The following is a 121,896-nucleotide window of genomic DNA, read 5'->3' as shown; positions in this document are numbered from 1 at the left end:
AAAGAGATGAGAAAGCAGAGTGAAGACTTCACACCACAGATTAGTGAGTGGAGCCAACTTCGCTATGTGGTAGTACCAAGGTGTGAGACGCAGAAGAGTGTTTTCCTTCTGTGACCGGACTATAGACTTGCATCCCTGACCAGTAGGAGAGAGTTTGCCTCCCTGGAACAGACCCAAGCACCAGAAAGATTCATCGGTGATAATAGCCGTTATTTAGGGCTACAGACACCTTTGCGCATGGTGGAGGACTTTAGGGCTTCTGGCTGCCACACCATAACTCTGGGAAACAGATTAGCTACCTGTCCCAATATTCAGCTTGGAGGGAAAGGACAAGGTATAGGACTGAGCACATCAACAGGAATAAGGTACTCCATAACCACAGCCTAAATCCAGCCAAGAAAGCCTATAAACAGTGGATTCACAGGATAACTCTACTGCTAACCAAAGACTGCATTATGTTTGATGTACCTACTGCAACTGGAACCAACATCAGTAAAAGTTGTGAGTTGTACCTCACCGCTGTCTACCTCATTATTACCACTTATGGTTGTACCACCATTAACGGTACTGGCGTCACGACAAAAAACATCAAGGGACTCAGCCGCAACAAGCACCCTAAGCACCCCTAACATCAAGGGCACCTCAACCACCATCTTGGCTGATGCGTCCCTACCACAGGGCGTGCCCCGGAGGATTTCGTGCTGTCCACCTCAACACTGTGCTGCCGGCCCAGGGAGGCTTTCTGCTAACTGTGAGTAAACCGATGAACTGTGTTGTTATTTGGCCCCTCATCGGTCCACCGTGCACCTCACTACTGGCTGGCTGCACATGATATATCCATTATCCATGATAAATCTCCCCGTTATGTTATGGTTAATAATTCTTCTAGGCGCTCGGCAGACATTGTTAGAACTGCTAATAGGCCTTAAAGGGAACCTGTCACCGGGATTTTGTGTATAGAGCTGAGGACATGGGTTGCTAGATGGCCGCTAGCACATCCGCAATACCCAGTCCCCATAGCTCTATGTGCTTTTATTGTGTATAAAAACCGATTTGATACATATGCAAATTAACCTGAGAGGAGTCAGAGCTTGAAAATATGACTCTTCTCTGGTCACACAAGTAAGATATGACTCTTTTATGTTCATTTGCATATGTATTACCGGTAAATCGTTTTTTTTACACAATAAAAGCACACAGAGCTATGGGGACTGGGTATTGCGGATGTGCTAGCGGCGATCTAGCAACCCATGTCCTCAGCTCTATACACAAAATCCCGGTGACAGGTTCCCTTTAAATGGTAACCTCTTATTGCAGTCACGCTCTGCACTTTCCACCGCACACTTGGAGACGTTGCTGATATTGTTTAGACAGGTTTCAACATCACATTTTTGGCGTTAAAATGTTTCTAAAAAAGAAAATAAAGTCAAATAAAGTCTTAAAATATATTCAGATCACTATCGCAAAACCTTTGTTCCCGAGAGCTGGGGTTACATCCCTCAGGGCTAAGTCACCTCATCTAAGGCTGGCCAGGTACCTGAATTAAAGGGGCTGTTCCACAAATTAACCGCTTCATTACCGAAGTCTTTACCCCCCACTCCCACCCCTTCCTTACCAGGCTAATTTTTCACTTTTAGCAATGGACCTGTCTAATTGCAAATAACTATTTTATTCCTGCACCAACCTTCATGTATTTGATATGATTTTCCACGGCATCTTAGGCTACTTTCACACTAGCGTTAACATTTTCCGGTATTGAGATCCGTTATAGGGTCTCAATACCGGGGGAAAAAAAACGCTTCCATTCATTGTCAATGGGGACAAAACGTTACTGAACAGAACGGAGTGCGCCAGAATGCATTCCGTTCCATTCTCATACCGGAGAGCAAACCGTTTTATCTGACACGATAGAAAACGGATCCGTCCCCCATTGACTTTCAATGGAGTTCATGACGGATCCGTCTTGGCCATGTTACGTTCAAAACAGATGCAGCCGGTTGTATTATCAATAACCGAAGCGTTTTTGCTGATCGAGCAAAAACGCAAGTGTGAAAGTAGCCATAGACCTTTCTTTTTTTTTTTTTTAAACTGTAAAAATTATGAAAATTTTTTTATTTTTCCTTTCTGTTACAAAAGGTTTCAAGACAAAACATTTCAAAAACCATTAGCGTACATTTGTACTGTGAAAAGGGACGATATTTGTGTCATTTATCTACTGGCTGGGGCCACCGCAAGACTTCAAAAGGCTACAGCGCGTTTTGGATTTTGGCGGCCTATTTTTTTTATTGCTGGTCCTATGGCACCGATGTTGGACAGCGCTAGAACATTACAAGCCCCTTCAAAGTGATTTTTTTATGTTGTCTCCCTAAGGTATTCATTAATTGATAAGAAAATGCATGCGTTTGTACATTTTACTCAGAAATGACACCCACCCCTTCCCCCGCTATACTAAACATAGCTAAAACAAATACCTAGATTTTTATTTTATTTTTTTAAGGCAAAAAGTCTGAAAATGTGTGTGTTTGTATACTGTAGACACAAAAATTCCACTATACTATTGCTAAAACTAATATTTTTATTTATAAAAAAAATTTATGAACGAAAAAAGGGGGGATGTGTGTATGTGTATACGTAGTCTGCTATACTACTGCGAATACTAGTAACTATTGCTATGACTTAATTTAATTTTGTATCGTCTTGATTTCACTTTTTATAATTTTTTTATGATTTTTATATTTAATTTTCTTATTTATTTTTACTTTTTTTTTAAGTCAGTGCAGAAAGGGGTTAAATCACAGACTGCAGGCTCACAGTTAATTTTACGGCCAGGAGGGGGCGCTCTTATATCAAGAATAGCGCTCCCCGCCAGCTTTTACATTGTACCCTGTGATGGAACCTTGAAGCAGGGTGCTACAAGGATGCCACGCAGCGAGACCGCTTCCGCTGGTCTGTGGACTCCTCACTGTGACCGCAGCGTGGTCACAGCGATCTGCGATTAGCTGACTATAGTGTGACACTTTGAGCCTAGAATATTGAACCTTTTCACAAAATTCTAATTTTAAGTTGCCTTACTGAAATAAATGAAGTCTTGCATGATATTCAAATTTTTCGAGTTTCACCTGTATGTAGATTCACCTGTATGTAGTGCGGTACCTTTGTTGGACATTGTCATGTACTGTATGATCTGTGATTTTCATTACTTTGTCTGGTGAGGCCCAGAACTTTGAGAAGCCTTGTCATATAGTATACAGAAGATATAGCATTTTTTTTTCATAATTCAGAGTATCCATCAACCTGTGCAAAAATACCCCAAAATCTGGGTATAAAATGCCATGGAGTAAGTTAGATGAATGATGCAAGCAGGAGAAGAGCGTGCCGATCCGTACAATCATTTGATTACGATATGGAGGACCAAACGTCGTGTTATAAGGAACATTAACAGAGGGACTGAATACCCTGTACCCAATCAGATGATCAGAATGGTGACAGCAGCAGGAGAAGAGTGTGTTGGTCTTGTTGCAGGCAGTGACCTATACGCACGTCATTATAATAGTGAGCAGAGAACTACATATGACAGGAAAAACTTTTAGAAGTGGGATCGATTATGATATGGTTTGGTGTACCTTTAAGAGTTGCCTGTTTTGTACGATATGTGACTGTATTCTAATGAGGAAGAGAAAATCTCGGTTATGGCTACATTTTGTTTGTTTAGTTGTCTTCCATTTGACCATGACCTGCCCATTCATGTCTGAAGTGCAGATGTTTATACAGCTGGGCTACAAAGCAGCTGCAGAGAAATACTCCAGGCTTTAACCATTTGTGAAGTACAGGACATTTATAGTCTTCACTGCCGGGGCAATATGTGGCTTCCAGCTGTTGATAAACTGCAGGACCTAGCTGATATTTCTGAACACGAAAACCTCTCTCCTAGAAAAAAAAAAATTAATGCATGTGACTACTCTGAACCTTATGTATTGCAAAACTTCAAAAGCAGCCATGTGAACGATTGTCTACACAAAGCAGCTCTGCCTGCCTTTACCAAGTAGGAAGTCCCAGCATGATCTCAAGCACCAACCTGCACCTGGATTACATCCCTCAATGCTTGTCATCTCATGGTAAAATGGCCATGCACTAAGGATAGATCATCAATATCAGATTGGCGGGAGTCTGACACCTAGGGCCACGCCGATCAGCGCCTCCTCAGCACCTCAGAGCCTCCTGAGAGGAGGAGGCGCTGCTTCCTCTTCATTACACTATGCATCGTGTCCCTTGCAGCGGCAGCCTAGTGTAATTACAAGTCACTTAAATGGAGCGAGTACTCATCATTACACTGCACTTTCAGACCCCCGCCAATCAGATATTGATCTATCAACCCCTTTAAACAGCTCTAAGACCCCCATAGACAGGCATGCTATGAATGTAGTTACTTAAGCATCTGCTTTTCACAGAAATATAGTCATACCAAATCATACTTTATCTTATGCTAGGTTGCTGTAGATCTATATTAGATGTGGTACAAGCAGAAATGTGATATTTCTTTAAAAAAGTTATCCCATGACTAATGTAATAAAAAGACATCAGATTGTCATGCACTATCTGTTTCTAACAAAGCTAGAAGCAGCCCTGTACCTCACATGGATCCAGAGATCTCCACATTAATTGCTACTCCTGATCTGGTATATTTATTTCAGGTTGGTAGATCAGAGGGTGTGTCCTGCCTGCTGCAGCTGTTGGCAAATGAAGGATGGAACTGAGCGTGTGCGTCCACCAGTGAGGTGGACAGAGAAATTCGAAAAAAAGAGCAAACAGCAGGTGGTGCTACGCAAGCAGACTTCATTCAAGAACGCAGTGGTTATACTAAATTTTTAATTACATGCAATTATAAAAATATTCAGATCCAGGTACTGGTTTGAAAAATGTAGAATATTTATCATGGGACAACCCCTTTAAGACCAATTAAAATGTGCATTCAAAGTAAAAAATATGTCTATTATTGCATTGTACATATTGTGAGCTAAAATAAATAATGTTTTTAATTGATCTTTGTTACAAATATGGAGCCCTTTTTCCTGTACAGGGCTGAGGTGCTCTAACGGAGGAATCTGAATTTTGTCTCTGTTTCGTCAGGCAGCTAATCTCTGATCTCTGACATTATAAACACTCATTATAGCTCAGTTCTTATCTTACTAATAAGAATGTGGTTTAAATAAGTGTTTATGACCTTTTAGTAATTTGGAGATAAGGGTTATTAGATGACCGACACAGAGTGAAAGTAAAAAGTACGATTCACGTAGCTAGACAAACAGTTCACCCTTTGCGACAGAAAGGCTTTTTAATAAAGACCAATTGAAAAAATGATTTGTAGCCCAAAATGAGTAAAATGCAATCTAAAAAATGTTTTGCCTCTGAAGGTGTACATAACCTTTGAAGCATACTGTACCTATTGTTATAATTTGGTTTGCATAACTCGTATGTGTGACTATAAAATCTTCCTCAGTCACCCCCCAAAAAATCTCTCTAGTATAAAACAATTACTAGAAGACTTGCAGGAGGGTGGAGGAGGGGGATGGAGCTGCAGTATCTCAAGTATCTTTCTTTGAGTCTTTGGAACTGCCACTGGAAGGAAGAGACCGTCCCCTCAGAAGGCTTAAAGAGAGCTGATGCACATTTATAGAAACCAGCAGCAGGAAGGATTAAAAAAAAAGCCCAATGTGTAGGTTGCATACAACATGAAACATTTTTTTAGATTTTTTTTACATCAACTTTATTTTTACAGCAGAAATATACAAGAAATACACAATAAACTGTATGACCTGCATGATTTATCATAGGAAAGCCTTTTGTCATCTATCAAAACAGATACTGGTGAATACCCATCGGTCTTTATAGAAGTACTTTTTGTGCATTGATAAAGGAACAAATTCTATAAGAATTACTCAACATGTCCCAGAATGAATAGATTCTGATGTCATTTTTCAATGCCTACAGTGAGAAAGATAAAATGTCTTCATAAAGGGATTTAAACTTGGAATATATACGGTAACTCGAATAATGTAACAATACATTCTTGCCATTTCTTTCAATATCCTTAATGGAAACTTCCGGTTAAGATAGGACACTTTCCCTCCTAGAGAAATTCTTAATGGAAAGATTCTGGCTACCTGCAGCCACCACTAGAGGGAGCTTACTGTGTACCATTTACATTGACTTCAGTAATAAAACAGAATGTACGTTCTTAAGCTCCCTCTAGTGGTGGCTGTAGGCAACCAGAATTTTATTATCAAACTCTATGTCTATTAAAGGAGTTTGGCACTCTAGAGTCTAGATCAGAAAAACGGAGCTCCAACCACCATAAAAATGAAATACAAAATTGTTCAAAATTGTTCAGCATAAATGAAGGGGATAGCACCGTGTTTTCAGCAATCAGCAATTCTTGTGAAAGTCTTTTCTATAGAGAGGATCGTAACAAGTTTACTCATAGCCTACACGACTATTCTGTGAGCTATGTTATAAAATATAAGTCAGAACTGGGCACTGCCATCTGAGCTGAGTTCATCTGTGTATGTAATGGGTACCTACAATGAACACCATTTGCCTAGGTGGAAATCAAACATAGCAAACCATTAGCACTGCTAACGCCACATCTGTACAATATGCTATAAAAATTCTAATAAAAACTTTTTTTTATGTCATTGTATAAAAGTATATGCATTGGACTGCTAAGCCCATACCCTCAAAATCCTTACACCACCCAACAGTATAACTTGTGCAGTAGACCAGTGAGTTGAGGTTATCATAATCATAATATGACATCTAGGGATTGAGTAAAATGTAATTTAAAGGGGGTGTCTACTTTCTATTTAAAGACACCGCCACAACTGTCCACAGGTTGTCTGTGATATTGCAGCTCAGGTCCATTCTGAGCTACAATACCATGCACAACCCATAAACAGGTGTGGCGCTGCTTTTGAAAGTTTTTCTAATCTGGTTCAACCCCTGTATTTCCTGCTAAGCTTCCGTGGTTGTTCTCCATCCTAAGCAGAGGTGGGCATATACCATATGTGCAGCTGCAGAACGGTACTGAAAGGGGTTCTCTGGGCTCTCCTATATTGATGACCAATTTTCTGGATAGGTCATCAATATAAGATTGGCGGAAGTCCAACGCCCGGCACCCATACAGACCCTATACTGTTCGTCCACATGGGCCGTCCATTGACATTGTTACCCCCATCCTCAGCACAGTGCTTATTCATTGTATTTACAGACTGGTTGCTACAGATGTTCCTCCGGACAACCCTATTAAATATGTTGTCATATGTAAGGGTATATAACAGCTACAGTTCCAAACTCCTAGCGGCCAAACCAGCACAAAAAATGTTCTGCCACCTGCCTACTGAAAAAATACACCGGACACCATGAGGAGTGTGTTCCCTCTGTCTCCCTCGATTTCCCCCCACCTCTCTCTGCAGTGTACTGTACACGTGGATATACAGCAGCCTATCAATCATCACCATGAGGGGCGGCAGGAGGCAGGGGTAAGTTTTCGTATAAATGTACTGGACTCCTAAGCTATGTGTCCGGGGTATTCTTTCAGCGTTTCGACTAGCCATGTGACCACAACTTTTTTTTGTGCTGTTTTGGCCATTTTATATATGTTTTAAGAAGAGAAAGTCAGTCCCAAGTTATACTCCAATTCTCCGCACCTGCTTTCCATATCCCATATGTCTATTTACTGCACAAATAATCTCACAATGCCCATTTACTGGTCATGTACACCAAAAAACTATAACATGTGTCAGCTTTTAAACAACTGCTATATTGAAGAGTCGGTGCAAAAATTACTGAAAGTGGATATTTACCTCTGAATATCATTTTATAGTTTACATATAGAATTCACCCACATAAAAATGTATGACATATATTGTACTGATCCTGAGTTACATTTTGGCTTATATTCCAGAGCTGCATTCACAATTCTGCAACTTGCATTATGCCTAGACAGAGATTCTTTTTTTTTTTTAAACTAACTGTACCACTGTTTTTTAGGAGCTTAGCTAATTTGTTAGGGGAAGGAGGGGGGTGACATGTCTGACATTGAGTTTGTTTACTGTTTTAAAGAGCAACCAGCAGAATTCTGAATACAGCTCTGAGGTATAATACAGCTCAAAATAAGTGCAAGATAGACTATGTATATACAGTACACAGTGACTCCACCAGCAGAATAGTGAGTGCAGCTCTGCAGCATAATTGAGGGTGTAACTCAGGATCAGTACAGGATAAGTAATGTATGTACACAGTGACTCCACTAGCAGAATAGTGAGTGCAGCTCTGCAGCATAATACAGGGTGTAACTCAGGGTCAGTACAGGATAAATAATGTGATGTATGTACACAGTGACTCCAATAGCAGAATAGTGAGTACAGCTCTGGGTTATAATGAGGCGTGTAACTTAGGAATCAGTACAATATACAGTATGTACAATATAAGTAATGTATTTACCAAGTTATTCAATATGTCATGTAGATTACATCTATATAGAAACTTTACAGTGGTGTTCGAAGGTAGGGATGCTCTTTACTATCACATTGTCATTGTATGCTTTTTAAGCTGTGATATTTTACAATTTTTGCAATTTATTTTCTACTGTGGCATTTATATGACAATATGTTTGCCTACTCTATTTGCCTAAGGAAAGTCACATGCACCAGAAGACGTTGTGATGCTCCTCAGTTGTCTAAGTACCTTACGTATTAACAAATACTCAGCATTTTTGGGAATGACCTGCAAGCTCTTTGTTCATTTAGTATAGTACAGACATGGTTCATAAAAGGTCATGGTAGACCACCAGAATGCAAGTGTTCATAACTCGCTAAGCAAGACGGTATTCTCCTCTTTGTGGCAACCACACAAAATCTCATTGAAAACGGTCTTCTATGTGGTGGCCCTCTTAAAGAAGAAAGCTTAGTATGGATGGAACTGGGTCTCCTTAAAGAGGTGGTCTTTCACAAGCCGTCTTTTGTGAGGAGTACCATGCAAGACAGGAATATGGTGGCTTCTTTGGTTGAAGCACGAGATCTTTCCGAAGATTCATTCTGTGGCTTGATGTCTTTGGTTTCACCTTGTATTGTAGATGAGTTTTATTTGCTTTTGTCTTCCCCTTAATTACATTGAGATCTCAGGTTCTATGTTAAATAGAAGGTCATCGTTCCCTCTTCGAACTTCGAGTAGTAAAGGGGATTCATTCATTACAGCCTCATGCAAATCACCAGATGTCAACAGTGGTCGTCCATTGACCTTCACGATAATGTCACCATCTTTGATTCCCCCTCTGTAGATGTAGAAAGATACCATATGTTAATCTTTTCTAGACATCTATAAACCTGCGCTGGACTTGACGACCTAAGACCAGAATCCTACATAGTTAAAACACAATTATGACTTTTGGAGTCGTTTCAAGGGAACCCATCATGTTGGGCCAAATTTTATACAGCAGGGGGATCTGAGCAGATTGATATATAGCATAGTGTTTTATTCATTTAAATCCCTGCTCTTTCTATGCTTAAGAATCCAGTGGGTGGTGCTATCAGTGACTTACAGCTATCCCTGAATGAGTAAGAGTAGATGTCAATCATTGAGGCTGATCGCCCACTGGACTCTGAAGCCAAGAATGAGCTAGAATGTAAATGAAAATATCATATTCTGAATACCGGTAATTCCCGTATAAGTATATATCTCAATCTGCTCAGCTCCTCCTGTTCTATAATCTGCAGCTTGCATATAGGACTGAATTTGTATGGTGACGGGTTCCTTTTAAAGCAGAGTTCAAGCAAGAAGGTAAAAATTCTTCCCTGGATAGAGCCCTCCTTTCTCGAAAACTTTTACTTTCATGGGCACCCGCACCATTGTGTGAATCTGTTCTTTCCTGGGCAACCAGGGGCAGACTGGGAACTTAAAGTGGCCTTGAAAAAAATCTAAAAGTATCCCTATGTTGTAGGATGGTCCAAATTGACCGAAGATGAGGCAACACATGTAGGTAGAAACAACAGAAGAAAGTAGGGGTGGCCTGCAGTAACAGTGCAGCACAAAATACCACCCCAGCAGAACCAAATATCACAGTGCAGCACAAAATACTGCTGCCCTCGCCATAGTATTCAACTGTATCACTGTCCTGAGGGCACCTGCAGCTGTTGGCCAGGTTTATAAGTGCTCCTAGCATTAATTAATTCTGAGAGCATCGGATCTTTATGTCCCTGCCTGGCAGCCATTAAAAGGCTTGATCGACCCCATGTAGAAATTTCCCTGAAGGCTCTATGGCCAGTCCAACAACGTAGAATGTTCTCTTCATTTTTCAGAAGAGACACCATATCAGACCTCAGTTCTATTACTGCCTCAAAACACCGAGCCTGAAAAGGGCTAGATTATGACAGTACTGCCCCTTGTAACTTGCTGTAGGACACTAGTAGTAGAAGTGATGCCCAAAAGGCAAAAAGCCAAACTGGTCCAAAAAGTAAGAAATCTATTCAAATGTCTGCCAAATTATCTTCACAGATAGTCAACCTTGCTACGAAAGAGGTGTAAATGAGAAAGTGGAAGGCATAAGTGGGTACATTTATGTGTTCATACAGGGGCATATCTATATGAGGTGCAGAAGTAGAAGCCACACCTGGGCCCTGGAGCCTGAGAGGACCCACAGGCTCCTCTGCCACATAAGAAGACATCAATGGCACATTGTACAGTAGGTGGGGGCCCTGGTATAGATTTTGCACTGGGGCCCAGGACCTGCATGTCAGGTCTCTGTGTCCGTAGATTAGTAGGGTGTTAAACCGTTGTAATTCTGTATGTCTGACATATGAGATAGTGTAACGTCTAAGCTTTTAGGCAGAGTCCACATAAAAATATCAGACCTGTACAACATTGAGAACAGGTTGTCAAACCTATAATACTGTACGTTTGCTATTGCAATTAATTTCATTCATATTGAGAAGGGAACTACATAACAGGTAATGGGCCGTATTAGTGGATGCTGATGACAATATCTAGTTTTAGTTCTTACTTCTGAGACGGTGAGTTGGGCAGAACTTCATGAACGTATATACCGCTGCTTACATCTGGGAAATCTGGATTGTTCAACTTGAGTTCCTCGACAAGTCTGCAACCAAATGAAAAGACTGCATTGTTACCAAGATATACTGTATATATCTGCTATAGCCCATGTCAAAAGTAACTGCCCCCTAAACTGTTTGCGTATTTGCTTTAATTCTAATGCATGGATAAGCTTCCGGACAGAAGATTTCATATTAAAAAATGACATAATAGTCTCTGTATGGTCCAAAAATTTTCCAAGGAAGAAAAGTCCCCATTACTAGTAGACTCTCCTCCATCTGAAGGGCAGACACCTTTGACAAATATCTGTCTTGGTCATGGGATGGAAAACTACTGGAAGAACTGCCATGACATTTTACCTATAAGGTTGGGTTTATACTGTATGTCCTGTGACCTGGAAAGAGTGTCAAAGTCCCCCCATAAGGGAACACCAGATGCCAGAAGCTCTATGTGCAGTACTCCAGACCTGGGGGTTCTACTATCCGTAATGTAATGTAATGTCATGCTATACACTTTGTTCACCAGCAGATGGGATACGGTTGACCGTGTTTGGCAATAGGAATGGGACTTACCATCCCATTCATCCCCCTCTAAGCCTACTTTCACATCTGCGCTTTTGCTGTCCGGTTTTGAGATCCAGCATGGGATCTCAAAACCACAGCAAAACGCTTCCGTTATTATAATAAAGCCGACTAGATCCATTCAAAATGGATCCGGTTGTATTACAGTATATCGAAAATTAACTTTTTTTGTGTCCGTAAAAAAACAGATCAGGCACCCTTGACTTACATAGTTTTTGGCATGTTCAGTTTCCCATGCCGCACACAAAAAACTGCTGCCTGCAGAAGTTTTGTGTCCGGCATGGGAACGTAACAAACCGGAACGGAATGTGTTCTGGTGCACTCCGTTCCGGTTTGTTCACTTTTGTCCCCATTGACAATGAATGGGGACAAAACTGAAGCTTTTTTTTCCTGTATTGAGACCCTATGATGGATCTCAAAACCGAACCTCACAACGCAGATTTGAAAGTAGCCTTAGTAGGGGTGCGCTACTCTGACTTCCTGCCAAGGGAGGGGTAGAGCTATTTAATAGGTTAGAAATTAGAGATTGAGGAGTAAGGGAGCCTGAGATCCAGCTCCTGTTCCTCCGGGCCATGAAAACCCCAGAGGCAGCTCATCTAGGAGGAACACTTCCCCAGAGAAATAATCCAAAGGAAAATTGCCCAGTAAGCGTCTATCTTCTGCAAGCTTTATTTCCAAACTTTTAAAAACAAAGTGTACGCATCAGACAAAAGCTGACGTTCCGGACACTCAATGTGTCCTTAGATGTAGCCAAACTTCAAGTGTATCCACAAATAAATCTACAAACATATTCAACTATGTGATGATGTCACACAAGTTCCTCCGAATATTACAAGCTAATACAAATCATCTGTTCCTCACAATGGCAGTGCTGGCCGAGCATCATGGGGCCCAAGTATATAAATGTATGAAAAAAGCTATTCAATAATGGTAAAATAAGTCAATTCTAGAATTCATTCCATAAGGTTTAACTGAATTCAAGGCACAAATCCAGTATGCTTCTCTGGCGAGAAGTAATTTTCTTCTATCGGCACCTCTCACAGTTTTACGGGGGGCATAGGAATTAAAAATGTTATAACTTTTTATAGGGACTGATATGGTTTCATTTGGGGGACAAAGGGACCAATAGGCTTTCTTGGGTGGGGGAGGCATAGGAGTGTTTTATAGGGGGACTTAGGGACTGATGGAGATTCATAAGAAGACATAGGGACTTAGAGTGTTTTACAGGGAGGCACAGGAACTGAAAGTTTTATAAGGACTGATAAGGTGTTACAGGGGGACAGAGGGACCAATAGGCTTTCTTGGGGGTCTTAGTGTTTTATAGGGGTCTTAGGGACGGATGGAGATTCATAAGAAGACATGGGGAATATGGACTTAAAGGGTTTCAGACACAGGGACAAATACAGATAATAATAAGTTGTTTTTAGTTCAGTCTGATTATATACAGAGTAAAAGTACTCAAAGTTTATAATGAACAAGTCAAACTCAGTTCATGTTTGGTGCCAGAAGCTTCTAGCCCTCGGCCAGAAATGAGTTTTGTATTAGTTTCAGGCTTCGCAGCTACAACTTTTTCCATAGCAGATAAACTTTTTTCGGCAAGCATCCAAGCCTGTGTTACTTACGTCGGAGTTATAGTCAGCATCTTTATCCCGATGAAACGCTTCTTCCCGTCTGAGGAAACAACGTCAAGAGTTCTCGTTAGTTCACTTTAGGCTCCATTAAAACGTATTAAAAAAATGTAAAAAACATTTGTTCACCTTTTACAAAGGTCAGATTGTTCGCCTCCAACTACGAGGGAGAGATATGGGAAAGGCAGGAAAGACTATAAGACTATCTGTCAGGTGGAAGATTTATGGTGGGAATGTTCAACGTCTACTAAGTTAGGCATGTACTATGTAACCTGCATATGTTCGCGCTTCGCTCTCTTTTATTTTAGAGACTGCGGTATGCTTTTTTTTTTTTTTACATCCAAGACCGTAATTTCCAGTGCTCTATAAATTACAGTCATTTAGACTGGCTGTTCAGTCTATGTTTACAGTAAGCTTAAAGGGGTTGTTCAGGATTTTGATGTTGATGACCTACCATCAGTATCAGATTGATGGAGATCCGACTCTCAGCCCCCCCGACGATCAGCTGTTTGAAGAGGCAGCAGTGACCTCTTCCTATTGCCAGACATCACACTCATCATCCATATGATCTATGTGCAGATCAGTGCCATTCAATTGAATAGGCCTGGGCTGCAATACCAAGCACAGCCACTATACAATGTATCGCGCTGTGCTTGATGTGCCCTCTTTAAACAATTGATTGGTGGGGTTACTGGAAGTCGAACCTACACATATCTGATATTGATGACCTATCCTGAGGATGGGCCATCAATATCAAAATCTGAGGCAATTCCTTTAAATAAGAGCGATCCAATCTCCGTTGGAACCTATGCTTGATTTTAAAAAAGACCACTCGTCTGTCCACAGTTGCCGCATTCCCAGCCATTTCCGCTCCCCGTGGGACAGGAACTAGCTTGGTCCTATGACTGCTGCAGCCAATCACTGGCCTTAGTGACCTCATGTGTGTCATCCAACTGGAGCTCCAAATCTCTCAGATCTTACTGCATAATGTTTTATTATTAAAGGGGCAATCCGGTGATACAAAAAGATTTTGGGTTGTTTTGAAAATGGAAATGGATAAAACTTTCTAAACTACTTTAATTATGAAAGCTGCACCAATGTTCTGATTGTGTGGTTCAAGAAAGGGAGCTTCTGCTGTCATTCCAAAACACTCCGTCCCCCTCTATGTGTTGGTGACGTACTCCTCTGTTTCAGTTGTGATGGATAAGGGGCTGGACTAGTAAGTGTCATGTTCTGGAGCAAGGGTACTTTGGAGTATTGACGTTTGTGGACATTTGCTCTTATTGCCATCGACTCACTACTTCAGTGCACTTGGAATTTCCACTGTTATTTATGTATGTTGTTTACATTTATAATGTTTCATATTGAAATGCATTTTATATTTTTATTGTAATGTGTCCCATTCATTTGCACTATTATTTCACTATAGCTGCACTGCACTGTGGAAAGGGTTAATACACAGCCAGCTAATACTGAGAGACTTCATGAAGGTCTATCTATACAATGAAAAGTTACAAATCTTTCACTATTGCTATAAGGGACTATCCAAAGTTTTAGGAGGCAACAAACAGACACACTGACCCTTTGACTGTCTGGTTTAGCTCTGTTGTTTATGTCTGAAGACTTATTTATGTCTGGAATAACTGCTTAGTCATTCCCACAGACTTGCACTAAAACTCTATACAAGTCTAGGACAGACTAAAACTCTAACAATGTTTCTTTTAGGCTGTGCTTCTCCACTCTATCCCTCCCACTATAAGGTTCTAGTTCAGCTAGAAACTGTATATAGGGAGAGCAGCCAGAGCCCCTAGTTGTCTGTAGATATAGACCAGTGTTTAGTTGGAGAGACTCTGCCAGACAGCATGAATGACCAGAAGAAGACCCTGAGATGGGATTGCTCAGCCACAGACCCTGGGTCACTGGCCTTTGGCCAGGGAACCAGCCATCTGAGAGAGAGAGGGACAACTAGCTCAGTCCTTTCCTTGGAATGAATCCTTCTTCTGCCAGGGAGGAGACTGGAGAAGATAGCTCAGTGCCTTGTCTGTATTGTTTTGCACTTGAGTTCCTCCATTAGAGAAGCACATTAGGTTACTGCAGACCCGAACTCTCTGGACTTTTTTCTACTATTGTGGTGCACCACTCCTTACCATCCCCTCTGGAGAGCAGCAACAGGCGATGACACGTTGATGATCTCCAGGGGGACCCAGAGTATCGTTGGGGCCACTCCAAACCTGGCCACTGCATAAGTAGCAAGCTCCTAGGCTTCCTATAGTAAAGCCTGTGGACTGCCAGAATTTTTTGTTCCCACAAGTCCATAACAGCTACCGTATATTAGATCTCCTATATCTGCCATGAAAAAATACCTGAAAGGCTGACAGAAACATGCAGGAAAATGTCAGTGTATGCTGAAATATAGAGCTTGGCATTGGAAAAACAGAGCATTAATACTAAGAAACACATCAGCACAGAAGGTTAGACCTAAAAACATGATGGTAAAGGTGGGCATTCAAGTCAGTGTTTGCATCTTTCAATTTCTTTTATTTTTACCCTTGAATTTTTTGTCATGTGACTCGTTCATGAACTTGGTGATACGATCGGATGGAATTGCAAAGGAAATCCCAGCAGCCACTTTCAGAGTATTAATTCCAATCACCTCTCCATCCTGGGTGAAGAAATACAACTACAGTTAGATGGTTTACACTGACTTCATTCCACTTTTCTACTCATCACATCAAAGGCAAATACTCCTGACTTTTTTTATTTTTATTCCAGGATGACTGTACAGAACTACATTTCCAGCATTGCCTTGAAATGATAATTTTGCTGGCAGCAGTTTTCTTAAAATACTAATGCATGACTCAAATTGTACCAAACTGAAATCAAAATTCTCTGGCGAACTTTGAAGGGGTTGTCCTACCCCAAAAACAATTTTAGCCCTGAAAGTGTCAAATGAAAAAAAAAAAAACACTATTCACAGCTGCTTCGCTCCAGTGGCGAGGCTCACGTCCTAATTCCTTCCTGCCACCAGTGGACCAGAAGTGTGAGGTACCATCTGTGGTCACATGCACAGCTGCAGCCATTAAAGGGGTTGTCAGAGCTGAACCCGGACATAAGCTCCCCTTCACTCATTTAGCATGTATGAGTGGAGCATCATAGCATTTCTTGCGCCGATGCTCCCTCTTGACCCACCTTGAGCTTTTTCTTCACTACCGATGACGTGCTGGGCTTCTCATGGGTATGCTAGTAGGAGGCTTCTGCCTAGCAGTGAGCCCAGTGATATCACCAGCACAAATGGGCAGTCTTTAGTGCTGCCCTAGGCTATTTTACAGGCTAGGGCCGCACTAAAGAATGCCCATTAGTGGAATCACTGCTAGGCAGAAGCCTCCGCCTAGCATACAGAGAAAAAGCCGGGTACGTCACCAGCAGTAAACCCTATACAGAGCAGGGCAAGGGGGGCATCAGACCTAGAAATGCTCCGAAGCGCTGAACCCGGACAACCCCTTTAAGTGGCCTCAGCGATGACGTGTCCCCAATTGGAACATGACCACAGAGGCTCAGGGCAGTAAATGACATCAGCGGTAAACGTGACCACATGACACTTCTGCTCCTCTGGGATCCGGAAGGAGCAAGGATGGGAGCCTGGAACTAGTGGCAGTGAATAGGTGAGCAGCTTTTTTATATTCTCATTTCACACTTTCAGGGCCATAACTAATATTGGTTTTGAGGCCTGACAACCCCTTTAAATATATTGCAAATATTCAAATATTATATTCATAATTTAATATGACAAAAGATCAATCCAAGTGAAACTCATCTGTTTGTGTCCTTACAATAACACTTCTACCTAGACTGGCAGCTCAGTGTTATCACAAGATCACTTGATCTTATAAGAACCAGTGAGAACTGGTCTTAAAGGGGATATTCAATGGTTAATGTAAACAATTAACATACTATATTTAGTATGCCCTGTACCCAGCCCTGTACCTCATAGGGATCCAGAGATCTCCTAATTCAATGCTTTAATTCCTCAGATTTTCTTCAGACTGGAAGATTAGGGAGCGCATCCTTTCTGCTGAGGCTCTCTTCCTATCACAGCTCAGGGGGTGTGTTGTTTCTGCTGTAGCTCTCTCCTTACCACCAGGGGGCGTGTCCTTTCCACTGCAGCTCTCTCCCTATCACAGCCCGGGGGATGTGCTTTCTGCTGCAGCTCTCTCCCTATCACCACCCGGGGGGTGTTTCCTTTCTGCAGCAACTCTCTTCCTGTAACTGTCACAGCTTCTAACAGCAGATCCAGCTGATGGCAGTTAAAGGATGGAACTGAACATGTGTGACCACCTCAGTGAGGTGGACAGAGAAATCAGGATTGAGAAAACAACAGTTTCTGCTATACAGATAGAGTTTATTGAATATCTATGTGGCTTAACTATTTTTTTTAACTGCATACAGACCCAGGTGCTGGTTTGGAAAAGGTGGAATATTTTCCATGGGGCAATTAAATATTTTGGCAGATATTCAGTCCAGTGACCCTATGATAACATCCATGTACCAAAGCAGGACGTGTTGTCAGCCACACAGAAGCTCTTTCCACAGGAGGTCAACAATGTAAACATTTTATATAGATGTATTAATAGTTAATTTTCATTTTTTACATCAGAGAACTTCATAACCAAGAATCGTTGTAATTGCTCCCTTTACAAGCTAAAGTATTCTGATCAAATCCTACAAGTCCATAGGAAATTAAAGAGGTCATACTTTCACCCTAGGGGGTCTACATATAAGGAGTCAGGGACTATAGAGTAGTTGAAGACCCTGATACAAAAATTTGATACAAGCCCACATGTTACCTTTCTTGTTGGAAGGTCCATTCACCCTCTGGTCATTATGAAGCTCAATATTTACACCCAATGCCATAAGCAAGTCATCATTCCCTTGACTCTCTATTGTTCAGCTATTATTATTGTTTCTTGACATCATAATTCCCAAAATATGAAGATATCGATACTTACCAAATTTACCAAAGGACCCCCAGAGTTTCCATACTGAAAAAAAAAAAGAAACATGGAGCAATAATTATGACTGTCTGTGATTGGGTAATGGTTTGTTCACATACAGTCTCGTTATGGTCAGTGACAACTCTGATTTTGATGTCTGCATCAAGGATGAGATCAAAGTCATTAGCATTTGCTCGATTATCAGGTGATCAGTATATAACACAGCAGGTATGGACCCACTGTGTCAAGGTGGGTCAAGAGACACCGTTGTTTGGCACTAAGGGGACAGACAAGTGCCTGGACAGTGGACAGGTTGAAGTCAGGGCAGACAAAATGTGTTCAATCTGGTAAACAGGCAAAAGGTCAGGGCAAGCAGCACATAAACAGGCAGAGGTCAGGATGGACAGAACAGGATTGTAATGGATAGTGGGTGTGGACCCATAGTACCAACTAACTGGTTTGACTTTGGGTTAATCCTAAAGGTGTAATCCTGCTGATTTGGTACACGGGCAGACAATCAGAATAGCACACCTACACTGGTTAAACTAGTAAACTAGGAACCTAAGCTCAGGTAAGGAGTGAGAGGGCAGTCCAGCATTTATAGGAGAAGCGGATTAACAATTAGAAGCAGGAGAGGAGGGGAGTGGTGGTGATGGCAGAAAGGAGAGTAGTAGTAGTAGTTCAATAAATAATGTTCCTTATAGGGACAGTGTTGAACACGGGCTGCAGATGTAACAAGGATCAACATGATAAACAGGTAAAGATCAGGCATGGGAGTTCAGAAAGCACAATAACCTTTGCAGAAACTAGGCTAGCTAAGGACTTATTACTCAGCGCCCTTTCTATAAGGAAAGGCAACTTATATAACCCATGGAAAGCAGCCATTGGCTGGGGACGGAACAGGCTGTGTGCACTGGCCAATTAAGAGCTGTGGAGAGTGTGCAAGCCCTAAGGGAACAAACCAGGCAAGAAGCAGAGATGGCAATAAGAAGTCTACAGTGTGGGACCAAGCAAGATGCACTTCGATGACTATAGCCACCGGTAGGGAGCAGAGAGACACAGCCAATAAAGCAGATCTGCTGAAGCTGTAAGTATTCTGAAGGGCATGGCTGCCAGGTTCGGTGAGATGTTGGGTACAGACCACCAGCATTACACGGTGGACATGTTTACACAGAGCAGTGATTTGAACTGAATGTTTCTATGAACATTTTTTGGCTCAATCATTGTCCTTCATAAAGGATCCTTGAGATTCCCAAATCTTATACTAAAGATACTATCCTTTTCTCTTGGGATCGTCCCACCAGCCTGACACAAAGTTACACAAAAAGAGGCATAAATATAGTATTATAGACCTTCAATATCAAGAAAACAGGGCAGCACTCTTTACTCCACCTATTCACATGTAAAAGGAGGAATACACCTTATACACCAATCTTCTTAAGTGGATTTTCATGGGCTTTTTATAAAATCATTACTGGTGATGTTCTGGGTAACCTGGTAACCTCATCAACACCAAGAACCCTCTAGCCTATCGGGATCTTTCATAGACTATAATGGAGAGTAACTGCAAATACTGTACAAGGTCAATTGTCAACCAAGAATGGTGACTTACTGTTCTTGTCTGTGGCACAACTATTGGAGGTACAGAGGTAGTAGTCTCGCCTGGTGCCTGAGGGGTCCCAACAGATTTTGAACTAGGGTCCATGAGCTTCGAGCAATGCATCTGGTTCTTCGAACTAGTGGGTGTCCCAGTGATGAGACCCTCACCAATCAGAATTTTAGCTCATATGCAGTATATTATCCACAATCACTTTCACTATTTGGGTCTTGACTTGTGTACTCTATGATACCCCATATAAGAAAATGTGGACAAGGAGCAGTGACTGCAGGTATTAAATCCTCAAAAAATCTTTCTATCTGTAAAATACGTCACAGACTTACATTAATGATGGCGTCCGTCTGCACATAGTCCATGTCTGAGTCTCTCAGGCCGAGTTCTCGTCCATCTCTCTGGGCTGTGCTGACAATTCCTGTTGTCACTGTGTTCTGTAAAGCAAATGGGCTTCCGATAGCCACCACAAATTCTCCAGGTCTAAGATCTGCTGAATGGCCCAATAGCAGGACCGGTAACTTTTTCTAAAACAAGATCACAGTTATACAAATGAGTGAAGAAATGCAAGTTTTGCATAAAAAATGACATATGTTGTAACATCAGCGCCCGAGACTGCTTGCGGTACTATAACTAGCTATTCTAAGGCTGTCCAGTGACTCTGGTGACATCTCATCTTGACCATTGGCTAATGCAAAAACTAGTGGCAGATTGAGAGTGATCTGGTCGCAGCCCCTTACCAACCACTATAGCCATTATACACTTATTAATTGTGTTTTTTTTAATTTTTTATCCATAAACTTTAAAGGGACATTCCTATCTTAGGAATTTATGCATATCTTCTCCATAACCACAGCCACATCTCCTTTAAAGTACTTGGAGACCACAAAGCCAGGAAATCTGATGACCCCCTTACTTCTGATAGGTGAGGGTCCCAGAGGTGGGTATTTATGGCATGTATCCTGAGGGTACCCTTTAAGAAAGGTTGTAACTGACAAAAGAGCCATTGCCCCATTCTGGTCATTGGCCAAGAGTCACACTGGCCCACCAGAGTACCAAAGCATCTTCCAGTGCACCCTGGCTCTCATCTAATAATGGCTCTAGAGCAGTGTTCCTAAATTCCAGTCCTTAGGTCCACCTGACAGTCATGTTTTCAGGATTTCCTTGACATTGAGCAGGTAATATAATTAGTGTCAATGCATCAGGACTTACCACAGGTATTCATTCTGTTTTGTGAGATATTCTCAAATCATGACCAGAAGGTGGGCCCTGCAAACTGGAGTTGAAGAACACTGCTCTAGAGGACCAGCAGAGGACTACTCCTATAACTAGCATTAATTACGTAGGTCTACTAATCACAGACTTTACAACCAAGAATGAGAGACTGACTGTGCTCCTGAGTTTTTACGAGCTGTAATTGAATGAAGTCTCTTATAATATCAACTGTTTGTGAGCCAAACTCCTGGTGCCTACAGTTTTTTGGGATATGATGTAGCTAACATTGCTAGCCATCCTTATAATTTCTCGGTCACACAGTTGCTCCATCCTATCCCTCTTGCAAGTATTTCTGACAGTCATCAGTTATCAATAAAACGATCTCATGTCTCTCAGATGCACTAATAGGAATTCATTGAATGTTTCTAATTTCTGTAATATCTACAGATCATGCCAATCACTGCCAAAATTCCATTGGAATGCAAAGTATGGAAAAATAATGGGAGTCATGATACTCTCAGTCATAAAATGTAGATACTGCAGTCCGGATATGGTCCTGGCTGCTCTATATAACATTAAATGTTCATGTATACTTACTTTGGAGTGTATCTTGATTGTTGCAATGTCTGACTTTTTGTCTATATCTTTGATGGTTGCCTCGTAGGTGTCACCGTTATGGAGCTGAACTTTTAGGTGCTGTTGCCCTGAGACAGTGTTCCTGCTTGATACCACGTGAGCGTTGGTTACAATTATTCCCATGTCCGAGATGATAAAGCCTGATCCACTGGACAGGGGGATGCTACGGCCAAATAGCGGGTGTCTATGAAAAGTAGGAAAGGTGGGTTCATCCAGAGTACCATTTATGGTTTGAATATTCTATTTAAAAACCAACAAAGAGGACATGCAATAGGATATGCAGTCACTTCCTGCAAAATGGCTGCTCACCTTAGAATGAAGAAATATGCATATCAATTCACACAGGGGAGTATGGGATGAAGTGACTACAAGCCTGGTGTCATGGACCAGATTCTCCTCAGTTGGAAGACTGGTAGTGTCAGCATAAATAGATTTTAGAGAGAGACATCTTGTGTGGCTTCTGAGTAGGAGAGATGTAGTCCAAAATTTATGGGGTTTAAATATATCAATAGGCTTTTATTTACAAGCCCACATGGACAACGCGTTTTGGGGTATAACCCCTTTATCAAGTCATCCTCTGACTGACTTGAGGGACCTGGGAAGGGAGCTATACTTACCTGCTCTATGCCAGTCTGTTCAGACCCTGGTGGGTCCAGGGCTGTCTTCACACACAGATGGGGTCACATGAACCACTGGCCTCTGCGGTGACATATCCCCAAATGGCAGTACATGACCCACCAGTGAGGTGTCGCTCTGAGACATTTCATTGCCTAGGCCATTTATTGGCTGCGGTGGTGCATGTGACTCTGTCTGTGGAGGACGTTTAGATACTGGGACTGGAAGTGCAGTAAAGACAGCCTGGGACTACTGAGCTGGAACTGAGCAGCAGGGAACAGGTAAATCTAGTTCCCTTCACAGGTCCCACTGGGTGGGGAGGAATTAAAAGTCCTTTAAAGTAAATGTCCTCCTTTTAGCACTGTTGTTATTGGGTCCAAAATTCTGTGCTGAATTTTTAAAAATATATCTTTATAGAGGAGCCTGCATACTGCTTAGACACTGACCTCAATAGTAAAATAACATACAGTAATCTCCTAAGCTCCCCCTAGTGGTGGCCACAGGCTGCAAGAATTTTATCATTTATCTCTATGACTAAGCAGGTGATTAGAAGCTCTCTATCAGAGAAACAAAACTCCAACCATTAAGATGATACAGTACATTAAATGATTCAGGACAGAATTAAGGACCTATTTACGTATAAACGGTCTTCAAGGGTAGCATTCACCATTCATACACTACTACTATTGCTTACTATATATAATGTACTTTGCTTGAAGAATATGTTGTAGAACACCTATTCGACTAGTTGCTACTTTAAGTGCAAGTTATGATCTACGGGGCAGATGACAGATATCTGGAAACTCCTGAGAACCAAAAATACTGTACTATGCTGATGCAGGAAAATGTGGAAGCTGTCCGATAGCTGATTTACAAGTTCTGGTTTTTCAGTAGAGCTTGAATCATCTCTTGTGGCCTTTACTTGGTGTAGACATGATTTCAAGATTGTGGTATATGGAAAAAATGTGAAGAATTTTAATGCTCATGTTTAAGGAAAAATATCCTCCTTCGTACATCTATACTGTATGTGCCAAGTAACTAAAGGCATCTACAGTTGGATCCTAATCATTAGTAACAGATTCCTGAATGATTAGTAAAAGATTACTAGCCCCAATTTTTTTTTATATATTAGTTGTTTTTTTTCTCAAGCAGAGCAAATCCTATTACAGCCCTTACTAGATTGAAATAATTGGACAAGTCACTGGCTCCCAAAAGAATATCACACTCCTCTTCTACTGCCGTAATTAAATGTATGATCTGATTGGCTACAGCGGGGATCAGAAACCCCAGGCACTCCCGCTGTTCCTCCTTTTACTATGGGAGTTACAAGAAGTGTGTACGATAGGAGCTGTAGTTTCACAGCAACTGGAGTGCCGATGGTTGCTCTACCCTTGGTTACAGGGTGTCCTACTCCTGTTCACTTCATGACAATAGATCTTTCAATGTGCATTTCTGTCCTCTTTAACTAAATGACATGAGTAGACTGGTCACTGGCTCCCACAAGATCAGCGTATTCATCTCCTGCTTCACCCCTACAATCTACCAGTGCGGTCTGTATCCATGAACTTTAAGTCCAGCGCTATGTCCTCAGTAACATAATAAAATGAGTGGACAAGTCACTGCCTCCCACAAATTCAACACACTTATCTCCTGCTGCAATCATAATTCACATCATTTATCAGTGTGCTATATATCCATCTACAATCATAGCATTATATTTGGCCTATCCAATCCCTGTGTCCTCAAGAACATACAGCCATGAGTGGACAGGTCACTGCCTACCACAAAGCCAACACACTTCTCTCCTACTTCTGTCATAATTTCCATCATCTATCCATTTGGTCTGTATCCATCTACACTAGTGTTTTCAAACCCAGCTGTTACAAAACTACAACTCCCATCATGCAGCTACCTGAACCCGTGACTACAAGGCATGATGGAGAATGTAGTTTTGCTGGAGAGCCACAGATTTCTGATCTACACTATGACATTGTGTACAGTCCTGCGCCATTATTAGCATGATATATGTGGATAGGTCACTGGATCTAGCAAGATCAACCCACTCCTCTCCTACTTCTTTTATCTCATCATATATCATTGTGGTCTATAAGTCCACCTTACAACAGTCTCCATCCAGTCCTGTCGTCACTGCAGGTCACTGCTTGTCACAGGTTCAGAGCACTCTTCTCCTGCTGCTGGCATGGTTATGATCTGATTTGTTTATGAAGGATATTCCAAGCAGGCAGAAAATCTACTTGACCAATTTTTTATGAAGTGCTTGTCCTCTAAGTAATACTAAGTAAAGCAGCAGAGTATTTTTGGTGGAACACATAGGCACCGTGGTGTGAATACTCCCCGTAGAGCTCGGTCTACGTCTCTCTTGTGCTAGTCTTGAGTCATTTCAGGTCAGTGGATTTCTAGGCTCATAAATATGAAAGATGGAGCAGTGCAAACTCTATGGCAAGCACTTAAGAATTTTTATAGCTGCCAGGAGCCTGCATTTGCTTTGGCACAATCACTTTCCCCAGATTACAAATTACTTACTGCATTTTTGGACTCTACCCTATAGTCAACACTAGAAGCAAGCAGCAATTTTCGTGATTTTAGAGAGAAGCCGTCCTGCCTGTGGCTGTGCCATTAATGCCAGATAATCATTTTATTTCACCACTGCGGTGCAGACATGAGATGGACCCGACAAGTATAAGAATAATCTACCTCTAAACTGCCTTTCAAGAAACACTGAGGTGCTTTAATAAGAGGTAATGCTGGGCATAAGATTGGCAAACAGTACAACCATGCTTCATGTACCATGCATAAGGTCTGCAGCCAATCGTCTCTCAGAAGTGTGATATCAATGGGGTATCGGAGGTGGGGGCACCTGGACCCCAATCCAGAATCTATTACAGGTGCCCACCTACCATGTGCCATTTATAATATTGGTATACCAGTATAATACTGGTATTTTTTGGTGCGGTCCAGGGCTGTCTTCACACACAGATGGGGTCACATGAACCACTGGCCTCTGCGGTGACATATCCCCAAATGGCAGTACATGACCCACCAGTGAGGTGTCGCTCTGAGACATTTCATTGCCTAGGTAATTTATTGGCTGCGGTGTTTCTTGAAAGGCAGTTTAGAGGTAGATTATTCTTATACTTGGCAGGTCCATCTCATGTCTGCACTTGCAAACTGTTCTTATTATGTAATGTTCTAATGTATTGTAATGTACCAGCATATCTCTGTATGGCTTAGTCGGGGTTAATAATCCTGGCTCTGCTACTGTAGGAAGTTGGACTTAGATCTGCCCTTAGCTCAGTGAGTTGTGTGCTAGTGGAGGAAGTGAGAGGGAGCCACATGTGCTCGCTCCTCGGAGAACTAGGCCTGAAATCCAGAGAATCACCATCTCTGAAAGATCCACAGAGAGATGCTAGAAGGTCCAGAATCTATACGGCCAAGCACTGGAATCAGTCAGTAAGGTATTTGCTGTTTGAGGCTATCTGGGAAGATGTACACTCTGCATTATTTGCAGGGTCAGACTGGCCCACCAGAGGATCCTCCAGTGGGCCCCATACTGGACCCCAAAAGTCCAGGAGAAAAATTCCATTTAGATCGGTCTTTGGAGCCAATCACTTGCTACAAGGTTCTATGTCTTTGATTCAAGACCTCTTAGACTTTATTGACGATATGGGGGTTGGACCCCAAAAATAATTTTCTCTGGTCGGCCCAAGGAACCCCAGGCTGACACCTGATTAATTAACTGTGTTTTGGTATCGTTGGAGGAACTACAACTCCCATTCTGCACTTTAGTAAACGGAGGCATTTATTTTGTACAGCTGGCCTGGTTACTAACTCCAGCACCATTTGCTGGCCACAGCACTTACATCTCCTGCCTTTGACCCGCACCAAACTCACAACACCAACTACCATCAGGCAGGAGCCCCAACATCAGGGTTTGCCCTGATGGAAGAATGTGTGTCAGGATTACCACTGTGAATAACTGTTGCAGCCAGAGCCTCTACCACTCCCATCCTATACTCCAGTCCTCCAGAGCTGGTGGCACACACATGCAGATATTTTATGCAGTTTTTGAAGCAAAGTTAGGATTGGATCAAAAAAGTAGAGAAGTTATTGAGGACAGATTTGACTTCTCTTTTTTGAAACAAAAAAAACTTGGAGACGTATACATTTCTAGGAGGAATAACAGCACAGTGCAGAGTTGTGAGAAAACAGAGTTGTGAGAAAACAAAGTGGTGGCTGGAGGACTCTGGTGAATAGGAGAGCACTGCACATGACCGGTCAACGCTCCCATTCACTTCTATGGGCCCGACAGAAATAGCCGAGCCAGCGCTCAGCTATTTTGGAGGGCGGCTGCGCATGTGCAGTACACCCTCCACCACTTTCGGGGCTCCGTTCTAAACAGGGGCAGGTTGGCCATAGACCTTACAGGTAAATCCCCCGGTGGGCCGATGCCCAAGGGGCCACCGGAGTCCTCCTAACGGCCGACCACTGGAAGTTTTTGGGGATGTATTTTGTGCTGCTGGCAGTATTTTGTGAGTGACTGTGGTATTTGCCTCTGTTGGGGTGGCATAACGTACCACAATATGGTATTGCTGGCCCCACCTACTTGTGCTGGCCCTGCCTTTCGGCAATTTGGACCCAACTACAAAATGGGGCCACTTTTAGTATTTTTTCCCGTGCCACTTTAAGTTCCCAATCCGCCCCTGGTTCTCAATATAGGTGCGGGTCCCAGCAGTGGGACTCGCACCTATCAGACAATGGGGGCATATCCTAGTGATATACCCCATTGTCTGATATGAGAATAACCCTTTAAGGTGTTGGGTTTTGCCACCCAGAACAAAAGTGTTGGCTTTTGCCACACAAGTTTCTTGGCCTAACTCTCATTCACTTGCTTGCTAATAATGGAGTTCCTCTAACAAGGTAAGGCCATCACCCGAAACCAAAAGTGATGGGACCAACCATATCTAGGCCCTCTCTCTCCAAGAGCCCCACAAAAGATCCATAGTCAGACTATAGTACGCCTTTAGGGTACAACCACTTGGTCAGGTTTCCTGATGCAGCTTTGGAAGCCAAAAATCAAGAGTAGATCATAAAAGGAGAGATAGTACATAAAGGGCAGAAACGACTTCTCTTTTTTGAATTCACTCCTGGTTTTGGTTTCCAAAACTGCATCAAGAAACTATGTAGTCATACCCTTAAAGAAGCAAAACAGATTAGAAGACATTACCTGACAAAAAGTTCAATGTGCACCACTGCCGGAGCAATCTTTTCCACCACATCAGCAATGAAGTTAAATTTGTACCTCGGGCTGTTGGGATGTTGGTGACCTATACTGGCAAAAAAAATTGGGTATGTTAGTAAGAACATTCCTGGATGAAGACTCCTACACGCAGACAGAATTATGTTAATTACAGTCTTTCAATGTCTGGATAAGATGTCTTCTAAACCCCACAGGCAGCCATAACCTTGGCTGACCCCATTTTTCTAAAAGTTCACAAAGAGCAGTCAAAATAAACCAACATTCATAGATCCATAAATGGAGATGATAGATGTCATTTGTTCCATCCGTGTCACAGGACCCATTAACTACATAGGGGTTAACACAGATCTTCATTTTCTCCACCACATGGCACATACTTAGTTCCATACTTAAGATACTTCTGCCCTTCCTCGACTAGTTGCGGCGTGCTATGTTTACTTGAGGATGACCACATTAAAGGGTCCACTTGAAAACATTTGGCATTAAAGTAGCAAGCTTCTCAACTGATGGAGACGGAAGGTTTCATGTGGTCCGAAACCACAAACATTAACCCAACATGGAAAATAGAAGACTTTTAAATATTTACATGTAAAGGACCATTCAGTGTAAACTCCAACTTGGCTTACACCAAAAAAAGCTACTAAAATATTCATTAATATAAACAGTATCTAAAAGTTCCCGAAGCCTATTAGGGAAAAAGTTAATGAAGGTACAGATGAAAAGCTATGGCAAGAATTTTCCTATACACAAGTCTCTGTTGTTTGGGCTGAAGGTTGTATGTATCATAAAAGCTGTCTACATGTCTTCTGTTGGGTCCATGGAAAGGGAAGCTCCAGCATTGGTTGGACCAATCTATTAACAACATGCGGAATTGTGCATCTGTTTAGATGTCTCCAACACTATAGTCATCACAATGTCAACAAGATAGGAATGTGGCCCAATGGTTTTGCTATTCTTCTAGGAACTAAAGTTGCTGGGTCCATAGGTAAAGAGGCACCATGTCTTACCATGCTAGGATGGAGGTTTGTTACAAGGTCAACCAGGACCAGGAGGTGGGCTTGTTTGATTTTATCTTAAAGGGCATGTCCACCTTTACAACTACTAGTTTTATTGCTGCAGTGGATTTAAAACGAAATATTAAGCAACTTTGTAAACAACCTTCATTAAAAACTGTATACAGCTCCTAAGAAGACCTGTGTGTCTCCATGATAACAGACTACAAACAAACCATTTGTAGTCTGACCCTTCAGTAATACTAACCTTCCAACCTTTTACTATGTCTTAAAGGGAACCTGTCACCGGGATTTTGTGTATAGAGCTGAGGACATGGGTTGCTTGATGGCCGCTAGCACATCCGCAATACCCAGTCCCCATAGCTCTGTGTGCTTTTATTGTGTAAAAAAAACTATTTGATACATATACAAATTAACCTGAGATGAATTCTGTCCCTGACTCATCTCACATACAGGACTTATCTCAGGTTAATTTGCATATGTATCAAATCGTTTTGTTTTTTTACACAATAAAAGCACACAGAGCTATGGGGACTGGATATTGCGGATGTGCTAGCGGCCATCAAGCAACCCATGTCCTCAGCTCTATACCCAAAATCCAGGTGACAGGTTCACTTTAAGGCGGGTTCACATGATTATTATGAATTCCGTTATTGTTTTTCATTATAACGTGATTATAACGGAAAATAACGGAATTCATGAGACGGAATTCAAAACGGGGTCTGGTTTCCTTTATGCAGGACATAAAAGTCTTGTCGATGGGAAAACTGTAGAATATTTTTTATGGGACAACCCCTTTAAGCATTAAAACACAAGAAAAACTATATAAATGTGGTATTGCTGTAATGGTACTGATCTAGAAAATGAAAGGCACAAGTCAGTTTTATCACATAGGGGAAGCCGTAAAAACGAAACCCATAATAAAACTATGGTAGAATTGTGTTTTTTTTCCAATTCTACCCCATTTGGAATTTTTTTTTTTCAGCTTCTTACTACATCGCATGCTATATTGAATGATGCCATTAGAAGGTACCTGTCCTGCAAAAAACAAGTCCTGATACAGCTATATAAATGGAAAAATTAAAAAAGTTATGGCTCCAGAAATGCAGGGGGTGAAAAATGAAAACACAAAAATGAAAAATCGCCCCGGTCTGTAATGTACCTCCATATTTCATATGAAGGCATACTGTACTGGGGTTTTTCCTGTTGTATGCCATGGTGGTACTCTCATCTAGGATCACAGAACATAACAGATATCTCCAATTTCTATAAGTGTTTCTCAATGTGTTTGCCCTATACTGTCTTTTGTGTATCTCTGATAAATGTGAAGCATCCTATATTCTATCTGTCTTGGCAGAAGCTACCTGGCATTGATAAGACATTATTTACTAATCTTCCATAATCCCTTTTTTAAAGTGTAACTGCCATTTTATTTTTATTTGTGTAATGTGTAGGGGCAGTGATGCTGACCATTTTTGCAATATGCAATGGCACTCTGCAACCAGCATTCTGCCCTGCCTCTATGCTGGATGAGGCATTGGTGTACATTTTGGCCAAAGCGTAATAAGCCACTCACCACGTCAAGGTCGCCTCTATGGAGTGGTCCCTAACACTAGTTCCTACCTGTTTGTGGGCCATGACAGCCACACAAAGTCCAGGCTGTCATGGCCCACAAACAGGTAGGAACTAGTGTTAGGGACCACTCCATAGAGGCGACCTTGACGTGGTGAGTGGCTTATTACGCTTTGGCCAAAATGTACACCAATGCCTCATCCAGCATAGAGGCAGGGCAGAATGTTGGTTGCAGAGTGCCATTGCATTTGTGTATTTTTCTTTGTATATGTATTTCGCCATAGCAATGTGCACCTACATATAGGGTTGTGCTGATTGAATCCCCCACATTTTTGCAATATACTTTAATTACTGAAATCATACATTTCTGTTAGAAAAATAGATCTAAAGTGGCCCATTTTGAGCCTTTGCAACCCTCCTCTGTCTTCTGTTTACATTACTGTGGAGACTTGCTCAACACTTACTGTGCTTTGTAAACAGAAGACAGAAGAGCGTTGCTAAGGCTCGAAATGGGCCAATTTAGAGCTATTTTTCTAATAGAAATGTACGATTTCAGTAATTAAAGTATATTGCAAAAATGGTCAGCATCACTGCCCCTATACATTACACAAATAAAAATAAAATATTTTTCCATTCTTATATTTTTTTATGTTTCTTCATAATAGGAAAGCATGTTCACCAAAGTTGAATCGACACAAGAATTCCTCCCTCCCTTATTCATTGACTTTACTCATTGATGCATTTTGCATGCAAGATATTTGGAGAGAGAAAAAAGGGAAAGAAAATATTTGATGACTTCACGAGTTAAGCCAAGAAATATTTGACAGTCATTCAGACTTGGCAGCTCTTCTAAATATTGGACCATACCACCTATGTAAATAGTTCTGCTCACCCGTTTCAACACCGGCCACTGGAGCGACGCCTGGCAGTGCTTAGGATGTATCTCACTGCTCCTCAATCCTCACCTCATTCTGTGGCACCTTTTCACATTTTATGACCGCATGGCCATAAAATTTGGGTTTTACAGGCCTCAGTGCATAAATAAATAAACTGGCCTGCTACCAGGGTTAACGGTGGTATCTGCAGATGTGAAGCTAGAACTGCACTATGCGGCTTCTCATCCCATATTCTGGAGGAAAGATTCAAGAAGATTGATAGTTATTTTCCATTTTACCTCGAGATATCATAGAGCTAACAAAAGAGACTTTGTACAGGAGCTCGTGGCACGTGACTGACTAGCCCTGGCCTGAAGAATCCATAAAATAAAGCGTATTTCAAGAGATTTCAACTAAAACTGTGTCTCAAAGAAAGTGCTTAAAGCTGATGATTTCTAATCAAACTCAAGTGGGGGGAGAAGTTAGCTACTTCCTCCCTCACATGATAGCAATTCATGTTCCATCATCTACAAGAAGACATTTTATTTAAAGGGGTTTCCCAGGCTCCACATATGCATACATATTAATAGCCTTTCCTAACACTGCACTGGGTGGCTTAAATGGGAGTTGAGCTGCAATGAGACAGCAAAGCCGCTACACTTTGAATGGAGCTGTGCTTCTGGATCCATTCAAAGTGCTAGTTCAGGCACCACAGGCTGTAGGGAACAGCTGATAGATGGGAGTGCCAGGTGTCATGTAGCACTCCAGACCTGGGGTTACTACTTATGTAAATGGTTTGTAATGCAATTTAGTGTCATGCTTTACACGTTGTACACCAGCTGATGGGGTACGGTTGGCAGTGTGTGGCAACAGAGAGTAAGGAGTGAGGGAGCATGCGATCCAGCTCCCATTCCTCCACGCCATGAGGACCCTAGAGGCAGCTCATCTAGGAGGAAGACTTCCCCAGAGAGCCTGCAGAGTCCCAAAATACAGAAGATCTATAACCTACTGTCACGCTTCGGTGTGGGAGGGAAACACCACACTCAGCATAGGAGGGAACAGGGAATCAGGCCTGAGAATTAGGGAAGTAAAATTGACACCTCCTAGTGAAAACCCTAACCAAAATCCTGTCTGACTACCAATATGAACAGACCCCAAAGGTAGGTGAGTCCATACGCAGGAATACCTAGAGTCCTATCAAGCCCTATAAGACCCTGGTACTAATGGTAGGGACGAGACTACCTGTTCCTCCAAAAGGAAGGACAAACAGGAGTCTCCTTCAGGCCTAATACAAACAATAGGGAAATGCAAAACACAGAAACCAAACAAAATACAAAAGGGAAAGGAAAGACTTAACTTCAAAGGAGCAATGGAAGCACCAGGAACTCAGCCGAGATCCAACCACAATCTATCCAAAGGTCCAAACAGAAGCTATAAACCGCACAGCATTGTGGGAGAAGCAACTATAAATAGAGAATGTTAAATGACCCTAATAGCCACACCTGGGGAAAGAAAGTGTGGTAAGCACCAGAAACAACACAGACGTCATTTGATCCAAACGGAAAACATGTCAGATCAAACCACGTGTTGCCAGTCTCACGATCTCCTGCCACCTATTGCGGAAACGTCCGTGACACCAACAGCATATTATTGCCAGCAGAGTTATCAAGCTATCAAAACTCCACTGCATGGTGAGGGATACCCCATGGAGATCCAAGGAAAGAGCCCAGGCAGCTTTAAGGCTACTTTCACACTCGCCTTTGGTGCGGATCCGTCATAGATCTGCACAGACGATCCATTCAGATAATACAACCGCATTCAGAACTGATCCGTTTGTATTATCTTTAACATAGCCAAGACGGATCAGTCTTGAACACCATTGAAAGTCAATGGGGGGTGGATTCATTTTCTATTGTGCCATATTGTGTCAGTGAAAATGAATCCGCCCCCATTGACTTACATTGTGTGCCAGGAAGGATCCGTTTGGCTCAGTTTTGTCAGACGGACACCAAAATACTGCAGGCAGCATTTTGGTGTCAGTCTCCAAAGCAGAACGGAGGCAAACTGATGCATTCGGAGCGGATCCTTTTCCATTCAGAATCCATTAGGGCAAAACTGATCCGTTTTGGACCGCGTGTGAGAGCCCTGAACGGATCTCACAAACGGAAAGCCAAAACGCCAGTGTGAAAGTAGACTTACCTGTAACAGAAAGTGAAGGCATCAGACGTCTGAAGCCCAAAGCCACTACACAAGGCAGTGCTTCGTTTAACATGGCTACTTTGGTATTTTTTAAATGGGTTGTTGGGTTTAGAAAACCCCTTTTTAGATACTCTATTAGGTCAGTATGAATTAATTAAAGGGGTCCCTCGGTGGAGACCTTCATCTATGGTCTACAGTGGAGAGAGGCTACAAATAGGATTTCTGTCTCTGGAGGTCCCAACACTTACATAGATAGACAATGGGCAGCATGGTGGCTCAGTGGTTAGCAATGGTGCCTTGCTGTGATGGGGTCTTAGGTTCAAATCTGACCAAGGACAACATCTACATGGAGTTTGTATGTTCTCCCCGTGTTTGTGTGGGTTTCCTCTGGGTAGTCTGTTTTCCTCCCACACCCCATAGACACACTGAGAGGGAATTTATATTGTGAGCTCCACTTGGGACAATGAGCGCTGCGGAATATGTCAGCTCTATATAGAGACATTCACACGGTGGATTTTACAGCAGGATTTTTGATCGGACAGCCACGCTGAAATACAGAAGGCAACGCCGAGGATCGCGCTGTCTGAGCCAAAATTCAGCTGTAAAATCCATCGTTTGAATGTCCCCTATAAGTGAGTAAAATAAACAACTAAATAGACAGCACTATTCCAATTAGAATTGTGCAGTACTTCAGTTTCCCTGTGGTGGCGCTGCAGGGAAACATTTGCTGCCACAGTTTACCACTGATCGCTAGGATCAAAGCAACAGGACACCTTGTCATCATAAACCACTGCGACAAAAAAAAAAATGGATTTCAGCCTCGAACTGAAATAAATAAATAACTTTCTATGGACTCTCTTATGGACAACGATTATTCTTACACTAGAGATACAGTATTAGTGTTTCATGTTCTGGGTCCTCCATTGTTCTTGCGCTATTAGGGCAAATGTAACATAGGAATAACTCCTATGTCTTCCACCAGGTTACATTGGCCCCATTACCCTGCTCTTTCTTCTCTTCATAGGTACCTTAGTGTGGGCAATCAACGGGAAAAGAAAGTGCCCCAATGATTAAGCCACTCTTCTATGCTAAAGAGCACCTGTCAGCAAGATCAACCCTATTAAACCAGATGTACTGCCTGGTAGGGTTGATCGTTCTGATTAAAATTATATTTGTCTTGTTAAGGCCTCTTTCACACTACCGTTTTTTTTTTTCCGTTTTGTACTCTGTATGCATTCCATTTCCGTGTTTCCGTATCTCCGTTCCGTGCAAAGATAGAACATGTCCTATATTTGACCGCAAATCACGTTCCGTGGCTCCATTAAAGTCAATGGGTCCGCAAAAAAAAACGGAATGCATACAGAAATGCATCCGTATGTCTTACGTATCCGTTCAGTTTTTGCGGAACCATCTATTGAAAATGTTTTGCCCAGCCCAATTTGTTCTATGTAATTACTGTATACTGTATATGCCATACGGAAAAACGGAACGGAAAAACAGAACCGAAACGGAAACACAACGGAAACAAAAAACGGAACAACGGATCCGCGAAAAACGGACCGCAAAACACTGAAATAGCCATACCGTAGTGTGAAAGAGGCCTAAAACAACAGTGTCCCCCCCCCCCCCCCCCCCCCCCCAAAAAAAAATATATAAAGAATTCTCTGTACAAATAAGGGCTTCAAGAGTACAAGTCTTTTTTCTTGGGGACGCTGCAACTGGTTTTCACAAGACAGCAGAATCAACCTGACCAGACATTATGCCTGGTTTAATAGGGTTGATCCTTCTGACAAGTGGTGGGGGCTTTATATTTTTAACAACAGATCATGGGGGGCTAACGCCAGTTTAACCATCCCCAGAAGCACCTGTACTGGGAAGGAATGTAAGAAGATGGTTGAGATAACCCCCCTCCCGCAGTCCTGAACTGCATCCCCTCACAAAGAAGTGTCTGACGTTAACATTGTTATACATAGAGTTATAGCCCATGAAAGTAAGGCGGGGTTCACATTGCGTATTTCCCATCCATTTACCGTATACAAAAAACATCAATGTTAAACGGATGCCTCATGCCTCAGACATAGAGTTCCATTGTAAAAAATAAAATGGTATATGTTTTTTTACCGGACTTGCAGGATACAAGAACGTGGTGTGCTGCATTTTTGTATTATGTCAAACGGAGGCATAAAATGTGATGTGAACCCACCCTTACCTGAGCCACTTTATGTTTGCTGGGATGTATACCGGTGTGCCCCTTTTCATTGGCAGGTGCATTAACAGTTCACTGCTAGTTATGGTACATGGTATGAGGTGGCCGGACGCTCCTCGCGGCAAGTTGTGTATGTGAAGCAATAGTGTACAGTGGGACAGGTGTAGCGGTGACCGGCTGCATGGAACCGATCAAGAGCCGCAGCAGCAAATTGGCCAGGTCTGTGATAGAAGTGGGTCCGGTTTATCCTGAGATCATCTAGGGAGACAAACTGCCGTCCTGGCATATTCACCAGCATTAGCTGTGGCCTTGCATAGGACAGCCATGCATGAGGAGCATCCTGAGGAAGACTCTAGGGAAGGGATGCCCAACCTGCGGCCCTCCAGCTGTTATAAAACTACAACTCCCAGTATGCTTGTTCAGCCTACAGCTATTAGGGAATGCTGGGAATTGTAGTTTTGCAACAGCTTGGGGGCTGCAGGTTGAGCATACCTGCTCTAGGGACACTTCTGAGCAGAGATTGTAAGCGTGCCAACCCATGGTGCCCTGCCACATGTGAGACTGTAATACTGCAACTAATGCACCGTGTGCCCTCTAACAGAGACTGTAACTCATACGCTGCGTGACATCTAGGAGAGACTATAACTAATATGGCACGTGCCTTCTAAAAGAGGATGTAACCAATATGCTGTGTGCTACCTAAGAGAGAGTGTAACCAATATGCTGTGTGCCCTCAAAGAGAGACTGTAACCAATATGTTGTGTGACAACAAGGAGATACTCTAAGAAATTTGCCAAGTGCCCTCTAAAAGAGACTGTAACCAATATGCCAGCTGCCCTCAAAGAGAGACTGTAACCAATATGCAGTGTGCCTTCTGGGAGAGACTGTACCCTATATGTTGCGTGCCATCTAAGAGAGACTGTAACCAATATGTTGTGTGCCTTCTGGGAGAGACTGTACCCTATATGTTGCGTGCCATCTAAGATAGACTGTAACCAATATGTTGTGTGACATCAAGGAGATACTTTAAGAAATCTGCCATCTGCCCTCTAAGTGAGACTGTAACCAATATGCCTTGTGCCTTCTGAGAGACACTGTAACCAATATGCTGTGTCACATCTACAAAAAAGACTGTCCCATTGCTCCTAGTAGCTGCCACTGTTGTAATAGCCTCTGTATCTGCCAAGCTTTGTAGCCTAATAATGTGTTTATAACCACAAAGTGGTTTTGCCTCTTTTGTATTAAAGTAACTCAATATCACTGCCACATTTCAGCCTTGTACCGTGCCGGGACCATCCTTTATTGAGGTCCAGGGCCACACACTAACTGACACTCTTAAAATTACATCACCTTTAAAGAATTTCCCCGCCCAAAAACACTTCTCTAACTACTTTCTAACGTGAGTGGTAATGTGTGTAGTACTTGATGTTTGGCTTTTGACAAAAGGAGTTCTCAAGTTTATGTTAATTACCCAGTTTAGGCGTGTACAAAGTAAATCATAGTCCAGGTGCAAAAACATTGCTCCTCCCTGTCCTCCTATAGGATCTTTCATGTTACCCACCTCTAACCTAGAGTATAACTGAGTGTTTAACACATAAACTTCTAAGCGATCTCCACCATGCAACTCCCCAGAGGCAAGCTATAGAAGATACAGTATATGTTGGGTACAAAACTGTACTTCTGAATCCACTAAACTATGTTTTCAAGAGCAGAGGACCTCGTGGACAGTCAAGAAATTTTGAGTAGACCCAGATCTGTAGACTTGACTTCTACTTATGTGGAATTTCAGTGAAGGCACCTGAGGTATTTATACAAGTCTAGTCTACCACTGCCTACAAGCATTGACAATGGAGTTTATTTAGCAACCAAGTCCATGACGCGTGAAAACAAGAATCTGGCATCAAGGAAAGGATTCTACGAGGAGGTGTAAGGAAGAGAAGCATCTTCAGAAACTGCATTTCAAACTTTATGGTAGAATTGACCATAAAGAGGGCACATCATAAATGTTTTTCCTCTTTTGCCAGCCCCCATCGTGTTTTCTCTATCGGGCATTATAAAAGGTGATGGTCAGTGGCCCACGTTCCCTATTTATCACTAGCACAAAGGGTTTGTGGCACTCTTCCAAGTGCAATGTACAGTACAGACCAAAAGTTTGGACACACCTTCTCATTCAAAGAGTTTTCTTTATGTTCATGACTATGAAAATTGTAGATTCACACTGAAGGCTTCAAAACTATGAATTAACACATGTGGAATTATATACATAACAAACAAGTGTGAAACAACTGAAAATATGTCATATTCTAGGTTCTTCAAAGTAGCCACCTTTTGCTTTGATCACTGCTTTGCACACTCTTGGCATTCTCCTGATGAGCTTCAAGAGGTAGTCCCCTGAAATGATTTTCACTTCACAGGTGTGCCCTGTCAGGTTTAATAAGTGGGATTTCTTGCCTTATAAATGGGGTTGGGACCATCAGTTGCGTTGAGGAGAAGTCAGGTGGATACACAGCTGATAGTCCTACTGAATAGACTGTTAGAATTGGTATTATGGCAAGAAAAAAGCAGCTAAGTAAAGAAAAACTAGTGGCCATCATTACTTTAAGAAATGAAGGTCAGTCAGTCAGCCGAAAAATTGGGAAAACTTTGAAAGTAAGGGCTATTTGACCATGAAGGAGAGTGATGGGGTGCTGCGCCAGATGACCTGGCCTCCACAGTCACCGGACCTGAACCCAATCGAGATGGTTTGGGGTGAGCTGGACCGCAGAGTGAAGGCAAAAGGGCCAACAAGTGCTAAGCATCTCTGGGAACTCCTTCAAGACTGTTGGAAGACCATTTCAGGGGACTACCTCTTGAAGCTCATCAAGAGAATGGCAAGAGTGTGCAAAGCAGTAATCAAAGCAAAAGGTGGCTACTTTGAAGAACCTAGAATATGACATATTTTCAGTTGTTTCACACTTGTTTGTTATGTATATAATTCCACATGTGTTAATTCATAGTTTTGATGCCTTCATAGTCATGAAAATAAAGAAAACTCTTTGAATGAGAAGGTGTGTCCAAACTTTTGGTCTGTACTGTATATTGGTAGTCAAAGCCTTCCACTCATGCAAAGGATTGCAAGCAAATACCTCAGTAAGAAGATGAAGGGGTACATTTTACAACAGATTATGTCTTCAGACATGCTTTAGTTAAAGGTAGCCCTTCACTTTAAAGGGGCTGTCCTCTTCAAATTAGAGCCACCAATTCCCAAGAACCTTGGCAACGATACAAAAAAGTCCACCAGAGCGAGAGATGCTCTACAGAGTGGCTCTACGTCCTGGCTCATGGAGTGGCGTCACCAGCAAGGGATTCCACTACATATGATGTCTATGTACCTTAACAAGGTATAGATACCTTGGTTGTGTTTATAAGGTCACCCCTAAAAACCTCAGGCTAGACGGTCATACAAGGTGACCAGCGTGACGTGAATTCAGTGTTTTTCTATATGGGAAAATGTCACAAGTGACCTTTCAACCGTTGCAAAAAAAAATCTGCCTCAGGGTTGTCCTTTTTAAATCAGAGCCACCAATTACCAACAACCTTGGCAACCATACAAATAGGTCCACCAGAGCGAGAGATGCTCTTACAGAGTGGCTCTACGTCCTGGCTCGTGCACTAGAGTCACCAGCAGGGGATCCCACTACATATGATGTCTAATTACCTTAACAGGGTATAGAGACCTTGGTTGTGTTTATGATGCCACCCCTAGAAACCTCAGGCTAGACGGTCATACAAGGTGACCAGCGTGACATGACTTCAGTTTTTTTTTCGATATGGGAAAATGTCACAAGTGACCTTTTGACCATTACAAAAACATCATCCTTAGCTGAAGAATGATTATTAATCTCTAATTCTTGAGGTCTCTGCAGCTGAGACTTGGAGGAGTTCTGTACTTCCCAGTAAATACGTCAGGAACTTCCTGATGTACTGTACAATATGCTGTAATTCAGTCTCCTAGAGATGATCTCACGGATTACAGCAGCAAAGGGAGGGGGAGCAGTGTTGGGTTGAATAGTTTTTATCCATGGAGGGAATATAGACATAGATCTCCACATCCATAATGTCATAATGCATAAGCATATCCAGCTATAAACCATGGTGTGGTCCTGGAAGAACTACAGAATCTTTCCGTCTTGACTTGCTACTACTGGTATGACTACAATGGAGGAACATGAGGCCGCCCAGGAGACAAAGTGGCATGGGGTCACAGCAGTCAGACCCAAACACCTTTTTTTGTGTAATGAGACTAAACCTTTTAAGGGTCCACATGTGATGGATCTGCAGTGGGTTTTCTGCAGCAGAAAATCTGCAGCGTATCTTCTGGAATTCCTCAACGGCAAAACCTGCACCATTTCGATGTGTAGTGCAGAACACTGCAGATTTTCTGCATGCAGTTACACAGCAGAGAATCTCTAGCATATATATACACCACGTGTAGCTGTACCCATTTTTTTTTTCAGAGCATCACTTCTCAGTGCCGTCAGCTGACGTCTCATGTGAAGCCTTAGGGTACTTTCACACTAGCGTTTATGTTTTCAGGTATTGAGTTCAGTCACAGGAGCTCAATACCAGAAAAGTTCAGTCCCTCTTACGTTTTTTTGGGCCGGAGAAAATACCGCAGCATGCTGCAGTTTTCTCTCCGGCCAAAAATACCGATCACTTGCCGGAATGACGGATCCGGCATTAATTTACATTGAAGTGTATTAGTGCAGACCTTTAAAAATGTAAAAAAAAAAAAAAAAACTGATCAGTTTTTTCAGGATTACACCGGAGTGACGGATCCCGCATTTCAATGCATTTGTCAGACGGATCTGCATCCAGATCCGTCTGACAAATGCCATCAGTTTGCGTCCGGATTTCTGGATCCGGCAGGCAGTTCCGCTGACGGAAATACCTGCCTGAATCCTCTGCCTTAAGTGTGAAAGGGCCCTTATCTCTGACCTCCTAAGCACTCATTTAGGCAGTATTCTTATCAGAGTTTACCTATAATGAGGAGTGTTTATGAGGTCAGGAGATCAGAGATAAGGCTTCACATCAGCTGTCAGCTGGGAAGACTGAGAAGTGATACTCTGCAAATAGATTCATTTTTAACCCCTGTAACTTAAAAACAGCTGAATTTTTTTTATAAAGACCAACTGAGAAAAATAATATTTTTTAGCCCAAAATAAGTAAAATGTATATAAATGGTGTCCATAGCCTTTAAGGGAATCTGTTCCCTAGACCTAGACATCTAAAAGATGTCTAAAAACAACCAACTACAGCTCTGCTCCCGCTGAATTGGGGGTGGCAGCTGAGAACAGGTGCTGGATGTCGGACACCAATCTGATACTGGTGACCCATCCTAAGGACAGATCATCTATATCTACAGCCCGGACAATCCCTTTAATTCCTAGAAAGCTGCTGCCATTGTATCCAGTCTGCAACCCTCAGTACTCCAGCTGTTGTAAAACTACAACTCCTAGCAGGAAAACTTGCTTGGCCCTTCTCAGAATTCCTATAGAAGTGACTGTAGCATGCTGGGAGTTGTAGTTTTACAACAGCTAGAGTGCCAGAGGCTGCGCTAGAACAAGACCCAGGTTCTTGTCCATATTGAGTCAAATGCTATTAGACCCCCAGACTGTTCCTATAACCTGACAGCAAGCAGAGATTTTAGAAGAAGAGAAATTGAGTTAGGGCTCATGCACACTACCGTATGTAATTTGCGCTCGGATCCGCAAAAAATACGGATGACGTCCGTGTGCATTCTGTATTTTGCGGAACGGAACATCTGGCCCCTAATAGAACAGTCCCATCCTTGTCCGTTATGCGGACAATAATAGGACATGTTCTATTTTTTTCTGGAATGGACATACGGAAATGGATTAAGGGCTCATGCACACGAACGTATTTTCTTTCCATGTCTGTTCTTTTTTTTTTTTTTGCGGACTGTATGAGGAACTATTCATCTCAATGGGTCCGCAAAAAAAACGGAAGTTACACCGTGTGCCTTCCGTTTCCGTATGTCCGTATTTCCGTTCCGCAAAAAAATAGAACATTACGGACAAGGATAGGATTAGGGGACAGCTGTTCCATTCCGCTAAATACGGAATGCACACGGGCACCATCCGTATGTTTTGCAGATCTGTTTTTTTGAGCCCTAACTTACGGTTGTTTTTTTTGCAGACCCATGGAAATGAATGGTTCCGCACACGGTCTGCAAAATTTTTTTTTATAAGCGGAAGGGACAAGAAATTAGGTTGGTGTGCATTGTGTTAGTAGTAGTCATCATCCTGGCATGCATGCCCTCCTTACCCGATTGGCAGGGTCCTTTGTGCACCTGCACCACAGGGGAGTGCCCCTGCTGCAGCGCCCTCCTGCTGGCCAGTTTCAGCTGGCACAGGTTGTTGTAGGTCTGCCCGTCGTTGGCACACACCTCGTAGTCGTGCTTGCACTGGCAGGTGCCCTTCAGCCCTCTCTTGCCCGGGGGCGGCTTGCACTGCAGGGTGTCCCCGCACGGTGGGTCTCCCTCCCGGCCGCAGGGCTCCCCTTCCCCGGCGGCGCACACCAGGCAGCAGTTGCAGCGGTCGGGCACGTACCCGCTGGGGCACACGGGGCTGGGGCACCGGGACACATCGCAGCGGGACGGGCAGGCGGCGGAGCCCAGGGGCAGCAGCAGCAGCAGGAGGAGCGGGCAGCAGCCTGGCATCCTGAGGAGAGTAAGTGCTGTGCCTTCTACGGGGCTGTGCATGGCATCGGATGCTGTGCCTCTGTTATATGCAACTGTATAATGAGAGGGGATGTGGAGGCTGGAGGCTGGGGGTGTTACTTGGGCTGGAGTCGTCTACACCCACCCAGCCCCTGACTACAGAGGGATAGGAGTCTCCAGCATTTGGGGATATGCTGTAGGGGGAATTGCTCAACTAGCAGCTCCATGAGAAGATGATGGCCATAGTCCTGCATTTAATGGGCAGCCTCATGTAACCTTCTGGTCCATGGAGACCCCCATACTGTAAGCTGTGGAGACCCCTCACCGGCTCCTTCTTCCCCTGTGGCACTAGTACTTGGCTACAATTGCAATTTCTGCAGTTTCTCTTGTGAATGTTAATGGAAGTTCTTGCCTATTTTTATGTATAACCAGTACAGAGTGGAAGAAGTATTCTCCTGCTGCTGGAAACCATTAACAAGCTGCCGCTGACTGATTATTCCTATTCACCCCTGGTCCATGCATTGGGTGAAGATGTCCTGTAGTAGGAGGTAGCACTGCCCTACCATCTGGAGACACTGAGATTGGGAGCCATTTACCATACAGGCATAAGATGTATCATGTATGGTAAACCATAGCCACAAGTGGCAACAGCCTTCTTACTGACAGTCTCCAGATAATAACAGATTTTATTGATAGATAGATAGATAGATAGATAGATAGATACGAGAGAGATAGATAGATAGATAGATAGATAGATAATAGATATAGATGATGGATAGATAGATAGATAGATAGATAGATGATAGATAGATAGATAGATAGATAGATAGATAGATAGATAGATAGATAGATAGATAGATAGATAGATATAGATGATAGATAGATAGATAGATAGATAGATGATAGATAGATAGATAGATAGATAGATAGATAGATAGATAGATAGATAGATAGATATAGATGATATATAGATAGATAGATAGATAGATAGATAGATAGATAGATAGATAATAGATAGAAGATAGATATGAGATAGATAAATAGATAGATAGATAGATAGATAGATATGAGATAGATAGATAGATAGATAGATAGATAGGAGATAGATAGATAGATAGATAGATAGATAGATAGATAGATAGATAGATAGATAGATAGATAGATAGACAGATAGATAGATAGATAGATAGATATAGATGATAGATAGATAGATAGATAGATAGATAGATAGATAGATAGATAGATAGATAGATAGATAGATAGATATAGATGATAGATAGATAGATAGATAGATAGATAGATAGATAGATAGATAGATAGATATGAGATAGATAGATAATAGATAGATAGATAGATAGGAGATAGATAGATAGGAGATAGATAGATAGATAGATAGATAGATAGATAGATATAGATGATAGATAGATAGATAGATAGATAGATAGATAGATAGATATGAGATAGATAATAGATAGATAGATAGATAGATATTGGATAGATAGATAGATAGATAGATATGAGATAGATAGATAGATAGATAGATAGATAGATAGATAATAGATAGATACTGTAGATAGATATATAGATAATAGATAGATAGATAGATAGATAGATAGATATTGGATAGATGATAGATAGATAGATAGATAGATAGATAGATAATACTAAAATGTTGAATTATTGGTTGACTGTGGTCTGTGTTTTAGAAAGAGGATTACAAGAAAGTTTGTTTTCTTCCAGAAACAGCGCCACACTTGTCCCCGGGTTGTGTCTAGAATTGCAGCTCAGCTCCTTGGACGTGACGGGGCAGCACCACACACAGCCTAAAGACGGTGCCTGATTATTACAGATGTTGGGAGTGACAGCACATAGGGAGAGTTCTTGTGGAATCCTTATATCTGTCATCACCAAGAAATCAATAATATCTATAAAGAGAAATGCCAAATCAGATCCTGCCATAACCTGAGCAGCCGGTTCATAGACGAGACCCCGATGATGGAGATGACAGGACATCAGAGGGCTGAGACACGTCCATTACATCACTGGTTGGCGGCAGACCCTGCCAGACGTCTCACATGGTCATATTACTGCTGCAGGAGCAATATCTGGCCATGGAAACTATTACTTAAAGAGGTTTACAGGATAAGAAAAAAATGGCTCGTTTCGTCGGGTGGTCGGCGAGGCAGTTATCGATATCAGCGTCCGTAGGAATGTTCAATCCTGATCCTCGTGTTAAAGGGCATTAAGGGTTAGTTCCCGGCAAAGTCCTGGCACCATGATCACTGTGCGTCCATACACCATACTCAGCTGCTATGTTAATAGAGCATGACAGTGGGTCAGCCAAAAAAAACAAAAAACGGATGTCACAAGGATGACATAATTATTATTTTTTTTTTGGATTCTTGTTTTGCAGACCTCAAAATACATATGGTCGTGTGAATGCACCCTTAGAATGTCTTGGTGTCCTGGATCAGCAGCATAGAGATGCTAAAAAATGCCTCTTGTAAAGTCAGTGCCATGTACAGGGTCGGACTGGGGCTCCTTGGGCCCTCCAGAGGAAACCCGCATATCATCAATAAAGTTTAATAGGGTCTGATTCAAAGAAATAGACCCCAGTGGCAATTCATTGAATCCCAAGATATCTCCAAAAGTTTTTTTCTCTGCAGCTAATCAGGACATGCTAATGCGCACACCGTCATGGCTGACAATACAAAATTATATACAACACAACAGCACTCTGAAAAGGCAAAATGCATGGTCACAAAATATGGAAACTAACACTACCCTCACTATAAAAAATTAATAGGGGGTTCTTAGCAAAATCATGTATACCCATCCACCACGGCAAGGTGAACTTTTTTGGACGGGAACCTACACTAAATGTTGTCTCTTGTGGTACCATCCGGCCTCCAATTAATTTTGGGTTCTGGCACCAGGAAAGGTAAAATACAGAGTAGGTTGAGTGTATATGTGGAACCTTTCTTCCCTAAATTCATTGGATGCCAGTTGGCATTTAGTGTAGGTTCCCATCCAAAGGAGGTTACCTTGTCGTGGTAGATGGGTGGATGTATTTGCCAAGTACCTGCCATTCATTTATATAGTGAGTATAGCATTAGTTTACATATTTTGTGACCATGTATTTTGCTCATGCAGAGTGCTGTTGCCCTGTTTGATTTATGCCTGCAGCTGCCACTAGGGGGAGCACACTGCATAGAAATTTGCACAGCTCCTATTGAACTCAGTATAACATCTAGAGATGAGCGAATTTCATATTTTGAAATTTGTTCACACTTCGTTTGTTGGTAAAAGGTGAATTGCGTTATGGATTCCGTTACTACAGACCATAACGTAATTCTATGATGGAATGCATAACGGAATTTTATAATTTAACGATAGCACAGGCAAAGATGTCCACGTAGTACGATCCATCCCGCTTGATCCCGTTGTTTTCTGCTTATTCATCATATATCTCTGTCCACACTTCCCAGTCACAACTTTTTTGCATATTTTATAAATGACATGATTTCATTTGGAATTTGTGGAACACCCTAAACTGCATTCCCTTCAGGCCTTAGTCATTGCAGCATTGCATTTATCAAATATTGTCATCCACGGTTGACTGAAAGAACATTTTGTTGGAAGATCTCCACCATGACATAACCTCCACCGATGACAATAATAAAGTACAGCAGAGAGGGTGGAGGACTTTTTTTTTTTTTTCTTCATATTGTCCCTCCCAAAATAATTCCTGCCTTGTGACGCCTCATTCAGTCACTTATGATGGTGAGACATCATTTCCCGATGAGAGATGGTCGGGTAAAGTCATTGTTTATTCATTTGTGAAGGTTCATTTATATTACCGTATTTAAGGAATATGTACAAATTGAATTAAAAAATGAAGTTATAACAAACTGTGTTGCCATAGAAACCAATCAAAGCACAGTATTCATTTTTTAAGAGCATTGGTTAATCTGGACAGAGATCATTTTTGTGGCCAATGCTGGTGATGGCTGCTTAAACCTATAGCTCCCTTAGCCTTGTGCACAGATTCCACCTATTAACAGTCACCTGGCCCTTGTGATGGTTAAAGGGGTTTTCCAGGATTTTAATATTGATGACCTATCCTCAGGGTAGGTCATCAATATCAGATCGGCGGGGGTCCAACACACTTGAATACTACAAATCTGTCCCATTGAAGTGAAAGCTGCGCTCACTGCTGCGATGTCGATGGCGACCAGGTAAACAATGAAGCGAGGCTGCGCTCACATGGAGTGCGGCCTTCTCTTCAACCAGCTGATCGGCGGGGGTCCCAGGTGTCAGATCATCGCCGATCTGATGTTCATGACCTATCCTGAGGATAGGTCATCAATATTAAAATATTGGAAAACCCCTTTAAGGTCGGCAGAGAGAGGCAGACTGATCCAATGGGTCCAATTAGGTTAGGTTGATCCTCAGAAAAGCACTATATTCTCCCACAAGTTCTTCCAAGATGGCGACAGAAGCAGAGGTAGAAACAGCAGAGGAATCTGATATTGACAGTCTAGCTGAGGATCGCGGTGACGCCACCTCCGCACCTATATCTACATTCTCCCTCAAGAAAATCCTGATGCAAGCTCTGAAACCTGTTATATGGGAACTTAATTAAATCTGAAGTTCGGGATATTGGGCAGAGGGTAGACAGTCTAGAGTCCATGTGTGCCAAAACTATCACCTTCTCTGGAGCTGCGGCTACCCAAGTCTCACATTATGAGGATTACATCAACAAAGCACTTACCTTACTCAAAGACCATGAGAACAGGAGCCGAAGAAGAAATGTCCAGATTTAACTGAGTCCTGGTCTCCTGACATGCTGCCTAATGTAGTAATATTTTGAAATGTTATGTTCTTGCTGGTCCCCTTTGTTGTTTGTTATGCTCAGGATCATGCTGTCTTTCATTGGTGACAATGGCCATTGCTGGGCCTGCTATCCTTTTCATAGATGGACTCCTCTGTGCCACTTCTCATTCAGGAGTCTCACTTCTCTCCCCCACCTCACCTCTCGTCTGTCCCCACATCCTTGCTGCAGAAAATCAAAACAGAAACCCATCTGAAGGACTCCGGAATTTCTAGATTATTTTGTGCAATGGTTTTATTGTTGTCACCCTAGCTCTGTATCAAAAGGCATAACCATCACCCTTCATAAATCTGGTTCTTTCAAATCGCTCAGCCGCTTATCCAATATGGTAGGTAGGTTCTTATTTTTGAAGGAACTACTGCCTCTGGCGTCTTCACGTTTCCCAACCTGCACCAGACCACTTGGCTTCTGAAGGCGGTGGAAGCACTCATGCTTTTTGCTGAAGGAACTGTTGTTTTTAGGGGGGTAGGGGGATTTGAATGTTTCCATGAACATTTTTGGATACTTCTTCTACGGAATGCAGTGTGTTGCACATCTGCTTTGAGAAGACTCAATGGGGCATTAGCTTATATCTGTAGATTTGATAGTCTATCCTCTAAGGACTTTTCTACTCCTCTTTCCAATGCTCTTGTCAAAGATTCAACTGTATATTTCTTTCCTCCTGCCCAATTCTAGGTCTGCGAAGATTGACAACATAACCATATTGATCATGCTCCTGTGTACACTAACCTGCACATAGCACAACTGCCCCTTAATGAATGGCTTTGACATTTGCTATAGTTGAGTGTATCCATAAATATTCTAAAGCACAAATGTGTCAAGATGACCTAATTGCACTGAAAGATAGGCTCAAATTGACTTTAAATGCACTCCCTGCCAAGCACCACATTTATTTCCAACAAAGCGTATACTCCCATGGTAATATAGGTGGGAAGTTCATGTCAACACTGACCAAAAAGGCCAGAGAAAACAATCTCATACTGAGTCCATCAAAACAAACAAGATGTACTAGTCAGAGACACGCCCAATATAGCTCAGGCCTTCCACTCATGCCAAACTATATCATTTGTGCGACCCTGAAGTGGATAGAGAGACTGCTGTTAGGTCTTTCTTGCCTCTTTGAAGCTTTCTTTTCTATATGTTGACGATGCACAGCAACTTCTCTCACCAATCATACCTGCTGAGATTAAAAAGATCATTTATAGCTTCCCTCCAGGCAAAAAGCCCAGGACCCAACGGTCTCTCCTTAGCCTACTGTAAGATGTTTCAAGACATTTTAACTACCCATTTCACAGCTTTATGCAATTCCCTCTTGACTGGGGGTTTGCTTCCCATACAGGCACAGGAGGCCCACATGGCTTTTATCCCAAAAGATGGTAAAGACCCACAGTAGGTATAGGACAATTTCTTACTTCAGCTTAGACAAAGATTTGGGGCAAAGCTTTTAGCCTTTAGATTAAAATCTCTGGTCCTCTATCTGGTCAGTCCTGATCAATCAGTGTTGGTGATGGTTAGGGAAGGTAGAAACCATTCAATCAGTGAATGGGACGAGCAGTTGTAATTACATTGCGCCGTTTCTACAAGCAAAATGACGAGCAGGTCATTTTGAAGCAGAAGCGGCGCTTGCATGAGCACTGGCTACACCTTCAAACAGCTGATTGTTGGGGGTGTTAGGAATGGGACCCCTGCCAATCTGATATTGATGACCTATCCTGAGGACAGGTCCCAGAAAAGAAGATGGAGGCAGCATGTCCGGTAAAAAACCCTTTAATGGGGATCGCCAAGTGAACTAACGTGCAGCAGGTTGTGACGTTTCGGCTGATCCGCAGCCTTTATCAAACACAATGTGAAATCTAAAAGTATCCGTTTAAATATATTAAGACACACCCACTCACACAGGAGTGGCCAATAACACAATGAGTGAGGTGCTAATGTCATTAAAAATGTATACTGCAGTGCTCCCACTCAGTGTGTCAATGTACACCAATCATATATATATAAGATCCAATACCTCCACATACCTTCAGGGCACACATGTTCCTTGGCGTTCCTAGGCCACCAGTGCGCATGTCAGGGAAGGCGGAACTGCGTCACTACCCAGCTGACCCGAGATCACCTGACCGCGAGTAACTCCGCCCTGGTGATCGTCGCGTCATTCCACACATCCTCCGCTATGCGCACCGTTGCTAGGGACGCCAATGAGCCGATCCGCCCACCTCCACGCAATGAGAGCGGTCACCCCATAGCCCCACGTCACCAGTGCCGGCGGCCGGGTCCCGGGCCAAGCGATGCGGTGATCAGAGCTCATCGCCAACCGCATAATATCCTCTGGCGCAACCGGGGACCGTCAGAAGAGATATAGGCAGGGGCCCTCAGTCTTTATGTCTCCGGCCGAAACCCGGCCTAGGTGACATAATGGCCCCGCCTCTCTATTATCCAACCAGCTCCATGTTGCCAGAGACGCATCCAGGATCCAACACCGCCCACCGCGGTGACGTGTGGAAGGAGATAACCACACCCACAGCGGGGGTGCAGGCAGGAACAAGCCCCCTAATAACTCAGTGTGCCATGATCCAGTGTGGGTTGGAAACAAGTGTGATAGTGAATCAATGAAAAACAAAATACAATTAAAAAACACTATACAGTGAACCAGTTCAAAGGTCACTCTGAACCATTACACATTTGATACAGAGAATTCTATATTCATTCCGAATGGTTGGAGTGCTCTCATCTCAAAGATCCATTTGAGCTCTTTTTTACGTAGAATCCGATCCTTGTCCCCCCCACGTCTCAGCGGGCCGACAGAGTCAATGATTCTAAACCTGAGTTGGTTGACCGAGTGTCCACGTTCCAGGAAATGCTTTGCCACCGGCTTATCAATCTGGGCCCTACGAATATTGCTCTTATGGGAGTTAATACGCTCCCTGGCTTCCATTGTGGTCTCCCCTATGTAGATCAACCCACACGGGCACGTGATCATATATATCACGTCCCGTGATCGACATGTAAAGAAATTTTTAATCTTATAGGGCTTACCACTATAAGGATGGGCAAAAGTATCCCCCTTTAACATGTTGCCACAGTTGCAACAACCGAGGCAGGGAAAACATCCCAACTTCCTCGGTGCCAGATACCTCTGCCCATCCCCATGTGGCTCACCAACCTCAGTTCTCACCAGTTTATCGCGTAGGTTGGCCCCTCTCTTGTATGCCATCATAGGGAAGCCCACAAATTCGTCTACCATAGGTAGCCCTTTCGGCGAGCCCCATTAAAGGGTTTTTTACCGGACATGCTGCCCCTATCTTCTTTTCTGGGACTTGTTACGCAGGAGCCCTGATGAATCTTGGACTCCAGGTAGGCTGTTGCATTCCGGATGACCTCAAGATCTGGTGAGTGCGATTCCACAATTATATTTTTTTGTCGCTATCCTGAGGACAGGTCATCAATGTCTTTGCACTGCACAACCCATAACTGAGGTTTGGGTATGGACACCTAAATCTTTTTTTCTTTTAAGATACCAAGGTACTGTACCATGATGCTCCTGTTATCTGTGTTTTAGAAAAACCAACTGTCCTGTCTACATGTTGGTTATCAAGTTTTTATGACTTACAAATATTCCAACCCCAGATAGTTAAATGACAAATCCCATTCTGCAACATCTTTTCATGTCAGGTGTTGCTCTTGCAGAAACCCAGCGGGAGCAGTGGAGAAGACAGAAGTGGTGGTAGTAGTCACGGTACTCATGGTGGTGGGGTCCTCTCCTTCACTCCCAGGGCTTGCACAATAAAGAGGGGGCACTCCTTAGAGATGCCATTCCTTAAATAGAAATGTATTACATACAGTACAGCCTGAGGGGTGAACATTAATACTCATTTCTCTGCAATTCTTGACAGTGGGGTACAAACTCTAAAAGCAGCAATGAAGGCTAAAAACATGTAGGAGTAGGAAAGGGCATCTAGAAGCCCAAAAAGGGCTATGTGGTAGCCAAAAACATGCATTGCCCTCACAGACAAAAGCACTGCACTCCCTTGTCAGTTGCACAAAATATCAGGAGATCTTCAGCTGCTCACAGACTCTGGTTCAGTAGAGTCCCTCTGTGTCAAACTGGCTGGTACTTACTGACAGGACTGGAAGTTGCACCTTCGATAGTCTTGGTTCAACACACACTGCCATAGTGAACAAAAGAAAGACAAGCCCAAGAGCTCAAACTCCATCCTCCTTGTACAAAGCATCTCTGAGGGTGGATTATCTCATGGTTTAGGGTACTTTCACACAAGCGTTATTCTTTTCCGGTATTGTAAAGGGTCTCAAAACCGGGAAAAAATGCATCAGTTTTGTCCTAATGTATTCTGAATGGAAAGCAATCCATTCAGCATGCATCAGGATGTCTTCAGTTCCGTCCCTTTTTTCCAGACAAAATCCAGGAGCAATACTGCACTTGCCGGAACCGGCATTAATTTCCATAAAGATGTATTCATGTCAGATCCAGTACCAAGTGTTCCGAAAATTGCTGCATCGCCAGATCTGCTCATGCGCCGGGATATAGGAGGAGCAGGTTTCGTCTAACGGATACGGAAAAAAGAGCTTTCCGTTTGCCGTTGCCGGAACTGCCTGACGGATTCTAACAACGCTAGTGTGAAATTACCCTTAGCCAATAGCATATATTTCAAGCTACAACACAGTATCTCCTATGCAAACCGGGTAAAGCAGTGCAAAGCATAGTAAAACAGTGCAAAAACATTGGGAATATATCACATCACAGAAACTGCAGTGGCCAGGTTTGGGGTTGCCCCTACGCTACGCTGGGTCCCCTGGACACCGTCGAGGTGTCACCACATGTTGCTGCTCTCCGGAAGGTAAGGCGTGGGGAACCCCAATGGGAAATAAGTCCAGAGAGTCAGGGTCTGCACTAAACCAGTGTGCTTCTTTACTGGAGGAATTCAGGTGCAAAACAATACTGGCGAGGGAGGGCTGGCTTCTCCAGTCTCCTCCCTGGCAGAAGAAGGGTCTGATGCTGAGGAAATGCCTGAGCTAGCTGTCCCTATGGTTGGTGACTTTTCTAAAATTAGATTAGTGGTATACAAGTCCCTATCAGATTGGAACATTTTCGATGGAGTCCAGGAGAAATGGGACTACTTAAAAGTGGCACTATTGAAGGCAACAGAAAATTGCATTAGGCTTGTCAGTAAAAGCAAAAAAAAGGAAGAGACCACTGTGGTACTCAGCAGAAGTGGCCAAAATCATTAAAAACCTAAAAAATAGCATTTAGTAAGTATAGGCGCGGTAGACGCCGCATTTGTGTGAGGGGAGGCGCCAGCACCACTACAAAAGGTGGGAGCAGCGAGCTCCCGGGTGACGCGGTCTTCAGCTTCAGCTGACGTCACTTCCGGGATTCTCCTGCTCCTACTCTTGCTCCGGCGTCGGCGTGGAACGCGATCCCCCGATACTTCCTCCGGTGGGTAAGTATAGGGCGTGCAGCCGAAGCGAGGGGCCGTACATCGGTACACACGGAGGGTAAGTGGGGGGGGGGGGGGGGGCGGCACGGCGCAGACACCAGCCAGACACGTTCACACTTACCAGCGGCAGCCGGATCACTGGCACACACGCCCGGTCCTTACGGCGCATCTACCCGCCTTCTCACATGTTTTCTTCCACAGGTTGTCACTAGTGGCAGTTCGGTATCTCGTACTAAAGCAGCGCTCACTGTGGGGGTGTTGAAGGTGTTGTCTGGGGAAGATAGGGCTGTGACACTGCAATTCTGGGATTTGATCATCAAGTACATCTTCCTTTACAGGGCGGCAGTCGCAGTAAATAATTGAAGGTAATGGGAGAAGGAAAAAAAAAAAAAGGGGGAGTATCTGCCTGTGCGAGAGGAGGGGGGGGGGGGAGAGGAAATGTTGGCGATGGTGACATTATCCTGCTGCATGATAGGTCATGTAGGGGAAATATTCATTAGGGGCAGTACGGCCTGGGTATTCTGCAACAATCAGCCGCGCCCCCTCATCGCTGGGGCGCTAGTCGCGCATCACCAGGTATTGTCAGGCTCACGTGTCTGTCTGTCCCCTCTGAGTACCCAAATACGCTTAGCGCACGCGGGGCGCGTGTTTGCAGTTGGCTCAAGCTACGCGTGCTGGGTTTAAGTGATGGTAAATGTGGATCAACGGTCAATGATTTAAAAGCGGTCCGTGACGTGTAGCGCTCCGGGGCGAAGGGGGTTGGGCTCCAATGGTCAAATGATCGTGGTTAGGATTGTTACCTTCAAAGCTACATCCGTGTGTCTGCATTTACATTTTGTCCTATACGCCATTCACTACTAGAGCAGCGTTCGCTGTTGCATTACATTAATACTCTGCTCACTTCAGATTGCATTCATACGGCTGCTTCATACCATGCTCCTCATATTCATACTCAGAGCTGTGCCCATACTATGTTTTAGGCTCCACTCACATCCAGAGCTGCATTTACCCACTTGTTCTTACATCATGTGTTATACTCCGCTTCCACTTAAGGATACTTTCACACCTGCGTTCGGGTGTCCGCTCGTGCGCTCCGTTTGAAGGGGCTCACGAGCGGCCCCGAACCCATCCGTCTGGCCCTAATGCATTCTCAGTGGAGGCGGATCCACTGAGAATGCATCCGCCTGCCAGCGCTCAGCCTCCGCTCCGCTCAGAGAGCGGACACCTGAACGCTGCTTGCAGCGTTCGGGTGTCCGCCTGGCCGTGCGGAGGCGAGCGGATCCGTCCAGACTTATAATGGAAGTCAATGGGGACGGATCCGTTTGAAGATGACACAATATGGCTCAATCTTCAAGCGGATCCGTCCCCTATTGACTTTCAATGTAAAGTCTGAACGGATCCGCTCAGGCTACTTTCAGACTTAGAAAATTTTCTAAGTTATAATGCAGACGGATCCGTTCTGAACGGATGCAAACGTCTGCATTATAGGAGCGGATCCGTCTGATGAAACATCAGACGGATCCGCTCCGAACGCTAGTGTGAAAGTAGCCTTAGGCCTACCTTTTTCTGTGTGTTCTTTAAATCCTGGTTGGCATTCACTCAGACTGGTCTCCTTTACTTCTGGTTCGTATTCACTCAGATTGATCCCCCGCCCCAGTTAACCAAATAGCTCCCTAGTGGACAGTGGGCCAATAGAAGTAAGTTCCTACAATGTTTTCACAGCTGTTCATTTGTTTGTCATGACAAGGGTCTTTTCTTAGCGAAATGCAATGCCTCTGGCTCTTGGTTTTCTCCCATCTGTTTCAATTTCGCGGTTGGTTAATGTTTCGTTCATGCAAGTGGTTCGGATCACTAATGTCTATGCATTTTCCATTAGGTCTGGCTCACGTTTTAAATTACTTATCGTCACTGTAAGGTCATCCAGGTCAGTCTCTTGCCTTCAGGGGGCCTCATGGCTTAGGGGGCCCGATGACCGTTCGTCATGCTGTTCGTTAGGGGTACAATATGGTGTAGGCTGGTTAGAGTCCTAGGTTGTCGGAGAGGGTCATGGTTATGCGAGTCCCCAAGTCATACTGGAGCTGCATAAGTGGTCATAAAAAAAAAATATATATATAATAAAAAATCCGCCATTAGAATCTCTCTCGCATGGCTCCGCCATTAGTCTCTCACGCATGACTTCTCCGTTTTAGTGTTACACATATGGCTCCACCATTAGAGTCTCCCACGCATGGCTTCTCCGTTGTCAGGGTTACACATATGACTCCGCCATGAGTCTCTCACGCATGGCTCTGTTTAGTTTCACACACATGACTCCGCCATTAGAGCCTCCCATGCATGGCTTCGCCATTAGTCTCTCAAGCATGGCTTCTTCGGTTTTTAGGTTACACATATGACTCCGCCATTAGTCTCTCTCGCACGGCTTCTCCGTTTTAGGTTTACACATATGACTCCGGCATTAGTCTCTCACACATGGCTTAGCCATTAGTCTCTCACGTATGGCTTCTCCGTTTTAGTTTTACACACATGACTCCGCCATCAGAGCCTCTCATGCATGGCTTCTCCGTTTTAGGTTTACACATATGACTCCGCTATTAGTCTCTCACGAACGGCTTCTCCGTTTTAATGTTACACATATGACTCCGCCATTAGAGTCTCTCACGCATGGCTCCGCCATTAGAGTCTCTCACGTATGGCTTCCCCCTTTTAGTGGTACATATGACTCCGCCATTAGAGTCTCTCACGCGTGGCTTAGCCATTAGAGTCTCTCACACATGGCTTCTCCCCTTTTAGTGTTACATATGACTCCGCCATTAGAGTCTCTCACTCATGGCTTAGCCATTAGAGTCTCTCACGCATGGCTTAGCCATTAGAGTCTCTCACGCATGGCTTCCCCCCTTTTAGTGTTACATATGACTCCGCCATTAGAGTCTCTCACGCATGGCTTAGCCATCAGAGTCTCTCATGCATAGCTTCCCCCTTTTAGTGTTACATATGGCTTAGCCATTAGAGTCTCTCACGCATGGCTTAGCCATTAGAGTCTCTCACGCATGGCTTCTCCATCTTAGTGTTACACGTATGACTCCGCCATTAGGCTCTCAAGCATGGTTAGTCTCTCACGCATGGCTTCTCCCTTTCAGTGTTACATATGACTCCGCCATTAGAGTCTCTCACGCATGGCTCCGCCATTAGAGTCTCTCACGTATGGCTTCTCCGTTTAAATTTTACACACAACAACGCCATTCGAGGCCGGCTGCATAGTCCCACAACAAGTAAGTTCCATGTCTTTTTCTGCCTTCAGACCCGCTCGCATGGCTCGGCAATCTGTGGCTCGCAATACAATTTTCTCGTGGTGGCTCGCACGTGGGACTCGTGCCATTAGAGTCTCACGCACGTTATTGTTTTCCCTGACTGTTATTTTCTAGTTGTTGGGTTTCATTGTTTTCTTTATTAGCAGTCATCCCAAGCCTGCCTTTGCGGACATCATCTTCTCCCAGGCATGCTTACTTCATCTACAAACTCGGGCTGAGGGTGTTGGTGTCCGGCCTAAGTCCTGGGTATCGGTCCATCTTCCAGTAGGAGGTACAGTAATAAGGCGCAGCTTACGAAGTCTGTCATGTCTTCGGACACGACTAGTCCTATCACGACTACAGGCGCAGCATACATAGTTCATCACGACCTTAAGCATTTTCTGTCACAACTGCAGGTATCGTGTACGTTCTGTCCTCATTACAGGCAACATTAGCTCGTTAATCGAAATAGCCATGTATTTCTGTGGATGGTTCCCCAGGCCTGGTGGGTTTACACATTTCACTTAATTTACTACTACAGTAAGACGGCAGACACCATGTTCTGACTTGTGGGCCCGTAATAGGAAGTGTGGCCTGGGGAATAAGTAGAGGTAAAGTATTTTGCCACCAGGAACAGTTGGTGCCCGATCAGGGCCCTGGGCGGATGGTTGGAATTCATCTAGGCCCTACCAACAGATTCACCATTGTTTGTTTCAGTCTGCAGCTCTCAGGATTCAGACCTTCTCGTAATATGGTCATACGTTAGTCAACATAGGAGTAAATCGTTTCTGGTTACCGGCCACTCTTTCAATTGCATCAGCATTAACCATCTCCAAGAACGATGTGGCGGTTCACATGACAAAGAGGTAAGGTAGATGGTAGTCACTGTGATATATACGGTATATTCCACACCTCCATCGTGAAAGGTCTTTTTCCGTTCAAAATCGGGTGTCGTAACGGTATGTATATATTTACTCTAAACAAGGTCTGCTCTTTTTGGCCCCTTTAGGCTGCCCTACCACGGCAGTCATGGCATAATTCTACTGCTTGTTGTGGATAGGGGTAGATGGGTTGGGTTCACCTTTCTGATAGCCTATCTGACCACAGGTATTAAGCAAATATATTGCTGCATTTGTGGGAGGGGAGGCTGATTACAGGGCTAATTACACGCACCTGTGGGCCCAGGCTGGCTGATTGCTAGGCTGATTATACGTACCTGTGGGCCCAGGCTGACGATGATTCAGCGATCTCCCCTACTAGCTCTTGGCTCCGTTCCCCTCAGCATTCAAGTCTTCCCAAAGCACGTCCGGATCCTCCTCTCCAAGGTAAAGGTAAACCCGCGATCAATCACGGGGCATTCCTTTAGGATAGGCGCAGCTTCCGCAGCTTCAAAATATAGCACCCCGGCGCACATCATAAAGAAACTAGGTCGGTGGCAGTCTTCATGCTATACCAGGTACATTCCCAATCCACGCTCCGAAATGTCTTGTGCTTTTCAGAAGGTATTACTGTAAGTCCGTAACATGAGTCCCTTGTACCATCTGTGTCTCAAGCGTCATTTTTGGCCCCTTTAGGCTTTCCTTACACAAGCAGTTCCGCCACACCCCCACTGCTAAGGTTAGGGCTCATCATCTGCTAGCCGATCCGATCACAAGTATAGGCGCGGTAGACGCCGCATTTGTGTGAGGGGAGGCGCCAGCACCACTACAAAAGGTGGGAGCAGCGAGCTCAGCTTCAGCTCACCCTCCCACCCACAGCCCTCAACTCACACATCCTCCTTCCAAGGTGGCCCCCTTTAGGCTTTCCTTACACAAGCAGTTCCGCCACACCCCCACTGCGAGGATGACAGGCAAATTTATAAGATAAGGCAGAGAGAGGCCAAACAAGTTATAAGAGCTTCTAAAGCACAGGCAGAATAGAAATTAGCTCAGTCAGTGAAAAAAGGCGATAAGGCATTCTTCAGATACATAAATGAAAAAAGGAAACTAAAACAAGGAATTAACAAATTAAAAACAAAAGAAGGAAGGTATATGGAAGAAGATAAAGAACTAGCTGACTGCCTCAATGAATACTTCTGTTTAGTTTTTACAAAGGAAAATGAAGGAAAAGGACCTCAGTTAGGAAAAAAGACTAATGAATCTTTTGATGCATGTGTCTTTACAGAGGAAGAGGTTCTAAGTCAGCTGTCTAAAAGTAATACAAATAAGTCACAGGGGCCTGATGGGATACACCCAAAGCTATTAAAAGAGCTCAGCGGTGAACTAGCAAAACCATTAACAGATTTATTTAACCAATCACTGGTAACAGGAGTCGTCCCAGAAGATTGGAAATTAGCAAATGTTGTGCCCATTCACAAGAAAGGTAGTAGGGAGGAATCGGGCAACTATAGGCTAGTAAGCCTGACATCAATAGTGGGGAAATTAATGGAAACCATACTTAAGGAGAGGATTGTGGAACATCTAAAATCCCATGGATTTAAAGATGAAAAACAGCATGGGTTTACTTCATGTCAAATTAATCTTATTGATTTTTTTGATTGGCTGACTAAAAAAATTGATGGCGGAGGTGCAGTAGACATCGCTTATCTAGACTTTAGTAAGGCTTTTGATACTGTCCCACATAGAAGGCTAATCAATAAATTAGAGTCTTTGGGCTTGGACTTCCATATTGTTGAATGGATTAGGCAGTGGCTGAGGGACAGACAACAGAGGGTTGTAGTCATTAGAGTATATTCAGACCAAGGTCTTGTTACCAGTGGGGTACCTCAGGGATCTGTTCTGGGACCCATATTGTTTAATATCTTTATCAGCGAAATTGCAGAAGGCCTCGATGGTAAGTTGTGTCTTTTTGCTGATGACACAAAGATTTGTAACAGGGTTGATGTTCCTGGAGAGATACACCAAATGGAAAAGGATTTAGGAAAACTAGAGGAATGGTCAAAAATCTGGTAACTAAAATTTAATGTTGATAAGTGCAAGATAATGCACCTGGGGCGTAAAAACCCAAGAGCAGAATATAAAATCAGTGATACAGTCCTAACCTCAGTATCTGAGGAAAGGGATTTAGGGGTCATTATTTCAGAAGACTTACACTGTGTGCAGAATTATTAGGCAAATGAGTATTTTGACCACATCATCCTCTTTATGCATGTTGTCTTACTCCAAGCTGTATAGGCTCGAAAGCCTACTACCAATTAAGCATATTAGGTGATGTGCATCTCTGTAATGAGAAGGGGTGTGGTCTAATGACATCAACACCCTATATTAGGTGTGCATAATTATTAGGCAACTTCCTTTCCTTTGGCAAAATGGGTCAAAAGAAGGACTTGACAGGCTCAGAAAAAGCAAAAATAGTGAGATATCTTGCAGAGGGATGCAGCACTCTTAAAATTGCAAAGCTTCTGAAGCGTGATCATCGAACAATCAAGCGTTTCATTCAAAATAGTCAACAGGGTCGCAAGAAGCGTGTGGAAAAACCAAGGCGCAAAATAACTGCCCATGAACTGAGAAAAGTCAAGCGTGCAGCTGCCAAGATGCCACTTGCCACCAGTTTGGCCATATTTCAGAGCTGCAACATGACTGGAGTGCCCAAAAGCACAAGGTGTGCAATACTCAGAGACATGGCCAAGGTAAGAAAGGCTGAAAGACGACCACCACTGAACAAGACACACAAGCTGAAACGTCAAGACTGGGCCAAGAAATATCTCAAGACTGATTTTTCTAAGGTTTTATGGACTGATGAAATGAGAGTGAGTCTTGATGGGCCAGATGGATGGGCCCATGGCTGGATTGGTAAAGGGCAGAGAGCTCCAGTCCGACTCAGACGCCAGCAAGGTGGAGGTGGAGTACTGGTTTGGGCTGGTATCATCAAAGATGAGCTTGTGGGGCCTTTTCGGGTTGAGGATGGAGTCAAGCTCAACTCCCAGTCCTACTGCCAGTTTCTGGAAGACACCTTCTTCAAGCAGTGGTACAGGAAGAAGTCTGCATCCTTCAAGAAAAACATGTTTTTCATGCAGGACAATGCTCCATCACACGCGTCCAAGTACTCCACAGCGTGGCTGGCAAGAAAGGGTATAAAAGAAGAAAATCTAATGACATGGCCTCCTTGTTCACCTGATCTGAACCCCATTGAGAACCTGTGGTCCATCATCAAATGTGAGATTTACAAGGAGGGAAAACAGTACACCTCTCTGAAGAGTGTCTGGGAGGCTGTGGTTGCTGCTGCACGCAATGTTGATGGTGAACAGATCAAAACACTGACAGAATCCATGGATGGCAGGCTTTTGAGTGTCCTTGCAAAGAAAGGTGGCTATATTGGTCACTGATTTGTTTTTGTTTTGTTTTTGAATGTCAGAAATGTATATTTGTGAATGTTGAGATGTTATATTGGTTTCACTGGTAAAAATAAATAATAGAAATGGGTATATATTAGTTTTTTGTTAAGTTGCCTAATAATTATGCACAGTAATAGTCACCTGCACACACAGATATCCCCCTAAAATAGCTAAAACTAAAAACAAACTAAAAACTACTTCCAAAAATATTCAGCTTTGATATTAATGAGTTTTTTGGGTTCATTGAGAACATGGTTGTTGTTCAATAATAAAATGAATCCTCAAAAATACAACTTGCCTAATAATTCTGCACTCCCTGTAAAGGTAGGCAGACAATGTCATAGAGCAGCAGGAAATGCTAGCAGAATTCTTGGGTGTATAGGGAGAGGCATTACCAGTAGAAAGAGGGAGGTGCTCATGCCGCTCTACAGAGCACTAGTGAGACCTCATTTGGAGTATTGTGCTCAGTACTGGAGACCATATGTCCAGAAGGATATTGATACTTTGGAGAGAGTTCAGAGAAGAGCTACTAAACTGGTACATGGATTGCAGGATAAAACTTACCAGGAAAGATTAAAGGACCTTAACATGTATAGCTTGGAAGAAAGACGAGACAGAGGGGATATGATAGAAACTTTTAAATACATAAAGGGAATCAACAAGGTAAAAGAGGAGAGAATATTTAAAAGAAGAAAAACTGCTACAAGAGGACGTAGTTTTAAATTAGAGGGGCAAATGTTTAAAAGTAATATCAGGAAGTATTACTTTACTGAGAGAGTAGTGGATGCATGGAATAGCCTTCCTGCAGAAGTGGTAGCTGCAAATACAGTGAAGGAGTTTAAGCATGTACAGTATATAAACTCAGTACTTGGTCGGGTTTGCTTCTGCATGAATTACTGCATCAATGCGACGTGGCATGGAGATAATCAGTTTGTGGCACTGCTGAGGTGTTATAGAAGCCCAGGTTGCTTTGATAGCGTCCTTCAGCTCATCTGCTTTGTTGGGTCTTGTGTCTCTCATCTTCCTCTTGACAATACCCCATAGATTCTCTATGGAGTTTAGGTCAGGTTAGTTAGCGGGCCCATCAAGCACAGTGATACAGTGGTCATTAAACCAGGTATTGGTACTTTTGGCAGTGTGAACTGCTACAAAGTCCTTCTAGAAAATCAGCATATCCATAAAGCTTGTCAGCAGAGGGAAGCATTAAGTGCTCTAGAATTTCCTGGTAGACGGCTGCTCTGACTTTGGACTTGATATAACACAGTGGACTAAAACCAACTTCACAGTGGACCTCAAGCAACTTGTATTGTATGCCTCTCCACCCCTTTCTCCAGACTCTGGAACCTTTACTTTCATCTGAAAAAGTGACTTTGGACCACTGAGCAACAGTCAAGTCCTTTGGCCAGGTAAGAAAGATGTTGTCTCTGGGTCATGAATGGCTTTACACAAGGAATGGGACAGTTGTAGCCCATGTCCTAGATATGTCTGCGTGTGGTGGCTCTTGAAGCACTGACTTCAGCCACAGTCCACTCATTGTGAATCTCCCCCAAATTCTTGAATGGCCTTTTCTTGACCACAATTTCAAGGATCTGGTTATCCCTGTTGCTTGTGCACCTTTTATTACCACTCTGTGAACAGCCAGCTTCTTTAGCAGTGACCCTTTTGTGGCTTACCCTCCTCGTGGACTCAATGACTTGTCTTCTAGACAACTGTCAAATCAGCAGTCTTCTCCATAATTGTGTAGTCTACTGAACCAGGTTGTTGTGTTGATTAGCTCATTACAGTGTGACACCATGAGTCCACAATATTGAACTTTTTCACAATATTCTAATTTTCTGACTTACTGACTTTTTTCATTAGCTATAAGCCATAATCATCAACATTACAATAAATACATTCTTGAAATAGATCACTCTGTGTGTAATCAATCTATAGAATATATGATTTTCTCATTTTTTATTGAATTACTAAAATAAATAGACTATTTAATAATATTCAAATTTATTGAGATACTCCTGTATCTCTGCTTTATTCACTAGTAGTGTCATAGTGGGACACTACACTCTCGTGTTATAGCTCTCTTTTTTAACTAAGTTTATGGTTTGCCTTAGATATGCAGACTCAGCAGTAAAAAATCATCCATGGAAATTCATTGAAATAGATGCCAACTGTGCCAGTGACCAGAGGCAGGATATGGAAATGCAGTACCACACAAGATGCTGCGAATTATAAGCAGTACATATAAAATAAGGCGTCTGTATCACAGCAGACATGAATATTTATAGCAAGTTAATGTCAACTAATGTATGAATCAATCAACCTGCAACCTCTTAATATTTTCCATTGAGGTTTTGGACCATAAATAGCAGAGTCTAGAAGGTGGTTCACTCAAGAGTCGACTGTCTACACGCTGCTCCTCAAAATGTTGGGTCTGTTCTCAGGACATGTTGGTAGAAGATGTCAGAATGTTCTAGATGAAGGGATAAGTCCAACATGATTGTTGGTGGTGAAGTGGTGGTTTACAGTGGTAGTTAGAGAAGGAGTGATTGTTTGAGTGCTGAAGGGTTCAGATATAATTGGAAGGCGGCAGACGTGTCTAGTGAGGATTTATGCTGCCATTTCCAGTTATGAGTGCTGACGTTTCTCTAGATTATTGCCCACAGACAAAAAGATGCATCACAGACTGGCAAGAAGTGGCAATGAACGTTAAAAGCTATGGACACCTTTGAGGTCATTGTTTTTTTTAACTATTCTGTTTTCAGATGATCTTAATTAAATGTTTGCAACAGTTTTTCCTCTACCACCTTCAGTTTCACTGTATCTGCATACTGTTAGCTTCTCCTTCACAGTAAATCTGTCAGGGAGCTGCTCTGACGGATTGATCTGTAGCCCTTATCTCTAGTTCCCTGACAGCTCATAATCACTCATTATAGCCAGTGGCGTAGCAAGGGGGGTGCGGGCCCCACCGGGTGACACCAGTGATGGGGTGACACCAGTCTAATGGCGGCAGTAGCAGGGCACAGGGAGATGAGCGCTCCCATTGTGGAAACGCTCATCTCCATAGTCATCTGAATCGCCGTCCTCAGGACAGGGGAGGGAGAATGGCGTGTCACATTATAAGGAGAATTATTTCTACTGGGGGGGCATTATGGTGGGCTTTATTACTCCCCCATGGTATGACCCCCTAGTAGCAGCACCAGCCTCTCCCTGCTCTGCTATCCCTCTGCTCCTTCTCCAAATCCTTATTATGAAATCTTTCTCATTAGGATAAAGCACAACATCAGCTCCACCGAGCCCCGGCCAAAGTGTTGAAGTGGCGTCCGAGATCCCCAAGGGCCAAGCCAAGTAATTGTAAGTTTTCATGTGAAATATGTTTGTTATACACATATAGCATACACTGTGCTACACAATATACAGTATACCTCTACACTGTGTAGTCTGTTCAATTGTTTTGTGGCGATGAACAGAAAATAATCTGGAAGTGCCCCTCCCGAGACCAGGCTCTGGATCCGCCACTGCCCGGTAAGTGATCTGACTGCTAGCTCCCCCACCCCCCGTCGGCGATCTGTCTGCTAGCACAACCCCCAACCGCTGACGCCCCCCCCGTCGGCGATCTGTCTGCTTAGCCCCCCACATGTCAGCGGTCTGTTTACTATCCAAACCCCCCCCCCCCCCCCGTTACAGCTTGGGTCGGTCGGCAGGCTCAGTGAAGGACGTGAAGGGACGTCAGCGGCGCCGCGGCGGCAGGGCAGAGCTTGGTGGACGTCTCCTACGTGACTCGTCCCCACAGGTCACAACACGATGACCACACAAAGAAGCGGTCATTTGGTGTCTCAGTCAGCCAGCCAGCGAAAGTGGGGTGCACCTGACCTAGGTGAGCTGCTACCAGCAGCGGGAAAAGGGGGTGCTGGGGCTCTAAGCTTTGGGGGGGGGGGGGGTCTGCTGAGCTAATGTATGCCCCCCTACGGCAGAAGCACCCCCAAAGCCCCCATATATGGCAAAAAAATTATTGCTTCGTATGGGGGGGGGGGGGTGACACAATTTTATATCGCAGTAGATTCAATGCAGTTTAATAATTAGTTGATGTTTTACATCATTTCATATTTCATATATTCATATATATAATCAATACATCCGGATAGGAGCAATTTACAGTTGTATAGCGTGTCCCAACGTTTCGGCCATATGTCTGGCCTTTGTGAAGGGATCTGTAGTTATTAACTGTGGAGACATCCGGTCGATGTCTCCACAGTTAATAACTACAGATCCCTTGACAAAGGCCAGACATATGGCTGAAACGTTGGGACACGCTATACAACTGTAAATTGCTCCTATCCGGATGTATTGATTATATATATGAATATATGAAATATGAAATGATGTAAAACATCAACTAATTATTAAACTGCATTGAATCTACTTTGGTGTGCCACGGATTTCTTCACTTACTACGTGACGACCCCTCGTCCTCCGTGGGCACCCTTTACCTAATAGGGTGTGCGGATCTCATTACCTCCTATACCATTTTATATCGCAACGGGTGACACCAGACCTAGCAACGCCACCGATTAAAGCTAAATACCTAGTTTGATCATAACTTACCTAGAAAGCTGCTGCAGTGTGTGGCCATACATTTAGGGAACCATCCAGTGAAAGCAGTGGTTGACATCAATAGATCATCTGCTCAGTGACTTGCCTCCAAAAGCCACAGACCTGAATGACAGGAGAGGATGGGAGGGGTGGCAATGGCAACGAGGGTGGTTGTAGATCTCATAGTAGCTAATTCTTCTCTCAACGTGTTGTTGGCAGTTTGCATGTGCACTTCCCCTTTAAGGCTTGCCTCCCTGCTGTTTAGTGAGCAAGGGGTTAATTTTAATGCTAGTGGGGATTAAGGTGTTTCCTGGGTGTGGCCGAGGGCTTGATATATACCTGTGGCTTGCTGGCTGGGTGCAGTTGTACTACAGCCTTGCTTGGTGTTGGAGCTTTGCTCCTTGCCTGGGTATTTCTGCCCAGTCCTTGAGGGCCACCTTATGGAACATAAATTATTCTCCCTTATGTACCCTCCATGTACCTTTACCCTCACTTGTATGTGTGGTGTGGGTTTATGTTCTGGGTGTGTGTAGCATTTTGTTGGTTGTTACATGTCTGGGCTTTGGTGGTGTTGGTCCCTACATGTATGCTATACGTCACCCGGTATGTTGATACCTCCGGAAGTGGGCTGGTTTCCCGGAGGGGTGAACTATAAGTCTGGATGCGGTGCTGCCTGGGGCTGCTTAGCACCTTGCTGTATGGGGCCCAGGCAGTATCAGGTATACTGGATACCTGTGTGTGTTGTTGTTTGTACGGTGTCCTATTTGGTGTGTGGGCACCTGTACTTTTCCAGTTGTGGTGGCTGCGGCAGGTAAGTGTGTTTCTGGTGTTCTTACCTGCCGACTCTGTTGCTGTATTCAGTTGTCCACTTTTCCCTGCAACTAGGCCTGTGGAGACTCTGGTTCATTCGTGTCTTGGATAAACCTGGTTGTCTCTTAACCTCAGGGATATCCAGGGATTTCAGGGTTCTGAGGTTTCCAGTGTATGGGCCCTCCTACCTTAAGGGTCGGCTCATACAGTTAGGAGAACAGGGACAGATTTAGGGATGCTATAGGAGGTGACCAACTCCCTTTTCTTGGTAGCCTGGTCTAGCTGCTACCCCTATCCCTTTTACATTGTACGGTGGGGGGTTTCCCCCACTCCCCACCATGACATGAACGCTGTGACTTCTTCGTAGGCCAGTGACATCTTGGTTTTTATTCACATAGCCTATGTGCAGCTTTCAAGGGAATGGGCATAGGCTGCAATACCAAGCACAGCCACTAAACAATGTACAGCGCTGTGCTTGGTGCGCTGTGAAGAGGACACAATGCTCACTATTCCCTTACGTCCTAACCAGCAGCACAAGTGGGGAGTTCTCCCCTGTGAAACTAGTAGGACAGGTGGAATTTTTGATGACAATAAATTTCCTACCAAGCACTAATTAAATAATTAGTAAAAACCCACCCCTATAAAGGGCAGACTGCCCATATTCCAGTACTTTTTTTCTCTGTCCCTGTGGACAGTAGGACGGGTCAGGCTGCGGCCTGTTACCTTATAGAATATTCTCTTTTTCTTATATATACTTTTCCTACCACATTAATCTGTGTTCTGTTCCAGCTCCGGTGCCCATAGTCCGTCCTCACCAACTCCATATCCCTCCGGCCTTACTGCGTCGCTGGTCCGTGCGATCCGCCGCTTTGCCCGGCGGTCCGTGCTGGAGGGGCGGAGCCTAACGCGGCGCTCAGTCTCCTGCTTGCGGGGCCGGCGTCGGGCCTCCGGCGTCCCATCGCCGGCTCCTTCTGTGCTGCAATCGGTGTGCGGCCCGGCAGGAAGTACGTCATGGACGACTTCCGGGTCTCGCGCCGGTCCTGTTTTCTAAGGGATGAGTATAATTGGAAAGTGAGCCCCGGGTGCTACATTGTTTTAATACATATTTATTTATATGTTTATATCAACCTAATATTCCTGTGGGATTAAGAGAAAGTTTAGGTTTTTAGGTGGAGCTATCGGCGGGCGGAGCTAAGGCAGAAGGTGGAGTGTGTCCACCTATATAAACCCACAACAAGAGGAGCACTTCCTCTTTCTGAGCAGAGAGCTATTGCGACACTTCTGTGGCTGCTGCTACTACTACTAAAACTGTATAAAGTTTCTTTTCTATATGGCGTCTCCTAACGGTAATCAGCACGGTAAAGCTTCCCACAAGCAGAGACATCTAGTCTGCGCTTCTTGCGAGATGCCAATGCCGGACTCCTATGAGTATAATAGGTGTCCGCAACCCACCATAAGCGACATGTTTGGCTGGATGAAAGACTTTATGGGAAATTCCATTTCCAAAATCAAGAGTGCCCTCGCCTCCAAGAGAGCAAGAGTATCTTCATCGGGTCCGGTGCCTATGGCGGAGGACGTTAACCTTGGACGACCATTCCTCCTCTTCCTCGGACGATGAAGACTCACTATATTTGTTTCCAGCCGAAAAGACTCAAAGGCTTTTGCGCTCCATCCGGTCAAGGGATCGTGATGTTGAGCAAGGGGAAGCTCCGCCGTCCACCTCTAGGGGGTTAAAAACCTTCAAAGTGGACGAGAACCTTAAGCGATTTATGCTAACCGAATGGAAGCATCTGGAAAAGGGTCCAGTCCTCAACAAGAGGTTTAAACTAATGTTTCCCCTCCAGGAGTCGGAGTCAGACCTTTGGGTACCGCCTCCGAAGGTCGACATGACGATTTCCAAATTGTCTAAAAGGACCCTAGTCCCGTCAGATGACGGTAGTAACCTCCAGGACCCGTTAGATTGGAGGGTTGAATGCACCCTAAGGCGCAATTACTCCGCTGCGGCAGCCTCTGCGTCGGTGGCTGTTGCCTCTTCTGAGACCGCAGACTTTGTACGCGGACTTTGTACGCTCCCGCATCTTAAGAATTCAGGCTGACCTAGAGGCCGGAGTGGCCAGAACGGACATTCTGGATCAATTTAAAACCCTCCTGCTAGGAGCAGACTTTTTATGCGACGCTTCTGCGCAGTATTTAAAGCTGGCTGTGAAAAGTATGGCGCTTTCCTCTGCCAGCCGTAGACCCTTCTGGTTGCGCCCTTGGGTCGCTGATAACGCCTCCAAGTTTAATCTATGCGGCCTGCCCTATGAGCCAGGGAGGCTATTTGGTTCCGAGCTGGACAAGCTCATGGAGAGCCTGGCAGACAAAAAAGGGAAAAATCTCCCTCAACAGTCCTTTCGGGGCCGCAGCAGGTCCAGGAACACAAGACCCCAGGGCCTCTCTAGGTCCCAGAGACGTCAGGGGTCCTCCAGATGCGGTCGTGGTCATGGTCGGGGCAGAGATCGCAAGGCGGACCTATGACTCTCCCGCTTACCTTCCCCTCCAGACCCTCCGTGCGATGCACAACTTCTAAGTTCTCCTCCGGTTGGAGGTCGTTTAAGTTTTTTTCAGCAGGCCTGGCTGCAAGAAATTCCGGATCAGTGGGTCCTAAATATAATTTTGTCCGGCTACACGATAGATTTCGTGTCTCCCCCTCAGGAGAAGTTTGTGTTAACCCGGCCTCTACCCCAAACCAAACAAAAGATCCTGGAGGACGCAGTCCTTCTTTACCTTCACAAAAGAGCCCTAGAGGAGGTTCCCTCCCATGAACAAGGGCGGGGGGTGTATTCCCCCATTTTTCTAGTTCCAAAGCCTTCTGGAGACTGGCGCATGATAATAGATCTGCGCTATCTGAATCGCTTCACAAGGCAGAAGCGCTTCAGAATGGAGACCATCCGCTCCTTAATCAACATTCTAAATCCCGGAGACCTTATGGTCACCATACATCTAAAGGACGCTTATCTTCATGTCCCTATTCATACAACTCACCGAAAGTTCCTAAGAGTTGCGGTCTCCATAAAGGGTGTGGTAAAGCATTACCAGTTTGCTGTTCTACCCTTTGGCATCTCTTCAGCGGTTAGGCTGGTTGATAAATTGAGAAAAGTCCCAGATCCTGCCTTCCACTTCCAGGGTATTCCTGGGGTTTATAGTGGATTCTCAAAGAATGACGCTCTCTCTCTCCCCAGAGAGGAAAGATCGAGTCATAAGAGCCGCTCAGTTTCTCATGGCACCTCGTCAAGTGTCCATCAGAACACTTATGAAGATGTTAGGCCACATGTCAGCATCTGCAGAAGCAGTTCCTTTGGCACCTCCGTCCACTTCAAAAAGAAGTGTTAGCAGTCTGGAACCACAACCCCAAGGGGTTGGACAAGACTCACTCCCTGTCTGTCAAAGTCCGGTCCTCACTCAAATAGTGGAGGAACCTATCAGATGGGAGATCCTTGATTCAACCTCGTTGGATCACGTTGACCACAGACGCCTCCCTTCTAGGTTGGGGAGCCCATCTGGAAGACAGTCCAGTACAGGGTATCTGGACTCCACAGGAGAGGCTTCTCTCATCCAATATGAGAGAACTAAGAACCGTACGTCTAGCTCTGTATTATTTTGCTCCTCTCATCCGCGGATCGACTCAGTCGGAGTCTACCAGTTCCAGGCGAATGGTCACTGAACAGAGACATCTTCTCCCAGATCACTCTACGTTGGGGCACTCCAGAGATCGACTTGATGGCGACCCGGTTGAACGCAAAGGTGTCACAGCCAAACAGCTGAGAAGCCCTCACAGGAGCTTCTCAGATCCTCCTCCTTGAATTTCTTTGTTTTGGTTTAGTTTCTCATCTCGTTAGTCTATCTCAGCTGTCATGCAGTCAGACTGATCGCTACCCTTTAAGTTCCTCCCCATAATGCAGTAGTGTGCGGCTGATCCAACTTCCTGGAGTGTGTGTGCATGCTGTTCCCAGTTCCCAGTTCCCAGTCCTCAGTCGTCAGTCGTCTGCAGATAAGTGCTGTTTATGTATTTATGTTTTTGTCTTTTCTGGATCCAGGTGACCCTGACTCCCTCCGTGTCAGTGTAGGGAGCCGGTGGTCATGTCCCTTCACTATTGTAGGGTCTTCAGGTAATAGATAGCCGAGGAACGTGGATATGCGGCCATCCACCTTTGGGGTGTTCGCATAGGCTGAGCAGTGAGGGAGAGCGGCAGCTCTATTGCAGGGGTCTCCCTTTGTTCCTTAGTTGTGGATCCAGAGAGACATTGTTTATATGGTATTGTCTTGTTTCCTGTACACCATCCGTGACATTATCAGCCGCCAAAACCGTCTCAAGCATGGATCTGGTTTCACTTTTGGCTGAACGCCTCCAGGGTCTTTCATTGGAGGTAGCTGATCTCCGTAGGATTTTTTCTCAGTTTCAAGTGACCGGTTCAGCTTGCGTTCATAGAGTTTGTGCTGAGCCCAAGATCTCGCTCCCGGATACGTTCTCTGGGGGTAGTGAGAATTTTGTGCGTTTTAAAGAGGCTTGCAAACTCCATTTTCGCCTTTATCCCCATTCTTCTGGTGATGAAGAACGGAGGGTGGGGATCATTGTATCGCTGCTCAGGGGTAACGCTCAGTCTTGGGCCTTTTCGCTACCGGAGGGGGCACGGCCCCTCCGCTCAGTGGATGAATTCTTTTTAGCCCTGGGTCAGATACAGTGGGGGAAATAATTATTTGACCCCTCACTGATTTTGTAAGTTTGTCCAATGACAAAGAAATGAAAAGTCTCAGAACAGTATCATTTCAATGGTAGGTTTATTGTAACAGTGGCAGATAGCACATCAAAAGGAAAATCGAAAAAATAACTTTAAATAAAAGATAGCAACTGATTTGCATTTCATTGAGTGAAATAAGTATTTGAACCCTCTAACAAAAAAAGACTTAATACTTGGTGGAAAAACCCTTGTTTGCAAGCACAGAGGTCAAACGTTTCTTGTAATTGATGACCAAGTTTGCGCACATTTTAGGAGGAATGTTGGTCCACTCCTCTTTGCAGATCATCTCTAAATCCCTAAGGTTTCGAGGCTGTCTCTGTGCAACTCTGAGCTTGAGCTCCCTCCATAGGTTTTCGATTGGATTAAGGTCCGGAGACTGACTAGGCCACTCCATGACCTTAATGTGCTTCTTCTTGAGCCACTCCTTTGTTGCCTTTGCTGTATGTTTTGGGTCATTGTCGTGCTGGAACACCCATCCACGACCCATTTTCAGTTTCCTGGCAGAGGGAAGGAGGTTGTCGCTCAGGATTTCACGATACATGGCTCCGTCCATTTTCCCGTTTATGCGAATAAGTTGTCCTGTGCCCTTAGCAGAAAAACACCCCCAAAGCAAAATGTTTCCACCCCCATGCTTGACGGTGTTTTGGGGGTCATAGGCAGCATTTTTCTTCCTCCAAACACAGCGAGTTGAGTTAATGCCAAAGAGCTCTATTTTGGTCTCATCAGACCACAGCACCTTCTCCCAGTCACTCTCTGAATCATTCAGGTGTTCATTGGCAAACTTCAGACGGGCCTGCACATGTGCCTTCCTGAGCAGGGGGACCTTGCGAGCCCTGCAGGATTTTAATCCATTGCGGTGTAATGTGTTTCCAATGGTTTTCTTGGTGACTGTGGTCCCTGCTAATTTGAGGTCATTAACTAACTCCTCCCGTGTAGTTCTAGGATGCTTTTTCACCTTTCTCAGAACCATTGACACCCCACGAGGTGAGATCTTGCGTGGAGCCCCAGAGCGAGGTCGATTGATGGTCATTTTGTGCTCCTTCCATTTTCGAACAATCGCACCAACAGTTGTCACCTTCTCTCCCAGCTTCTTGCTAATGGTTTTGTAGCCCATTCCAGCCTTGTGCAGGTCTACAATTTTGTCTCTGACATCCTTGGACAGCTCTTTGGTCTTTCCCATGTTGGAGAGTTTGGAGTCTGCTTGATTGATTGATTCTGTGGACAGGTGTCTTTTATACAGGTGACTAGTTAAGACAGGTGTCCTTAATGAGGGTGACTAATTGAGTAGAAGTGTCTAACCACTCTGTGGGAGCCAGAACTCTTAATGGTTGGTAGGGGTTCAAATACTTATTTCACTCAATGAAATGCAAATCAGTTGCTATCTTTTATTTAAAGTTATTTTTTCGATTTTCCTTTTGATGTGCTATCTGCCACTGTTACAATAAACCTACCATTGAAATGATACTGTTCTGAGACTTTTCATTTCTTTGTCATTGGACAAACTTACAAAATCAGTGAGGGGTCAAATAATTATTTCCCCCACTGTATATGATGATCCGGATCGTATTGCTCTGGCTGAGTCTAGACTACGTCTGTTATGCCAGGGTAAACAATCCGCAGAGATATACTGCTCCGAATTTCGGAGATGGGCAGCTGATACTGGTTGGAATGATGCTGCACTCCGAAGTCAATTTTGCCATGGTCTTTCAGAGGGATTGAAAGATGCATTTTCCTTTCATGAGAGGCCTATCTCCTTGGACTCTGCTATGTCTCAGGCCGTTCGTATTGACAGGCGTCTTAGAGAGAGACGAGAGATCTCTCCTTCCTGTCCTACTCAGTCTCGGAACAGTGCAGCGGTCTCATTCTGTGCGCAGGAGTCTCAGTCGCTGTCAGCCCCTTCTGAGCAGGAGCCCATGCAGCTGGGGTTGATTGCCTCTGACAATAGAAGATTCAGCCCGCATGGGAGGGTTTGTTTTTGTTGTGGAGGTATAAATCATTTGGCAAATGTTTGTCCCTCAAGGAGATTCAGGCAGTTTTCTGGGAGTAATAAAGAGACAAAAAGGAAAAAATCTTTTAAAAATGTTCCGTCTGTTACTATTGGCAGGGTTGAGGCAGAAATTGAAGGTTTTCCGTTTGCTTGTAGTTCCCGTTTTGTCCTGCCTGCTAGGGTGGCGCTAGAGAGCAAGAGCATTTTTTGTGAGATTTTTGTGGATAGTGGAGCAGCTGTCAACCTCATTGATAATCAATTTGCAATAACTCATGGTTTCCAGGTATGCACTTTGGGAAGGGATATTCCTGTTTTTGCTATTGATTCAGCTCCACTTTCTCAGAAATCATTAAAGGGCATAGTTCACAATATCCGTTTAATTGTGAGTGATGCTCATGTTGAGGATGTGTCATGTTTCGTCCTTAGCGGTTTGCCTACTCCTCTAGTGTTGGGGCTACCCTGGCTCACTAAACATAACCCCACCATTGATTGGCAAGCGAGGCAAATAAATGGTTGGAGTGACTTTTGCAGAGAGAATTGCCTCATAACATCTGTTTCTGAGGTTTCTACTAAGACTGTACCACCTTTCCTCTCTGAATTTTTGGATGTCTTCTCTGAGAGTGGAGTTCAGGTTTTGCCTCCGCACAGGGAGTATGATTGCCCTATTAATCTCATCCCAGGCGCCAAGCTGCCTAAATCTCGTTTATACAATCTCTCCCAACCTGAGAGGGTCGCTATGCGGGCTTATATCTCTGAGAGTTTGAGAAAAGGACACATACGACCCTCGAAGTCACCTGTTGCCGCTGGTTTTTTCTTTGTTAAGAAAAAAGATGGTTCTTTAAGACCTTGTCTGGATTTCAGGGAGCTGAACAGTATCACTATTCGTGATCCTTATCCGCTTCCTCTGATCCCGGACCTGTTTAACCAGGTTGTTGGGGCTAAAGTCTGGTTGTTGGGTCCAAATTAGACCTAAGAGGGGCATACAACCTGGTCAGGGTCAGAGAAGGAGACGAATGGAAGACGGCTTTCAATACCCCTGAGGGCCATTTTGAGAATTTGGTTATGCCTTTTGGTTTGATGAATGCCCCAGCCGTTTTTCAGCATTTCGTCAACAGCATTTTTTATCATTTAATGGGAAAATTTGTATTAGTGTATTTGGATGACATTTTGTTTTTTTCTTCTGATTTCAAGACTCATAAGGAACACTTACGTCAGGTCTTGCTCATTCTGCGGGAGAATAAATTATATGCGAAACTGGAAAAATGTGTGTTTGCGGTTCCAGAAATCCAATTTCTGGGATTTCTTGTCTCCGCTTCTGGTTTTCGCATGGACCCCGAGAAGGTCCGCGCTGTGCTTGAGTGGGAGCTTCCTGAGAACCAGAAGGCGCTGATGCGTTTTTTTGGGCTTTGCCAATTATTACAGGAAATTTATTTTGAATTATTCCTCTGTTGTTAAACCACTCACTGATATGACCAGAAAGGGGGTAGATTTTTCTTCCTGGTCGGTAGAGGCGCGTAAGGCCTTTTCTAATATCAAGGAGAGTTTTGCTTCTGCTCCCATCCTAGTACAACCTGATATTTCGTTACCCTTCATAGTTGAGGTTGATGCTTCTGAGGTAGGGGTGGGTGCGGTCTTGTCTCAGGGTTCCTCTCCTGCCAAATGGCAACCGTGTGCCTTTTTCTCAAAGAAACTCTCCTCCGCAGAGAGAAATTATGATGTGGGAGATAGGGAATTGTTGGCCATCAAGTTGGCTTTTGAGGAATGGCGCCATTGGCTAGAGGGAGCCAGACACCCTATTACCGTGTTTACTGACCATAAAAATCTGGCCTATTTGGAGTCAGCCAAGCGTCTGAACCCGAGACAGGCCAGATGGTCTTTGTTCTTTTCACGGTTTAATTTTGTTGTTACGTTCCGCCCTGGGGTTAAGAATGTGAAGGCAGATGCCCTGTCACGTTGTTTTCCAGGAGGTGGGAATTTTGAAGACCCGGGTCCCATTTTGGCTGAAGGTGTGGTGGTCTCTGCTCTTTTTCCTGAATTGGAGGCAGAGGTGCAGGCAGCCCAGTCAGAAGCTCCTGATCTTTGTCCTCCTGGGAGGTTGTTTGTGCCTCTCGCTTTGAGACACAAGATTTTTAAGGAACACCACGACACGGTCCTTGCTGGGCACCCGGGGGCAAGAGCCACACTGGATCTCATCGCTCAGAGATTCTGGTGGCCTGCGCTTCGTAAGTCGGTTGAGGGTTTTGTGGCAGCTTGCGAGACTTGCGCTCGTGCCAAGGTCCCTCATTCACGGCCATCAGGTCCTCTCCTTCCTTTGCCCATTCCTTCCCGTCCTTGGACACATCTGTCCATGGACTTCATAACGGACTTGCCTCGTTCCTCGGGGAAGTCTGTGATTCTGGTGGTGGTGGACCGTTTTAGCAAAATGGTGCATTTTATCCCTTTCCCTGGTTTGCCCAATGCTAAGACGCTGGCGCAGGCATTTATTGACCACATTGTCAAATTGCATGGGATTCCTTCAGACATAGTCTCTGATAGGGGCACGCAGTTTGTTTCCAGATTCTGGAAGGCTTTCTGTTCTCGCTTGGGGGTTCGGTTGTCATTCTCTTCTGCTTTCCATCCGCAGTCGAATGGCCAGACAGAGCGCGTCAATCAGAATCTGGAGACATATCTGCGCTGTTTTGTGGCGGAGAATCAGGAGGATTGGTGTTCTTTTTTGTCCCTTGCTGAGTTTGCTTTAAATAACCGTCGTCAGGAGTCCTCTGATAAGTCACCATTTTTTGGTGCATATGGGTTCCATCCGCAGTTTGGGACTTTCTCGGGAGAGGGCTCTTCTGGTTTGCCTGATGAGGACAGATTCTCCTCGTCTTTGTCATCTATTTGGCAAAAGATTCAGGATAATCTAAAGAGCATGAGTAAGAGATATAAGCGTGTGGCGGATAAGAGACGTTTGCCTGGTCCGGACCTGAATGTTGGTGATCTGGTGTGGTTGTCTACCAAGAATATCAAATTGAAGGTTCCCTCCTGGAAGTTGGGTCCTAGGTTTATTGGGCCTTACAAGATCCTGTCTGTCATCAATCCTGTTGCCTACCGTCTTGATCTTCCTCAGACTTGGAAGATCCATAATGTTTTTCATAAGTCCTTATTGAAACCTTATGTTCAACCTATTGTACCCTCGCCTTTGCCTCCTCCTCCGATTATGGTTGATGGAAATCTTGTATTTCAGGTCTCTAGGATTGTGGATTCTCGTCTTGTCCGCGGTTCCCTCCAGTACCTCGTTCATTGGGAGGGTTATGGTCCTGAGGAGAGGATGTGGGTCCCAGTGACGGACATTAAGGTCTCTCGTCTCATCAGGGCTTTCCATAGGTCCCATCCTGAGAAGGTGGGCCCTGAGTGTCCGGAGTCCACTCGTAGAGGGAGGGGTACTGTCACAGCCAGACAGCTGAGAAGCCCTCACAGGAGCTTCTCAGATCCTCCTCCTTGAATTTCTTTGTTTTGGTTTAGTTTCTCATCTCGTTAGTCTATCTCAGCTGTCATGCAGTCAGACTGATCGCTACCCTTTAAGTTCCTCCCCATAATGCAGTAGTGTGCGGCTTATACAACTTCCTGGAGTGTGTGTGCATGCTGTTCCCAGTTCCCAGTTCCCAGTCCTCAGTCCTCAATCGTCAGTCGTCTGCAGATAAGTGCTGTTTATGTATTTATGTTTTTGTCTTTTCTGGATCCAGGTGACCCTGACTCCCTCCGTGTCAGTGTAGGGAGCCGGTGGTCGTGTCCCTTCACTATTGTAGGGTCTTCAGGTAATAGATAGCCGAGGAACGTGGATATGCGGCCATCCACCTTTGGGGTGTTCGCATAGGCTGAGCAGTGAGGGAGAGCGGCAGCTCTATTGCAGGGGTCTCCCTTTGTTCCTTAGTTGTGGATCCAGAGAGACATTGTTTATATGGTATTGTCTTGTTTCCTGTACACCATCCGTGACAAAAGGTGGACAAGTTCTGCTCCCTCTACAAGGAGGACAACCCTCTGGCGATAGACACTCTGTCCATTCCATGGAGGTTCAGGGTGGCATACATATTCCCTCCACTTGCCATGATACCAAGGGTATTGACGAAAATCAAACAAGACCAGACCCCGGTCATTGCAATAATACCATTTTGGCCGAAGAGGTCTTGGTTCACCCAGCTCATGAAGATGAGTCAGGGCACATATTGGAGACTTCCCCTAATGCAGGACCTTGTGTATCAGGACACAGGCCCCTGCCTAGATCTGAGGAAACTCAATCTGACAGCCTGGAGATTGACAGGTCCCTACTAGAAGCTAGAGGGCTTTCTGCAGAGGTCTTGAGAACTATTTCACACTCCCGTGCGGAGTCTACAAACAAGGCATACTCAAGAATTCACAAGATCTTTCTTCAGTGGTGTGCTGTTAAAGAGGTAGCACCCTCAGATCCTCCTCTTTCAGCTATTTTACAATTCCTGCAGGACGGCCTGGACAAGGGTCTAAGCCCGTCTACTCTCAGAGTCCACACCAGTGCTCTCTCTGCCTTTCTAGGTAGACCATTATCTCAAGACCCCCTACTCAGGAGGTTCCTCAAGGGAGCTGAAAGATTAAAACCTAGAATCCTGAGACCTATCCCTGAATGAGATTTATCCATTGTTCTAAAGCTGCTATCCTCTCCCCCCTTTGAACCCCCAGAGAATGTAGACCTTAGATTCCTATCTTTAAAGGTCGCATTTCTACTGGCCATAACATCGGCCAAAAGAATTGGAGAGTTACAGGCCTTGGCGGCCGCTGAGCCTTATACCCTCTTTCTCCATGACTGTGTCCTGTTGAGATTTTTACCGACCTTTGCTCCCAAAGTTCCGTCATTCGGTAACCGAAATCAGACCATCTCCTATGTCCTACTCCGTCATCTCCTGAAGAGGAAGCTGTCACGGCGGGGAGTGGGGGAAACCCCCCACCGTGCGGTGTCAAAGGGTAAAGGGGATCAGCCTGGTCAAAAGGAGTAATAAGGGAGCAGGTCATCTCCTACTGCGTCCCTAATCCTCGCCCTGACTCCTCACTGTATGAGCGGACCCCGATGGTAGGATGACTCATACTCAGGATTCCTAGAAACCCTAAGTCGCCCTGGTAATCCCTCACTTAGGAGCAGGGGAGAGACAACCTGTTCATCCCAGTCATGGAGGAACAGGAGTCTCTATCTGAGGCCAGGCTGCAAGGAGAGGGGAACACATACAGCTATAGAGATGGCAGGTAAACAAGAATAGTAACACACTTACCTGCCACAGACACACTGACAGGAACCCGTGCACAAGTGCTGGTGTCCACACCAACATTAAAATGGCACTGCACACACCACAACCACACAGGAACCCAGGACATCCATAGCTGCAATAAACGTGAGACACCATAAAAACAACTATGACCACAAGGGTGGCCCTCACTGGAGAGATGGAATATGAAGACCAGGAGGATAGCTCCAGCATACACCATGGCTGGAGTACCCCTCAGCTTCAGGCATCCAGCAGAGACTAAATAGCCCAAGCAGCCACACCCACACACACATAAACCCAGTGTTATCAAAACACTAGGAAGGGAGTTAACCCTTCCAACACCAGACAAGGGAAGCCACTTAAAGGGGAAGTGCACACACAAGCATACCAATCCGCATGTTACCACCGGCAACAGCATGCGTGGCAACCATGTCCCGGCAATCACCCAGAAGGCCGAGACACTGCCACCGCATGCACACACAGCAACACGTTGCCGCGGGCAACTGCAAGTGAAGCAACAGTGTCACAGCACACGCCATAGGCCGTGACAGAAGCCCTCCACTCCTTGGACATTTCCAGGAATCTCAAAATCTACCTGAACAGGACTGCGGACTTTAGAAAATCAGAGCACCTACTGCTCTCCTTCTCCGGTAAAAGCAAAGGTCTAAAAGCCTCCAAACTCTCTCAAGTAGATGGGTAAAAGAGGCAATCCGGGAAGCCTTTCTAACCCAGGGGTTGGCTCCTCCATTCTTTGTGACCGCACACTTCACGAGGGCAATATCGACTTCCTTCGCGGAAAAAGGTCTAGTTCCGCTAGAACAGATTTGTGCTGCGGCTTCTTGGAGCTCCCACAGCACTTTCATTAAACATTATCGCCTAGACTCTAGGTTCTCTGAGGGGGTAGCATTCGGACGCACCATTCTGTCTGCCGCCCTCTCCTAAAAAATTAAAATAAAAAACAGCGGTATTGTGTACCTTTTAGGAGACCCTCCCAATTTGTTTGTGTTACTTGCTAGGTCCCCACTTGTGCTGCTGGTTAGGACGTAAGGGAAGCGTTAATTTTTTACGTAAATTTGTTTTCCCTTAGTCCTAACAGCAGCACACAAATTTCCCACCCTTGTTTAGTTTTTACTTGATATAAAGCACTGGAATATGGGCAGTCTGCCCTTTATAGGGATGTGTTTTTACTAATTATTTAATTAGTGCTTGGTAGGAAATTTATCATAATCAAAAATTCCACCTGTCCTACTAGTTTCACAGGGGAGAACTCCCCACTTGTGCTGCTGTTAGGACTAAGGGAAAACAAATTTACGTTAAAAATTAGCGCGTCTCTTGAAACAGCTGATCGACGTGGGGGCTCAGACCTTCAGATAGGGCATCAATATTGTACTCCCAGAAAACCTCTTTTTCTAGTATTGAGTAGCAGTAATGAATATCCAAATGCAGCCCGTGAGGTAATGTAAGGTGAAAGCATTGTAAGGAACCGCTTAGTAACCTAGGAGCACTTTGGATCCATTATTATTGTCTTATGAGTGGTTACTTGAAGTTCTTTTTAATTCTTTGCACAGTGCGATCCTGGACGGCTCCCTGATACAATATATTCCAGTCAAGAACTCTTAGGTCTGACTACCTACTTGGAGGACAGACCATGCTGTCATCCTTTATGGTTTTAGAGAAGGTCTCACCACTAAACAGGAATATGTTGAGATTATGCAGGAATGCGAGTCCATGGCTAAAAAAACATCCACACGGCGGCAACCATGGGATCTGGACTTCAAACCTTTCCACACCTTTTACCCATTTCAGTCCCCTTTCTGTGGCTGCCAATAATGTAGGTATTGTGGGGAAACATAAGAAGGGCCCCGCATTCATTCAGTAGGCTCTCTTCCTACATATGGTTCCTGCTCTTTGTATAGTTCCCTATAAAGTATTCAAATAAAGAAACATAATTCATTCACCTGATAAAAACAACTGATTCTTTACATGTTATGTTTTAGCAGCTTGACATCAAATGGTGCCCTGTATGGTGGCATCCTTTGTTGGCGCCCCCACCTATGTTATATTGCCATGCAATAAAAGTGCCTAATTAAAAGTGCCTAGATACTGTAAGTAATTATTCTTGACATTTTTTTAGTTAAAAAATACTTGAAAAATGACAGCTTTTTAAAAATGGCACATGTATTTTTTGGCTGTTTTTGAGGTGTTTTTGTTGCATTTTTGTGCTATTTTTTACAAATAGTGTTTTAGTACGTATGTGTTTTTTCAAGCAAGAGAAAAAAAACACCAAAAAAATGCCTATGCCACAAAATGCTCGAAAATGGGGCAAAAAATAAATAAATCACTATTGCTATTTTTGCCATTTCAATTGAAGAAGTGAAGAAAAATGCCGCAAAAATATGCATGTTTGTACTGCGTTTCATACAGCTAACATCTGGAGTCAAAAGTGAGCGTCATCAGAATTTTGTGTCAGAATTTTGCCCAAAAATTTGCATCTTAAACCACACCCATTTTCCTGTGAAACCACACCCCCTGGTTGTATGAGGCAACATGGATTATTCTGTTTTCATTGTCAACTTTTTAGAGCCATAACCTATTATTTTTCTATCAATATAGCCATGTGAGAGCTTGTTTTTTTGCGGTTCAGATTGAAGTTTCTATTGGTAGTATTTTAGGGAACATATATGGTAATTTCTTGATTACATTTTTTATTTAGTTTTTTATTTCTCTCGATCTTTATTGTGACATAAAAATAACAAGGTTTTTACAGTCATGACAGTACCAATTATGTGTTTTTGTAAACTACTTTATATTATTTTAAAAAAAAACTTTTTTTTGGAGGTGGAGAATAATTTTTTTTTATAATACTTTATTATTCTTATTCTTTAATTTTTATTTGTCCTCCTGGGGGGACTTGAAGCGGCGATTCTATGACTGCGTCTATATAGTATTTATTTCCTCTAAAATATTAGACCCGGGATTAGCAACCTCTGCCACTTCAGCTGTTATGAAACTACAACTCCCAACATGCTCTATTCACTTCAATGAGAGTTCCAAGAAGAGCCAAGCAAAAGTGCATGCTAGGGGTACACAAGGTTACTGACCTCAGACCATACCTCTGGCCTAGCCTAATACTAATGGCTGGCCCAGAGGTCTTTGTTACCTGCTGCCGTAATAAAGCATCCACCACCCCAATCACGTTGGATGACAGAGACCCATTCCTCTGTCAATCTCCTTATTGACTGTTACATATAAATAGTTAACACGATCACAGACCACCATGTTTTTTTGTATTCTCATGGCCATCAGAATTGTTTGCCCTGTTGGGTCCGGGGTCTTCTTTACGAAAATTGAGGAAGAAACCTTCAGAAGACAGTGGGATATGGATTTTTCTGCTGTTGGGCATGTCCTCTGTGCTTCTATGAGATGGGTTACAATGCTGCAGTCTATACGGAGAGATTCCCCCAACACAGGACTGTGTCGTTTAAGGGGTAGGTTCGCACGGAGAGACAAAATCTTCTGCGTATCCCATGGGAGAAACTACTACGCTGTGCTGCGGTTTCTGCCATAGGTTTTCATGGAGACCCGTTGTAGGTTTAGCCCCCCTTGAATGGAGCGAAGTATTAAAAAATTTGATTCGGCTGCTTCACCGAATTTTACAAAAAAATCGCTTTGTGATGGATTACTTCGGCACGAAGCGCATTTCTTTGTAAGTAGTGGGTGCAATGACAGGGAGTGGTGATTGCGTCGCTTCCCATCATTGTGCCCCTCAGATGCTGCATTCGTACATAATAGCGGCATCTGAGAGTAATAATATAGTGTTAAATAAAAAATCAAAAATCAAACTTACCTCATCCATTTGCTCGAGACGGGCCAGCTGTCGCCATCTTAATTAAATATCTGGCCCAAAATCTCACGCAGGCCATTATGTCGGCCGGCATGGTGATGTCATACGTCACTGCGCACAGGATTTCGTGCCATATCTTCAAGCAAGATGGTAGAGGCCGGCCCGTCGCGAGCAAATGGAAAAGTTAGTTTTTTTATTTGCTTTTTACACTATTTCAAGTAAAATTGATTCACTACCACGAAGCATGAGGAAATTAGCCTTCGTGGCAAATGGAATTTATCCTGAAATTCGTGGACTTTGATTCGCTCAACACTAGTCAGCGCAATAAGCATTCCAATAATAGACCTGTACATTCATGGCAAAAACCCTCGGCCGCATGAACAGGAAGGACGCAGTGTGGTCTCCCATTGAAAACGATGAGAGGAGGTTCCAGCGCAGATTCGGCACGGTTTTCAGCACCGTGAAACTCTGCATTTAGACATTCTATCTGAACCTACCCTAATACCTAAGAGCTGAGATGTCACTATCAGTGGTCGGTGTACAGCAGTATTTAATGCACAATGATCGGTGATGATAGGTGTACGTCATAAAACAGCAGCACAATAGTTTTTTTTGGGGCTTTTTCCCAAACTAAAAATGAATATACAATAAATTAAAAGCGCTTGTGTTTTACCAAAAACATGGCGCCTACTGTACGTAAAATACACCTTCTGCCACACACTTAAAGCCCCTTGTAGCAATCTCAAACAGGCAAAATTAACATGCAAAGAGGAAAGAAAAACTAAAACTTTTTCATGTCCTCAATGCCACAATTTTCCCGACCCTCAAGCGGTTAAGAAATGACAGCAATAAACAGAGAAGACTGGGATCACATTGTGATTCCTCCTCGTAATTTAAGATAACAATTTAAAAACATTTTTTTCTATTTTGAGAGACAACAGCTAAAAGTATTGTAACTGAATCCGCCCATAGATCAGGCCTCCTACCAGGGGGCGAAATTTAATAAAATTGTTTAAAAAAACATTCAACAGACGGATTGCATTTCCACCCCATGCAGTGTGCAGTATTTATCGGGCTCGGGTTACAGGGACGGGTGTACTGATCTAAAGCAGATACTGAGAATTGCTGGATCGGAGCCTTTCCTGCTGGTGCCGTGTGCTGTGCATTTTGGACCACAATGTCTGTAGAATATTCTGTATAAATGTATTCAGGCCATTTCTCATTTCCCCTCTTCCCTTAGCGGCTCTCGGATTTGTCTGATAGAGGTGGTCCTACACCCTCTTGATTAGCTAGAGTGGAATGCAAAGCGCATCTGCTTAGTTGGGTTCACGTGACCATCGTCCATTAATAAGAATAAATGTCATGGAATAATTTCCCCTGTGATGGCCACTGAAGGGGTAATGTGTGGATGATGGGTGCAGCTTCCACTGGACCCTAGGACAACAAGGTCACTACCCTTTTGGCTTCTTCTCTGCACAGTTCTGTTCCCAAACAGCACCGTTCCTGGATGAAAGAACACACTTCCTGCCAGGAGCTAGACTAGCGAGGAGAGAGGAAGCACGTCCAATTGCTCCTGCTCTAAGGATCTTAGGGACCAGCATTAGATCGGGCACACCTATGAGACCACTACTCCAGAGAGACAGCAAGAATACAGAACTACAGATATCTACATTCAGCAGAGTGAGCACGCCGGCCACCACATCCACTACTTTTTACTGTTAAGAGGACGCACTACAGCGCTCATTCTCATGACTGTTATCCTTACCAAGCAGTAGGTGAGAGAGAAGTGTTGATATTTTCTGTTATTCTATGGTATTTTTCTAATACTCTTCTGTGTTTCCATACTATCATGCATATATTATTGATGGGGACTCTCCTTGCAACATCGAATGCCAATTCTGTTTCTGATGCATAATCCCTGGCCATTTGGCTGTTGCAGGATGACCTTCTGCAGTGGCCAGGTTTGGAGAGGCCCCCAACGCTATGCTGCAGTGTCTGCAGTTAACCAGGGTGCTTCTTTACTGGAGGAATTCAGGTGCAAAACATTACGGGCAAGGGATAGGGCTGGCTTCTCCAGTCTCCTCCCTGGCAGAAGAAAGGTTTGATGCTGAGGAAAGGCCTAAGCTAGCTGTCCCTCTCTCTCTAAGTGTTGATCGCGAATATTCTAATCGCAAATTTTTATCGCGAATATTGGCACTTTGAGAATTCGCAAATATCTAGAATGTAGTGCTATATCTTCGTAATCGCGAATATTCTAGATTTTTTTTCATCAGTACCTATGATCCCTCACTGCTTCTTGCTTGTGGGCCAATGAGAAGGCTGCAATATCTTTGACTTTAGTATTAGTGTTGATCGCGAATTTTTATTGCAAATTTTCCGATTGCCGATTTTCACAATCAAGAAAACAGTAAATGGAGATCACAAATTCTTGAATTCGCGAATATATGAAGAATATTCGCCCAAATATTTGCGAAATATCGCGAATTCGAATATTGCCCCTGCCGCTCATCACTGAATTAGTTACTAGAGATTGTCTGATTGGAGTTGGAAAGGAATTTTTTCCCCCTAAGGCCTCTTTCACACTTGCGTTGTCCGGATCCGGCGTGTACTCCACTTGCCGGAAAAACGCAAGTGTACTGAAAGCATTTGAAGACGGAACCGTCTTCCAAATGCTTTCAGTGTTACTATGGCACCCAGGACGCTATTAAAGTCCTGGTTGCCATAGTAGGAGGGGGGAGCGGTATACTTACAGTCCGTGCGGCTCCCGGGGCGCTCCAGAATGACGTCAGAGCGCCCCATGCGCATGGATGACGTGATCCATGCGATCACATGATCCATGCGCTTGGGGCGCCCTGACGTCACTCTGGAGCGCCCGGGGAGCTGCACAGACGGTAAGTATACTGCTCCCCCGCTCTCCGCTACACTTTACCATGGCTGCCAGGACTTTAGCGTCCCGGCAGCCATGGTAACCACTCTGAAAAAGCTAAATGTTGGCTCCGGCAATGCGCCGAAACGACGTTTAGCTTAAGGCAGGATCCGGATCAATGCCTTTCAATGGGCATTAATTCCGGATCCGGCCTTGCGGCAAGTGTTCCGGATTTTTGGCCGGAGCAAAAAGCGCAGCATGCTGCGGTATTTTCTCCGGCCAAAAAACGTTCCGTTCCGGAACTGAAGACATCCTGATGCATCCTGATGCATCCTGAACGGATTTCTCTCCATTCAGAATGCATTAGGATAATCCTGATCAGGATTCTTCCGGCATAGAGCCCCGACGACGGAACTCTATGCCGGAAGAAAAGAACGTAAGTGTGAAAGAGCCCTAAAATGAGTAAAATTGCCTTCTACCTCACAGGGGTCTTTTTGCCTTTCTCTGGATCAACTTCTCTGGAGCACAGATGTCATTTTTCAGCCTTATAAACTATGTTACTATGTCACTATATAATGCTCCTCACCACTGCCATGCCAGTATATAATGCCCCCCACCACAGTGTGCCAGTATATAATGCTCCTTTCACCTGCAGTGCCAGTATATAATGCTCCCCTTCCCTGCAGTGCCAGTATATAATGATCCCCAACCCCTATAGTGCCAGTATATAATGCTCAAACACTCCGCAAAAGTTAATATATAAACCACACCAGACCCCTGAAACAACACATAAAGGCAAGAAGTGGCCTCCCCAGAACAAACCCTAGAATCCTCCTAGGAAGAAGTGGCCCTGGACAATTGCAAAATTAAAAATTATACATCATGCCCCCCCCCATCCACATCCAAACAGACTGAAAACCAATAATAAAAAAAAAACATGTTTATTGAAAGATATATTTTTTTAAATTATGTTTTTGGTAATTTTTAGATGTGATCTGAAGATGTTCAGCTGTGCACTTCTGTGTAGATATTTGTCTACAAGATGTTTTTCTTCCCATGAATCATCCCTGGTGAAGTTTGGTATCTCCAAGGAAGGATTCACATGTTCTTTGTAGCCAGATCTTTTAAAAGAAAGAAAAAAAGTACAAATAAGTACAAGCATTCCGGGATGTAACAATATTAAGAAACACAATGAGAAATAGTTGCACCTAATTTTGGGGTTCACTGTTTGGGGGCGCTTACGTCTATCATAATACAGTCCCCGTCCCTGTCAAAGTCGTATTTTTCTTCCAGATCCATCATCTCTACATCATCGGGGTACTGCCGTTCCCCGACCTCCATATCCTCAACTTCATCCATTTCCACTCGTCCTCTCTTGTGTGGGACGGCTTCCTCCACTTTCCATCGCTTGCGCAAAATCGCATCCACCTGACCAATCTCCAATCTGCGTCGCTTTCGTGAGCACATCGTGAGCCAGACGAAGACTGACACAGGTGCCAGGGAGTGAGCCGGTATTACCCACATTCTACATTATGACATCACAAGATGTTGACCTCATCCAGATTCTACCCATTATGACATCACAATAAGTGTGAGCAGACCTGGCATTAATTATGACATCATAGAGTATGGAAGCTTCCACCAGGCCTGGAGATTATACAATGCTGGTCTATGATAGATTCCCCCAATAGTGTCTATATTATAATACAGAGTCCATATTATAATAAAATACATATTATAATACACAGAGTCCACATAATAATACACAGAGTCAATATTATAAGACACCGAGGGGTTCATTTATCAACTGATATACATCACTTTTGTGGCGTATATCAGTGACGAACCAAGTCTGCGAACTTTACCCGGTCACACCACTTTTCCAAAATATCGAAAAACGGGGCATGCCATGGAAGGGGGAAAAGTTGGCCCTGAGATCAGTTTCTATGTCAATTTTTGGCGTAGACAATGACTTAAATCTACGCCAACAAGGGAGCGGGTATAGATTTAAGTTTATTGCACGGTCTGCTGGAGAAAGCGCCAAAGTAATGTAGAGGTCTGAACCTGTACATAACTTTGGCAATTCCTCAAGCAACACAGACTTAAGACCTGCGTGGAAAATTACGTTAGCCACCGAGTCCGTATTAAAATACATTGTGGGTCATTTATTATTGGTTGTACGCCCCTTTTGGGCGTAATTTTGTAGCAGAGTTAAATGCAAAAGGGGTTTTGCGGCTGAATCTGCGACTTTTCCCCAATCATACCATTTTTCTGAGATGGCGGAAAAAGGGGACGGGGCGTCGGCGGGGAAGAGTGTGGGCAGGCCGGCCCATCTCATTCATAATTTTTTACACCAGTTTATGGCGTGTAAAATGGTCTTAAACTACACCAGCAAGGGAGCTAGCATAGTTTAAAGCATGTTGCACGGCTGGCTGTACCACGTGCCAAAGTTATGAAGAGCCCTGCACCTCTACATAAGTTAGACGCATCTGGCAGCAGAGCAGGAGGATTAAGACCAGCATCTAAATCGCCGGTCTTAATAAATGACCCCCATAGTGTCCATATTATAAGTCATACAGCTTATTCTATAATACACAGACTCCATTTATAATACACAGGATACATATTAAAATACAAAGAATCCATTTTATTTTAAACAGAATCTATATTAAAATTGATAGAATCCATATTATAACACACAAAGTCCATATAATAATACACACGGTTCTTATTATAATTCTCAAATCTTAATTTTGGACCATCCACTCCCTTCTGTTCGTTATGTCAGCTAAGCTTCTCTATTCTTGAAAACTCGTGCAGTGATGGTCTGTAATCTTCTGGCGCTTGCGCAGTGCCTTATCTGTAGTGGGCATTGGACTCACTGTATGCAGAGCCCATGCGCCACGCTGCTGACGTCATCACTGCACAAGATTTTAAGTACAGTAATAGTAGAGTTAACGCTGGTTGTTTGGTGAAGGGTGGCTTAGCTACATTCTCCCACATCACAGCAGTGTCTGTAGAAGCTGAATTTAGCAGTTCACTCTGCTGTCTTTATCTTTTCAAGGCTTTACTTCACAGAAATACATTTCTGTAGGAAAAAGAACACTACAGTCTGCACCATCTCCACTCTGTCTGAAGACAGGACATCTCTTCTTGGCAGTAAGAAGGATCAGGCAACTCCAACCAAGAGGTGAGGAAAGAGAGGTTAAAGCTGTTCCTGAAAACCTGTACTATACCTTTCTTGCTGGTAATTATAGCCAAGAAACAAACAGTGAAATACAATGCACAATAAACAACTGTAGTAACCCGAGATCTTGGGTACTACACAACCCCTTGGTGAAAGCCTAGCCATCCTCGGGTGGTGCTTGTGGTGTCCTTCTGGTAGACCTGCATCAGATACTCAAGGCCACAATTTTCGCTGACCATCTTCCTCCCATTGCTGACAAGAGACCAAGTTAAGTTTATAAGTATAGTTGAGCGGACATCTTGATCTTCGGGTTCGATGGGTTCTGCTGAACTTCACAAAAAAGTTTGAGTTCGGGACCCGAACTTGACCCTGACCCGAACTTTGGAGCACTAAAATGTCTCTAAAAAAGGCATCAAAATGTGGTTAAGAGCATGGCAAGTGCTCTGCAAACAAATGTGGATAGGGATATGACTTAAAATAACATAAAATATGCAAAAATAAAAAATAATAATCTTGATCTAGGAGTAGGAGGTTGAGGAGGCGGTGGATGTGGCAGTGTAGGTGTAAGCAGTGGTGGAGGAGGAGGAGGTAGCCAACACTGGTTTTTGGTTTTAATTAATTAATTAATTATTATTTTTTTGTTTAAATTAAGTTACACCCCAAAACATTGGTCAATATAACCTGTGATAACCCCCTACAGCCGTGCTAAACAAACGTTCAGACAATACACTGGCTGCAGGGCAGGCCAGCACCTTCAAGGCGTAAAGGGCAATCTCAGGCCATGTGCCCAATTTGGAGACCCAGAAGTTGAAGGGGGCAGACCCATCAGTCAGTACGTGTTGGCATGTGCACACATACTGCTCCACCATGTCGCATGTCCCCGTGATGTCCACGATCCAATTGGATATCTGCTCTATCAACTTTCGATGTTCTATTCTACGCCTACCATGTTGATTGGGGTTAGCGGCGAATCAGGGTTCCACGCCGGAGAGGGAGCGTGAGAAAGGGATACCACATCCAACGGAGGTTAATGGATGAAATTAAATGTGATCAAGCGGATATGTGGGACAAATTATTGAAGCCGAAGCTTCCAAGTAAAGGAGGGGGCGCGCGGCAATTACCCACTCCCGAATCGGGGAGGTAATGACGATAAATAACAATACAGGACTCTTAAGATGCCCTGTTATTGGAAAGATTAATAAAAAATTATCGGGAATGTCACTGGGGTATTTTGGATTTGGAAACGTTAGACAGGAGAGGCCCTGCTGCCGCTTTGTTGACTCTAGATAACTTCTGCCTGATCGCACTTCCCCGTGACGTCCATGATCCAATTGGATATCTTCTCTATCAACTTTTGATGTTCTTTTCTGCGCCTACCATGTTGATCACGGTTAGCGGGGAATCAGGGTTCCACGCCGGAGAGGGAGCGTGAGAAAGGGATACCACATCCAAGGGAGGTCAATGGCTGCAATTTGATCGAGCTGAAATGTGGGACAAGTTATTAAAGCGGAAGGATCGAATGAAAGGGCCAATTAAAGACGAATTTTACAAATTTAAGTCCCTGTCACCTATGCAGAGCAGGAGATTTTCATCTGCAAAAAAGGGATAATGTCACCCACCAATGGAACAGACGATTTTTAAAACTTTCGGGCCCTGTGAACTATGTAGAGCAGGGTTTTTTTTTCACAGCAAAACTGTGTTCATTAAATAAAAAGAGGAGAGCGAGCACTCACAACACCTGTGTCATATGGAAATGATTTTACTTGGACCTGATAGGTCAGAAAACGTTATAACACTATTACATTCACTACTAAAATACATCCACATTAAAATACAATAAACATAAAATGGTACCAATTTGATTACACGACTGTGGTCGGGGTAAAGAATCCGTGGCCGCACTCCGTGACACTTATGAAATAGTTTCAGTGTCTATAAATTGAATAGATGAAAGTGTCCTAAAAGTTCCTCATGTGGGGCACTTTTCACGGCTTGTTTCCAATGTGAGCGGACACCATGTATATCAATTCCTGCAGAAAGGTTCGCTCCTGCCAGAAGAGTAAAGGCAAAGTCCCAAACTTATGATTTTCAGTTCCTACCTGGTTCCTTAGTTATGTACCTCGCTATGTGGCGTCTCCTCGAGGCGAGCGGTGCTGGCCGTCCGAGCGTTCTCCGCCGCAAGTCTCAGGCGGGTGACGACACAGTATCGCGGGATCCGACAGGTAGGATTCCAGACAGCAAAATGCGCTGAAGGCTGTGTGCGTACTTGCTTTACTGGAGATTCATCCATGCATGGCCATGCAATCCATAGGAGGGTCCGGTATGTTAGGTGGGCGCTTTTCCTTCTCTTTCACCAGACGCGTTTCGGGGCGTCTACACCCCTTCCTCAGTGGTCCTTCCACTACCACTGAGGAAGGGGTGTAGACGCCCCGAAACGCGTCTGGTGAAAGGGAAGGAAAAGCGCCCACCTAACATACCGGACCCTCCTATGGATTGCATGGCCATGCATGGATGAATCTCCAGTAAAGCAAGTACGCACACAGCCTTCAGCGCATTTTGCTGTCTGGAATCCTACCTGTCGGATCCCGCGATACTGTGTCGTCACCCGCCTGAGACTTGCGGCGGAGAACGCTCGGACGGCCAGCACCGCTCGCCTCGAGGAGACGCCACATAGCGAGGTACATAACTAAGGAACCAGGTAGGAACTGAAAATCATAAGTTTGGGACTTTGCCTTTACTCTTCTGGCAGGAGCGAACCTTTCTGCAGGAATTGATATACATGGTGTCCGCTCACATTGGAAACAAGCCGTGAAAAGTGCCCCACATGAGGAACTTTTAGGACACTTTCATCTATTCAATTTATAGACACTGACACTATTTCATAAGTGTCACGGAGTGCGGCCACGGATTCTTTACCCCGACCACAGTCGTGTAATCAAATTGGTACCATTTTATGTTTATTGTATTTTAATGTGGATGTATTTTAGTAGTGAATGTAATAGTGTTATAACGTTTTCTGACCTATCAGGTCCAAGTAAAATCATTTCCATATGACACAGGTGTTGTGAGTGCTCGCTCTCCTCTTTTTATTTAAGCTTTTATTATTCTTGGGATTGGGCTCCCAATTCAGAGTTAGTAGCACCCATCATAGCTATTAGGTGAGAGCCACCCACCTACATATATAAAACTGTGTTCATGTCACCCACCAATTCAACAGACGATTTTACAAAAAATAAGGTCCCAGTCACCTATGCAGAGCAGGGGTTTGTATACGGCTAAATTGCTAAAATGTCACCTGACAAAGTAACAGACGATTTTTTGCAATTTAGGTCCCTGTCACCTATGCAGAGCAGGGGTTTATTCACGGCAGAAATGGTAAAATGTCACCCAAGAATGTAACAGACGAATTAGTGAAATGTATTTCCTTGTCCACTAGGTAGAGTAAGGGTATATCACAGCCACAAATTGGTAAATTTCACCCGACAATGTAACAGACAAATTAGTGAAATGTATTAACCTGTCCACTAGGTAGAGCAGGGGTATATCAAAGCCCAAAATTGGTGAATTTCACCCAAAAATGTAACCGACAAATAAGTGAAATGTCTTTGTCTCGCTCTCCTCAGCGCTGTCGGCGTCCCTTTGCTGTACAAGAGAGAGGACGCGCACAGCGTCCTCGTCTCCTAGGTAACAGGGGGCGGGCAGACCAGCCGCGCACGTCGCCTCCGCGCGGCCGGCGTCCGCAGTTCCCCCAGTAACCAGGGGAAGTCTGAGCACCGAGCTGGACACTCGGTGCTCGGCTGTTCTCCCTGGTGCAGGTCATGTGGCACTGGCCACGTCACATGACCTCAGCCTGCCAGTATTTAACAGGCAGCCTGCTGGCCACAGGTTGCCTGTTAATTAGGTATCTGGCGTTTGTTTGGTTTCCTGTATACTTTCCTGATCCTGTGTTCCCTGACGATCCTCTGCCTGCTCCTCCTGTACAGCGCATCTCTCCTGGTATTCTGACCCCGGGTTCCACCTGACGATTCTTTACGGACTCCTGTTGTACTTCGTCTCTCTCCTGGTATTTGACCTCGGCTTCTCCTGACTATTCTCTGCTTATTCCTTGGTACTGCGTAGCTCTCTTAGTATTGACCCGGTCCGTTCACGTTCCGTTATTTGTCTTGTCTGTCCTTCCCGCACGTATCCTAAGTTAGGGACTGCCATCCAGTTGTCCCCTGTCATCAGGACTCGTGAGGCAAATAGGCAGGGCCAGGGGTGAGGGGGGAGCGCAGTGGTCACTATCCTCCCTGATGTGTGTGTGTGTGTGTACATGACCGTTACAGATTACCAGGTCCAATAACCACTGTATTATGAATCCTCTGGTGATCCTGACTGACCATGTCTCTAACCTTACGCAGATGGTGCAGGAGCTAGGGGAGAAACTCAGTTCTTTTGAGGTAGGACAAGGTTCTTCCATTCCTCAGGCCTCCAGTCTGCATTTTGAGCCCCAGATTAAGCTCCCAGAACCCTTTTCTGGAGACCGGAAAAAGTTTCTTTCCTTTAAGGAAAATTGCAAACTTTATTTCCGTTTGCACCCCGTGTCCTCTGGCCCCTAGAGTCAACGCGTAGGCATTGTCATTTCCCGACTACAGGGTGATCCCCAGGACTGGGCATTCTCTTTACCTGCTGGCGCTAGTTGTTTAACATCAGTGGAGTTTTTTTTTCAGGCCCTGGGTTCCCTCTAAGATGAACCAGACAGGGCTCTGGTAGCCGAGACGGCTCTAAAGGCACTGGTTCAGGGCAATCTACCTGCGGAGGAGTATTGCACCCAATTTAGAAGGTGGTGTGTCCCCTCAGGATGGAACGAACCAGCCCTTAAGAGTCAGTTTAGGTCAGGTCTATCTGATAACTTAAAGGATGTTCTAGTCAGTTATCAACTTCCAGAGACCCTAGAGGAGATGATGACCCTTGTTGTCCGACTTGACCGACGGGTTAGAGAGAGAGGACAGGAACGACAGTTCTCTTCTCAGATGGTGGTCCAGCCTGAGGCCTAACCCAGAGTCAACGCTGAGGTCTCTACCAAAGAACCCATGCTCTACCGAAGTAGAGCAGGGGTATATCACAGCCAAAAATTGTTTGGAGAGGCCCCCAACGCTATGCTGCAGTGTCTGCAGTTAACCAGGGTGCTTCTTTACTGGAGGAATTCAGGTGTAAACCATTACAGGCGAGAAATAGGGCTGTCTTCTCCAGTCTCCTCCCTGGCAGAAGAAGGGTTTGATGCTGAGGAAAGGCCTAAGCTAGCTGTCCCTCTCTCTCTTAGTGTTGATCGTGAATATTCTAATCGCGAATTTTTATCGTGAATATTGGCACTTCGAGAATTCGCGAATATCTAGAATATAGTGCTATATCTTCGTAATCGCGAATATTCGCAAATTTTTATTGCAAATTTTCCGATTGCCAATTTTAGCAATCAAGAAAAAAGTGGATGGAGATCACGAATTCGAGAATTCAAAACCAGCTTTAAAACCAGCCTCCAGGGCAGATTAACTGGTCAGGTGTGCATGACTGCATGGAGATCGCCACGCCTCCAATATATACTACAAAGAAAAAATGTGGGGGATACAGTCAGCACAACCCTATATGCAGGTGCACATCGCTATGGCGAAATACATATACAAAGAAAAAGACACAAATGCAATAGCACTCTGCAACCAGCACTCCGCCCTGCCTCCATGCTGGATGTTGAATGAGGCATTGGTGTACATTTTGGCCAAAGCGTAATAAGCCACTCACCACGTCAAGGTCGCCTCTATGAGTGGTCCCTAACACTAGTGCCTACCTGTTTATGGGCCATGACAGCCACACAAAGTCCAGGGAGCGCAGGTACAGCATGAACGCCAGGCACACTCTGCTTTTAACCCCGTCCGGTGCCATTACAGCTGACTGTATCCCCCACATTTTTTCTTTGTAGTATATATTGGAGGCGTGGTGATCTCCATGCAGTCATGCACACCTGACCAGTTAATCTGCCCTGGAGGCTGGTTTTAAAGTCAGTATAAAACTGAGTCTACTTCTACAGGGCCTACCAGTAGCCATTTGGCTCCAGGAGAAGTATATAGTGGGCTCAGCATGCATGTTGGTACTTGCATCCCTGGATCCGATGAAAGCTGTAATGGCACCGGACGGGGTTAAAAGCAGAGTGTGCCTGGCGTTCATGCTGTACCTGCGCTCCCTGGACTTTGTGTGGCTGTCATGGCCCATAAACAGGTAGGAACTAGTGTTAGGGACCACTCATAGAGGCGACCTTGACGTGGTGAGTGGCTTATTACGCTTTGGCCAAAATGTACACCAATGCCTCATTCAACATCCAGCATGGAGGCAGGGCGGAGTGCTGGTTGCAGAGTGCTATTGCATTTTTGTCTTTTTCTTTGTATATGTATTACGCCATAGCGATGTGCACCTGCATATAGGGTTGTGCTGACTGTATCCCCCACATTTTTTCTCAATAATAAAAAAAAACATGTTTATTGAAAGATATATATTTTTTTATTATGTTTTTGGTAATTTTTAGATGTGATCTAAAGATGTTCAGCTGTGCACTTCTTTGTAGATATTTGTCTACAAGATGTTTTTCTTCCCATGAATCATCCCTGGTGAAGTTTGATATCTCCAAGGAAGGATTCACATGTTCTTTGTAGCCAGATCTTTTAAAAGAAAGAAAGAAAAAGTAAGTACAAGCATTCCAGGATGTAACAATATTAAGAAACACAATGAGAAATCGTTGCACCTAATTTTGGGGTTCACTGTTTGGGGGCGCTTATGTCTTTCATAATACAGTCCTCGTCCCTGTCAAAGTCGTATTTTACTTCCAGATCCATCATCTCTACATCATCGGGGTACTGCCGTTCCCCGACCTCCATATCCTCAACTTCATCCATTTCCACTCGTCGTCTCTTGTGTGGGACGACTTCCTCCACTTTCCATCGCTTGCGCAAAATCGCATCCACCTGACCAATTTCCAATCTGCGTCGCTTTCGTGAGCACATCGTGAGCCAGACGAAGACTGACACAGGTGCCAGGGAGTGAGCCGGTATTACCCACATTCTACATTATGACATCACAAGATGTTGACCTCATCCAGATTCTACCCATTATGACATCACAATAAGTGTGAGCAGACCTGGCATTTATTATGACATCATAGAGTATGGAAGCTTCCACCAGGCCTGGAGATTCTACAACGCTGGTCTATGATAGATTCCCCCAATAGTGTCTACACTCACCTAAAGAATTATTAGGAACACCTGTTCTATTTCTCATTAATGCAAATATCTAGTCAACCAATCACATGGCAGTTGCTTCAATGCATTTCGGGGGGTGGTCCTGGTCAAGACAATCTCCTGAGCTCCAAACTGAATGTCAGAATGGTAAAGAAAGGTGATTTAAGCAATTTTGAGCGTGGCATGGTTGTTGGTGCCAGACGGGCCGGTCTGAGTATTTCACAATCTGCTCAGTTACTGGGATTTTCACACACAACCATTTCAAGGGTTTACAAAGAATGGTGTGAAAAGGGAAAAACATCCAGTATGCGGCAATCCTGTGGGCAAAAATGCCTTGTGGATGCTAGAGGTCAGAGGAGAATGGGCCGACTGATTCAAGCTGATAGAAGAGCAACGTTGACTGCAATAACCACTCGTTACAACCGAGGTATGCAGCAAAGCATTTGTGAAGCCACAACACGCACAACCTTGAGGCAGATGGGCTACAACAGCAGAAGACCCCACCGGGTACCACTCATCTCCACTACAAATAGGAGAAAGAGGCTACAATTTGCACGAGCTCACCAAAATTGGACTGTTGAAGACTGGAAAAATGTCTCGATTTCTGTTGAGACATTCAAATGGTAGAGTCCGAATTTGGCGTAAACAGAATGAGAACATGTATCCATCCTCTGATGGCTACTTCCAGCAGGATAATGCACCATGTCACAAAGCTCGAATCATTTTAAATTGGTTTCTTGAACATGACAATGAGTTCACTGTACTAAAATGGCCCCCACAGTCACCAGATCTCAACCCAATAGAGCATCTTTGTGATATGGTGGAACGGGAGCTTTGTGCCCTGGATGTCCATCCCTCAAATCTTCATCAACTGCAAGATGCTATCCTATCAATATGGGCCAACATTTCTAAAAAAAATGCTATCAGCACCTTGTTGAATCAATGGCACATAGAATTAAGGCAGTTCTGAAGGCAAAAGGGGGTCCAACACCGTATAAGTATGGTGTTCCTAATAATTCTTTAGGTGAGTGTATATTGTAATACAGAGTCCATATTATAATAAAATACATATTCTAATATGCAGAGTCCATATAATAATACGCAATATTATAAGTCAATATTATAAGACACCGAGGGGTTCATTTATCAACTGATATACATCACTTTTGTGGCGTATATCAGTCACATACCAAATCTGCGAACTTTACCCGGTCACACCATTTTTCCAAAATATCGAAAAACGGGGCATGGCATGGAAGGGGGAGAAAGTTGGCCCTGAGATCAGTTTCTACGTAAATTTTTGGCATAGACAATTACTTAAATCTACGCCAACAAGGTAGCGGGTGTAGATTTAAGTTTATTGCACGGTCTGCTGGAGAAAGCGCCAAAGTGATGTAGAGGTCTGAACCTGCACATAAATTTGGCAATGCCTCAAGCAACACAGACTTAAGACCGGCGTGGAAAATTACGTTAGCCCCCGAGTCCGTATTAAAATACATAGTGGGTCATTTATTATTGGTACTACGCCCCTTTTGGGCATAATTTTGTAGCAGAGTTAAATGCAAAAGGGGTTTTGCGGCTGAATCTGCGACTTTTCCCCAATCATACCATTTTTCCGAGATGGCGGAAAAAGGGGATGGGGCGTCGGTGGGGAAGAGTGTGGGCAGGCCGGCCCATCTCATTCATCATTTTTTACACCAGTTTATGGCGTGTAAAATGGTCTTAAACTACACCAGCAAGGGAGCTAGCATAGTTTAAAGCATGTTGCACGGCTGGCTGCACCATGTGCCAAAGTTATAAAGAGCCCTTCACTTCTACATAAGTTAGTCGCATCTGGCAGCAGCGCAGGAGGATTAAGACCAGCATCTAAATCGCCGGTCTTAATTAATGACCCCCATAGTGTCCATATTATAAGTCATGGAGCTTATACTATAATACACAGACTCCATATTATAATACACATGATACATATTAAAATGCAGAGCAGGGGTTTTTCATCGGCAAAAATGGGATAATGTCACCCACCAATGGAACAGACGATTTTAAAAAATTTCGGGCCCTGTCAACTATGTAGAGCTGGAGTTTATTCACGGCAAAACTATGTTCATGTCACCCACCAATTCAACAGACGATTTTACAAAAAATAAAGTCCCAGTCACCTATGCAGAGCAGGGGTTTGTATACGGCAAAATTGGTAAAATGTCACCTGACAAAGTAAGAGACGATTTTTAGCAATTTAGGTCCCTGCCCACCTATGCAGAGCAGGGGTTTATTCACGGCAAAAATGGTAAAATGTCACCCAAGAATGTAACAGACGAATTAGTGAAATGTATTTCCTTGTCCACTAGGTAGAGCGGGGGTATATCTGTCACCGCCAGTTCTGTGAGAAGGTCTGTTAGACGTTCTTCTCTACCTCTTGCATGAGGTTCTTTGTTTTGGTTTCACTTTGCCATCTCCTTTCCTTCTCCCAGCTGTCACCTATTTACACTAATTGTCTCCCTTTATATTCCCTCCCATACTGCCTCACTTTGCGGTTTATACTTCTTCCTGGATGAGTTGTTCACTGCTGGAGGCTGCTACTGCTGTTTCTTCAGATAAGTCCTTTTCCTTTATTTGTGTTTCCTTGCTGGCTTGATTCTAGGTGACCCTGACTCCGTCCGTATTAAGTGCAGGGAGCCGGTGGTTGTGTCCCCTCACTATTATAGGGTTTTCAGGTGTCACACAGTATAAGGTACGTGGGCATGCAATCGTCTACCATAAAGACCTTTGCATGGGTATAGCAGTCAGGGAGAGCTCTAGGGGTTTTATAGGGCTCACCCATATGCTCCTTAGTTTGTGATCAAGCCAGTCGGATGTTTATTTAGAAGTTCCAGCTTTCTGCAACACCATCCGTGACAATATCACAGCCAAAAATTGGTAAATTTCACCCGACAATGTAAAAGACAAATTAGTGAAATTTATTATCCTGTCCACTAGGTAGAGCAGGGGTATATCAAAGCCAAAAATTGGTGAATTTCACCCAACAATGTAACAGACAAATTAGTGAAATTTATTTACCTGTCTACTAGGTAGAGCAGGGGTATATCACAGCCAAAAATTGGTGAATGTCATCCGACAATGTAACAGACAAATTAGTCAAATTTATTAACCTGTCCACTAGGTAGAGCAGGGGTATATCACAGCCAAAAATTTGGGATATGTAACCCAACAATGTATCAGACAAATTAGTGAAGTGACTTAAAATAAAATAAAATTCGTAAAAAATAATCTTGATTTATGAGGAGGTCCATATGGAGTAGGAGGTTGAGGAGGCGGTGGACGTAGCGGTGTAGGTGGAAGCGGTGGTGGAGGAGGACGAGGTAGTCAACACTGGTTTTTGTTTTTGTTTTATTTTTATTTATTTTTTTGTTTAAATTAGGGTACAAGACAAAAACACAGAAATATAGTGGCAATACTGGAGGAGCGGCTCAACCCCTAACACTGTAGCGTGTTTTACATTGGGGGAGCAGCCCCACCGCATGTGGACCTGCGGTCCACATGCGGTGGGGCTGCTCCCCCAATGTAAAACACGCTACAGTGTTAGGGGTTGAGCCGCTCCTCCAGTATTGCCACTATATTTCTGTGTTTTTGTCTTGTTTCATATGTAGTGTATGTGCCGTTACCTGGCATTCAAGCACTCTTTTGCACCTGGTGACCTCCATCACAGGCTCTGATATGGGCGTGGCTTGCAGTCTTGGCTTTGTTCACATTGCACTAGTTGTCCTGCTAGGCGTTTGTGTGGAAGCCTGGCTGCGAGCTGGATTACATCGCCTTCAGACCGTGTTCACACCATAGGTAGCGTAGTGGTAGGACCCTTTGTCATGCTGAGTGACCGTGACGTGGTGCAATGATGGGCTCCGATATTTTCCTGACAGGAATATATTGGCGAAAGTCTCAGCTTTTAATATCTGCATTTATGACTAGCCAGTATAGTCAGTGGCATATCCGTTTGGTGCATTTTTTCTGTGATTTATATGATTGTATTTACATCCGCACAATGCTCCGTTTTGTGTAGGATGCCCTTGTGGTGCATGTGGACCGCGCCGACATCCTCCACCGTATGCATTTTTTGCTGGGGATAGTCGTTTGCTGCGGTCCACATGTGGTGGGGCTGCTCCCCCAATGTAAAACACGCTACAGTGTTAGGGGTTGAGCCGCTCCTCCAGTATTGCCACTATATTTCTGTGTTTTTGTCTTGTTTTATATGTAGTGTATGTGCCGTTACCTGGCATTCAAGCACTCTTTTGCACCTGGTGACCTCCATCACAGGCTCTGATATGGGCGTGGCTTGCAGTCTTGGCTTTGTTCACATTGCACTAGTTGTCCTGCTAGGCGTTTGTGTGGAAGCCTGGCTGCGAGCTGGATTACATCGCCTTCAGACCGTGTTCACACCATAGGTAGCGTAGTGGTAGGACCCTTTGCCATGCTGAGTGACCGTGACGTGGTGCAATGATGGGCTCCGATATTTTCCTGACAGGAATATATTGGCGAAAGTCTCAGCTTTTAATATCTGCATTTATGACTAGCCAGTATAGTCAGTGGCATATCCGTTTGGTGCATTTTTTCTGTGATTTATATATAATTAGGGTACACCCCAAAAGAGTGGGAAATATCAAAAATACAACAATGAGCAATTGCGCTGTAGTATAACAATGGCTGGGTAAGGTCGGTATACATGTCTATTCTGCACAAGGTACGGACAAGTCCTGTGGGATCCATGCCTGGTTCATTTTAATGAACGTGAGCTTGTCCACATTGGCTGTGGACAGGCGGCTGCGCTTGTTTGTGATAACGCCCCCTGCCGTGCTAAACACACGTTCAGACAATACACTGGCTGCAGGGCAGGCCAGCATCTTGAAGACGTAAAGGGCAAGCTCAGGCCATGTGCCAAATTTGGAGACCCAGAACTTGAAGGGGGGAGACCCATTATTCAGTATGTGTAGGCGTGTGCACAAATACTGCTCTACCATGTTGGTGAAATGCTGCCTCCTGCTAAGACGTTCTATATCAGCGGGTGGTGCTGGTTGTTGTGGCATGCTGACAAAGCTTTTCCACATTTCGTCCATGCTAACCCTGCCTTCTTAGGTGCTGGTGGTGCCCCAGCTGCATTGGCGACCTATTCCTCCTCCTCGGCCTTCGCCTTGTGCTTCCACTGTGCCCCTCTGCCAGGTGGGAATGCCACCAGCAGCGTGTCTACCAGCGTGCGATTGTACTCGCGCATCTTACGATCACGCTCCAGTGACGGAATTAAGGACGGTACGTTGTCCTTGTAATGGGGATCCAGCAGCGTGGCCACCCAATAATCAACACAAGTTAGAATGTGAGCAACTCGGCAGTCATTGCGGAGACACTGCAGCATGTAATCGCTCATGTGTGCCAGGCTGCCCAGAGACAACAAAAAGCTTTCCTCTGTGGGAGGTGTATCGTCTGTGTCCTCTGTATCCCCCTAGCCATGCACCAGTGATGGCCATAAGCTGGTTTGGGTGCCACCCTGCTGTGAACACGGTTCCTCCTCCTCCATCTCCCCCTCCTCATCCTCCACCTCGTCATCCTCCAGAACTGTGCCCTGGCTGGACAATTGTGTACCTGGCATTTGTGGGTGCAGGAACCCACCCTCGGAACCACTAGTGAATGACTGGCCTGAAATCCTGTGAAATTATCCCTTTTCCTCCTCCTCCTCCTGTGCCACATCCTCTTCCATCATCTTTCGAAGCGTTTTGTCAAGGAGGCATAGAAGTGGGATAGTAACGCTGAGAACTCCATCATCGGCACTGGCCATGTTGGTGGAGTACTCGAAACAGCGCAACAAGGCACACATGTCTTGCATGGAGGCCCAGTCATTGGTGGTGAAGTGGTGCTGTTCCGCAGAGCGACTAACCCGTGCGTGCTGCAGCTGAAACTCCACTATCGCCTGCTGCTGCTCGCACAGTCTGGCCACCTTATGCAAGGTGCAGGTCCACCTTGTGGGCATGTCGCATATGAGGCGGTGAGCGGGAAGGCTGAAGTTATGCTGCAGCGCTGACTGACGAGCAGCAGCAGGGTGAGAACGCCAAAAGCGCGCACAGAAGGCCTGCACTTTATGCAGCAGCTCTGAAATGTCGGGGTAATTTTTAAGGAACCACCAAATTCAGCACATGCGCTAGGCAAGGGATGTACGTCAAACCGGCTTGTCCGAGAGCTGCTACGAGATTTCGCCCATTATCGCACACCACCAGGCCGGGCTTGAGGCTCACTGGCACCAACCACTCATCGGTCTGTTGTTCCATGCCCGTCCACAGCTCCTGCGCGGTGTGGGGTTTGTCCCCCATACATATAAGTTTTAAAACTGCCTGCTGTCGTTTACCCCTGGCTGTGCTGAAGTTGGTGGTGAAGATGTTACGCTGACCGGATGAGGAGGTGGTAGAGGATGAGGAAACGAAGTAGGAGGAGGAATCAACAGAAGGCAAACTGAAGCGCCCTGCAATCCTCGGTGGTGGAAGGACATGCACCAAACTGCTATCCACCTCAGGCCCAGCCGCCACTGCATTTACCCAGTGTGCTGTTATGGAGATATAACGTCCCTGACAGTGCTTACTGGTCCAAGTGCTTACTTGATTCCATGTGGGGTCGAGGACCTCATCGTCCTCCACATCATCTTCCACCCAGTCTCCACCCCTGCCCTCCTTGTGGGTCTGCACACTGCATAAAGCCACAGCAGTTGGCACCTGTGTTTCGTCATTATCCGAGACGTGCTGCGGTGGTCCTCTCATGTACTTATCCTGAAACATACCATATTTTTTGCTTTATAAGACGCACCTGATGATAAGACGCACCTAGGTTTTTGAGGAGGAAAATAAGAAAAAAATATTTTGAACCAAAAGGTGTGCTTTTGGTAGGTTTTGAACTAATGGTGGTCTGTGGATGTCGCACTGTTATGGGGGATCTGTGGATGACGCACTGTTATTGGGGGATCTATGGATGACGCACTGTTATTGGGGGATCTGTGGATGACGCACTGTTATTGGGGGATCTGTGGATGATGCACTGTTATGGGGGGATCTGTGGATGACGCACTGTTATGGGGGGATCTGTGGATGATGCACTGTTATGGGGGGATCTTTGGATGACGCACTGTTATGGAGGGATCTGTGGATGACGCACTGTTATGGGGGATCTGTGGATGAGACTGATGGGGGATCTGTGGATTATACTGATGGGGGATCTGTGGATGACACTTATGTCATCCACAGATCCCCATAACTGTCATCTACAGATCCCCCACAGATGCATCAGTGTGGAGGGAGGAGGCGGAGACACTCATGCCGGGGCCCGGTGCAGTGATTCTATTCTAATACACCGGGCCCCGCAGCTATTAAGTACATTCATTCCGAATGGGTCCGCAATTACTGTACTGTACTTACTGTAATACCGTATGTATTGCATTAAGACGGCGCAGACCGGCAGCTCCCTCGGTCATGCGCCGCCTGCCGCAGCTCCCTCCTGATGCGCCGCCTGCCCCAGCTCCGTCAGGCGGGGCATGAGGAGGGAGCTGGGGCAGGCGGCGCATGAGGAGGGAGCTGCAGCAGGCGGGGCAGGCGGCGCATGACCGAGGGAGCTGCCGGTCTGCGCCGCCTTAATGCTATACATACGGTATTACAGTAAGTACAGTACAGTAATTGCAGACCCATTCGGATTAAATATACTTAACAGCTGCGGGGCCCGGTGTATTAGAGTAGAGTCACTGCACCGGGCCCCGCCATGAGTGTCCCCGCCTCCTCCCTCCACACTGACACTTCGTTGGCCGCGCTGTGCAGCATAGTGGCCAGCGAATTATCCGCTTTATAAGACGCACGGACATTTCCCCCCCACTTTTGGGGGGGAGGGAAGTGCGTCTTATAAAGCGAAAAATACGGTAAGTGGTTGGGCATCGGTGCACTCAATCTCTTCCAGTTCTGGGGCAGGGCTATGTGGATGGCCCTGGGAAACCCTGCTAGCAGAGCATAGGCGTGCGCATGGGGTGTGCCGGGTGTGCCTGGGCACACCCTAATAGTTACCTCTGTGCTCACTGCCCCCCGCTGATTCCCCTGTCTGTTATGCTGGCTGCCGCCGCCCGCCGCACTGTAATTTAATTTACAATACCTGGCTGTGGGCGGGCGGTGGCTAGTATTCACATAGGGGGTGGAGTCCTGGACCCAGCGGAGGCAGAGAGGGAGCCGTACGGTGCGTGCTGTGCGGCGCAGGCTGAATTGACGTAACGTCACGTCACGCTGCATCTGTGTGTACCTAGCGCGCCTGCAAGTTGGTGAGGTGAGGGTGAGGGCTGAGGGCATATAAAAAAAGAAGTATTGTAACCCCCTGTCCCACAGTGCTACGCCTCCTCTGTTGTCCCCTGTATTACCCTAATACACCTCAGTTATATAATATATCTGAGGGGTATCAGGGTATATTATACAGGGGGTAATATAACTAGGGGTATCAGGGTTCATGAGGGGTAATATAACTGAGGAGGGCTAGGCTACTATCAGACATTATACAGGGGTAATATAACTTATCTTACCCCTCACCCCTGTATTATGTCCCTGATAGCCCTCCTCAGTTATATTACCCCTGTATAATGTACCCTGATACCCCTCAGTTATAATATAACTGAGGGGTATCAGGTTAAATTATACAGGGCGGGGAAATATGACTAAGGGGTATCAATGTATATTATTATACAGGGTAATATAACTAAGGGGTATCAAAGGACATTATTATACAGGGGTAATATAACTAAGGGGTATCAGGGGACATTATTATACAGGGGTAACATAACTGAGAAGGGCTATCAGGGGACATTATACAGGGGTAATATAACTTATATCCCCCCTGTATAATGTCCTTAAAAGCCCTCCTTAGTTATATTACCCCTGTATAATGTACCCTGATACTCCTTGGTTATATTACCCCCTGTATAATTTAGACTGATACCCCTCAGTTATATTACCCCCTGTATAATTTAGACTGATACCCTTCAGTTATATTACCCCCTGTATAATATCCCCTGATAGCCCTTCTCAGTCATATGTAATCCACAGGTCCCCCATAACAGTGTGTCATCCACAGATGCCCCCATAACAGTGTGTCATCCACAGATGCCCCCATAACAGTGTGTCATCCACAGATGCCCCCATAACAGTGTGTCATCCACAGATGCCCCCATAACAGTGTGTCATCCACAGATTCCCCCGTAACAATGTGTCATCCACAGATGCCCCCATAACAGTGTGTCATCCACAGATGCCCCTATAACAGTGTGTCATCCACAGATCCCCCATAACAGTGCACCTGCGCATTGAGGAGCAGGGCCGGTACAAGGCAGGGGCCGAAGGAGCGGGTGCCCTGGGCGCTACCATTTGCGGACAGGAGGGGGGCGCAGGTGAAGTGCCAGCAGTGTACAGCTTCACTGTACCACATTAGCCAAGCGCCACTTGCTGTGCTTGCTGTGCTGAGTGCGCTCCTGCACCCGCCTACACCGTCCACACCAGCCATGTCAGCGCTGCTCCTTCTCTCCCCCTATGAATTTTGTGCCGACTGCGCTCCTGGCTCGGGCTCCCTTTCCTCCTCTGCGTTTCCTCGCCCCCCCCCCCCCCTGGGGGATTCATTTGGTTGATACCACCGGCTTGCGCCGTGTGACGTCACGCGGCTCACGCCGGAGGCGAGGTGTGAGGTGAGAGAGGGAGGACTCGCGCAGCCTACAGGGAGCTGTGTCGGCGCGTGAAGAACAAGCCACGAGGAGCCTGCCTTCACTAGCTGCTACTCACACACAGACTGTAAAAAGTAAGAAAATAATGTAATACAAATAACAAACTAATTTTTTTATTAAAAAAATTATGGTCATCTCAGTCCAATCCCCCCCCCCCCCCCCCGGGGGGGGGGGGGGGGGGGATTGGACTGAGATGATCATTCGCCCTGGGCACCAAATGGCCTTGTCCCAGCCCTGTTGAGGAGAGACTGAAAGCAGGGGAAGATCCACGGAAGCAAGCAGAGTACGGCACAGCAGACGACTGAATAGCTTCTTTTGTAAGTAAATTATTTTATTATAGTGCTGAAACTGCTTTAAACTCTAAAGAAAAGTTTTGGAGAGTGTTTCTCTCTTTCTCAGGTCTGAAGCAATACCGAGGAAGAAAGGAAAACTCTTGAAAGCTTGTCTTTTAAGTATTAGGATAGTACAATAAAAAGGTATCCCTGCATACCGCAATACTCTCATATTTTGTAATCTTATTTATATATACTTATTTAGTTTTTTTCAGTGGTATGATTAAGTGGTGAAAATTATTAGTGCCCCCCCATTTTTGACTGTGGTATCTTATGTGCCCCCCCCCCCCCCTATATATTGTTCCTAGGCGGAGTCACGCCAACGCTAGGGTGATGCCTGGCCTGTGTGTATGTATATAATATACACTGCATGCAGAATTATTAGGCAAATGAGTATTTTGACCACATCATCCTCTTTATGCATGTTGTCTTACTCCAAGCTGTATAGGCTCGAAAGCCTACTACCAATTAAGCATATTAGGTGATGTGCATCTCTGTAATGAGAAGGGGTGTGGTCAACACCCTATATTAGGTGTACATAATTATTAGGCAACTTCGTTTCCTTTGGCAAAATGGGTCAAAAGAAGGACTTGACAGGCTCAGAAAAGTCAAAAATAGTGAGATATTTTGCAGAGGGATGCAGCACTCTTAAAATTGCAAAGCTTCTGAAGCGTGATCATCGAACAATCAAGCGTTTCATTCAAAATAGTCAACAGGGTCGCAAGAAGCGTGTGGAAAAACCAAGGCGCAAAATAACTGCCCATGAACTGAGAAAAGTCAAGCATGCAGCTGCCAAGATGCCACTTGCCACCAGTTTGGCCATATTTCTGAGCTGCAACATCACCGGAGTGCCCAAAATCACAAGGTGTGCAATACTCAGAGACATGGCCAAGGTAAGAAAGGCTGAAAGACGACCACCACTGAACAAGACACACAAGCTGAAACGTCAAGACTGGGCCAAGAAATATCTCAAGACTGATTTTTCTAAGGTTTTATGGACTGATGAAATGAGAGTGAGTCTTGATGGGCCAGATGGATGGGCCCGTGGCTGGATTGGTAAAGGGCAGAGAGCTCCAGTCCGACTCAGACGCCAGCAAGGTGGAGGTGGAGTACTGGTTTGGGCTGGTATCATCAAAGATGAGCTTGTGGGGCCTTTTCGGGTTGAGGATGGAGTCAAGCTCAACTCCCAGTCCTACTGCCAGTTTCTGGAAGACACCTTCTTCAAGCAGTGGTACAGGAAGAAGTCTGCATCCTTCAAGAAAAACATGATTTTCATGCAGGACAATGCTCCATCACACGCGTCCAAGTACTCCACAGCGTGGCTGGCAAGAAAGGGTATAAAAGAAGAAAATCTAATGACATGGCCTCCTTGTTCACCTGATCTGAACCCCATTGAGAACCTGTGGTCCATCATCAAATGTGAGATTTACAAGGAGGGAAAACAGTACACCTCTCTGAACAGTGTCTGGGAGGCTGTGGTTGCTGCTGCACGCAATGTTGATGGTGAACAGATCAAAACACTGACAGAATCCATGGATGGCAGGCTTTGTTCTGTCCCCACATGAAGGCGAATGAAGGTGTAACTGATAATGACTTTGTGACTGTCCTACCTTCGTATCCAAGCAGTGGAGCAGACCGGACCGGCACATGCTCAGGATAGATGGATCCAGACATAGACATGAGGATGCAATCAAACGTGGGTTTATTTGATCCAGAGCAGTGACATATGGTGATGGAATGCAGTAGATGCTGTCATGTGGATGTCTTTTCTGAGGCTAACTGCTGAGGCTACTGCTGGTCAAAAACTGATGCCTTCACAAGCCAAGGTGTGTGTCTCCAGTCACAAAGGATGCAGCACTGAAAAAGGCTACAGGAAGTGACCAGGCCCAAGGCTGCTAAAACCACGCCCAGATAAAACTTTATAGACAACGAACGAGGCGTGCAGCATACAAATTCCGGCCAGCAGATGGCAGCAGAGAACAATAGACTTAAACAACATAGGTAAAACAAGAAATAATACAGTGCAGAAATTCAATATGAAAGGAACAGCACACTCCCCGTCTGAAATTCACTTTGGGGATTTCACTATGACGAATGTCCATAAAATATAAACAACCTGTAAAAGAAAACATGTTAGAATGCAAACATAGATAGTCCTGTTTTCCAACTTGGAATGGAGAAGATCTGCGAAGCTAGATACAGTCCTGTTCACCCTGCAGGGACGTTCTCGATGGGCAATATTAAAATGAGTTTGTTGATTGGTCTTGAGAACGTTTTAAGCTCGCCTTTCCTGAAGATCTTCAACTCCACCTTCTGGACCTTGCCATCCTTGCTAGGGAAAACCTTTGAAATTAGTCCGATAGGCCAGTCAATCCTTTCGGTTTGTTGCTCTTTCATCAATACAAGGTCTCCTTCCTTCAAGTTTGGTTTGTTGTGTTGCCATTTTCTTCTTCCTTGAAGAATACTGAGGTACTCCTTTCGCCACCTGTTCCAGAAGTAATCTGCTAGGTATTGTACACGTTTCCAGTGTTTTTGATAGATGTTGGCATGAGTAAATTCTCCACTAGGTATTAGCGTACTCTCAGTTTTTTGGGTAAGTAGAATAGCCGGAGTCAGTATGGCTGGTGTTTCAGGATCCATAGACACTGGCACAAGGGGTCTTGACTTGATAATGGCCGAAACTTCGGCAAGAAGGGTGACTAGAGTCTCATGTGTGAGTCTTGACGAGTTTACATCCATCAGCATAGAATTTAAGATGTTGCGTGAGATGCCGATCATTCTCTCCCAGGAGCCTCCCATGTGGGAACTATGAGGAGGATTGAAAATCCAGGTGCAACCTTTTTCTGCCAACTGATCTTGAATGGACTTGGTGTCGATATTAAGTTCTCTACAAGCTCCGATGAAGTTGCTTCCCTGGTCAGACCTCAATTGTTTAACTGGTCCTCTGATTGCGAAGAACCGTCTTAAGGCATTGATAAGGCTGGATGTGTCCATAGATTCTATCACCTCTATGTGAACTGCTCGCACACTCATGCAAGTAAATAGTACAGCCCAACGCTTACTGTTTGCGTGACCGCCGCGGGTCCTGCGTGCGGACACCATCCATGGCCCAAAGACATCTAGGCCAACATAGGTGAAAGGCGGCTCTGTACATACTCTGTCTGCAGGCAAGTCGGCCATTTGTTGGTGTAGTTGTTTTCCTCTTGCTTTCTGACAGTGCACACATTCATGCAGTACTTGGGCCACACGTTTTTTTCATACCTATAATCCAAAGGCCTGCAGACCGTAATTTTCCCTCAGTAATTTGCCTGCCTTGGTGTTCGCCCCTTTCGTGGTAGTGCCGTATTAGCAAGACGGTGATATGATGTTTGCTGGGAATGATGAGAGGATTTTGTTCTGCAATTCCCAGGTGGGCTTGATTCAAACGACCACCAACTCTTAGCAAGCCAAAACTGTCGATAACTGGATTTAAGTTGGCAAGAGGACTTTTTAAAGGAATCTGCTGTTTGTTGTACAAGCACTTCCATTCTACGTTGAAATTCTCCTTCTGGACGTGATGTATTATGAGGTATTCACTATGAGAGATGTTCTCAGCAGAGAAGGGTTTATGGCAGGCATGCCAACCATGACAATCTTTATCTTGGTGAGTATTATGATAACATCTTGCAATGTGCACTAACCTTGCAATAGTTCTAACGAGTCTCATCCAGCTGGAGAAACGTTCAAAGCGCTGACAACCGAAGCTGGCGGTTTGCTTTGTTCCAGTGACTAATGCACTAACTTCAGCGCGGATTTCTGGATCATTATCCGGATCCTGGATGCTGAAAACTTCCTGTACACATTCGTCCGCCTCTTCAAGCAGAAACTCTGGACCTGTAAGCCAAGTAGAGTTAATAAAGGAACCTATAGACATAGGCCTAGTGGCGTGATCTGCTGGATTAAGTTCGGATGGTACATAGTGCCATTGCTCAGGTTTGGAGGACCTCCTGATTCTCTCTATGCGGTTACTAACGTACACATAGAATCGCTTGGTCCGATTGTGGATGTAACCTAAAACGACCTTACTGTCGGTGTAATACTGGACTTCAGCTATGTCGACACCCAGTTCTTGTTGTATGAAATCCGCAATCTCCACTGCCAACACAGTCCCACAAAGTTCCAGTCTGGGAATAGTATGATCGGGCTTGGGGGCTAACTTAGCCTTACCAAAGACGAATCCAACGTGGTTTTGGTTGTTGGGTTCTGTCACCTTCAGATAGGCAACCGCTGCGATGGCCTCCGTGGAGGCGTCCGAGAACACGTGGAGTTCTTTCTTTATGCTAGAGGAAAGTGAGGTTTTAATATAGCATCTCAGGATGTGGATCTCATCCAAGGCACACAAGGATCGCTTCCAGGTTTCCCATTTTTGCTCTTTCTCGGAGTGAAGTGGGGTATCCCAATCCTTGACTGTTTCAGAAAACTGTCTCAGTAAAGATTTACCTTGTATGGTGATGGGCGCTACAAATCCCAGCGGATCAAATAGGCTGTTTACCACTGATAGGACGCCTCGTTTTGTGAATGGCTTGTCTGCACAACTTATCTGAAAACCGAAGGAGTCAGCCGAGAGATCCCATCTGAGGCCCAAGCTCCTCTGCACAGGTGGACTGTCCAGTCCCAAGTTAATGTCCTTGAATCCTGGTGCATGATCGCCTGATTCGAAGGCCCTCATAACGGCCAGGCTGTTTGAAGCAATTTTGTGTAGTCTAAGTTTAGCTTGGTACAAAATACTTTGAGTCCTTTTGAGCAGATCGATAGCCGCTTCTTCAGTAGGTAGTGATTTGAGTCCATCGTCTACGTAGAAGTCCTTTTCTACAAAGTCTCTGGCATCTTTACCGTACTTAGATTCTCCCTCTAATGCAGTGCGCCGAAGGCCGTAAGTTGCCATGGCAGGTGAAGGGCTGTTTCCAAATACGTGTACCCTCATTCGATATTCTGCCATCTCTGCGTTGGTGTCGTTATTCTTGTACCACAGAAACCTGAGGAAATTCCGGTGGTCCTCTCTGACTACGAAACAGTGGAACATCTGTTCAATGTCAGCGGTGATGGCAACGAGCTCTTTTCTGAACCTCATCAGCACTCCAACTAGGTTATTCGTCAGATTATGACCTGTGAGAAGGACATCATTAAGAGATACACCTTGATGTTTGGCACTTGAGTCGAAAACGACCCTAATTTGATTAGGTTTCCGTGGGTGATACACTTCAAATGAAGGCAAGTACCAGCACTCGTCATTCTTCCCTAAGGATGGAGCTGGTTCTGCATAGTTGTTGCGGAATATTTTGTCGATAAAGGCAACGATGTGTTCTCTCATCTCAGGCTTACTGTTCATGGTACGCTGAAGAGAGTTAAATCTAGACAGAGCTTGTTCCCTATTGTTTGGGAGTCTCACCCTGGTAGCTCGGAGGGTAATGGAGAAACCCAGTGATTGGTTTCATCTTTAAGGAACTCGTTGTCCATTATCTTGATAAATTCTCTGTCCTCTACTGACAAAGCTACTTTATCATCGTCCTTGCTTGTGTGAAAGACTAATCTTCCCAAGTTGTCGGCAAAGGGAGGAATGTCGTCAGGTGGTTGTATGAGGTCTGGAGGCTTCTCTTTCACCTCATAGTGATGAGGGCAAGGCTTAATGCAAGTTGTGCGTCCATCTCCACGCACGTACGTTTTGAATGAGCGGATTTTTGGTTGATCCAAGCATACATTTCCTATGACCACCCATCCCAAGTCCAGTCTCTGGGCGTATGGTGCATAGTCGGGACCATTACACTGTTGACGCACCTTGTGTACCCTTAGATTGTCTCTGCCAAGCAGGAGTAGAATCTCGGCGTTGTTGTCCATAGGTGGGATAACGTTGGCTAGGTGCCTTAGGTGTGGATGGTGAAATGCAGCTTCCGGGGTAGGAATTTCATCCCTATGGTTGGGTATTTGATCGCATTCGATCAGCGTCGGTAGAGGTATTTCCGTATTTCCACTGACGGAACAAGCGATGAATCCTTGTGCCCTCCTGCCGCTAGTCTCTATGCGACCCGAGCAGGTGTTTAAGAAGTAGGGTTCTGACGGTCCCTTTATTCCAAAGGCTTCAAAGAATTTAGGTCCTGCTAGGGAGCGGTTGCTTTGGTCGTCAATGATGGCATACATTTTTACTGCCTTTTCTGGTAGCCCCTCCGGGTAGACCTTGATTAGGCATATGCGGGCACAACATTTCTCACTCTGGCCCTCCCCACATACGTCCGAGCATGAGCAGGAAACAGCAGTGGCTGTGTTAGCGTGGTTCTGGGGCTCCCCGCCATGACTTTGAGCAGGACTGGTGGTGACAGCAGCAGGTGAATCCCTTGTGAGTGGAGTTGGGTGCATAGCTGAGGCATGTCTTTCACTATGACACTCCTCACACTTGATAATGGATTTACAGTCCTTAGCCATGTGCTCCAATGAAGCGCAGCACCTGAAGCATACCCCAAGCTCGGTGAGGACTTTCTTGCGCTCCTGTATGGTTTTGGATCTAAATCCTCTGCATTTGTTCAGCGAGTGTGGTTTTTTATGAATGGGACATTCACGATTGAAGGCCTTGTCTCCTGATGAGGTAGTGTACTGTCTACCAGTGGGTACTGCAGATGATGGTAGGTTAGTCTTTCTAACATTCACGCTGCTCTTAAAGTCTCTGTGTTTATGCACAATACTTTCATACCTTGATGATGGTGTCGCTGAAGCTGTAGTATTGAACTCCAGGAAGTCGAGGCTGGGGTCATTCCTCATCTGGGACTGTTCATCGATGAATCTACAGAAATGAATAAATGGGGGAAAAGTGACGTCATGCACTCTTTTGTACCTTGAGACTGATGCCGCCCACTTCTCTTGCAGGCTGTATGGTAGCTTCACGACAATTGGGTTCACCCCATGGGCTGTATCCAGGTAGCACAGACCGGACAGACGAGGGTCTCTTTTGGCAAGCTCCAGTTCCATGAGCAAATCACTTAAATCCTGAAGCTTATGGACATCCTTGAGACTGATCTTGGGGACGTTCTGCAGTCTCCTGAATAGTGCCTTCTCTATTGCTTCTGCACTGCCAAAGGTGCGTTCGAGTCTCTGCCAGGCTGCAGCGAGACCTGCTTCTGCTTGTCCCACATAGACAGTTCTAAGGCTCTTGATGCGATTTGTGGAGCCTGGGCCCAGCCATTTGATCAAGAGGTCGAGCTCCTGCTCTGCGGTTAGGTTGAGGTTGGCGATGGCAGCTTTGAAGGTTGCCTTCCAGGCTCTGTAGCTCTCCGCACGGTCATCAAATTTTGAGAGACTGGTGTTAATTAGCTCTCTGCTCACCATAAACCTGGCAAACTCAGACATATCTGATTTCTCACTGCTTGTTGCCATGACAACTTGTGATGCCCCTGGGGCGTATAGGTTGCGTGGCGTGAAAGGGTGAGATGCTTCCGGGTAGAATGATGTTGCTGCAGGGTTGAGCTGTGGTCTAGCCTCTGTAGATTCTGATGACTGCTGCTTGAGCTGTGGAGGTAGGCCAGGAAACACCTGGTAGCCATCTTGCTGTAATAACTGTCCTTGAGAGGGCGCGTCTGGGCAACTGTTATTGGATTGCTCGGGTGCTGTGGGTATCGCTGCCACTGCAGGTAGAGCTGACTTGGAGGTTTCAGTGTTGTTGGCTTGGACAGTACAGCACACTGGGGGTGGTGCAGATAACTGTTTCAGTACATAGTCGCTGGTGCGATCAGCTGGATCGTCTATCTCCTCTGGTGGTAAGCAGACTGAATCAAGGCCTTGGCTCAATGCTTGCTCAAGTAGTCTTACTTTTGCTAATGCAATTTCCTCTTCCCTCTCTGATTCAAGGATCTTTATTCGAGCCTCCGCTTCTGCCCTCTTGGCTTCTGCTTCAGCCCTCTTGGCCGCCGCCTCAGCCCTCTTGGCCACCGCCTCTGCTTCTGCCCTCTTGGCTACTGCCTCCGCTTCAGCCCTCTTGGCCGCCGCCTCTGCTTCTGCCCTCTTGGCTTCTGCCTCCGCTTCAGCCCTCTTGGCCGCCGTCTGTGCCTCTGCCCTCTTGGCTTCTGCCTCCGCTTCAGCCCTCTTGGCCGCCGTCTGTGCCTCTGCCCTCTTGGCTTCTGCCTCCGCTTCAGCCCTCTTGGCCGCCGTCTGTGCCTCTGCCCTCGCAAGGACTTCTTTTTCGGTGAAGGAACGCCTCACTTTGGATTGCTCTGCATTTATGCGGGCCTCTAGTAATCTTTCGCTCAGGGTGGAGCTTCTAGAGCATGATGATCTGTAGGACCGCGAGGAATGTTTGGATGAATGCGATCTGTGGGATCTAGTTTCTTGCAAATGAGAGATACGGAGTTCCACTTTATCTTTAGCACCCAGCACCATGGCGTCTCTTTGTCTGTCTATTGATTCTACCTTGCACAATTCTGACGGGGCTTCTTCAATATTAGAGTCTTTTAGAAAGGTTATATACCTTGTGGACAGTCTCTTGTATCTTTCATGGGCTGCGTTCAGCCGCCCGACGGCAACTTGTAAGCTGGTGGCATCGCCTGAGGAGGACTTAAGTCCTGATATGAGGGAGGAAACTCGTTCCCATAGCTCTTCCAGGTTGTCACATAGCTCATCTTTCCTGGTGTGATAGTTTTCTGTGATCTTTATAGTTGGTTTGAGAGAGCGCCTTGGTCGCGTGACTTGGTCTGCTGGAAGTGTGTGTTCTACCTCCAGCTTTTCATAATGATCAGTATCAGGTTGCATTTGCTTTATTTCATCACTGGGGAACTGTACGAGGTCCTTTTCGGACATTTTGATTTAAGGTGCGCTGTCTCTTTAAGAAATCGAACTTTTGAATTGGGGGCTGAAAATTGCAGTGCGGCTCAGATGAGGCACCCCGATGAGTTTCCCAAAGTCCTTTTAGTGAATTGCGGGGTTTTGGTTTGAGGGAGGCCCCGCGTGCATGAACAGTTCTTATATCATGCAAGCAAGGGTTAACATCGGATGTAGAAAGTGGTTTGGTGAGTAGTGGAGGACTTCCAGGCGAGAGTATATCTATTGCCGACACGCCGTGCTTCCCCTTGGGCTTATGGGACATGCACTGTTGCTGGGCAGATTTGCTGGGAGTGGGCCTGTTGCAGGGGAGGTTCCTGAGTGTGGCACTGGGCTCTGAGGGAACCTCCAGCCGGGCATTGGACATTCAGACGGATATTGACTGGGGTATAAGGCTTTAAGGCAGTTTTTGACTGTTCTGTCCCCACATGAAGGTGAATGAAGGTGTAACTGATAATGACTTTGTGACTGTCCTACCTTCGTATCCAAGCAGTGGAGCAGACCGGACCGGCAGATGCTCAGGTTAGATGGATCCAGACGTAGACATGAGGATGCAATCAAACGTGGGTTTATTTGATCCAGAGCAGTGACATACAGTGATGGAATGCAGTAGATGCTGTGATGTGGATGTCTTTTCTGAGGCTAACTGCTGAGGCTACTGCTGGTCAAAAACTGATGCCTTCACAAGCCAAGGTGTGTGTCTCCAGTCACAAAGGATGCAGCACTAAAAAAGGCTACAGGAAGTGACCAGGCCCAAGGCTGCTAAAACCACGCCCAGAGAAAAAACTTTATAGACAACGAACGAGGCGTGCAGCATACAAATTCCGGCCAGCAGATGGCAGCAGAGAACAATAGACTTAAACAACATAGGTAAAACAAGAAATAATACAGTGCAGAAATTCAATATGAAAGGAACAGCACGGGCTTTTGAGTGTCCTTGCAAAGAAAGGTGGCTATATTGGTCACTGATTTGTTTTTGTTTTGTTTTTAAATGTCAGAAATGTATATTTGTGAATGTTGAGATGTTATTATTGGTTTCACTGGTAAAAATAAATAATTGAAATGGGTATATATTTGTTTTTTGTTAAGTTGCCTAATAATTATGCACAGTAATAGTCACCTGCACACACAGATATCCCCCTAAAATAGCTAAAACTAAAAACAAACTAAAAACTACTTCCAAAAATATTCAGCTTTGATATTAATGAGTTTTTTGGGTTCATTGAGAACATGGTTGTTGTTCAATAATAAAATTAATCCTCAAAAATACAACTTGCCTAATAATTCTGCACTCCCTGTATATATACACTCACCTAAAGAATTATTAGGAATACCTGTTCTATTTCTCATTAATGCAATTATCTAGTCAACCAATCACATGGCAGTTGCTTCAATGCATTTAGGGGGGTGGTCCTGGTCAAGACAATCTCCTGAACTCCAAACTGAATGTCAGAATGGGAAAGAAAGGTGATTTAAGCAATTTTGAGCGTGGCATGGTTGTTGGTGCCAGACGGGCCGGTCTGAGTATTTCACAATCTGCTCAGTTACTGGGATTTTCACGCACAACCATTTCTAGGGTTTACAAAGAATGGTGTGAAAAGGGAAAAACATCCAGTATGCGGCAGTCCTGTGGGCAAAAATGCCTTGTGGATGCTAGAGGTCAGAGGAGAATGGGCCGACTGATTCAAGCTGATAGAAGAGCAACGTTGACTGAAATAACCACTCGTTACAACCGAGGTATGCAGCAAAGCATTTGTGAAGCCACAACACGCACAACCTTGAGGCGGATGGGCTACAACAGCAGAAGACCCCACCGGGTACCACTCATTTCCACTACAAATAGGAGAAAGAGGCTACAATTTGCACGAGCTCACCAAAATTGGACTGTTGAAGACTGGAAAATGTTGCCTGGTCTGATGAGTCTCGATTTCTGTTGCGACATTTAAATGGTAGAGTCCGAATTTGGCGTAAACAGAATGAGAACATGTATCCATCCTCTGATGGCTACTTCCAGCAGGATAATGCACCATGTCACAAAGCTCGAATCATTTCAAATTGGTTTCTTGAACATGACAATGAGTTCACTGGACTAAAATGGCCCCCACAGTCACCAAATCTCAACCCAATAGAGCATCTTTGGGATGTGGTGGAACGGAAGCTTCGTGCCCTGGATGTGCATCTCTCAAATCTCCATCAACTGCAAGATGCTATCCTATCAATATGGGCCAACATTTCTAAAGAATGCTATCAGCACCTTGTTGAATCAATGGCACGTAGAATTAAGGCAGTTCTGAAGGCAAAAGGGGGTCCAACACCGTATTAGTATGGGGGCACTAATAATTCTTTAGGTGAGTGTATATATATACATACACACGTGCGCGGGGCGTGTGTGTTTGTGCTTTAGGGTGCACACCCTAATGCAATAGGCTGCGCACGCCTATGTAGCAGAGTCATCAAAAAGCAGAAGAGACTGCTGCATGACTTGGGGCTCAGACTGCTTGGCTGATTTGCTAGGGGGTGAGGTGAAAGACTGATGCCCATCGGCTGTAGGTGCCAACTCTGATCTTTCAGCAGGAGACTGGGAGGGAGACAATGTGAAGGAACTGGAGGCACTGCCAGCCACCCAATCTACTATCGCCTGTACTTGTTCTGGCATCACCATTCGTCGAGCCGCATTCAGCCCTACCAAATAACGCTGAAGGTTCTGTCGCCTACTCGCACCTGAGGAAGGTGTTTCACTTGGGTGGGTGTAGCTGGCACAGATCGACCACGTCCTCTCCCTGCAACAGGAGCTCACCCAGCAGCACCACGACCGGGGTCACGTCCCTTATTTGACGCTCTCCTCATTCTTTGCGTTCACCAACCAAACTAACAGATGGTTTTTGTCAGGCAACAATGTAACCGCCAATAGTTAACAATTGCTGCAATGTGTGGATCGGATTTTAGAAGTGATCAGTATTTGCCTAGTATGTTTCTCACTTCTTGTCCAGAGAGTCATAGGTCCCAATAATGGGTATGGTTTTTGTCTTCCTGTTTTCTATTTTTGGGGATCAGTAATGTAGTTCTATCACACCTATGTGGTATAATACAGGATATAAAAAGTAGTGATGTCCCAAATAGTTCCCGGCGAACATAGCTTGTTCGCGTTCGCCGTACCTCACAGTCAGCAGACACATTCCAGCCAATCAGCAGCAGACCCTCCCTCCCAGACCCTCCCACCTCCTGGACAGCATCCATTTTAGATTCATTCGGAAGCTGCATTCTTAGTGAGAGGAGGGACAGTGCTGCTGCTGCTGATTTAATAGGGAAAGCGTTAGCTAGGGCAGTATTCTGTGTCCACAGACTCATCTGCTGTAAGGACAGCGTCCTGACAGCACCCCAAAAAGCCCTTTTTAGGGCTGGTACATCAGTCTGCTTTTTTTTTAAATATATATATATATAGAAGGGAAAAGTCCAGTGGGAGCACCAACCGGAATGCGGGTGCACGGTCCAACACAGGGCAGCGGCAAACCCCAAAAGTATAAAGACGAAAAAGTAGGACTGCACTCCAAATATGTGGTAAAAACAGCAGTGATTTATTCACCCATGATATGGCAAGACTTGCCATATCATGGGTGAATAAATCACTGCTGTTTTTACCACATATTTGGAGTGCAGTCCTACTTTTTCGTCTTTATATATATATATATATATACATATATATATATATCTATATATAGATTTTGCAGTTGCCTGCCCGTGTGTGAGAGGCTGCAGGCTCACAGACTGTACTGTGTGCACACCATTATGTCACAGACAGTACCTTGCAGATAAAAAAAAGCCAATTTATTTTTTCTCTGTGATATAATCGCAGTTGCCAGACAATGAGAGGCTGCAGGCTCACAGACTGTACTGTGTCCACTGGCCAGGCCACCACTCATACCGTTACAGGGTGTCACACTCACAAGTCCTCTTCTGCTGCGGCGTCTGGCTGCACATCAACTGAATCCCCCCAGCTCCCCAGGGGCTATTCCACATCCCGGATACAACAGTGTCACGCCGTCTTGGGGTTGACTTGCCTTAAAGCAGAGAGCCACACCGGACCCGCACTCCTGTCCGCCCTGAACGCACAGGTGGATCAGTGGCTGACCCTGCACCAACTGGAGATCGGCAAAGTGGTGTGTGACAATGGAAGCAATTTGTTGGCGGCATTGAATTTGGGCAAGTTGTCACATGTGCCGTGCATGGCACATGTGTTGAATCTCATCGTACAACGCTTTGTGTCTAAGTACCCAGGCTTACAGGACGTCCTCAAGCAGGGCAGGAAGGTGTGTGGCCATTTCAGGCGTTCCTACATGGCCATGGCGCACTTTTCAGATATCCAGCGGCGAAACAACATGCCAGTGAGGCGCTTGATTTGCGACAGCCCGACGCGTTGGAATTCAACACTCCTAATGTTCGACCGCCTGCTCCAACAAGAAAAAGCCGTCAACGAGTATTTGTATGACCGGGGTGCTAGGACAGCCTCCGCGGAGCTAGGAATTTTTTTGCCACGTTACTGGACGCTCATGCGCAATGCCTGTAGGCTCATGCGTCCTTTTGAGGAGGTGACAAACCTAGTCAGTCGCACCGAAGGCACCATCAGCGACATCATCCCATTTGTTTTCTTCCTGGAGCGTGCCCTGTGAAGAGTGCTGGGTCAGACTGTAGATGAGCGTGAAGAGGAAGAGTTGTGGTCACCATCACCACTAGAAACAGCCTTGTCATCATCGCTTGCCAGACCTGCGGCAACGCTGGAAGAGGAGTATGAGGAAGAGGAGTCAGAGGAGGAATGTGGCTTTGAGGAGGAGGAAGACCAACCACAGCAGGCATCCCAGGGTGCTCGTTGTTTTCACCTATCTGGAACCCGTGGTGTTGTACGTGGCTGGGGGGAAGAACAGACCGTCAATGACATCAGTGAGGACGAGGAACGGGAAATGAGTAGCTCGGCATCCAACCTTGTGCAAATGGGGTCTTTCATGCTGTCATGTCTGTTGAGGGACCCTCGTATAAAAAGGATGAAGGAGAACGACCTGTACTGGGTGGCCACGCTACTAGACCCCCGGTATAAGCAGAAAGTGGTGGAAATGTTACCAAATTACCGAAAGTCGGAAAGGATGCAGCAGTTCAAAACCAAACTAAAAAATATGCTTTGCACAGCTTATAAGGGGGATGTCACAGCACAACGGGAATCTAACAGGGGAAGAGGTGAAAGTAATCCTCCTCATCCCACGACCACGCAGGCAAGGACAGGACGCTTTACAGACGTGTTGTTGATGGAGGACATGCAAAGCTTTTTCAGTCCTACACATCGCCACAGCCCTTTGGGATCCAGCCTTAAAGAACGACTCGACCGACCGGTAGCAGACTACCTCGCCTTAACTGCAGATATCGACACTCTGAGGAGTGATGAACCCCTTGACTACTGGGTGTGCAGGCTTGACCTGTGGTCTGAGCTATCCCAGTTTGCGATAGAACCTCTGGCCTGCCCCGCTTCAAGTGTCCTGTTAGAAAGGACCTTCAGTGCAGCAGGAGGCATTGTCACTGACAAGAGAAGTCGCCTCAGTCAAAAAAGTGTTGATTACCTCACCTTCATCAAGATGAATGAGGCATGGATCCCGAAGGGACTGACAGTGGGGGATACGTTTGACTAACAAAAGGCCTGATGACATGCCTTGGCCTCAAAATGGTCCCCACGCTGCTGTATTTAATGTCTGCATACCGGATGACTTTCGTGAATTCTCCGCCACCAACTAGGGTTCAAGCCGCAATGTTTTAGTCACCTTTCTGCCTGGAAAACATCAATTTTTCCGGCCGCTGCTACAACAGCGGCTGCAACAATAGCATTATTTTTCAGGCATGTGTACATACCTAATTTTTCTGGCCTCTGGTGCTGCACTGTGGCTGCAAAAACAAAACAAAACAAAAAAAGGCACATACAAGTGTCAATTCCGCTTTATGATCGTTACCTTGTTGTGGTGAAGGGGCTTGCGTATCAGAATGAAGCGATCTTCACCTCTATGAGTGTGTTGTCAATGTTGCCACACCCCATATGATAAGACTGTTGCTTCATTATGATCAGACCAAAAGCGATCGGCTGGATAATTTTTCCTAGAAAAAACATAATTTTTATTTTTTTATTTTTAAGTTGTATGGATTTTTAATGCATAAAATAAAAAAATCATAATAAAGTCTCTTAATAGTTTATTAGAAATAATGCAGACAATTTAAAAAATCCCCATCAATTCCAATACAAAGCAAGTACAGAGCTCAGAACTATATTATTTCAGGATGTCGTAATGGTTCGTTAATTCGACAATGGTTAATCAATTCGACATACGTCCCCGGATAGGGGACATAACAGGGATTAAACTGATAGGAATAGTACTAGTTAAGACACCACTCATATAGGGTGTCACAGCACATTGCTCCGTGCACGCGCAGTGCCCCAACTTGGGAGTAAGAGGACCGACCAAGCTGCTTTTTCCATCTCCCGTTTCCTAAAATCAATTCAGTTTGGTGTATCAGAGTTTGGTCTGTCACTGTGAAGGCAGTCGAAGGTACTATCCCAGGGCCCTTCCAAGGTGTTATAACGCACGTCGCAGCAGGTTTTGGCAATGATTGGTATGAATAAGTACTTCTGCCTTAAATGTGGAGCTTGCAGGATAAACGTCTACTTGATAGCTCTGTAACTGTGGCAGGAATTAATCTTCTACTCTGGCTTGGTACCTTCTGCTGTGTGGGGACAGACTAGCTGAGGAGGAATAGGCTTATCCTAGGAACTGGACTTCTCTCACAGATGGGTTCTCAGGGAATGCTTTCTTCCTGGAACTCTGGAGTTAGTCTGTAGATTCTGCTTCTTCATATAGCAGAGCTAAAGGTGCTCAGAGTCGTTATATGGCCAAGTCTCAGCCGAGACTAGGTCCTTGCTTTCTTCCCTAAGTAGGGGTTCTCCTGAACACTATGACACAGCCTTCCCTTAGCAGGGGTGGCTAGCACACTTCCTTTTCCACCCATACTGCAGGATGTGGGTCCAGCTTACTTTTCCACAGAGGGGGAGCTAAGCTGGAATAATCCATTCTAGCTCAGATACACTAAACTGTAACTTGTACCTGTTAATGAGTTGTTGCCACCTGCTGGTAAACCAGGGTAATGAAAAATTGCATCTAACATAGTTTTGTATGCACATTTCTGGAAGACATAATATAAATTATATCAGATGACAGTATAAAGGCTCTTAGAAGATAATAGCGAGGTAGAGGCGTGTAGTAACACAACTCTGGGGTGTTACATTCCCCTTTACTTTGAGTCAAGCCGTCCTCGGCTTGTGCTTAGTATGAGAGGACTAAGATCTGGGTACTCAATTAAATACAAAGTGCTGCATGTAGTACATATAAAGACATATAACAGCTACCCTAAGGTTCCTGCCCACATGAGTAGGGTGTCTTATTAACAATTGCCCTATAACCAGTGAACCAAAGGTCTGCAATAAGCAATCATTACTGACTAACTTTTGAGCTCTAGTTCGAAGAAAGCATGGGGGTGTCTTTACTCTGTAGTCCCACCATTGTGTAATGAAATGCCCGCAAATAAGGGAGGCTTTATCCTGTATTCCCTTCTCTGCACCAAAGTCTGAAAATAAGGCTTCTAGCACAATCACTATGGTGACTATGGGTATCTAAATGGCTCTAAGGCGGTGCACTAGGCCTTAGACAAAGGCACAGAAGAGGAAGGTATACGCTTTACCAAACGCTTCTGGCAATATCACAGGAGGAGGATATAATAATCCCATAAAACTCCTGGAAGACATCCCAGGATGGGGGGTTTAGTAGTCCCATTACCAATCCTGGCACATATAACAAACAGGAAGGAGGGGTATATTACTCCCCTAGCCATTGCCAAAGCAGCGGGGTTACCCTTGTAGTTGCTGGACCTGCCTGGGACTTACTACTTGTCCTACCTGGGAGCCTAGGATACATGACACCAGGAGTAGGCCATTATTATTAAGCGTCCAAAGATGCAGTCCGTTTAAAGAAAAAAGAGCTGTAAAGCAAAGTGACACAAAAGAAAGGTGCTACTGAACTGGCTAAGTGCAAAAGTAAGTGCAATTTCACAAAAAAGTGCATAGATTCACATTGCGGC

General features: G+C 44.8%; 1 protein-coding gene and 1 long non-coding RNA gene across 2 annotated transcripts; both read right to left on the bottom strand.

The window, feature by feature from the left end:
• Positions 1-8,352: 8,352 nt before the first annotated feature.
• Positions 8,353-42,287, bottom strand: HTRA3 (HtrA serine peptidase 3). The gene is made up of 9 exons (XM_040420574.1): positions 41,849-42,287; positions 27,624-27,723; positions 21,725-21,947; positions 20,245-20,439; positions 18,319-18,351; positions 15,860-15,974; positions 13,307-13,355; positions 11,054-11,149; positions 8,353-9,328 (listed from the first exon to the last, which is right to left on the bottom strand). The coding sequence occupies exons 1-9, from the start codon at positions 42,282-42,284 to the stop codon at positions 9,163-9,165; spliced, it is 1,413 nt and encodes a 470-aa protein (XP_040276508.1). The 5' UTR covers positions 42,285-42,287; the 3' UTR covers positions 8,353-9,162.
• Positions 42,288-44,630: 2,343 nt separating this feature from the next.
• On the bottom strand, positions 44,631-50,580 carry LOC120991913. Its single transcript, XR_005776857.1, has 3 exons — positions 50,461-50,580; positions 46,817-46,822; positions 44,631-44,643 (listed from the first exon to the last, which is right to left on the bottom strand). It is a non-coding gene; the product is annotated as an uncharacterized LOC120991913 (long non-coding RNA).
• Positions 50,581-121,896: the final 71,316 nt, after the last annotated feature.

Source organism: Bufo bufo, chromosome 2, assembly GCF_905171765.1.
Source record: "Bufo bufo chromosome 2, aBufBuf1.1, whole genome shotgun sequence".
Taxonomy (NCBI): Eukaryota; Metazoa; Chordata; class Amphibia; order Anura; family Bufonidae; genus Bufo; species Bufo bufo.
This window is presented reverse-complemented; position numbering and strand designations above follow the sequence as displayed.

Coding starts and splice junctions, on each gene's coding strand:
- HTRA3 (XM_040420574.1), bottom strand. CDS start 42,284: ATGCACAGCCCCGTAGAAGGCACAGCACTTACTCTCCTCAGGATGCCA. Junction 18,352..20,244: donor AGACGGACGCCATCATTAAT/GTAAGTCTGTGA, acceptor TTTTTTTTTCAG/TATGGAAACTCTGGGGGTCC. Junction 11,150..13,306: donor ATGCTGACTATAACTCCGAC/GTAAGTAACACA, acceptor ATTTGGTTGCAG/ACTTGTCGAGGAACTCAAGT.